Here is a 111,999-nt window from a genome sequence, read left to right on the forward strand (position 1 = left end):
ATTCCAAACATCCAGCGGCCGGAACTGGAAAAGGCACGTCCAGGCAGTTTTCAGCGTGCGCTCCCTCCACCTCTGGCTGTAGCCCCTTCTGGGCTGTGGCTAACTGCTTTCCTGGCCCGTGTGCCTCCCCGTGACTGAACCGGGGTGGGAGACACGAGCACAGCACGTACACCGGGTGCGGAGAGCTCCACTAAAATCGGACTTAGGGAGCAGCATCTGCTCTCTCGGGTTCAGTAGATCAAGCTGCCAGGGTTTCCTTGCTCTTGGAGGGGAAAGGGGGAAGGAGCTCTGAAAGACAGTCAGAAGAGGTAACTTTATGTGCTTTTCTTCAGCAGCCAAGGTTTCAAATTCCTTCAGCAGCAGAGCTGTGGATTTCGGCACCCACATCCTCCCGGCACAGGGCAATGGGCAGGAAGGGTGCTGAGTGTGCAAAGCTCTGCCACGTCCATCGCTTTGGGAAATCAGAACAGTCCAACTTATCCGGCAGGCTGATGGTTCATTAACGGAGAGCATATTCAGCACCCAGGCAGCGGGGAGGTGAAGGAGGTCTTTGTTATGGGAAATGACTTTGTCGGCTGAGGTGGGGGAGATACTTATTGAATCAATTTTCACCAGTGGTTATAAAAAAGTGTTTCATCGTGATCAGGCTGCTGTCTTGCCTTCCTCTCCTGCCACTAACACATGCTGCTGCTGCCACTCACCCTGTGATCACCCCGCTGCTTATTAGCCTAGGAACGGCTCTTGCAGCCTTTTTATCTCCCGTGGTCACACGGCCCCACCAGCCCTCTGAAATGAAGGACTGCCTCTGCTCAGAGGTGCCTGGGGAGCCGCCTTCAGGGTGTGCAACCGCTGCAAATGCTGACAGGATCATGGGGTCACGGGATCACAGGACAATCCAGGTGCGGAGGGACTTCGGGAAGTCTCTACTTCTGCCTCCCGCTCGGGGCAGGGTCAGCTATGGGGTCGGACCGTGTTGCTAGTGAAAGTCTTGGAAAGCAGGCAGATGCAGGACTGCCCTCGAGAGGATCGGTCTGGGCCAGCAGTAGCTTGGAGAAGTGGTTTCTTGGGGGAACCCAAATTTCCACGGGTGCCTTTGGTAGAGATGGATGTGGGCTGACGCACGACAGGCAGTTTGCTGGGGTTTGGGGCTGCAGCCGCTAAAGGGAATGGTTTGGGCAGGGACCAGCAATCACCTTCAGCATTTTCACCCCAGAAAGTGGCTTAGAGTGAAACGGGATTTGGCCAAATGGTCCTTTGCCAGCGGAGGGGAGAGGACACTGCCTGGGGGTGTGCTGCAGACTTGCAGTCGGAGAAGTGGGTTTGGCATTCAGAATAACCTCCACGAAAAAATAGTCCAAAATGAATGACAGAAAATTCAATAATAACAAATGCAAAGCACTGCACTTAGGTAGGGAAAAAAAAAACGGTGCAACAAGATGAAAGGAGGAATAATTGGCTCTGCAGTAGAACCGCAGGGCTCGCCAGAGAGCGCCTGACCTGCCTTAGAGGATGTCTGGGAGCAGCAAGCTTCACCCCAGCCTTTCTTATCATGGACTGAGTGGTTCTGTGTGGCAACAGCTCCTCGTTAATGAGATGCTGGTGGCTGTGGTGTCCAGCTGGGGAAAGGCAGTCTGGGCAAGGCTATGCTCCCTCGCACTGCTGGTGCCCAGGACCATGCAGGCGAGCCCTGGAGAAACGGAGGGAGCCAGAAGGTGTGCAGGAAGCTGGTTCAGTCCGGCAAAGCGGATGGGGAGACCCACAGTAACAGAATTCTACCGTGTCAGTGATGGCTATGACAGTGATGAATTAGTTCCTTTTGGTCAATGGGAGCCGGACAAGAGTAACAGGCATCTTTCTCATCAGGGGATACTTGGACTAGCGGTGGCAGGGGAAATCTCTCTTCTGCCACGGGCTGGGTCTGGCTACCTGGGGGCAGAGGGCTCTGGATCCCAGCGATGGTCAGAGCTGTCTCCAGGGAGGGCTCTGGCGCATCCTGCCTGGGAACAGCCGGGGACCCAAGGTCTCGTCACTGTGTGCTGGCAGGATGTACCAAAACAAGCCCTATCACTTCATCAACACTTCTGTGGGAGCTGCACCCTTCTGTTTATTTATTTATTTACTGCCCATTTTTTATTAAAGCAGTCTTCCAGGACTGGGACAGCAGTGCTGGGGCATCCCCTGTGTGTCCCTCCTCCTTGCTGTCAGCACCCCCCGTGCTGTCAGCACACTTCAGGCATCAGGGTCTGTTCTCCCTCTGCACCAGATAAGGTTGCTCAGCAGGTCCTGTGGACCCTTCTTTGGGAGCAGGCGCTGGGGGGAGCTGGAGGGAGCTGCTTTGGGAGCTGTCTTGAAAGCTGGAGGACAGTGTGACCAGTACGACCAGGAAAGGGAGGCTTGACACAGCAAAGGCTTTGCGGATCTCCCTAGCCCATCTGGTCTGGGCTCCCTGTCCTTGGAGGCATTTTGAGCTGTCATTCCAGCAACCCACGTTTTCATTCCGCCTGCCCTGCTTGGATCTCTTTCTTGAGAGCTGGTTCAGCAGCATGGGAAGTGAAACTGAAAACAAAAGGAGTTGATTCTGTCCTCCGAGTGTAGAGAGAGTGGACATTTTCCTCTTTCCCCAACAAGGAGAAGTAGCCACATCCCTGTGGATCACGTCCCTGTGAGCCAATAGCTCATGGCACAGGAACAATTTCACAGACAGACCATATCATCTTCATAGATGACTACAGGCAGCCCCACGCCCTTCACACCCAGCTTGGATGTTGTGGCTAAAATTATCTCCTGGCTGAGACGGAGCCTGGTGTCAGCCCAACTGAACAACTGGCACCGCAGAGCCCAGACAGGAGCCACAACTCCTCCTCCCCCGTCAGCAGAGTGACTGTGCAACGCTGATGAATCTTGGCTGCAGAAACGCAAGCTCTGACGCTACGCGGAGGCTGGAGTTAATGAATGGGAAGCAGGATTCAATGGGCTTTAGTGTCTGTTTGAAGAGTCAGGAAATACTGGGACTATTTAATTGAAAGTAACTGTACAAAACCCAGAATTAATTCTTATTAAACATCCACAGTGACATTTTCTTAAGTGGAAATTAAACAGGGATTAAGGTGAAACCTCCTAAGACTCTCCTTGTTGTAACCAAGAATATTTTAAGGCACCAGACTATGCTAAATTTGAAGAAATGAGCTGATCTGGATGCACTCCTATGTTTTTCCCTCTCTCTGTCTTGCTGCTCAGGCAAGCAGAGGGAGCTGGAAATACTGGGGTGCTAAACAGAGATGCTCCTAAATCCTGTGCCTCCTCCAAGCCCTGGTGTCCCGCCCATGTTTGCAAGCACTGCCTGAAATGGGAGGGAAACAAATGCTTTGTGAAGGAAAGCCTAGATAAAATGAGAAAGGCCATTTTCCCCGTGGTTCCCCAGAGCTCTTGCCCGTACTCGGGAGCCCACGCTCCCTGCCCACTCCCCGGGAAAGCAGCAAGAAGTGCTCATCACAGATCCAGAGAGGGTGGTGGAGGAGATGGAGCTGTTAGACCCCTCACACCTGCGATGGCAAGGCAGAAAGGCATCCACGGAGTGAGACACAGGTGTCCAACAGCAGAAGGTAAATTGAAAGTGAAACCTTCATTTCATACCTGTAGTGCTGCCTTCTGCTTCCCTGGGGCGTGTTTACAGAGGAGGAGCTCTGTTGGTGTAGTTATATCGGCAGCTGGCTAAAGATGCTGGTGCACCTCACCCCTCAGCACGGGCAAACGGCAGGTAGTTTAACAGCATCAGCTCAGGGAGCCATGTGGCTACAGGGTGGGGCGGGAGCTGTCGGTAAGTGGCGCCTCACCACCGTGCCTGTAGATATGTGTAACGGTCTGGAGGGCTCCCCAAAAATACACTGCTGGCATTTTTTGTGCAGTAACAGCAGCTGAGCAATGTGGGAAGAAGCATCTCTGTGACAGGCTGGGGGCTCCATTCCCGTGTGCAGCATCTGCAGCCGAATCCTCGTGACAGCACGCAGACCTGCTCATCCTCCACTGCCTCTTCCCCTGGGCAATTCCTGCTGGCAGCAGTGACAGGGCACAACGAGCTCCTGTCTGGGTATTTTTATCACACGCATTTCAGCCACCACTGTCCTACTGACAAAGAGCATAACCTGCTAGAAGATAAAAATTTGGCTGGAAATTAGAAGTTAGTTCTTGCCCATCAGGGCAGGAGAGCTCCTGTGGGAGTATGGAAAGAAACCTGGTTTTTTTATGATGGTGCTTATTAAGTTTCTGAAAGAGGTTGTGCGACACAGTGCCCAGAGCTGGAAGAAGATGACTGCCACCCACTAGCTCCTTTCGGTGCAAGACTCCTCCGCTCCTCACTCAGCTTCCAGGTTTGTCCATCTCCTCTTTTCATCCAGTGCTCTATTCAATTAATTAAATATCCTTTCCTACAGATTGCTGGCTGAGGGTGACACACGTTTAATGAACAGCTGCAGGTCCCTAATCACATTGGCAATTAGGAATGTAATTAGAGCACTTGCAAATGGTTTTCATGCTGATAAAACATGACAGAATAGAGCGTTTTCACTCACTGTCAGCTGCCAGACAATCTGTTACCCATCTAATGGCAATTTAATTACAAATTCCTTCACTACCTTTGCTTCCGATGGCTCAAGCCATGCCTTGACTGGGCAGCTCTTGGGTTCAAGTGCAATGCTACCCGTCGAGCTGTGGATGGGGAAGCCCGGGTTAAGAGGAGAGGTGTCAGGAGAGGAGGTCCAAGACGCCGTTCCTCCCGCCTGGCTGCCTCTGAGCCAGGCAAGAGCCCGTCCAGAAGGGCAGAGACTTGTCACAGTAATGTTTCTCAAAGGGCTGAGCTAAAAAAAAAACCACGGGAACTGCTTTTGGAGGAGGTCCTGGCTGGCACGGCAGCGAGCAAAGCACAGGGCACACCCCCTGCCACCTAAAACAATGCTCATTTACCGCGGGTAAAAACGTGATGCTGAGCAACATCACTCTGGGGACCTTTCAGAGAAGCAGTGGAAGACTTGCTTGTGGGGACGTCGCGAACAGGCGTCAGACCCAGCTCTAAAAGCTTTTTGGTTTGGTAAAGGCTCTTCTCATTTCTTCTTCGTTTCAAAGAGTCACCTGGTCTCTTTTGCGCGGTCTTTTTGAAACCTGACCCTGGAACGGGTCCCTCACAGGGCGCCCAGGTGCCGGAGGAGGGCTGGGCAACCCTCCCCCTGCCAGCCTCCAGGGATTCACGCCTGCTGATCAAACGTGGCTTTTTTTCCTATGACCCCATTTTTAGCTCCCGAACTCCTTTTACCCTCCTGGGCTTTCCTCTGAAGCGCAAACCCTGCTTGCTGTGAGCCGGCATAGCCACAGGACAGTCTTTTTCTTCCCAGCCAAACCCCGGCTGAGCTGAGAAGGTATCTGGAAGTCCCAAAGCTCCTGAGCCAGCAATGGTCCTCCCAAACTGTCCGACCGCGGCTCTCCATCCCGCTGTGCGCCGCGCGGCCCGAAGCGACAGCCCTGCGCCAGGGGCCGCAGGGGAAGGCGAAGCCGCGGCTGCGAAGACCTTCAGCCGGCTCTGCTCCGAGCGGTGCTCCACCCTGGGCCACAGCCATTAAACTGGAAACGCTGACCCTGCCCCAGCCGTATCTTGGCATTGTCTTCAGAAAAAACAAGCATCTTTTGTTCCTTAAAGCCTTTCTTGAAGCAGCAGCTCCCATTTAACTGGCAGTGAGTGGTCATGAAAGAGAAAGCGAGGACAGCGTGGACAGAAGGGGCTCCCATTTTAAGGGGATTAAGGTGAAACCCAGGTTAAACACTGCGCGGCAGCCTGTGCTGAGTGAGTGGGCGGCTCTTTTGGGGAGGGGTGTGCGGAGGGCATGTGGGGAAGCTGATCCCATCTCCCACGGGACTGCATGCATGGGAGGATTTGCTTACCTTGTCTTCACTGAACCACAGCCCCGGGGAGGGTCCCACCTGGCTAAGGAGCCCTTGAGCACATAGGTATTCCCTGCGAGGATATGAGAGGTATCTGATGTGCCCCTATCACCAGGGAAACTTGGCAAAAAGGCTCCCGTCCCATTAACCAAGGCCAAACTGCTCCAGTGCTGCCTCTCCTGGGCAGGCACAGGGATGCGGTACAACAGCAGGCAGCATCCCGACCTTGCCCACTGTCCAGGTTCCGGCTGGGACAGGGTTAACTTTCTCCCCAGGAGCTTGGGGGGTGTGCTGTGTTTTGGGTTTGGTATGAAAGGAGCGTTGATGGCCCATTGATGCTTTGATTGTTGCTGGGTGGTGCTTGCACCGGGGCGGGGGGCGAGCACAGCCGGGGTGGTTGACCCAGCTGGCCAATGAGGTATTCTATACCATGCTCAGTATACAAACCGGGGGGGGGCTTGTCCCCCGTTCGTGACACGCGGTCGGTGAGCAGTTGCATTGTGCTTTGTATATTCTGTTATTGTTGTTATTACTGTTCTACTTCGTTTTATTTCAATTATTAAACTGTTTTCCTATTTGTGCCCTCCCGATTCTCTCCCCCATTCCACCGGGGGGGGGGGGGGGTGAGCGAGCGGCTGCGTGGGGTTTATTTGCCGGCTGGGCTTAAACCACGACCTCCACCTCCCCAGGCCAAGCAGTCCTTGTGGCCATTTCCACACCTGCCTTCCTGGACCTTTGTGGTGGTGAGTTAATTGGGAAGCGCACATGGCTGTGAGCAGTGGTGTTGGGCCTCAGCCGTGTCGTGGGAAGAGCGGGGGCCAGGGCTGCAGAGCGCAGCCGGAGGGGCAGAGCCGATTGGGGTTCTAAAATATCCTGAAGTCTGGGGAGGAACAGGCTTGCACAAACAAAGACTTTCCTCCGGGGATTTGGTGCTGCGAGGGCAGTTGTGTTTTCAGTGTGTGTGCGGGAGGGGAAGGGGGCTCAGGCTCCATCATGGCGTGAGGACGAAGGCACAAGGGCGTCTCAATCGTCTCAGAGGATGCTGCTGTGTATTTGTGCAGTCGCCGTGCACTGCAGAGCTGAAATAACACCGTAATTTTGTCGTCAACAGCACTTCCCCTCCATTCTCAAGGTGCTGTGTACATGTTAAGACTGCGTTTAATCCATTATCAGGTAGAGCAGGATTAAGAAGCCCATTTTACAAATGAAGACACTACTCCAGAGAAGTTATTCACATCAAGGTCACATACTGAGACAGCGGGGAACAGAACGGAGGGCTTTTAATGACAAGTGAAGGGCAAAGATCTGACAAATGACTGCCACATTTTTGGTACATAAAGTATCAGAGCCCAAGTGTCATCCAGAACATCGAGTCAGCTGAAAGTGGTGATGCTTCCTCGTAACTGCTGGTAAACACAGCGCCTGAATTGACAGCTCTGATGGGCCTTGAAGAAAGTCTGCAGGTAACTTTTTCGCTGTTCTCAAAACTTGCAGCTGATGTTTAATTTGGCTGCGTACATGTTAAAAATGTACCAAAGCTGCACAGCACGCTGGCGTCAGCTGCATGACCGGTGCTGCCTGCCCGCAGTGTGGCCGTGGGCAACACGGGGCGACCCGATGCTCTGCTCTGCCAGTCCCACCTTCCAAGGTCTTCTTCCCTTCAGATCTCCTCACCAGTCGCTTCTGCCCTGACAGCTCAGTACCGGCCCTGCAGTCGCAGGTAATTAATGAAGGATTATCATGGCAAAGGCACCCGTATGTTAAAAGCAGGATAATGATGAAGCCTCTGCCACCAGGTTCCCGAGTGCAGGCAGAGGTGGGGGCTGCATCGCTCGGATCCGGGCGCTGCATCCGGTGATCAAAGGCAGCGAGCTGAGGCGGCAGGTCCCTGACAACGAGCAAGCCGTAATGAGGATTTTCACATGGACAGCCTCAGCCTGCTTACCTTTGTAAATAAAAAAGGGCAAACTCAATCCAGGAGAGACAGGAGAGCAGCGGCCGGTCAAGAGAAGGCGCTTGGCTCAGTGTGGTTGAGAAAGAGAGGGAAGGATGCGTTTCTGGGGCACAGCTGCTGAGCCAGGCAGGCAGAAGGCCGTGGCCACGGAGGGACGTCTGCGCTCACAGGCCTCGGGGAGGGCGCGGAGCCTCGGCCGGTGCAGCCGCGGGCGTGCTGCTGCAGCCGGAGCACCCACAGGAGCTGGCACTGAAGTGCCTCCCAGCTCTCCCTGCCTCCTCTCCCTGCGCCCTGGGGCACTGCCGTCCCCCAGAGCTTGGGCAGGGCTGGGGGACCCCGCTGCGCCCTATGACACCTGGTGGGAGCCCTCATTCGGCTCTGGGGGTCCTAGGTACCCAGGGCTCCGGGTCCCCTTGTTCCTCGCCCCGTCCCCGTGGCTCTAGGTCCCCTTCTGGCTGGGTGTTTACTTTTAAAACTCCTGGGAGCGCTTGCCTCCTCGCATCCTGCAGCTGACGCAGTTCTTGCCTGTTGCCATGGAGAACTGGACTCCTTTCCATTTAACAGTCTTTGTGCTGCGCCTGCCTTGACCGCGCGGACCAGCTCCGGAGCAGGGAGGATGTTGCGACGAGCCTTGACGTGGTATTCCCAGGAGAAGGGGCCAGGTTAGCTTTGCAAATACCACCGATGGGCTGGAAGACCGCTCCTGGCTGCCTGTCTCCAGGTGGGTCAGCACGTGTTTCTGCAGCTAACCGTCAGGTCGGTAATTGCTTCCAGCACTCCCTGGTAATACAGCTTCTGCCACCGGCGCGTCCTGCCGCGCGGTTACCGCTGAACCTGCACAGCTGATGTCTGCTGGCATTTGAGCCGGTGCTTCTGGGTGATACTAACATTTTGTTTGCGCTCCCCTGGGGCCCCAGGAGGAAAATAAACATCTAGTGCTCCTTGTGTTGGATCAGCCGATGCATTGCTTAGTGGCTCAGCTGTGGCTTGTGATCTTCTTCCCAAGCAGAGGCCAGGTCCAGCAGCATTGTCTGCACAGAGGCATCACCACCAGTCCTGTGCCAGCCTCACTCCCGTCTCACCCCCAGGCACTGGTACCCACTGGTGGTGGCTGCGATACGCTGGCCTGTAGAAACAGGAATGCCGTTGTCCAAACACTCCTTCCCACACCCTCCCCTGGGCAGCTCCCAGTCTGAGACACAAAGGACAGACGATGTTCTCACCCCCCGCACCCCCCGGACGATGTTCTCACCCCCCGCACCCCCCGGACGATGTCCTCACCCCCCGCACCCCGCACCCCGCTGCAGCTGGACGGGATGGAGCATCTCTGCAGCTCTCGTGCTTGCAGTGCTGGCCGGAGAGGACCGGCCGGCCCAGGAGCACGGGTGCACGGGGCAGAGAGCTCCGCGCCCCACTCCACGCTGGGCGCTCGCACACCCTGGCCACCCCCTGCTTCCCTGTCCCCACTCGGGCCCAAACGCCAATAGACTTTAGGTGACACTCTCTGTAAGTCCCCGTTTCGACATACCCTTTAAAATTCAGAAATACTTCAATAAAGGCTTTCTGGTCTCATCTCAGGTATTGTCCATCATTCCGTAGCCAGACCAACAGAATATTTCTGCAAGATGTTAAGTGGTGCTTTGACATGTCTAATGATCAAGAACAGGCAATCTTAGGGGCTGATACTTCAGACGAGTATTTAAAATCTCAATTAGAGTTCTATTAAGGAGGACTAATTTGGGACCAGTTCAGACAATGTAGCACAGACACTATAAATCATTTACCCCATGCAGTCTATGAATGGCTCAGGGGTGTAATTTTCTGTTCTGTCCATTTATTAAAATGTTGGGGATTTTTTTAACCTGGAGTGAATTCACCAGTTAAAGGAATTTTCATTCATGGATGGTGGGACAGCAGCTTTGTATTCCTGGCTAGGATTATCACATCTCAGTGCAAGCCATTGTCATTAGTAGACAAGAACAGATGAGGCAGTCTCTTGAGGTCACTTGCTAGATAAAAATAGTAATTTGTCCTGTCTCTTTGCTTTGCAGCTTCCCAGAGAAGGGGTGAAGCCCCATGAAGTCAGTGGGATTTTTGAGCTTTGGCAAGGGAGTTTTTTTGAATTTCCTGTTTCATATACTCCAGAGGAAATAAAAAAATAAAAAGCCAACACCAACCTTCCCCTCATCCCACCCCCAAAATGCGCCACTAGCCCTCCCAAACCCATGCAACAGCTTAGAAACATCCTTCTTCTGCATCCCCCAAGTCTCAGAGCTGGGGGTCTCAAGACGAGAACCCTGGCCCCGGAGCCCCGAGCACCCGTGCCGTGAGAGCGACCTGCTCCGGGGCTCTCGCCCGCTGCCCTGTCCCTGCGGGAGGAGCAGCCCCCCGGGAGCCGTCCTCGCAGACCCCGGCTCTGGGCATCTCGGACCCCTCCGCGCTGTGCACACACCTCGGCCGGGCAACGTCCCTCAGAGACACGGCCATAGCTACCTTCATCACGCTGGCAGTTTGCAGGCTGATTTTTTCCCCTCCTGGCTGACTCGAGGAAGCAATTTCTGGTTTGATTTGTGGCGCTTGTGACATTGAAGCCTCAAGTGTTTAAAAGTGCATTCCTGGAAAGCAGTGGCAAAGCTCATTTCATCTTCCAGTGAAGTCTTTTTCTTTCTGTGAAGCAACCTGCCATGTCAGTAACGGTTTTAAATTGACTTTCACAGGTGCCCATCAACAAGAGATATTGTTTCCTAGAAACCAGAGGTTAATGGAGAAAGGTGCCAAATAAAGCAAGAAGAAAAGGAAAAAGCTCCTTCCTGCTCTCTGGCTAGTACCAGCTGCTTTGTAAAAATGAAGACGACCGCAATTACATGCTTTTTATGGGGTAAAGCCTCCCTTGGCTTCCAGGAAATGTGGATAGAGAGCCCTGGACCATACCCAGCTTGCCGAGGGGGCTGGAAGGAGCATCCCCGTGCTGGGGCTGGCTGCACTCATCCAGCGGTTGCCCTGGGACGCTGGCTGAAGGGTAAAGCAGGGGAAAGGAGGGTCCCACGACGATGATTGCTCTCCAGAGGCTCTGGGCACAGCCAGAGGACACGAGAGGAGACACTGCCACGTTTCTGCCCAGGGCAGCCATCTCAATATAGGCTTACCCCTTACCATCTGCTCTCTCCCTTTGCCCCATATGCCCGCCAGCCTTTCCCGTTACCCTCCCTGGCACCCAGCGGGCTGTGTGCCGAGCCACACAACGCAACCACAGCGAGAAGGAGCCTCCCAGTGCTCTTCATCCCACCGGGATCATGCATGTGGTTTATCCTGGAGCTGTGGGTGCAGGGTCGGGCTGATGAAGCTCAGCTATGAAAAGCCTCAGAGTACCTCCCTCCACCTCTCAGACATGTCTCATTTCCCTGATTAACAGAGTCATTACATGGACAATAAAGCAATCTCCGGAGTGATGGTGTGGAGTTTCCCTTCGTTCGCTCGTAGCGGAAGGATGGGGAGGGCGTGATTCACAGCACCCCTGAGACCGTCGCTTTCCGAAGGCTTGCATTTCCCAGCAGCTCCCAGCCCTGCCAGCTCTTTAGACTTTCATCCTTTGCAGTGCTGAGGCTCGCTCAGTGACAGGGCAAGCGCCCTGTTTACTCACAGCAACACCCAGCCCCAGTGTGATCCACCAAGGCTGTGATCCCTGCCAGCAGTTCCTCTTCTCCGCAGCACGGCGGGGCAGCCTGTCCTAGACCACAGCCATGCACAAGAGGATCCCTGGCTTTCCTCCACTGCGGTTTCCCTCTGGAAGCTCTCGGCCTCTGTGTTGCCTCATGCACTCAAGTCCACGAACGGGTCACGGCTTGAAGAATTCCTCCTTTCCAACATTTTAAAGTTGTTATTGTGCCTGACAAAGGCGGCAAACCAGGTCTTTGCCCAAACCCTGAAATTGTCGGGAGGCAGGTTTGAAAAATTACTTTTTTTCCGATACTGCTTCGCAATTCATGGACCCCAGTGCTGCAGGATGAATGCAGGAAGAGGAGTTATTTGTGGGTGGAAATCCCCGTGTACAGTTAGCCTAAAGCAACGCAAACACGGCTTCCAGCTCTAAAACGTCTCCGAGCTGCGGCTGCCGGAGCCTGGGAGGACACACTCAGTACGTGCAAACGAACCCCAGAGTGCTGCTGCAGGCTCCGTCCTGGAGAAGGCTGTCAGGCCTGCTGGAGCCGCGGGCAGATGGCTGCTCCTCTTCGCTGGCAGGCTGCAGGCAGGCACGGCGCGGTTCAGCCCCTTGCTGACGCAGGCTGCGGGTCTCAGCTTTCTTCTTCCTCCCCTGGGTAGAGGAGAATGGGCCCACGAGTGCTTCTATCCACAGTGCCTGGGAGGCCCCCGCCCCAGAGGGGACACGTTAATCCCCTCCCCAGCACAGGAAGGGATCAAGGTTGCCCACAACAGCTGGGATGGGAGCCAAATGCGGTTGTCACGGATGAAAGAGGATTTCACGGGCTCTTCTGAAACACTGAGGCTGCTACATCTCCATGCACTTTGGTGCTCGTTTAATGTCAGATGAGCTTAAGTGGCTCGTTAGTGAGTGGTTCATCAGCCACCCTCCGTGGCTTGTTGTGCTCATCTGTAATGAGGACCCGCAGACAAGAGCTGGCTGGTGCCTCTGACTCATTCCATGCATCAAAGGGGGTGTCTTGCTTGAGGCTGCTAGGTCTGGATGAACCTCTGAGGTCCCTGTCACTAGTGATGCTCTCTGTCCTATGAAGAAAACCTGCTGGATGGCCAGAAGAAATGGGAACTGGCTGGCTACAAGCAACCCTAACTCCTCGGGAGGCATTTGTGCTAGCAGTACATGTGTACATGGTGGCAGCAAGGGAGCTTAAGCACCACCACAGGTCATCTCCCTCCAGACCTTCCGGAGCATGCAGAACTGGCACGACTGTGCTAGAAATGGCTGACACAGGAGGCATCATGACTGCTAAGGGGGACATAGTTACCCCCCCGGGGGGGCTGTGGGCATCCTGGTGTTTTCCAGATGTGCGTGGAAAATAGTACGCGCATGCATTTGTTGAATTGTCCATCCAGGGAGCTGCTTTCTGCTGAGATCACTGCCAAAGTCAGCATGATGAGGCCTCTAGAGCTCTCAAAAGGAGCAACCAGTGACAGGTAGCCTGGAGCCAACGGTGGCTTGTCCTCTCCCTGTCCCCACTGCTGGTATGGGAGCATAAAGTCATGCTGGTGTTGCAATGGGTGGACGGTCCATGCTGTTGAGTTGTCGTGAGAGCTGGGTGCGAGCCCCAGCAGAATAACCTTCTGGAGGGTCTAGGGCTCAGCTGACGTGCAGCGGGGGCTGCACGGAGTATTTCCCCTGCAGTTTTGGAGTTTTCACTGGGTGGGAAAACAGGCAGAGCCGAGAGCAGTGCCCGGCATTTCCCACGCTAAGGCTCTGCTTTCTGCTGTTTGATTGCCGATTTGTAGCCATTTGGGTAACGTTTCTGCTTTGGAAGGTTTTACTTGTCAGTTTTCAAAAAATAAAAGGTCCACGTGCTCAGTCAATCCCAGCAATCAGTGGGTGAGCATTACACACCACCCTCTGAAAGCGTTAACAGCTCCGAGCAGTGCAGCACCCTGCACCGCCGACTCTTGACACCAGTCGCATCAGCCTCCCTCTGCTTGGGTGCCAGCCCTCTGCCGCGCCCCACGGGGGCTCTGGAGATAAAGGGGGGGTTGTGAACCGCCCTGCTGGGGCGGTGCCCAGCACCACGGAAAAGTTCCCGTGGAAGGGACAAACTGCTTTCTGCACAGCGTGGGAGGGCTGAGGGGAGGAAGGTTTAACAGCTGCTTCAATTCAGCGAGCAGCTTCTCTCCCAAGGCAGAACATCTCTGCTGAAAAGAAAGAGCCAGTGATCATGTAGTCCAGGTAGCATCAGGAGGGGACGTCCAGGCCTCCTGGGCAGGCCTTAATTTTGACTTTGCAATGCTACCATAATTTTCAAAGCATTTTCTCCTCTCTCTCTCTCTCCTCTCCACACCAGTCGGTAGAGACAGAGCTCTGGAAAATTGGAGGGAATAAATGAAAATGAGTGTGACTCACGCTCAGGGAGCAGAGTCTCCGGCAGTGATTTAGGAGGCAGCTGAGTGAGGTGTCCACCAAGGACCAAGTGTTATTTTCAGAGTGTGTCCTTGCTTTGACAAGTGGCTGGAGCTCAGGAGCACCTGCACAGCCCTACCGAGACCCCACACACCTTCTGTCCCAGGACACGCAGCAGAACAGGCTGGCTGGAGCAGAGCGACACCGGGATGGATGAAGGGCTTGGGGTTGGGACAACCGCCTGGCCAGCTGCAGGCGGTCTGGGCTCTCTTGCCCTGCCAGGCTCTGGGTCAGGGAATGCCAGGTCTGGAAATGCAGGCTGTGACCCCTTGGGGCTGCGGCGAGAGCTTGTGGTGGGGCTCTGGATTAGCGGGGTCTTCCAGCTGATGGTGCTGTGTGGAAGAAGCAGGAGCATTAATGTCAGGCCCCAGCAAGTGGCTCGTTACAGTTTGTCAGCAACACCAGGCAGCGAGAGCAGAGGTCTGAGATAATGCATGTGCCACAGATTTGTCCCATAATGAAAGCAGCTACTCAATCTTGAGGCCAGTTTCCATGTGTTGGTGGTTAATGTTTAATGGGAAAAAGCCTACAGCAAAGGAATAAAGTAAGAAATATTTAATTCTACAGTGTTGGTTTGCACCATATGTTTTCCACTTAATAAATATTTTAGGCACTTATGCTCAACAAAGCTTGTGTGTCTTCGCTCCCCCTTGGCGAGGCAGGTCCTGGGCTCCCCACCCTCTGCCAACGCCTCTTCGCGAGGCAATCGGGGGAGACTCCTGCCCAGTGGCCCCATCTCAGCCTGCCGAGCCCCTGCACGAGGTCCAGCTGTGTCTCGGCCAGGAGAGGATGGGGCAACACAGGGGTCCCAGCCCACCCAGGCCAGTGCTGTTTGGTGGGGTCCGGGGCAGGCCGCGAGGGACGTGCTCCTGGTCGGCCAACCCAGCCCCGCCGCCTCCCAGGGACCCGAGCCAAGGGGTCGGGGCAGGGGCTCGGCGCTGGCCGGGGCTGGGGAAGCTGGGAGCCCAGTGCTGAGCGAAGGGTGCTGGGGCCGGCTGGACTCCTGCCTCGTGAAGCAGCTCTCTGGGGCAGATGCAGCAGGATCAGACCCCGTGGCCACAGCCACAGCTTGTCTTACCCAAATACAGCCCCAGGCGCCGGCAGAGCCTCACCTCCAGCGACGGCAGCAGAGACAGGGGACGGGGAGGATGGGTCACAGCCAGGGCCGAGTGCTGGGGCTTGGGCAGGCGGCTTGAGGGGCTGTGCTGGGGCGGGGGGACACGGGGGACGCTGGCCCTCCTGCGACAGAGGCACAGACAGCAGAACGGGAAACCGATACGCGAGGGAGATGAGCTGGCTGTCGACGCACTGTGTGGGGCAGGGGCTCCTCTGCGGAGGGAAGAGATGTCACGGCCGGTGCTCGGCCCCACCACCCGCTCAGTCCAGCACCACAGTGAAGGAGAGGTCGGCCTCCATCCCTGCCCTCCCACAGCTCTCGAGGCACCAGGGGGTGCGAGCGGGACCTGGGCTCAAGAGCAGCAGAAACAAGGCTCCAGCAGTATCTGGCTGGCACTCAGAGATCTGCACAGTCCCTGTGGCCATCAAAGGCTCGGGAAAGGGAATGCTGGAGCACTTGGACAACGTGCCTTCGCGTGACATCCTCTGGGGGCTGACAGCGGGGTGCAGAATATTTATGTGTACGGACCTTTTTGGATGGGGCCACCCCCACAGGCTCTTCAGCCTGAGCTGCAGTCCAGGACAAGAAATGCTGCTGTTGGATGGTACCACGTATCCCCCCGCCCCTCTGGATGCACAGCCATATGTTCGGCAGGTCCCCCGGAGCAAACGTGACACATAGCATCATCCTGGGGAGAGCAAACCCTCGCGCCATCTCCTGCTAGCTGCCCCGGAGCCTGCTGTGCTCTCGGGGGCTTTGCCCCCCAGGACTCAACTGGGCTGGCTCCTCATCCCCACCCTGGGTTATGTTAAGTAAAGGCCTTTTCTTTTGTGGTGTTGATTTATTGCTACGCCCGTGACTCGGTAACCCTGAGGTTCATGGTCTGCATTTTGTCAGAGGTTTGGAGAACGCCAACCGTGATGGCCAAAGACAGCATGCCGGGACCAGGGATGTCACAGACTGCACAATCTCCGCCACACACAGACATATCCAGTAACGTATATATATTATATTATATTTTTTTATATATATATATATGTACACATTAACAAAGAAGTTGCAAAAAAAACCCCAACAAAAAAGGGAAAAAACAGAACAGGAAGAACAACCCTCCCCCAAAACAAAACCGAAACAAGTATGTTACACATGGAAGAGGAGAGTCTGACGGGTCGCAGGGTACCCAGGAGTCCACCACATCCCAAGTCTATACATCGGAGTCACCAGGAGCAGAGGGGCCAGCAGCAGCACTCAGCCCCACGGGAAGCCCTGGCCCCCTCGGCCCCTCCACCCGTGTCCTGCCCCCCAGGGGCCGTGGGAAATGTGTTCATTCATAACCCGGGGCTGCAGAGCCCGCAGGGGCTCGGATTGGCTGGAACTACTGCTGCGTCATCATACACCAGGAGTTTTAACCAATGGGCTGGGGGCAAAGGCCGCAAAGCAGCAGGGGAGCATCATTCACAGAGCAGAGACCGGGGCTGGGGCTGCTTCTCCCACCTCCTGGCAACGCTCGGGTGGGTTTGGCTTTTCCAAATCCAGGAGAGGAAAACGTGGGCGACTCGGAAAGGGCTCCCATCCCCCGAACTGCCCGCTTCGTCCTCCTGCCTGGCCCGGGGACGAGACGTGTGCGGCGGGGTGGGGGTTCCCACCGCGATTAGTGCAATTTCATCAGGTGCAAATGTCACATTAATGGCTCGTGTGCTCTGAGTTAATGGATGCGCTGAGTCCTCTAGCAATAAGCCAGTCAAAGCGGTGCCGGTGCCGGCGGAAAGCTTGGCACCTGGATTGCAAACGCTAAAATCCATCTCCAGTGCTTGGGCATTTGTTTGAGGTTGACAGACTATGAGCAGCCCCGGACGGGACCGGCACACGGGGAAAAGACTTTAATGATAGCCCCATGCGGGGGCTATCATCCAACTGAAAATGGCAACTTATCCTCTTAAAATTAATTGTGGTTTTGTGCTTAGCTGCGGGGAATGGCAGACGCGACCCTGCTGCATCCCCGCCCGGCGCTCTCGCACGCTGGGGCCAGAAGCAGCAAATAAAGCCGCTCCGTCCGCTCGGGAGGGATGCAGCGCCCGCCGCAAGCCCCTGCCACGCACCACGGGAAAGCAGCCTGGATCAGAGGCAAAATCACCCTCGGCTTGGCTGTGCAGGTGGCAGATCCCTTCCCCGCAGGGGACACCCGCCTCCCTTCCCGCAGCATCAGGCGGCCAGTCACCAAAAATGTCAGCCGGGTAAAGCGGAGGGGTGCTGTGCCGAGAAACAGGCTCTTTTTATACACACTCTCCCTGGACAAAGCTATCGCCTGGCAGCTGCCACCCCCAGACTTAAGGACAAGTGTCCCCCAGGCCGAGTTGCTGGTGGGGAGCACCCACTTTTGGACAGGGCCAACTGGCTCCAGCCGAGTTCAACCAGCCCCCCCTGCGGCCCTTGTGGGACAAGCCTCGAGGTGCTGTCACCCTGTCTGAACCGGCCACCTACCCCTCCAAGGCTGGGCTTTGAGGTAGTTCCCTATCAGCAAGGTCCAAAAAAAGAAAGGAAAAGGCTGGCAGAGCTAGGAGGTCTCAGCCTGACGGTCCCCGTGCAATGCCACCGAGGCATCTGACAGCCCCACATCCAGAGGAGAAAAAGGGGTTTTCAAACGCCACGGACCAAAGCTCAAGCACCAGCCCGTCTTGGGCCACCGTGCTGCCCGACCTCCTCGCTTCCCCCGGCATCCCACCACACCGTGCCGCCCGCCGTGGGTGCGACGCGGACATCCACACGCCCACCTGCCCCGAGTCGTGCCACGGACCCTGGCTGCAGCTGCCTGCGCTGGGTCTTTGCTCCCTGCGACACAGGGACCGGTGTGCCCGGCCCAGCTCCTCCTGGCTTTTAAGCAAATGTGGCCAGGGGACTTGGTGCTTGTGGTTACTGGGAGCACTGCTGGCAGCCAAAGAGCTCCCAGTAACCAGGGGCTGGAGCCCCTGGGACGGATTCAGTCCTTTGCCACAGAGCAAACAGGACGGCTCCACGCTTACACCGCCATGGTGGAGAACAAACCAAGAGCCAAGATTCGGGGTAATAAATTGAGATTTTGGGTCATAAAGCAGAGAGATGGTCTTTGGGCAGGACTTGACCATCTGCTCAGCACGGGGAGATGTGTTTTTTCTGCAGGGAGACCAGACATAGAACTAATGGAGGTCTACGTGGAGCCATGCGTGGCGGGGCACAGCATCAGGAAGGAGCATCTGCCAAACCTCTGTGCCGGGGGAGAGATGCTCCTTGGCTTGCTCCTTAAGGGAGGGGCCTCCACTCCTGGCGAGCTCGCGAAGGAGGAGACACGGTGGGATGGGGGTCCGCGGCCGGCTGCCCTCCACTGTTGGACTGCAAACCCAGCCGAGCACAGGGAACACGGCCAGCAGCAGCATGCACGCGGCCGGGAGAGGCAGCGGGACCGTTCTTCCAGCGCTGCCTTCGCTCTCGCAGACCATCCACCACACAACCACCATCCACCGCATAACCACCATCCGCCACACAACCACCATCCACCGCATAACCACCATCCGCCGCATAACCACCATCCGCCACACAACCACCATCCGCCACACAACCACCATCCGCCGCATAACCACCATCCACCGCATAACCACCATCCACCGCATAACCACCATCCGCCGCATAACCACCATCCGCCACATAACCACCATCCACCACACAACCACCATCCGCCACACAACCACCATCCGCCACATAACCACCATCCGCCGCATAACCATCATCCACCACACAACCACCATCCACCACACAACCACCATCCACCACATAACCACTGCCCATGCTCACCAAGTGCGAGGGGTCTATGCAATTACCTACCAAACCAGAGAAGCTGCCAAACTTCAGCCAAACAGAAAGTCCTTTCCAGAAAACGATGCTCAGGTCCCACCGGGCTCTCGAGACAAGCCACCAGCTGGCTCCAGAAAGCCAATCCCTCCTGCTCCAACCTGCGCCTTGCGGGGACGCCGAGACGTCCTCCTGACCACAGCAGCGCCTCAGAAGGTCACCCAAAAACCCACCCCAGCCTTTCCAGCCCCCAAGGGAAGACAAAACCATCCGGGTGACAATCCGCTTCGGGAGCGATCGCAGCACACCACCAAGGAGTTGCACAACCCGCACTCGCACACAAGCGGAGCTCGCCAACAGGAGTTTATTTTCAGCCGCAGTTAGAGGTTCTTCCTCTTTCCCCTTAAAAAAAAAATGGAGCTGCATGTGGGAAGGCGCTCGCTTGCTGGAGTGTTACGGCTGCAGGGCGGCTCTCCGGCACGGCTGCCGGCAGGCTCCCGGCGGCCGACTCTGACCGCTGGCACCCGCCGGCATCGCAGGTGCCGCCGCGGGGCACGGGCAGGGCTGGGGCAGCCTAGTGACAGGCTTTCATCCCTGATACGTACGGGGACTCCTGGGGCCTGCAGTTACACTCCTGCTGCTCTGGGTAATCTATGAAGTCCGGGGCGGGCAGACCCGAGAGGATCATCAAGGATTTGTTCCAGATGGTGAAGGTGGGACACACTGGCAGGATGAAGGAGACTTCGAAGGTGTGGAGGTGGAGGGAGTTGGCCGGGTCGTAGAAGGAGAGCGCGTTGTTGTCGTAATCCAGGAGGACGCCGAGGCGCTTCATCTGCGGGTGGACCTCCACCAGCATCTCCTTGTTGTTGTGCCTCACCACAAAGTTGTTGTTGCAGCGGGAGAAGACCCAAGACGAGGAGTTCTTCCCGATCCACTCGTTCTTGGGGGCCGACTTGTAAGCCACGCCGATGGCGTACCTGGAAGAGAGGAGAAGCTTTGCTTAGCGACCTTCAGCGTCGGTGCAGGACTAAGTCCAGCCCCGGCGGCTGCTGGCACACCGTGCTTTGGAAGTCCGCCTGACTGTGGAAGCAGCAGGGCAACAGCTTTACGTGACTGAAAAGCCGCTTGCAGAGGCTTGGCTGGGGAAAAGCATCGCTCCCTCTCCATACAACCTCCTGCTGCCAGGCGGGGCGAGAGGCGGCGGTGACACAGCCGGGCGCTTTCAGCAGGAGCCGTCCATTTTAGCCCCATTGTGCTGCACAAGCAGCTCTAACAACGCAGCAGCTTGACAAAGCTGCTGTAATGCCTCCCCAGAAAAGGCCTTCTGGGGCTCTGCCTGGTAGAGGCTTTTCATAATAAGCCCCAATTGTTTCGCTTCTGAGCGTGCTTTGTGTGAAGGCGTTTTTCATCCCGGGGGCGGATGGGAGGCTGAGCCCGATGGCAGTGAGCACCGGGAGCGGTTTCTGAGCTGGGGCTGCTGCTGTGCTTGCTCCCTGAGCCCCCCTTCCCCACGAGAGAGGGGAGACAGGCACAGCCAGAAACCAGAGCCAGCTCTCTGGGTCAGGGAGCGGGGTTTTCTCTGGTAATGACCCCCGAGCATCAGCGCTGGTGTTCTGCCCCAGGCAGCAGCTGCAAGCACGGGTTCAGGGAAAGGCAAGAAGTGACACCCCTCTCCTCCAAACCCCCGGGACAAAAAGCTCCTGACCCGCTCCCCCTGCCACTGCAGCGCAGAGCTGCCGGCCCACGGCGAGACCTTCCCTCCCGGCTATGCCTGAAGCCCCTGGGAGAAGAGCATCATTTCCCTGAAGCTTGTGGTCATGAGTCAGGGGGCATGAAGACAGCGTGTGCCACGTCTCTTCGGGTTTTGACCGCTGTCACTCTCTGTTCTCAAAATCCCCCTGGTCAGTTGGAAGAACCAGCAAGCTCTGGTCAAGAGCGACCGGCTGGGGAGAGCAGGATGGGGCAGAAAGGCAAAACCAGGCGACGATCCGTTCCCCAAACCAGGCTGGTGTGCTCTGTGTCCCTTGCGGATCTCTTTGAGGGAGAGGAGCCGTGTTTTGCAGCAGCACTCAAATACCAGTTCCTCCTCGGCTGGAGCTCCCGGAGACGCAGGCGGGTTTCTAGGACCAGCCGAGTCCTGGCTGCACACCGCGAAGGAGGCAGCACGCGCACAGCGCCGGCAGCCGTAACGTGTGAAAGTACCGCCCTGCCTGCGGCGGCAACGAAGGGATGGGGTGAAGCGGGGAAGGGCTGTCGGTGCCAGTGCGGGCGCTGAGGCGTGGGGGGACGGGAGGTGGCACTGAAGGCAGCTGAGAGCTGCAGGTCCCACTCCGCCTTTGACCAAGGCATCCTTGCTATGAGCCTCTCCAGGACCCAGGGCTCCAGGCTCGCTCTGACTCACCGCCACAGCCGACTCAATTAGCTGCCTTCCGGCACACGGCCATGCCCATTCTGCACCTGAACGCACCCGTCCACAGAGCCCAAGGAGCTGCTGTATATTTGAAAGCTATTTCCTCCTCTGAAGGTCTGGCAGTATTCAGTCATCAGCAAAACAACACCTGGAACAGATCCATTTCTAAGAAACAGCTCCAGTTACAATTATTGCTTGAGAAACAACTGACAAATCGATTTGCTGAAGTCAGAAACTGCTTTTTAACGAAGGGTGCACTACCTTGCATCCCTGACTCACCCTTTCTGCTTGCATGCGTTTTGCAGGCAGGGGCTTGGGCTTGAGGGCAAGCCTGGGCTGGGGATGCCTGCTGAGATGCAGTAGGGAGGTGCTGCGGGGCCAAGGATGCTCCTTGCCACTACTGGGAGCGAGAAGCTGTACTTGGGGCAGGGCTTCTGTGCAAGCATCTCTGGCAAGGGTGCTGGCGAGAAGGCAGCGGGCCGCTGGGGAGGAATGGGGCTAAATCCTCATCCTTGTAGCCCCTGGGAATGCTGCCTTCATCTCCCACGGAGCACAGGGAGGCTTGGCTCTCGCCCTCCCACCCTCGCAGCGTCCACCTGTGGAGCCTGGACCAGAGAAGAGCCGCGAAACCTCAGCTGAGAGCAATCACTGCGGAGGAGGCACTGCATCCTGGGCCGCCGCTGCTCCTCGTGCTCCACCAAGCCTGGTGGCCTTCAGCAGATGCCAGAGTGGCTGGCGGTGGGGACAAAGCTCTGTGTTCCTGCTGATGGGAGGGAGACGTGGACTCGTCCTCCCTCGAGGGAAGCAGCTCGTGGCAATGAAGGCGGCCTCTCCCGAGGCAGAGCCACGCAGCAGCAGCACAGGGCGATGGAGAGCAAACGGCAAGTGAAGCACCACCCTCTGCTTTGCCCCCCTGGCCCCTTTACCATCTCAGGGCAGAGATGTACATCCCTACGAGCAGGGGGACCCGCTGCTTGGGATGGTTTCTCCTGCCAGCCTGCAACGTTGGGGTACGAATATAGGGTGAAAAAGAGTGAAGCAGGCATGGGACAGGCTCCCCCTGCGCTGCCTGCCCTCACAGGGATATTTCAGTGGCTCACCAGGCCTTTGCAAACCTCCCCTGGAGACATCCCTGTCTCCTCTGCTTAGCCATGGTCCCCCTCTGCTTAGCCTTCCAGCTCAGACTTCATAACCACGTCTGGCCCAGCTAAGTGGGACCTTGCACGAGACAGCCCAGGGGAGGGCACTGCACTGGGAAAACCAGCAGATTTAAAGCTCCGTGCTCTGCGTCGGGGTGAGATTTGAGCCCTGGCAGGCATTAGCAGGTTCACAGGTGAGGGAAATGAAGATACAAGCTTCACCTTGCAGCCTGACAAGATTAGACCCAAAAGCCTCTGGCAGAGAGGAGAAACTCATAAACCTCTTGAAAGCCACAGCCATCCAGATTTAAGGTCTCGACCACCTCCCTGCCCATGAGCAGCTCTACCAAAACCCTGGCCTTTAACCCTAGTGTGTCCCGCAACATCTCTGGGGAAATCTGAGGGCCTCTAGGAGAGGGAGGGAAGACAACGGTGCTGCCTACCAGGTCGAGGATCCCACCACCACCTCCCAGTAGTGGCAGCCGCTGTCAATGAAGACGTTGCCTGCCGCGCCATAGCATCCTGTCCCACTGAACCTCTCGGGCGTGTGGCTCTTCTTCAAGGAGCTCTCGTCCTTCTCCATCTGCAGCCCGTCATTGGAGATCTTCAACTTCTTGTGAGCCATCTTGGGGTCCAGCTTAAAAGGCTGACCTGTTAGAAGACGACACAGATTAGGATTTATGTTTGTTACCATCATCGTGCAGGCAGAACGTGGCAGGAAACATCTGCCCCAGGCCCTTTGGACATCCTCCGTGAGCCAAAGGTTCCCCCAGCAGCCAAGGACACTGGATTACAGATGCCCAGCAAGACACCGAGGCACATCCACGTGCCTTGTGCATCTATTGTCACGGGCTGATCCATAAGTCATCGGTCCCCGGGCTGCTCCTGTGCCCCCGGTGCCTGCAGCGGCTTCCCCAGCCCTGCTGGAAGGAGAGAGCCAGTCACTGCTGCAGCGCCTGCAAGCAAACCACCACCCCAGGCACCGCCAGCGAGACAGAGGGGAGCAGGGACGGGAGCAGCACTCGCACCTTGGGCTTATTCCCCAGCCCGGGAATCACCCACCTTCCCGGACCGAAGAGAGGGAAAGGAGGTGAACTCGAAAATGCAGAGATAAATGAGCTGAAGGGAGTGAGCCCTCTGCCCCGGGGAGGATCTCGAGAGCAGCCAGGCTGGGCAGCACGGCACGTCGGGCAGGGATCCTTAAGTGAGGGGCTGGGGAACGTCCGGGGTCTCCTTATTGAGCACCACCCCCTTCGAACGCCTCATTCCCCAAGAGAGCAACTCCCTTTCGCCCTCTGTGATGTAAAATGTTGTGGCAGAAACAGGGGGATGTTTCCAGGTAGTGGAAATGGCACTGAAGGTGCCATCCAGATGCACTGCGAACCAAAGGCAGGGCACGTAGCCTGAATTCCTGAATGGATCCATACTTTATTAGCAGTAATGAGAGTTATATGAGCACAGGGAAGGGAGAACAGACCCTTAAGTGCTGGTATAACGATACTGAATCACAGAAGCGGTACTGCAGCACCGAGCACGTCCCTGAATCCCCATCAGCAGCGAGGCAGACTGCTCCCCGTAGTGCACAGGCTGCTATTACATGTTATAGGAAGCACGCCTGAGGTTTTCCAGCGCTTCTCCGCTGCCAAACAAGGTCTCACCGCTCGGAGAATACAGTCTGGGCTGTGCAGGCGGTGGTGGAAGCAAATGAAAGGCGTCGGGTCCAGCCCGTGTTTAGCGGAGGCTGGCAGGGAGGTGTGAGCACAGGGCCAGCCAGCGAGCGCACACCCCGGGGCTTCCTCCGCAATTAACAGCACTGAGGCTGATGGATTTTGCAGGTCTTTAATGCTGGCTTGAAACCCAACTGCAAGTCCTTTGTAACGTTACCAGCACACAGAAAGCCAAACTGCTTCCTAATGGACACGCACTGGCTGTCCTGCTCACTTTGGTAAAACCCTCCTGAAGATCCGCAAGGCCAAGGGAACATCTGCCCTCCCTCGCGCCGATAACACCGTCTCTTTTGGGCACCAGCTCCGCCACACATTCAACAGCGAGCACTAAGGATCTTTCTGGAAGGCTCCAATTTTTGGTGCCATGCAGCTTCGCTGCAAAACTAACCGAGTCCAGGTCTTGTGCGTGCAGGGACACAGGTGGGGATGGGGTCAGGAAAACACTTGCAAACACAGACTTATCCAGTATGGAGGGTCGGGGATTTGGTGCCTCTTCTGCTCGGGCTGCTCGTGGGCAGCCCTGCCAGCGGTGCCCAGGCTGATGCCCAGCCCCTGAACCCCACTGCCCTGCCAGAGCGGCTCTTCTGAGTCGCTTCTCTTTCGAGGGGGAATTCACAACCCCTTTTGCGTCAATGCTTTTTTTCCCTCCTTTAATAATTTAGGGTCATTTTAAGATGAGGTGTGGAAAGGAGACGCCAGAAGGTTGCGTTTTGAGAAGCTCGAAACACAGCCCTCCACTTTGGGGCGGCGAGGGCAGGGAGCCAGTGTGTTTGGGGAGCCTCTCTGCTCCCTGCTCCAGCGTTTTCCCGTCACTCTCCTTGCTCTCGGTTCAGGACGAACTTCAGCTTCTCTATACAGCCCCATTTTTTTTGTATGGCTAAATGAGTTTGCCCAGCCCTGAGGATCTCCTGGTCCATCCCTACATGGTCACAGCTCCAGGCACACACTGTGCCGCGGCTTACCCCTCTGTGCAACACCCCCGGGGTGCTGAGGGCTGGTGACCGACCCTTTCTGGCTGCTGCTGCAAAAGAAAAGCTACTCTGGGCAACTGCTGCTCCTTCCCCGCACCCTCCTACGGGGAGTACGGCACCATCCCCAGGGAGCCCCGCCAAGCCCGTGGGCACCGCGCCGCCAGGAAGGGGCTGAGCGTGGGGCAGTGGGGTCCCACGAGAGCCGAGGGTTTTTCCTGCGGAGAGTACCAGCAGGGGTGGAAATTCTGCACCAAACATTTCTGCAATAGCCTGTCATCAGTAGCGCTGATGACAAAGCGTGACTGATGAAGGCATCGGATGGCTGTGGCAGGAGCCAGCTCTTCCGAGCCACCGAGCCTGGCCAGGGACACTGGCGAGCAGGCGCTCTGCTCCGCCGCAGCCCCTCGCCGCTGGCACCAGCAGGGAGCCCGACGGGGCGAGGGCCTTGGGACCGCGCATTAAAGACCGCTGCATAATGCAGGAATAGCAGGCATAAAATTAAATTGCACATGCAACTTAATTCTGGTGCTTTTTAAATCCTGTGCTCTTGGCTTTGCAAATTTCATGGTGTTTTGGTTTTTTTTCCCCCAGAGGTTTTTCCATCTGTAATTCCTTATTTTTTTCTTAAAGGGAACTGCAACGTGGAGTCCCGGTACATTATCAGCTGCATGTGAACCCACATCAACAGTGCAGCTGAGCTAAAGCAGCTGCTGAGCAGCAGTGACAGCGATCTCCTTTCCACGGGTCAGAAAAAAGTCCTCCATGCTCTGCCCCAGCCCACATCACTCCCGGAGAGACGTGTAAAACGATGGGGCTGCCTTCAGCTCCTGGCTCTGCAGGCAACCCCGCGTGGTGCAGACGGTGCTGCAGGGCAGGGCAGCAGGGACTGTCACACCAGGGCCCTCGGCACAGCTCTGGTTATAGATCTGCTGCCGCGGTGACGTCCTGCAGCGGGGGCTCGTTCTCGGCGCCGGGGACGCTTCCCACGCTCACAGCATTTCTCACGGCCGCCTGTGCAGCCCTGGCCGGGCTGGGAGGACAGCCCTGCCCGCGCTCCTCCTCTGGGCTGGGGTGTGACAGCACCGGGACACAGGTTATGCAGAAGCTCAACCAGACCTGGGTGAGCTGCCCAGCACTCCCCCGCCGCCTGCTTCCAAAGCACAGACTTCACCTACCTCCTTATTCTGCTACGATTTCCCTCCAGAAGCCCCCAGACTACCCCTGTTTTCACAGACGAAACACCAAGATGTTGTAAAGAAGCAAACTGCATTCTAGTGGGTTTTGTCGCTGTGAGTTTTCATGCAAGATACAGTAAAGAGCATATAGATACCGGACAGGATTTCTATAGGGATTCATCGACTTTAGCACAAAGCAAACTGAATAGGGCAGCTGCAGCAAAACACCTTAAATAACTGCAAACAACTTAAAACCCAGGCTTTGGTACCTGGAGTGCTCCCGGGAGCCGTGCTATGGACACCGAGTCTGGGCGAGGAGAAACGCCCGCACCAACGCTATGCAGCGAGGGGGTTCCCAAGGAACCGTTGCGAACAGCCGGCAGCATTAGCTGTGGCAAGGCTGGAGAGCTTTCCAGTGCGACGCCGTAATGGAGCTCATCCGCGCGGCTCTCTGGTACCTGATGGTAGCTCGCGTTGATTTTCCTCGGAGCCCAATTTGCTAGATAATTGAGTTGAGAGGCCTGAAAGTAAAGCTGCAAATTGGGAGTGACCCGCCCCCTCCTTTCCTCTAGCTATTTTAATATTTCTCTAGCTATCTTTTTCCAGCAGTAATGCAAAGAGACAAGCTCTGAGGAACCGAGGTATAAAAATACTCGGCTCCGTCAGGAGAGAGACAGTCACAGCCCTTTCCACGAAGATGACCCCTTTTTAAGGTCAGTGTGAACAACTGGAGCCCAACCCTTGTCGCTGGTTTGTGCTGGCACATCCTGGCCCGAGGGCTCGATAATATCTGCAGACAGTGCGCTGTGATGGGCAAGATGGGAGTTAAAAAGCAGGCTGGGCTGCAAAATCTTGCTCGGGACAGCGGGCGTTTCAGAGGACGCAGAGAAAGGAGAGCACCCTGTTGCCACATAACGACAAATACAGGCAGGAGAAATGGCCAGCGAGGATGTGCTGGGGGTGCAGCACGAAGCGGCGGCACCTTCAGCCGGCACCCCCTGATGACAAGCACCTAAGACCCCGGAGGAGCCCTTGTACACCGAGGCTGGCCACAGAAAGAAAATACATGAATATATATTATATACATATATATCGCTAAATCAACCATTCAGAACTTTCCCTAAACTCTGTTTATGGGCTGCAGATAAACGCCGAGACAGTGGCAGAGAGGGGTGCGTGCCCGCTAACGCCGTGCGCCTCCCCGCCCCATCGCCCGAGCGGGAGCCGCCGGGATCGGCTCCTGGGCCGTTCGGTCCGTGACAGGAGCCCCTGGCACACCCAAAACTGCCGTCACACACAACCGCTCGTATAGCGCTTCAGGGAGGCCTGAGACCTTAAACATGCAGGAAGCTGCTGCAGACACATCCCTGCAACAAGGGGAGTTCCAAACCCGACCGGGCTCCTATTTTTGGACTAGATCGAGTCCATCTCCGAAGAGGAGCCCTCAGCAGCGTGTTGGCGTCTCTGACGACTGACACTCAGTTAAAAAAACAAAAGAGCAAGGTCCCCCGGGAGCTGCTACCGAAGCAAACCGCCCTCGCTTCCCCCTGCTGCTGTGGCACACCGTCGCTCTCGGCTTGTCAACCCACCCATTTCTTATTTCCAGAGCGAGCACCTTCCAAAGCACGGGGAAGCACTTAAAAACAGCAACCACAGGAGGGATACATTTTTAATAAACAAGGCAGAATTGGATTGGAATTTGCTTCTCAGCAGCTTCCCTCCAGTCCCACTGCTACACTGCCTTTACTTAATTTCATTTGGTTTAAAGTCGCGCAAAGAAAATGAGGAGGCGGAGGTGATAAATCATCTTGAAAGCCTAGTCAAGGCAGCAGCGACTGCAACGTCGGGAAAGGAAACACAAGGGAGGGCTGGGCTCGCCGGGGCCGGGCAGGGGCAGCCTCGATGAGCCTCGGAGAGACGCGGGCACGGAGCAGGCAGCTGTGGGCAGAAGCCTGGAGAGCCGACTTGTTTTCTCCTGTCATTTCAGGCGTTTTGCGCTGTCTCTCCTGTGACGTCCCCCCGGGCAGCGGGTGCCAACGCTGCCCTTCCACGGGAAAAGGCTTCCCTCCTCCCACCGCAAACCCAGAAACTCCCTCCTTGCCGGGACGGATCCGGCTCTGCTGCCCTCTGATTTTCGATCGAATCTCTCTCTGATTTCCCGAAACATGTTTAACCCTCCTTGGCCGTTCCCGGGGCGATGTGAAGTGCAACTTCTTTTCTGCTTTGCGTGCGGCTGCAAAGCCCCATCCACTACCACACAGACACTTTTCAATCTCCTTACAGCTCCCCAGAACTGCAACCCTCTGTGAGCAAAGCCATGCACAAACACACAATTGCCCTGGGACTCCATACATTAGCCCCAAAAAGCCCAGTGATGTAAAGCAACCACAAGGATGGACCTTCATGATCTCCTAAAATCCCAGCTGTCCCAGGGACCCGTAGGACGGGCGCTGGCAGGAGCAGAGAGCTGATGGGAGCCCCGGGCACTGCGTGGGGTAGCAGGAGACCATCCCTCGAGGCAGGGAAGGAACCGAGACACCAAGACGGGCATGTTAACTAATTTAAATAACCCAGGGGTCTCCGTCACGCTGCCAGCAGCTGCGGGCTCGCAGGGAGCAGCTCAGCCGTACCCCTTTGGACTCGAGCGCCGATGAAGCCGCTCTCCCACCACCCATCAACGCGAGGCGAGCGCCCGGGCACGTACTGTTTGTCTTGAGCCTGGCGGGTTCGCTGTTCCGGCTGCCCGCCTGGTTTATGGCCTTGACGAGGAAGATGTAGCGGGTGCCGCTCTGGAGCCCGTGGACGGTGTAGTGGTTCTGCTTGATGTTGGGGACGATCATCCAGCTGTCCATGGAGTTGTAGAGACCTGCGGTATGGGAGGGGGGCAAAAGATTTATTCACAGGAAAGGACAGAATACAAAGATCGCGTGCTGCTATCGCAGAGCTCACCGACCACGCATCCCTCAGGCTGATTTACCGCCTGCCTGAGCGTTAAGAGCACTGCAGAAAAACTTCCATAGATGATAAACCCCAGCAACTCAAAGCGCCTTTTCTGTTATCGCATGAAGGCAATGCTCGGTAAGGCAAAGCCGGGGTGGGGTGCTGGCATCTCAAGATGCCGCCGTGGGAAGTGGTGGGGAAAGGGTGCAGGGAGAGAGGAATCCAACCGGTGGCACCTTCCAGCCAGGGCAGATGGCACAGGCAGCTGCCGGTGCCCAGGAGCTGGTGATGCCCGCCATCATCCTCTCGCTTCTTCGCTCCTGCAGGACAACCTCCCAGCCGCTCCGGGGGCTGCAATATGCAATGCCAGCAGCAGGAAGGGACATGTTTGCACCCTAATCCTCCTGCGGCGCTCAGTGCTCCGGGGTGGGAAGCAATAATCCATGTCCAAGGGATGCCGATGCTTCAGCTCCCTGTGTAGACTGGTCTGCAAAGTGGTGCAAAGAAAACTACAGCTCCCAGTGAAGGGAGCGGGATCTGGACGCTCGGAAAACATTCAGGAGCCTAAACTCTTTCTGGAAATGGAAAGGAATTAAGAGCCCAGAGACCGTGGAGGTGCTAAGCCCTAATGCTGCAGCGGAAAAAAGCAGAAGAGCCCTACATGGTGCCACAGACGCTGTTACCAGCACGGCTGGGGTGAGAATAACCTGCAGACTGCACAAGTACCCCGAGCAGCCAGCACTGGGGGAAAAGGAGGCTGTGGGTTTCGGGAGCACCCTCCGGTGCTGGCACCATCGGCCGGGGGACCGATGCCCCGGGCCACCCGCGGCAGCACACAGCAGCTCTGGGCTCTCAGAAAACGGCTTTGGGGCAGCTATCGCAACACGGGACTGCTGCTTTAAACTGAAAGAAGAACAAGGAGGAAGCTCAGAAGCAGTAGCTGGAGGCTTCTCGGATCCAGCGAGAGGAGGAGGTGGAAAGCGAGAGGTGAAAGCGAGACGATACGTGAGGAGCAGGTTGTGAATTAAGGGTGACTGGAGGGGGGCTTTAGCCTCCTACCGCCAGCACACATGTGCACGGCTGGAAAGCAGGAGCCTGGAAAACGCTCCACACCTCCTCTTTTAAGGCTTACATTTAAGGGTGTTTAGTTATCTCCGGTGGCTCGCTCAGCCGGAGGACAAGGGCAGGTTGCAGACATTGTCAGCCTGGATTTGGTTTAAACTATACATGGAAATGGCCCAGGGAGCAGAGCAGTGTAGAAAATAAAACAGATGTGATACCGATTGCATGCTACACGCAGAGCTGCTTTCATCGGAGCACACAGCTTTCAGCCAAGCACGGGTAGGTGTTATCTCCCTGCAGACAAGGACCAGCTTTGGATCCTTCATCGGAAAGGACAAGGTGGCTGAGAGACGACAGTCTGGGAATGATTTGGCCTCCCAAGCAGGTTTCTGTCCCAAAACAACCAAGAAGGGGTTGGCCTTGAAGACTGAGGGCTTCTATCCTTGCCAAAGCTTAAAAAAATCCTTTTTATTGCAGCTTTCGTCATCCATAAAAATGTCCAACTCCTGCCGAGCGCTTGGCTTTAAAGAGAGCGTGAAGGGGATGGTTTCCACAGGCCAACTGTGTGCTCTTTGAAAAGGCATTTCCTTTCTCGGGAAGCCCCCTCGTGCTCCTGCGAGGTGAGCCCGAGCACACTATTTCCAGTGTCTCTTCATGCATGAGTTCAGCCAGGACTCAAACGCTCTCATCACCCAGACCTGACTGTGTTACTTCAAGTGACAATATATTATTCATCTTCTCCTCTGAGGTGTTAACCGATGTTTTCTTTACCCCTTCTATGAGGAGCTACCAAAGACGGCCGAGGAAGACGCTCCTGACCGGTGCCCCTCTGGGCTTTCCTCCAGAGCTGCCCTTGCTGTTCGTCACCCCTGCGGCTCCCGCAGCCCCCACCTGCCTCACGCCTGTGCCAAACCCACATTAGCCCACAGACTAATTCCCAAGCCCCTCGATGGACTGGAGTCCAAGCCACGCGCCCAGAGTGGCGTAGGGGAGAGGTGGGAGCCAGACCTTCCCCGAGGGGCCCCGGCACAGCCCCAGGGCAAGGGCACAACTGGCAGCGGGGGAAATCCTGGTTAGATAAGGGAAAAATTCTTCCGGCTGAGGGCGGGGAAGCACTGGAGCAGGGCCCTGAGAGCTGGGGACTCTCCATCCTTGGAGATGGTCGATGCTCAAGAAGCAAGCCCTGAGCAACCTGACCCAGCGCTAAGCCAGCCCGGCTTATGCAGAGTTGGTGCAAGACCTTTGGGTGTCCCTCCCCACCTGAACAACTCGGTGACACCACCATGGTCCACGTTTCTTCCTCAGCTGGCAGTGCAGGGGCGATGGAGGCTGGTGGCCATCTAAGAACGGAGCCAAAGAGGTTGCTGGGCTCTCCCCGGCTTTCGGAGAAGGACAAAATGCTGGAGACAACATGTTGTGGCTGGGGGAGGAGAGGAGAGCTGAGCAGGGGAAATCTAGCTGCTGCAGCACCGGGTACCCAAAACTAACCTCTGACCAAGGGGAAACAAATCACCTTGTTTTCCAAAATGAGGGCAAAGGCTGCTGGCCAAGGCTGGGGATGCAAGTGTTATCCAGCTTTGACAGTCGCAAGCAGTAACTTTCTCTGGCAGCTTCCTGCATGTTTTAAAGTGCACGTAACAGCCTTCCTGTGCCGCGACACTGCGCTCCCAGCACCGACGTCTTCCTGACCAGTGAGATAAACTGACAGCGGCCCAAAAAGTCCACTCTGAAGCATTTTGTCAGCACTTCCCACAACGGTAAGTGCTACTAAGGAAAACCAGGAATAAAACTTTCATGTAAGAGCCATGCTGTGGGGATGCTGTGCTCTTCTAAAGCACTGCTTCAGGACGGCCAGACTGGAAGCTATGTTTTTGTTCTCCCATTACAACATCCATATTGTTTTCTCGTATGAAACAGTTTCCCTGGACTTTCTCCTATAACCCAGCCCACAAGTTAACTTTCCTCCAGAATGCAAACCCCCTCCAATTTTAGGAAGAAGTCAGTGTTACAAGAAATCATAACAGGTACATATTTCTGGTACATATTTCTGACACCTCGAGGACTGCCGGGCACCCAAAGGAATTGCCGAGACTGGCAAGTTGTCCTTGGCTTTATGGCAAGGACAAACAAGCCAGCTTTTTCGTTTTTTCAAATAAACCTTCCTGACAACAAACAAGGAGGAAGACTAAATGGCTCCTGCAGACGTGACGCATCTGTCCTTGGGGGTGTGGGGGGGTGACAGTTTCCAGCCCTGGCTTTTTCAACATGCAGTTTCCCAGCACTCCCTAATGATAAGCCATGGTGTTAAAAAGCTCAGAGTCTGAGTCTCTTTTGATCAATTTAGGTGTGGGGGGGAGGAAATTAAATAGACATTTGGCACATTCCTTTAATCCCCTGGCTCATTTTACCTTCAAGCCTTCAGCTGATTCAGGATGTCTGATGAGCTCTGCCTGGCTAATATTAGAGCAAAACTCCAGCCCTGATGTCAGACGGGGAGGTTTGCACGTGTAGGTTCAACCACCTGAAGCCTCGGCGCGGCTGCAGGCAGAGCCTGCCTGCGACAGCTCAGCTTTGCCGTGCCCGGCGTCGCTTTGCACCCTCAGACCACGTTTGGCCCCGGCTGGTAGGAATCCTCCCGGGCACAGACTCCTCGACTAACGGTGATGCTGATGAGCAGCCCTACACCGCAGCCCCCGCACATGGCCGGGATGCCCTTGAAGGACATCTCTGGTCTTTAAGGTCCTGATCTTTGGAAGAGCGGCAGGAGGTCGCTGGGACAAAACGATGCTTTGCCAGAGGCGCTCCACTTCTCCCCAACAGGTCTCTCCCACCACCTCCTTCTCCCTTCGTTGCTTCTGCTTCCTGCATTGCCTTCACTGCTTCTGTTTTCCATCGCACTCCGGCAGCAGGACCAGGGGCAGAGTGCGTCCCTTCAAAGTCACCAGAATCACAAGCTCGCTTGCTCCTGCTCGCTCCGGTTGAAGATACACCACAGCTCCGAGGGTGCCTCGCAAACAACCAACCATCCATTGCGCGGGTGCCTCTGGATCCCATTACCTCCCTCCCCAAATGGTGGAGCCAGCTGTCAAATGCACAAAATATTTGTAATATTAAAAACCCCATAACTACCATAGTCTTCATCAAAAAACAAATATCCAGGAGGGAGCTTTGCATCTAAGAGGTTGCTGTCCTGACCTCATGGCAAGCCTGGGGGCAGGTTCAGCCCTATAAAACTGTTTTAAAGCTGTCCTGTTGCACTAGAAGATATCACGGCATGGAAAATAAGCTGAGCACCACACAGCCCATAAAGCCCAGGCTCTCCCAGAGGAGCTGGATGCTGTGACCTGAGCCGCAGGTCCTTGCTGTCCGAGCACAGTGCTTCCTAAGTGATTAGGTACCGCGACAGACCCGTCAGCGAGAGCCCTCCTCGGTCCTCGAATCCCATTCCTGCCGAACAAATATGTGGCCGTGTGGAAAAGTAATTAGGTACGACAGTTATTTTCAGGAAAAATTACCTGGACACGTGCCTCAATATTGTTATGGAGGATATATAAATCATGCTTAATTATCAGCCCACAGAGCAGCCGGCGCTGCCCTGCCCGTACGACGCCAGGGCGCGGTGTGAGATGTACACATCTGGTAGCTGTGAGATGGATGAGACCCTCTAATGCAGCAAACGCTTCACCGAGCCGGAGGTTGCAGACACCAAGTGCAGGGCAAAACAATTCAGTTAGGGACCCCCAGCATGGGGGGGTCCTCCACCATTTTCATTACAGCCCTGAGCAGTGTCCTCGGAGGATCCTTCGTTGCCGTTTCCTCCCCTAATTCCCAGCCTTTAAACCTGCTGATTCTCCCCAAGAACCTTTTTCTTCCCAAAGCGGACCACGGTCCCCCAAACCGAGCTGGCACGCAGCCACTTACTGATGAAGTTGGCTTGGCCGGTGAAGATGGTGTACTGCAGCTCGTAGGAGCTGACGCTGAACTCGTCCTCCGAGATCCAGTGGACGGTGATCGTGTCGTGGGAGGCCGTGCAAAGCTCCTCTCGGACGGATGGCGGGTTCGGAGCTGCGGGAGATCACAGATAACGCGTTTCAGTAAGTTTGTGCTTTGCTTTTCTTAATACACCTACGGCTTTTTTGCTCCCGTGAGGATAGAGATGGGCTTGTGCGGGGAGCAGAGTCTCTCAACACAACTGTCTCATTTTATCCGTCATTGTGTTTCCCACTTAACTAAACTTTTCAGTGCGATAACAAAACATGCAGGGGCCAGTGTGTTTTCAGGTGTGCCAGCGTGAGGGGTTATCGCTGCTGCCTCCGCCAGCTCTGACACCCCCACCCTGCAACAAGCGGAGAAGCCACTTCAAAATCCAGCTATTTCTCGGCACCGATTGTGAAATAAGTATTTCGTTCCATAACTGTTCCAGCCACATGTTTGTTGTTAATTTTTCATTGCAAGCTGAACTGCTTCACGATGAAGAAAATAGGATTTGGGCGAGTAATGATGTCCTCGCTTCTCCGCAGCTTTCACCCCTGCCCCTGGTTTTCCAGCACACGGCAGGGTCCAGCAGCAGCCGGCTGCGGCAGGGCTGCTCCCGGACACCCCGCATCGCCCCGGACGAGGGAGAGAGCAGCGTTTAGCCTCTGCTACGGGCATCAAGGCAGCACCAAGAGGCCCAGCAAGGTCTCTGCCCGCAGGAGTTCATAATTTAGCACCAAGAGACCCACAGAGGGCAGCAAAAGGGAAATGCTAAAGCATGCAGTGCATTGGAAGTACAATAATTGGTTAATTCACTGTCCCCTCTCTGTAATCTGCCCTCTCAGATCTTTATGGGCATCAGCCTTCTCCCCGGGTCGTGGAGACCATCATTTTTCACCTGCTTTCTGAACTTTTCCATCTGCCCTCCGGGAGAGGCAGAGGGCAAACAGGAGGACGGGGACATGTCACTGTCCTGGTGGCAGCACGGCCTCTGCTCTGCCGCAGCTGACCAGGCACCTTTTACCGGTGAGAATGAGTGGCAACCTAGTTTACTTTAAAATACGCCTGCCAGCCGTCGGCGGGGCGCGGGGGAGGAGGGCTGCGGGGAAGACGCGGGGCGCAGGCGGGGGAGAGCGCGCCTGAGCACTCACCCGTTAGATAATCCAGCCCCTCCAGCAGCTTCTTCTCTCTGGAAAAATCTAAAGCAAAGTTTTCAAAGGCATCATTAAAATTGATATCTGGTATCAGAACTTGAGAGGATGCAGTTGCCATGGCGACCCTGAAAGGAAAGAAGAGCCCATCAATACTCATCAGGGTGCGTGCTGCTCCCGACACCCCGCAGCGGCGAGACGGGGGATTCAAAGGGTGCGAGCAGCAGTGACATTACATGCCGCCGGCAAACCGGCTTGCACTACTAACCACTGCTCCTGCCCCAGGAGGGCGGCCCAGCCTGGGGACAGGTCCCCAGAGCGGTGGGGTGGGCTCCATTCTTGGGGGGTCCCAGCCCCGACTGCCCCCCGAGCCCCCTTCGGATTGGCATTTCCACCACTTTCCCCCCAGGGAATGATGTTTGCTCCCATAGCAGACGTTCAGCTTCGTTAGGACCTGCCATCAACTCCTGTCCTGCAAGGGACGGGAACCGGCGACGGCCCTGACCGGCGTTTACGTGAGGGCAGCTCGCTGGAAGGCTGCGGGGGGGAGGACAGGGTGTCCCTGGCGGGGAGCTGTGACCAGGCGACAACTCCAGCGACATCCCATCGGTGTCCTGAGCCAAGCGTGCCAGCCCACCTCTCGGCCACGTTCCTGGCTGTCTGCAGGAACCGCGCGTGGTCGTTCTCCTTCAGGATGTGCTCTGCCTGGTTGATGAGGACCGTCGAGCGCTCGAGACACTGCCGGCAGTTAGCGACCTGCTGGGCCAGCTTCCGCAGCTTCATCACCTGCGAGAGGAGCAGAGGGAAGCAAAGGTGCTCAGAAGCCAGCACGTAGCTTGAAAAGCACAGAGGAAACCCCATCCTAAGCCAGGGGCTGCTCAGGGGAAGCAAGGAGTGGTGAAACGCCACGGAAATGCCCCAAAGACTCCGGGGAGGGAGAGCAGCAATGCACTTTCTGTGTTAAATTTTGCTTGCAGGTGGGAAAGTCCCAGGGAAAAGCCTGCACGCTACTCTAAGGGTCCCACGCATGATCGAAGCAGGAGAGCGATGCACCCTCTCTCCACTCCTTCCGTGCAAATGCAATGTCATCCCCCCTGTGCCAGCTCTCGGTAGATTGGGCCGGGAGAGGAGCGCTCCTGCGAAGCAATTCAGCACAGGGCAAGGAAACCTCACACTGGCTCAGCCCCAGCAGAGCTGCTGGACATCACATTTGCAGCTGCAAATCGTTTTGCAATTAAAGGTGAGGTGCTGCAGTACGATGGGACAGGAGAGCCACAACACAGGGAGCAGGAGCTGAAAAACCAGCCCAGGCACCAGCTTGCACCCAAAAATAGGGCACGTGGCTTGAACGGGCTCTGCTCCATCCCCACAAGTGCCCCACAAGCCCCGTGCAGCCCGTGCTCAGGGCCAGGGCTCTGCCCTGCCCAGTGGAAACTCAGATCTGGCCCAGCCACCGTTCAAAAGGGGACATGAAGTGGCTCCAGGGAAAAGCACCTCTCACTTCGGTCCTTTCCCCGCAAAGCTCTGTGGAAGGTATTTACTGATGGCTTGAGACAGCACTGAACAAGCCATTAAGGAATAAACAAAGAGAACAGGTTTGATGGCACCTCTTCTCTCTTCTGCAAAGTACCGGTGCTTAGCAGCAGTGAGGGCAGCAAATAAACCAGAAGAAACGTTATTTCTTAGGCAAAGTCTCTGTGTCTCAGGGGAACACTGTGCGGGAGCACTAGTGAAAACCCCTTTGAAACTCCCACCTCCTCCGTGCAGCCAGGGCAAAGCTAAAGGAAAGGCAGGCACGAGCCTGGGTCATCCCTGAAGCTGCTCATGGATTGCGATGGTCAAGTTTCTGTAGGGTCTACTGAATGTTAGGACCTACGGCTCTGACAACAAAATAATCAAAGGATTAACGCCCTTCTTTCCCTCCTGTCTCTACGTGAACGCGCACACACACGTGTGCAGCCACCCCTTCACGTCAGACTGCACCAAGGTAAAACTCGGTCGCCCTGGGGCTCCGACCCTGCAGCATCCCTTCGTCCCCCGAAGGGCACGGATGGCACCGAGCCGGAGGCAAAGGGCTGGAAACCCAGAAGCGATGGGGGCTTGTCAGAGACCGGACAGCTTCATGCTGGAAATGGGAAAACTCAAATGTGAGGCAGGAGCAGAGCAGGTCGGAGGGAAAAGGGAGGTTACAGAGGAGCCGACACAGATTTTTGGGGTAGTTCTCCTGTTTAAGCTGGGAGGAGGGGAGCTCAGGAAAGTCTGGAGCTGGAGGTGGCTGAGGTCAATACTGTGTGTTTAAAACCTGCTGTACCATTGCTCTGGCTGTCTGATGCTTTGCTGGTGCCAGAGACAATATTTTGATTTGAGAGGAGCAGTCCTGGGTCCTACACCGGCACCAACGAAGACACAGAAGAAAGGAGGCAAATCAGCACACCAGGAATTGCATTGGCAGCCAAGCTGAAGTAATTCGTATTTGGAAAAGCATCTTTAGAGGCCAATGAGGCACTTGCTAATGCAATACAAATTCCCAGCCCTGTTCCCACATGCATCTGCAGCGAAGGACCCCGCAGATACCCAGGGGAGGGGAAAGCAAATTTCAGTAGATGGAGCTGGGCTGGGAGTACCTGAAACAGCAGATTCTGAAATGAGAAATCCCACTCCAGACCTCTGCCCTGTGCTCTGCAGCCGCAGCTCACGCGAGGCTCTCCTGAACGGCATTGCACAAATGCATCTTAAAATGAAGCGAGTGGCCCTCCAGGAGCACGCCTGTGGCACCGACCAGAGAAACACCATTTCCTCTCACTTATTTAGCAGACACTTACAACCAAGCATCGTGCTGGACTCATCCTGAGAGAATGCAACGGCAGAGATTTAGCCGTGTCCTCTCTGCTCCATACGACCAGCCAGCTCTCCCAGCCCTCCTCCAAAGGGAGCAGCCGCTGCGTTGTGCTGCTCGGCTGCACGCTTCAGATTATTTCCTTGTTTCCGTTTTTTAACGAGGGAGCGGGGCATTTTGCAAACCTTGCGAAGCTGCTGTGACAGCGGCTCCCGGAGCTCCTCGCGTGGCAGCTCCTCACTCGCCGCCGCTGCCCTGCAGCACATTGTCAATCCACCCCCCGCCCCGTCTGCGGTTTGAAAATCCATCAGGAAGCAAAAGCAGGAGCTCTCGGAGGTGAGGGGAGGCTGCTCGAGCTGCTCTCCCGAGGTGTCAGCGCTGTCAGTGCGTTTACAATTAAGTAGCGTGCTAATCCCCCGGCTGACAGCAGGGCCCTGCTCCCCGTGCCTGCCTGCAGGCATCCTTCCACAGCCCCCCCGCACCTCTGCAGGAGCTCAAAAGAGACAAGACCAAGGCTGAAAAGCCAACAGATGAGCTCCGAGCACCCCAAGCCAAGAAAAAGCCGTGGCTTTGCATCCTCCCCGAACACCTAAGGGTTTCCATTGCACCCTGCGACGTGGCTGGGTGCCAGCTGACGGAGCCGCCGGGACCAGCGCGGCACCCACCCGGCTGCACCCACTCCAGCACCGGCCACGGAGCAGCATGCGGGCTGCAGCAGGAGGGGACGTGGGGTGAATCACCAGCAAGGTGAGGACACTGGGCATCCTCTAGCCAGCACCATCAGCTCTGCAAAGGCGCCCAGGGTGAGGCGTCCCTTGGGAAGCGCCCACTGTGTTGCCAGCACGGGTGAGGACATCACCCATCAGAGGTGAGGGTGCCCTTGGCACCTGCCTGCTCCATCCACCCGGCAGAAACACCTGCCAGCCCCTGGCACCCATCCCGTGAGATTCACTGCCCGGAGCCAGCCGTGCGCCGGCTCCAGGCAAGCAGCGAGGAAGCTCAGGTTAAACCTGGGAGGTGACAACGTGTGGCCAGGCAGCCATCACTTGTCGGCAGGGGTGGCAGAGCTGTTAGGTGACCAAGGTATGAGGGAACCCTGCACGTTCTCCCTCTTCCTTCTCCCAGACTTTTGGAGGACGTCAGCTCCCAGCCCCGCATCCCCGCAGCAACTCTCTCAGCCGTTCTTCCTAGCAGAGGGGTTCCAGCCCTCGGACCATTTCTGTGGCCTCCTCTGGACCCGCTCCAACAAGTCCATGTCCTCCTTGTGCTGAGGGCTCCAGAGCTGGACGCAGCACTGCAGGGGGGGTCTCACCGGAGCAGAGTGGAGGGGTAGAACCCCCTCCCTCGACCTGCCGGCCGCGCTGCTTTTGATGCGGCCCAGGATGCGGTTGGCTTTCTGGGCTGCGAGCGCACGTTGCCGGCTCACATCCAGCTTTTCATCCACCAGTACCCCCAGGTCCTTCTCAGCAGGGCTGCTCTCCATCCCTTCATCCCCCAGCCCGTGCTGACGCCGGGGGTTGCCCCGACCCAGGTGCAGGACCTTGCACTTGGCCTAGTTGAACCTCATGAGGTTCACACGGGCACACTTCTCGAGCTTGTCCAGGCCCCTCTGGACGGCATCCCGACCCTCAGGCGTGTCGCATCCACTGCCCCGGCACAGAGCCGGCTCCGAGAGCCTCCTGGCCAGCAGACGACAGAGGGGAATTCGGTTTTGTTTACTCCTCTCCCAGTACAGCCGGCCTTACCCAACGGCGGGTGGGCTGAGAGCCCCCGTTCTCCTCTGTGCGGCCCGCTGAGGGCTTCAGTCGCTGCTGCTAGACTTTTCTGTAGTCACGGCTAGTGGCCTGGTTAGCCTACAGGGCAGGCGGTCAGGCCACATCAGTTCTGAGAAAAACCCAAAGCCCACCGTCTTAGCGGTGGGACCAAACACCCAACCTCTCCCTCAGGGCAGCAGAGCCGGCACCTGGCTGCGCCAAGGGCGGCAGCCTCCGAAGAGCCAAGGAAGCTGGGTGGTGCTTTCCCCTCCTGGCACGCAATAAGCAGCAACACCCCTAAACCCGAACTCTCCTGGCCTTTTCCCAGCACGGCAGGGCTGGAAGCATGGCTGCCTGGGGGTCCTGCTCCTCACCAAGCCGCCCCGCTGCACGTCCCACCTGCGAGGAGAGCACCCCAGGGAGACCCAGCCCGTCCCAGCGCCGCCGGGCAGGGCTGGGGGAAGTCATGCGAAGAGCAGGGGAGTTGGCCGGCTTACGGGATGAGGCACGGATGGCGAAAGCCGGCGATACAGCATCTAAACGATGGCGTGGGTCACTCCATAGCCACTGCCATTTGCTTCTCGTGTCCTTCTCGCTTCCCAGCGCACCGGCAAGATCATTAGTAAGCAAGAAGATGTTGGCTTGGATGAATGACATCCAAACACGGGGGTCAGACAAGGGGCGCGGACCCGCGACAGCAAGCGCAATGAGGGACGTGTCCGTCCAGAGCCCCGGGGCCTGGGGGGATCCTCTCGCGCTGGTCGGGAGCTCTGCAACCCCCCACGCCCCAGCGCCACGACTCGGGGACGGGGAGGGCTGCCGCCCCAGGGCCACCCCAGGGGACAGCGCGGGGGGAGAGGGCAGGAGCAGCACGCCGCAGCAAGCTGTGCCCCGGCGGCACGTAGCGGGGAGGAGCACGGCTCATCTTCGCTAGCAGCGGGCAGGCACAGCTCAAAATGGCTATTTGCACAAGGAAGCGATTCTCCCGCTGGGGCTTAATGGGCTGATGGATGGTTCATTTTATGACCAGACTTGTCAGAAAAAAAATTACCGAAACGAGAATAAAGGAAGAGAAATAAGACGACTTTTGTTTCAAGGGAGGACTCGGCAAGCTCTGGAGTAGCTGTCAGGCTCAGGCAGGGAGAGGCAGGAGAGCCCTTGCCCTCGCCACAATCGCCCCCGGGAGCTGCTGGCGTGCCCGGACCCAGCTCTCCTCGGCCACGTCCCCGCAACGGCCACAGCCTGCAGCATTAATCCCAGGCAAAGCCTCCGCTGTGGCTAAGGGAAAAGGAGGTGCAGATGCCCTGGCCCAAGGCCAGCCAGGCTGGGCTGTGACACCAGCACCTGCAGTGCCCCGAGCAGGCGACATGGGTGCTGGCACCCGCCGGCCGGATCCGCGCCGTGGCAGGGTGCTCTTCAGGGCAGCCCAGCCGCCTGCTTCCCTCCTGCTCCTCCTCTCGCATCCTCCCTGACGATTTTCTCTGCCTCCTGGGTCTCTCCCACGTATCCCCACCACCTTGGTGCCACGCTCCCCACGGGGTGCTCCCAGTCTCGTGGGCAGTGGCACCCGAGCCCCAGCAGAGCATGAACCCGAGCCCTGCAAGGTGCGAGCCCAGCTTGGAGCTGCATGTGGGCCCCTCAGCATCTAATCTCTGGTGGGTTTCCAAAGACGTGTGTGTGACGCATCCGGGAAGAGCTCTTTTTTAGGATTACTGGAATAAAAGATACCTCCAGGCTGGGCATGGTTTCCTTACGTCAAAGGAGCATTGGCCGGGAGCTCGGCAGGCGTCATCCTCCGGGCATCCTCGCCTGGCACCCCTTGCTCCCACCCATGACCAGGCACAAACTTCAGGCTGCTGCTCTGGTCCCTACATCTCTCTCGCTGCCTTGTGGAGGCGGAGGAGCTCCATCTCACAGCTACCAAAGCAGCCCTGGGACGGAGCAGCCAACTCCTCCCAGGACCACACTCCGGCTGGAGACAAACCTCTGCCCCGGCATTTCTGCCTCCGTAGACTTTCCTTCCTGGGCCCGGGGCTGCCATTCTTTCCAATGCCGTGCAATCAGGCTGCTCCATGCATCCGTCAGGCCATTTGTCAGGAAAAGCAGCCCAGAACAAATGGAAAACCAAATGGCAATTCAGCAGGAAAGCAGTATTTCTCACTCTGCAGTTGGAGCACTTTGAACCAGCCGCAGTCTCCGGCGCTTCCTCCTTTCTTTTGTGTTTGGAGCTTTTTAAACTCTCCAGTGTTTGCGTCTGGGGCTCCTCGGAAAGGCTGCTTCCCGTTCACACTTGGAAATCGTTGCTCAGAGGTGTCGAAAGCAACGGAGGAAACCTGCCCGCAGGCCAGCGCCAGCAGCACAGGGGCTACAGAGGGGCATTGCAGCGCTGCAAACCCGCACATTTCCATCTCCAGCCCAATTTCACCAGCAAAGAGCCTTATTCCAGTTTCCAGGTAACTTTGGTAACCAAACCCCGTCCCCCCCCCCTATACTGCCAGTACCACCGTCCGCACACCCATCTCCCACTGGTGCGGTGCTGGGTTTGCAGCTATGTGGGCACAAGCTTGCTGCTCCTACCCTGGCAATTTATTAGCAGCTGAGCATTTCTTCTGCTGATGGTTTTGGGCACTAATCGGGGCCTCTCTCCTCTACCCAGCTGCCAATTTGTAGGAAAATAACATCTTTGAGCCCTCCAGCTCCCTGCCAAGTACGGCTGCAACTGGACAACATGGTCAAAAGATGTTAGGGGGAGAGGGTGGGAAGTGAGAGGCAGACAGACAGATGGACCAGCAGAAGGCACCGTTACATAAAATATGTTCCCTGAAGTGGCTGGGATAAAAGCACACGTTTTAAAGCTTCCACTCCTGCCGCGGGTGTCCGAGAGTCATGCTGGCTCGCTCTCTTGCGTACGCACACGGCGCAACCCGCTCCCAAACCTTTGCCTGCGAAAAAATCTGTACCCGGAATGACGCTGCTCCCTGGCTTAGCGATCGGCACTGTGATGGCTGCAGAGCTGCACCCTGACGCATGTTCAAGAAAGGCAAAGGGCTTGTGCATGCACATTGTAAACGCCCGTGGGCGCCGCTCAGAGCTACAGCTGATCCCGCCAGCCTCTCCCCATCGCACGGAAACCACCGGGAAAAGCCAGGACACCTGGAAGGGTCCAAACACCCTCTCAAAGAAAAGGGTGAGAAACCTGCTCACCCTCGGCTATGCTGCAGTGCAGCGCGAGTAGCCTCTCCCTCATCTGCAGTGCAGGGCTCGGATGGCCCTTCCATATTAATTCTACATTATTATATTAGCGCCGCAGCATTAGAAAAGCCCCGAGGAAGCTGTCTGGACCGATCCAAGCAACCGCACCAATTTGTCATGCTAATCAACGTGCCTTCCCTCCTCCGGCCATGCCAAGCACACGCCTTGTCCTCGGCGGAAGAGCCCTGGGGACAGCAGCAGCGAGGGACACCCGGACTCGCACACCGTTTGGGGCAGCAGGGAGATGAAGCTGGGCACACTGATGGCTGCCCAAAGCAGTTCCTTCATGGGCAGGGCAACGCACGCCACTAGCAGCCCCTCTGCATATGGCTGGGACATCCCAGCACCACGGGCTGCCGAACTGCTGGGCTGTCCCCGGAGAGGAAGGACACTCTGTGGCGGCCACCCCACGGGCGCAGGAGGGGACCCTCGAACCCCGGACGCACGAGCTGGCCCTCCTTACCTTCGTCTCCTTGATCTTGACAGCGATGACCTGCTTGCGCTGGCGGATGATCTCCATGAGCTCATCGCACTCCTCCATCAGCTTGGCCTCATGCATGGCTGTGTTCACCTGGCCAGGAACAGCAGAAGTACATGCCGTTAGGGGGGACACGCTCGTCCCTGAGCCCGGCAGCCCCGGGGCTCTCCCGGCTCAGACCGGGAGAGGTGCAATATATACCCTCCATGCTGGGTCCCGGCTCTGCCGGCTGCCAGGGGCTAACAGCCCTGCAACACAGAGAGAAGCAGGCTGGCTCGCCTGCATCCACGGCCGCTCCAGCTGGAGGGAAGAAAAAGGCCGGAGAAGGGTGTGAAGCCCTCCTTGCCGCATGTCCAAGGTCAGCGCTGGGTGCCAGGGCCGTGCTGGGTGGCTTGTGGGGCACACGCTCCTCCGTAGTACTGCCCCCTCCCCGGGACCTGGGGCACGGGCTGCGGGGAGGTGGCAGCCCGGGAGCAGCAAGCCCCTGCTGCCCAGCCTGGCTCAGCCCTGCCGGGGTGCTGCACCCCACAGTCGCGGCTGCATCGCTTTCCAACAAAGCTTGGGTACCCCCGGGCAGCGCTGACACCCAGCGCTGGCCTGGCCAGCCCCGCGCAGGGATGCTCAGGGACGTCTCCACCTCCCCTCCCTGGGCAGGGTGTATGTTTTGGGGTGCTCTGCAGAGCCACGGCTGCAGGGCTTGGGCTGCTCTCGGCACTCCCAAGTGACCCCTCGCTATGGGGCAGCTGGGGGTTATCCTGCCCGAGCCCTCCTGCTTTGAGTTGAGCAGCGCAGGCTTCTTGCAGAAGCAGCGAGCTTCGCTGCCCTCTCCTCCCGAGCAAAACTCACAGCTCTCTCCTGCACCTACACCGAGGCAGTTGTGCTAGTTAAAGCAAGAAGAGGTTTAAAAATGAATGAGAGCACCCTGCTTGGAAGAGCCAGGGCGGCCGCGACTTCAAAGCATCTGCAAAAGCAAGACCAAAAGCAACCGCTTGGTGCGGGCAGAGGGAGGGAGTGCAGGCAGAGCCCGCGGGGGGCTGCACGGCTGCAAAGGGCACATCGGGAAACGCCGTGTGGGGTCCTAATGCAAGGGCTGAACCAGCTCAAGGCAGCAGCAACAACTATGGGCAAGCTGGGCCGGTGTAGCCACCCTGCCTCTGCTCCGGCCGCTCGCTGTGCCGGGCTGCAGGCCCGAGCTCTGCAGCCCCGAGCTCTGCAGCACAGTGCAGGGCCCCGGGGAGGGAAAATCTTCCCCCTCCCGGTGCTGCAGGATGCTCTCGGCAGGGCTCCAGCACCTCCTCGGAGGCGGCTTTCAGCCCACAGAGCAGGGCAGCTGGGCAGCCGCTGGGCACGCCACGGCGGTGCTGCCAACGCGGCAGGCAGCCCCAGGCTCCACGGACGCCTCCATTACCCTTATTTTCAGCCACAGCCCAGTGCTTACAGTGCCTGGTGGTCACAGAGCACTCCTTGGGAGCCCCTCTTTGAGCAAAGCCTTTTACAAATAGCCATATTCCCTCTAAAAAGATAAAAAAGTACCAGATGCTGCTGGCAGCACCTGCTGCTCTAAAAAGCCCCATTTCTTCATAGTGCAAAGGTTCGTCAGGATGCATGCCCAGACCACAATAAATCTTTAAGCTTTCTCCAGCTCAAGGCAAATTTCCTACTGCGCTTGCAGTTCAATTCCTAAACTGGGGCACCGTCCCCTAATGGATTTTGCTCTGGGCTCACGACGAGGGGAGGTGATGCCCAAACCCATAATCTCCTCCCAGCACCATCCCAATGCGAGGTTCCCAATGTGAGACCCAGCTTCGGCTGGACCAGCCCCCAGCGCAGTAACGGAGCCAGCATCAAACAGCACTTTCACAGCCGTCTTCCAGACTGCTGCTGATATTCCTCCCTCCCTAACCTCGCTCCTGGCGTTTATGGTTCAGTGGCAGAGAGACACAGCCCGCTACACGGCACAACCAGTTCTTCCTCCCACCCTGCCCTCCAGAATCGCTGCACCGAGAGGAGGGACTTGAGCTGGGAGATGAGGAGACCTCATGTAGACCTGGGCACCTGAGTCAGTCCCAGAGCGGGACTGAAGATGACACAGTCAGACACAGTCCCAAAAGTCACCTTCAGGTCTGATCAGCTACTGCAAACCACCTTGGACATGGTCTGGCCTCTTCTAACCCAGGTCTGGTCTCCTTGTGGCCTCTGCCATCTGGACGGCTGGCCAAGATGATAATTTTGCTGCTTAGCATCTACCAAAATGTGACCACAGAGAGATCACACATGTTCTCCCTCCCCTGCTGACCAGCAAGATACCCACCCAGGCAGGCAGGGCATTGCCAGCAGGCTGCGTGGCTCTCAAGGTACTTTTGGGAAAAGCAGCAAGGAGACACTATAGCTCCTTGGTCACGAAGGGACGGATGCTGCAAACAGGGGAGACCAGCACGTGTGGCTCCTCCATCTGGTTTGGACTCCTGAGCGACTGATTCTGAAGCTTTGCTCTGGAAGACGCTACTCAAGATGGTCCCTTCTCCAAGGGTGAGGAGGCCAGTAAACCCGCAGCACCCTGGGCTACAGAGCCATGTTCCCTGGCTGAGACAAGGCTGGGGGCAGCGAGGGAAGGCAGCAGGACACGATGGCGGACTTGTCGTGTAAGACTTCAAGGTAGAGCGGAGAAGCCCAAGTAGGAGATGCAGCGATGATTTCCTTCTTCATACATCTCCCAAGGCCATCGGTCCTTCTGCTCAGACATCACTGCTGTGGGTGCAGGAGCCGTCCGTGCCCAGCGAGGCTCTGCCACGCAGGTGCCAGGCGTGTGCCGGGAGCACCAGGTAGGACACTGGTGACCTCAGAGAGCAGAAGCCCTCCCCAAGGTGGTCAGGAGCTGAGATGCTGGAGGATTTGTCCGAATTGCAGCTCCTCCAGGTAAACCCGAGCTGGTGCTGCTGGCAGGGAGGTGGAGCACGTGCCCTTCGGAGAGGTGGATGATTAGGATGCAGGTAGCGGGGGGCTCAGCAAGCTGGGGACACGGGGGGCTCCCACCCTGCCCCTTGAACGAGCGGAGGTGAGCATGGTGTCAGCCCCAGGAGGCAGAAGGAACAGTGGCTTGTTTCTACAAAAAAAGCTGCATGTGTCCTGCTTAATTTAGGCTAATTAATCCCTGCTGGACCCCCTTTTCAGGGTTCAAATACACAGAATTTTTTTTTTATTTTAAAGCTGAAACGAAGGCATGCAAAGAGTGCAGTGAAAGCAGAGGCAGAGGCTTCAGTCCTCTGTCTCCAGGAAAGACCAGTATCCTTGGGGGGTTGGACAAGAACGGGGGGATACACTTTACAGAAGGGGAATGGAGCCCTATCACTTAAACAGTGTACTAGAGGACATAAATAGGTTTTCTTCATTTTGTACTCTCAAAGCTATGTGAAACAGTGGAGAAATCTGAAGGCAACCCAGAGTTAAACACATTTGATACAAGATCTTTTTTTAAACCTGGCCAGCAGATTATGCAACACTGAAGTGGGAGACAGCTGATGGTCTGCAAAGATAACTCCACTGAGAAAAGCCAGCAGAGAGTCTTGCAAATCTGCTGCAAGGTAGCAGAGGGGGGAAATCAGACCCAGGGATTGGAGCCTGCAGCAACCTGTGCTAGCAGAAATCCTGGGCTCCTGGTTGAATTAATCCTAAATCTGAAAACCTACCCAGGGCAAGAAATCTGCAGCTCAGCCAGCGTTCTTGCTCTGGGAGACTGAAGGCAGACGAAGCTGCAGAGGCCACCACAGCCCCTTTCCCCAGCTGCCTTCTGTCCAAAAAGGAGCGTTTCCAGGCCAGGGTCCCACCCCAAAGCGCCAGCAGAGCACCGAAGTGGGCTTTCAGACCAACACAGCTCTGCTGGCAAAAGCCCTGGCTCAGGCACAGCTAGATACTGGCCAAACCACTTTTTATTAGGATGAACCGGTTCCCAAGTAAATGCTGCATTTGGGGGTGAAGACTTGGCGGCTGCTACAATTATAGGAAAGCTGGGCATGGGGGAGAGCTTTTAGACATAAGGGGGAAAAAATACTTCACCCTTCTCAAGACGGGGGGGATGTGCTAGGGACAATACAGCCCTACAATAAAAAGCAAATGGTAAAACTCAAACCTGGAAAAAGCTCACGCTGCAGCTCATGGAGGGAAGAGGAACATCATCTCAGCCTGGGGCGTGATTCACGCACAGACAAACCTCCCCCACACCCAGGCAGCAGGAACACAGTCTGAGATGGAGCAGAGGACCCTATCTCACCCCCACAGCGCTGTCACCCCAAAACCGTCAACAGGTTTTGGACTACGCAGCAAGGCAGCCATGCCCCAGGGGACACCCACCAGCTTGCACCAAGGCCAGCCCTGCAGCTGCCATGGCCCAGAGGGCCACCACCCCACCGTGCAAGAGCAGCTACACGGGCAGCGTCTCCTGCTGTCCTCCCCAGTGGGGACTTCGGGTGGGTACCATCTCTGCTACCCACCCTGGCATCTTACAAACTCAGCTTCTCTGTGGGGTCGTTACCTGCTCTCTTCGGTCCACACGTCGATCGCTGTTGCAGGACTTGGTCCCTTCGCCCCCTCTCAGCGCAGCCTCCCACGCACCGCACAGGAGGGAGTCTCTCCTCGCAACGCAGGCTCGTTGCCTTGTTGCTCGGTGCCCTGGGGACACCTGCAACGCTCTTCTCTGGAGGGCCCCCCTCTGCACCTCGGGGTGCTGCTGGCACAGTTTCCTGGACATAACGTGGGACTTACACTGAAGATGACTTGAGGGCAGAGTGTGTTGGGATCGCATCTGTCCGCCTATATCCAATGTCCACAAACAGCTCGAAAGCCAAATCCCCTGCATTCAGACTCACGGTGAAGCGTAGAGGGGCAGAGATATTTTCTACTTCACACTTTAATGTGCTCTCTGAAAAGGTGCCTCTGAAGGGCAGGACTGCATATTTAGTAAGGCTGAGAAATGTATTTTAACTGTTATTTTAAGCAGAATGACTGACAAAGCTGAAAACTCCTAAACTATGTAGAAAACAACAGCCTAGAGGTCTGAAACTTCCAGAATCGGAAAGAAATACCAAATAGGTTTCAATTCTTCACAGGTCAGTTCATTAAGATGCTGGAGCTGGATGAAGGAGAAGGAGGTTTGGAAAGACATCCCATTGTCCTGGCACTTCCAGATGCATCCTTGCTCCATCCCTGGTGGGGTCTTGGAGTCAAAGCGTGACCTATAAGAGCAGTGAGTGCTGATGACTGTCACCACGGCTCTGCAGGGACATTCTGGCTCCTTCTCTGCCTGCAAGACATCCATTTGCTATCTATTCTACCATAGTCCCACTTAGCCCTGGGGGAAGAGGCAGCCCAGGAGAGACACCTCCGACAAAAGCCACTCCTACTGCAGGGTCAAAAATCCCTCTCCCCACCACGAGGCACCGGCAGAGAGAGAAGCAGGACAACACAAGTAACGCCAGAGCATCGGCGCAGCCACGCTCGGGAAGGCCAGCAGTGCTGCAAGACCCCGGTGTGATTTTTCTGCTCCTTATTTCGGCATGGAAACTCAGAGCGCGTCTCAGCCCCTTCCTCCTCGCGTACGGAGCTGCACCCGACGGCGGCCCGCAGCTGCCGGTGGTGCTCACGGCACCGCGGGCACTCTTCTCCTCTCTCCAGATGATCAGGACAGAAACAAGGACCTTATTTAGTGAGCACAGAGCAAAACGCTGATGCTGCCTGCAGGGAACACGGGGGTTAGGAAGCACCTTCCTGGCCTGAGAGCCCCAGTTGCTCTCCGAGAAGCAGATGGTGAAGAGCAAGCTGCAGCTCCCTCTGCAAATGCATCCCCGTGTGCTTCGCTACGCGCAAATGACTCCAGTCAGCACAGGCAGCATCCCTGCATCCCCGCCGGCTGCTTGGCCCACGAGGCAGCTCGGGGAAGTCGCAGAGCTTGCATTCCCCCCAGCAAGGGCTGGAGCGACCAAGGGCGAAGCAGATAGCCGTCATGTTTGCTCAGGCACTGGCAAACTCCCCCCCAACCCACGTCAGCGATCCCTGCAGCAGCCTGTGTTTTTATTCTCTGGAAAGGTGCTGGTTCAAGGAACCACTGCTTAACTTAGCAACCAAAAAAATCAATAGCCCATTAAGAAGAAACTAATTGCGACAGCCTCTCTCCAAGTATCACTTCAGTAAACAAAGCTGCAAATTAATTTGCTAGTAATTGGTATGCGCACTTTGAAACAACAGTAAGGTACTAACTGCCGCCTTCCTCTCGAATGTTTTCCACGGGAGCGCATCGCTGCTGAACTCCTGACTCCGGAGCCGCAGCCAAGAGGCAGCGTCAGTCTGCTGGCACAGGCCCTCCCCGCGCACAGCTCGCACAAACGCTTCCCTTGGCGATGCAAACAAAAGATGCCTGATTGCACACCGGGAACACAAAGAGTTTTATAGATCAAGTGGTCAAAGCAGCAAGGTCAGCCGAGTCCCTTTCTTCAGCAGGATTAAAGGTGATCTCCTCTCTTCCTCCGATGCTTTCTGTAATCCCCTCTCCAAAGCCTTTCCCACTTGCTGCTGGCTTACGCCTGAACGTTGCTATTCTGCTACAGAACGCAGGGCTCAGGCAGGAGAGATTGCAATCGCCGCCTCTGACAGCAGGAAGGATGCAGGGAGGCAGAGTGCATGTGTTCGGGAGGAGGAAGGAAAGCGGGGAAGAGGGCCAGCCTTGCCTGCACGGGGAAGCTGCTGTCACGGCAGGGATGGAGACCAATCCCCGCCTGAACCGAGGGGCTGGGGACAAGCCACTCTGCCTACACTGCATCCTCAGCCGAGGATGAATTAGAGAGACGAGGAAAATAGCTTTAAGGAGCAGGGTGCAGTTCAGCGAGGACCAGCGCAGGGCACTGCGCCGTCCCGAGGAACGGCAGCCAGGCAGCAGGCTGCGGAGAGGGTCTGAGGTGCGATGGCTCAAAAACTACATGGCAGACACGGATGTGAAAATTGTAGCCACTGCTCTGGACACAGAAATGGGATTATAGCCTGGAGACAGCCAAAATAACCCTTTCCTCTCTCCTCTGAGCACTGGAAGAAGAGCAGAGCATTGCTCTGGCTGGGGAACCGCACCAGTTCAGAGCACTGCATCCCCAAGAAAGCGTGGACAAAAGGGGACAGTCTGGATTGTAGAGAAACTGAGAACTGCGCCATGAAGAAAAGTGAAAAAAACCCAATGATGAAACTATCTCAACCGAAAAAAGAGAAGGGAGGATGCACTGCCCACAAGTATGTTACAGGCTGCTGGAGGGATGAGCAAAATAACTTTCCCCTGCGTCCACAACGGCCAGGACGGGGCAGAGAGGTACAGGCTGAAACTGCAGCAGGGAAGTTTCAAGTTGGACTTGGTAAAAACTTCCTGGCACAGACGCCACGGGAAGAGGCAGCATCTCCGTCGCACGTTCAGGACTGGGTGGGACAGCCATCGTCACGACGCGCCTCGGGACAGCTGCCCACGGGGGACGATCCCTTCCAGTCCTCCTTGTCTGGGACCCTCCGCTTCCACATTCACATCACAGAGCATTTGAGGGAAGAGCAGGATGAGGCTCTCCCAAGGTTTCTGCCCCGGCTAGCAGCAAATTACACAGCAAAATGGGAATACAGCGGCTGGGGGCAATGCCTGGAAGTCCTCTTTTTACAGCAAAGGTCAGAAAAACACTCTCGTGCTAATAGGAAAAGTAAGGCTATGCCAAAGTGCTTAGGAGGAAGAGACTCCCATGAGCCTTGATTTCACCAGCAGGCTCAGCCTCATCAGCAGTGCTTTGGGTGCCTCACCACGCGAAGGACCTTACCTGCAAAGGGCTTCCCCAAATCACACCCGACCCCCCTTTAATCCCTTGGGAAGAGGAGTCCTTATTACCTGGTTCACGCAAGCCCTGCAGAAGATGTAGGCACATCCTTCTCCAGCGTGGAAGACTTGCCCACAAATGCGGCGCAGCCCCAGCTCACCGATGGTGGATGCAGCACCCCTGGGGAGCACCAGTGCTGGGAGCGACAGCCCCTGTGCCCCAGAAGGGAGGGCTGCATTGGAAAGCACCCGCCCCAGCCCTGCAGAGGTGCATTGCAAAGCACCCGCTGCACACCCAGGTACTCCCAGGATCGCTGCCTGTGCCTCTGTCCCCCCCTGACCTCCAGGCTGACTCGAGCTGCTTGGCTTTGCTCCTGGGATGGGGCTCTGCTACAGCCAAAACACACCCCAGGTGAGAGCACACCCCACCCATTAAATGCTTGGAAGCAGCTGTGGGGATTTTATATTGCTTCTTCGCCAGCACCTGCAGACCATTGCTTCCCTCCTCTCCACCAGGCTGGGCAGAGGACTTTTGCTCAACGCACCCCGGCATGGTGGGCCCCCCCTTCCCCTTCGCAAGAGGAAATGGTTATAATATAATTAACACAGTACAAGCACGCTGGAGCTGAGAAGGACCCCTGCAACAGCTTCCACGCCTGCCTGGCAGATGCAGTTTCGGTACACGCTGCAGTTATGTGACCACGACTCCCTTCTTGGGCCCCTGCCAGCCGGGCTGCGCCGGTGGGGCTGCTCCGACGCCGCTCTGCAGCCACAACGAGCCATCTCCTCCCAGGTCTTCCCAGAGCGCTCGTCACTTTGATATTCAAGTGCTCTGCAAACATTAACTAGTTTACTTTAACAGCACCCCCAGACAAGAAAGAGGAGGTCTAACTAGCCCGGAGTTTCATAGGGAATTTGAAGCACGAAGGCATCAGATTCATTGTTTCTGGGAGCGCAGCTGGAGATGCCCCAGCTTTTGAAGGCAGGGTGCAGGCCATAGCATGCTGAGCATCCAAAGCAAACTCTAACTAATGCCTTCCAGCTGCAGACGAGATTTTGCAGTACTCAGCCCCAGCAGATCCCACCTGTGCACCAAAGGAAACAGGAGCTGCCGGCAAAACCACACCTGATCGCAGAAGGCAGCTACACGAGGGGTAACCCTGCTTCCCCCCATCTCTGAGAGCTGAGCTGTGTTTGCATGCTCGGTGTCACCCGGGCTTCAACCAAAAGCACCCGTGCACAGAGCAGCCAGCAGGTCCTCCCTTCGTGAGCCAGCCCAGCAGCCTGTGTCCTGCCCAGTGGCTCCCAGTCACGCCACCCTCTCCTTCAGGACCTGGGAACCATCCCCGCGTCCTCCGTCATTTGGGACTAGACTCTCCGAAACAATTCACCCTCAACAAAGCCTCCCCTAGCCCCTCAGCATCAGTGATGCTTCCCACCACACACTCATCCCTGCTCCCAGGGCAGCCCCCGGGGAAAGGACACAGGAGCAATCCCATGCATCCCGTCACTCAAGCCGGGAGCTTCCCAATGCCCCTTCCCCGTCACCCCCCTGCTCCCCCGATTGCTCTCACCAACCTCCACTTGCTGGCAGATCTGTATCAGCTTGGCCATCTGGTTTTCCAGTTCACTGTTGCGTTTAACCAGGTTGGTGAGATTCGTCTCCAGGGTTTGCTGCGAGTCCAGAAACGGGAGAGGGGAAAGAGAAAAACCAAAAAGATCAGTAAAGCCGGAGGACTGTCCTCAGTCCCCCAGTAGCAACCGAGACCGTTTGCCACCCAACACGCTGCCTGAGGGAGCAACAACTTGAACAACTTTGGGCAAAGGCTCCTGGGTTTCTTGACAGCTCCTGCCCAGGCTGGTGGGTTGTGCAAGGGCTCGGCCCAAGACGGGGGAGCCACCGAGCTCGGCACCGCGGTGGCCCCGAGGAGGTCACCAGCCAAGGGGACAGCGTGGGTGTCTGCCCTTTGCTGCTCCTTTCTGGAGACGGTTTGAGAAGCCGGGGTGGGTTGTGCTCCCGCAGCAAAGCTGAGTTTCTCCTGCGCTCCCTGGAAAACTTTATGGGCAGCCGGAAAAACATCAGGAGTATCCAAGTTTCTCAAAAACGTTCTCAAACCACTCGCTGCTGCTGAGCCCTCTGACAAGGTGGGAGAGACTAAACATGCCGCTCCCCGCATTTCTACCAGGAAAGAAGCCAGCACGGCTATTTTTGTCATCAGTTTTGTTTTGCGTGTGGTAAGGAAGCCAAAAAGAGCCTGCTGAACCGTCAGAGAGGGATTTCTCTGCTCTGCAAAGCATCTCCGCTGGAGCAGCACAGGCACAGGCAGGGCGAGCAACGTGGCAGCTCCAGACCGAGCCATGGGCACAGCTCGCCCCTGCCCGGCTCCTGCCAGGCTCCTGCCGCTGCCAAAACCCGGCCGAGTCCGGCCGCTCCCTCCCACCACGTCCCACTTTTTGTAAGAGCATAAAGAGCTGGTCTGCTTCGATGGCCAGCCAGGAAGCCTGCCCGCCTGGAATGAATCGCTGCTCTTTTCCACCCCTGCTCTCCCCTCCTCATCCTCTGTTGGTACCGGAGATGAAAGGCCCTGGGAGAAGGCTGTGGTCCCCGCCACAAGCTGGTGCGTTTCCCTTCCCAGCTCCCCGGCCGCGCTGCCTTTCGCCGTGCAGCGGATCACCGCAGGCGGGTGGCAGCCCACGCGGCGCGGGGATGCCCGGGGAGCGCGCTCTGTGCTGGCGCCCGCAGGCTGCAATATTCATGGGGCAGAACGTGACCCCGCCGAGAAAGAGCCCCTTTGAAAAGATTTCGATACCCATGGACACACGGTGGACTCGTATTTTTTTGGATATCAATAATTTAAGTGACACCGCATTTCCATAAAAATACACGGCTCCACTAAGAGGAAATGTTTTATAACAAAGTGCTCACTACTTGTTGCAACGTTTATCGGGAGAATGATATCCTATTAATATTTTAAACTTCAGGGCTGGAGGAGGATCCCTGCAGTGTTTTATTCATCCTCAGCTAGAAACTGCAGTCCAAGGCTTTCATCAAGACTCCAGCAGACCCATAAACACGGCCTTTCTCTGCACGCACAGATAATTTGAGGGCTAGTTAGCCAAGAGAACTTGAATCATAGTCATGAAGCACAGGCAAAGCATTCATTCCTGAAAAACCACTGGCTCCTAAAATACTCCGAGCTCGTTTGCAATCCTGCAAATTGCTAGCCAACGGCAGGTGAAGCAGAACACAGAAACAGGCTTGAAAAATGAAATAAAACCCAGGGTGCCTTCATTAAGTGGAAAGTGCTTTGCACAACAACGCTGTATCGATAATGAAAAAGCCAGCTGCTAACAGTTCCTGCCACCCTCTTTCCTTATAGCTCAATATTATTAAACATAATTTGACTAAAGCATTGAACATTTAACTTGCTAATTATCTTCCTCATCACCAACTTGGCTGCACTGAAGTCGCAGCTTTGAAATTGCAGCCGATCTGCTTTAATGTTCCAGGGCTGTTGATGGAGGGCAGGGAGGGGAGGGAAGGGAGATGAGCTCGAGATACACTCTTTGAAGCACACGAGTCCAAAACACGTATGCAGCATCCCCAGTTTTCCAGGGGACAGCATCACTCCTCCCCCATTCATAAACATGCACAAAACCTGCCCCTGAGCACTTATCCCTCCGTTAAGCGTACGCTGATACTGCAGTGATGCTGAAGCAGCCGGCAGCGGTTTAATACTTGTGTTAACGATGGCTCAAAGAGCAGGCACCCTGTCTTACTGCTCCCTGTCTTTGCAGGGCTTCCTTAGGAGGTACCCCTGACTGCTGCAAACCCTTGTGCAGCACGTGAAAACGCAGATGGAACCATTTCCTTCTGTTTGATTTGCTGAAACAAATAAAACATACTAGAAGCTTTGATTACACCAGCTGGTTATTTTGTAGGTATATATAAATCACAGCAATTATAGGGTTGTTTTTTAATTGCATTATAACATGCTCGTAATTTCCCCAAACATTCACCTTCTGGCCTGAAATACAAAATAGTTGACTTCTCTACAGTTGGGAAGAGAAGTGAGAAAAAGGGACAAAAAGGAACCACCACCATGTCCTTGAGCAAAAGTCACTGGCGCTCCGTGAGACGAAGGGGCCGGGTCGCCCAGGTGATGGAAACCCGTTCGCCCGGGGACGGCAGGGCCAGCAGAGGAGCGCACAGACACCGCCACCGTGGGAAAGCAGCCCAGCCTTCCCCAGCCTGAGCCGGCTGCGGCCGTGCAGCTCGCAGAATACCCCGCCAGGATCCAACCCTCTCCGGCAGCTTTGACAGAGCAGCTCAGCGGCTGCACCCCCTTTACCTGCAGGTGACCAGATGGAAAATAAATATATATAGATATGCAAAATACCCAACCAAAGGAGCTGAATAACACGGCACTGATGTGCAAGCACTGATGTTCATATTTTATTTAGTCATGTGCACGAAGAGCAACAACTTGATTTTCCTTTTTCTCCAAATATCAAACAAGCAGTTGAACTAAATATGGATTTCTCTATTCCTGTTTGAAGATAGCATCAAGGTTGGGGGTTCAAGACGACTTCAGGAATTATAAATATTAGGCTTCCTCCTGGTCCGCTGTGCTTTGTCAAACACCATCCTGCCTACACCCGGCAGGAGCACATCCTGCACTCCCTGCGCTGCTGGGAGCCGCGCTCCGTGGCAGGTCCCCAGCCCACCCACCAGTCTGGAAGCTGGTCCGCACTGGGAAACGCAGTCGGCCCTGTAGCTTTAACCAGCTGGGAGACGGGAGCAGAGCAGCATTCGAGCCCAAGCAGGCTGGCAGGGGAAGGGGTCCCCGCTGACTGCTCGGGAGCATCACACCGACCCGGTCCGCCGGGTGATGGGGGGTCTGATTCCCACGGGCTTTGAGCAACACGAGGTCTCCTCCACCAGTGGGAACCCCTGGGAGCAGGACAGGAGAATCTGCAGTGCCCTGTATCTGGGGAAGGCCTTAGACACGGGAGTCCAAAGGCTGTCGGTGGCACGGGGGGCTTTCGCTGCTGCTGTGCTGACATGAACCTGCAACCAGCCCGGGTGCTGCTCTGACGGGTGAGAGGGCTCACCCCAGCGAGCCTGGCGAGATGGCACGGGAGGGTGTCATTTGGCTCTGCCTCATTATTACAGGACCAGCTCTCCACATGTATCTTCACGCAAAGGCAGCCAAAACTGGAGGGTGTTTACTTTCAGTGACTTATTCAGGGCTTTTTTCATTGCCCGTGTTCATTTATAATTGCTTTCAATAAAGGACGCAGGTCCCTGCCCTGCTCCCTCCACGTACCACAAACACAAACCACATGTGCTTCCATAAACACACGTGCACGCACACACGCACGGAAGTCCAACCAGCTGTGAAATGCTTCCCCGCACGCCCGCTGGCCGGCCCCGACCCCTGGGGCTGCAAAGCGGCAGGAAAAGGGTCCCTGGATGCCTACCACCATTCACCAGCCTCACCAGGACGACGCAGGGCACGGGCACCTGCGGCAGCTGCCGGGCTGAGGATGCACGGCCCAGCCCTCGGCAGCTGAGGATGGCTGTCAGGCCCCCTGGCACGGGGAAGGATTGCTGCTGGGGGTCCTCTGCCCAATTTGGAGCGGCGCAGGAAAGCCAGATGCCACCAGTACATTGCCCAGGGTATCCGGAGTCTGCCGCGATCGCTCCTGCGGGAGCTGGTCAGATTTTAAAACCACAATCGAAGTTCTTGATGGCATCCTGCAGCTGCAACACTGCTGGAGCCATGGAAAACTCACACCCGTGGCCCCGCTCCCGACCAAAACGCTGCTTTGCACTGAGCTTCTGCCCCAGGCACCCGCTGGCTTCGTGGGGATGAGGGGGTCCAGAGCCCCAGCACCGGTCCCGTGCCGGCGGATGCTCCGGCTCCCATCTCCCCTCCCCGCCGGGCTGTGAGAGGACTGAGCATGGGGCCCACCCGCTACGTACCACCGTCAACCCTGGTAGCGACACGTCTCTCCGAGATGATGCTTATAATCAATTCCCAGCCCCCAGCAAAAAAAAATTGGGGGAAAATATGATAAGCCAGTCAGCTGCCTGCCTTTGCTAAACGAGTTTCCCCTGACAATAGGACGAGTGACAGAGAGACACGACTGAGCTGCCGCGCGGCTCCCGCGCAGCTCCCGCCTTGTGACACTAATGCATTTTAAGTCGCTTTGGAGCAAAACATAGTGAGTAAAAGCTGAAATAAACCGCCAGCTTTCAGCGGCTGGTATCACCCTACCCGGCAGAGCTGACCTAGAAAACCAAGCGACTTCTTACGGCGAGGTCCTGACGCTGTTTCTAACTGTGCTGAAGAGAGTCCAGAGCAGGAGCCCTGGGCCAGGCCAAGGGGCTCTGGCAGCTCCCCCCGCCAGCCGCCTGCGCGGAGCGGGCCAGGGGCCAGGGGAAGCACCCGCCCAGCGGAGGAGGCTGCACCCGAGGGTGCAGTTCAGTGCCCTGCAAAGACAACTGGCAACACGCCCCTCCACGTCCCCTGCCCAGTCAGAGCCATTAAGAGCGGCTCTGCATCTGTTTGCCAGGCTTAAACCCCGATGATTTCTCAGGTTTAAACCTTGACCAGCTCTATCTACGCTCACCTTCGTGCTGGCTTGGGAAGCGGCTCCAGAGGAAAGCTCCCCCGTGGGGAGCAGGGCTGGTGGCTGGGGGTGCAGGGGACACGGACGCAGGGCTCCCCGCCACATCCACCCGAGCAGCATCACAAGTGGGTGGGAGTCACCCGTGCTGCCCCGGCATGCGGTGCTCAAGCAACGTCCCCGGTCCCCAGCCCGGAGTCCTGGGGGTCCCCAGCCCATCCTCTTCAGAGGGGAAGCTTTGCTGGGCTGCGCAGGGACACGGGCACAGAGGGGGGGCAGGTAGGATGGGAAATAATGCGCGGACTGCATTAGCACATACTGTATCTAGTTTCTCCTTGGGAATTTAAATTTAGGAGAGAAAAATAAAAGTAGAAAAAAAACAAGTAAACAGGGTTAACTGAATGTAAAATTTGCAGCTGTTTGTTGTGCCACTGCCCAATTAGCACATATCGGATTTGCGTTTTATCGCTCTTCTTGAGCATCTTCTTTGGGACTGAGCTAACGAGCATTGCTTGAACTTGTCCAATTATGGGGAGCAACCCCTCCTCTGCCTGGCCGCATGAGAGATAACAGAACACCCTGGGTTTGTAACGCAATCCCTCCCCGCGCCGGCCGGGCTCTGCACATACCCCCACATCCACCCCCCGTGGGACACCATTACAGGCGCAGCAGGTTCCCAGCAGCTCTGGCACTTAATTGCTGGATGGTCCCAAAACCAGCCTAATGAGAGCAGACGAACCTGTGCGGAACAAAGCAAAACCAAAGCAGCACGTTATTTACTCCTCCCTCCCACGGCAGCTCTGCCGAAGGGCTCACGCGTGGCTTCTTCCCTTCATCCTTTGGCGCATCCCCGGGGCCCCTGATCCCTCCATCGCTGCAAAGGAGGAGGAAACAACACCCTGACCCTGCAGGCCATGAGGGTTTGAGCTTGGCTTGTTTCCCCACCAGGTTTCCAAAGCTCCTGAGCAGGCACTGCTGAGCGTAGCCGGACTCGGCGCAGCTCTCCTCCAGCAGCATGGCGGGCAGGGAGGCAGCGCCTGGCTCTTGCAGGCAGCTGTATCATGCGTTGGTTTCTTTTTATTTCCAGCAGCATCTAACAAGCACTGCTTTGGCCACTGGCGCGTAACACCTAGAGCTTCTCGCCACAGAGGATGCAAGTCCATCGCTGAAGGAGGGACAGGGAATTGCCACTCACAGGCTTGCTGGAGAAAGTGCCCAGCGGGCAATCAAATGCCCCGATGTCTCTGAACCAGGAGACGTCCCAGTTAGCTGTGAGCTAAATACAAGCAGTTGGAGTGTGCAGCCAAAGGGGCAGCCCTCCGCCTGCTCACGCAGGTGCTGCCCAGGCCATGCCCTGGGGATCGCCCGGGGCACGCGGGGCAGGAGCCTGCGCTGGCAGGGACCGACCCGGGATGCTCCTGCCCCTATTTTAAGCCCTCCTTTCCTTAAGAAAGGCTGCCAGGGGCTCCTCTTGCCAGGCTCCCTCTAAACGAGAAATGCATTTCTTCCAAGGGGAGGCAGCCAGGCTTCTCCAAACCCATCACCTGAGGAGACAGTAAGGTGTTTTTACCCTTCACATAATTGCTGTGGTTTTTACTGCTCTGGACGTTGGTGCTGCAGGTGATTTTCTCAGCAGCTCCCCCAGGGCCTGGCTACACATCAAGGTAAAAGTCTTCATTAGAGCCCAAATTCCCTTACCCCAGCGGCAGGAAGGGAAGCGCTCCTTGCCCCACACACGCACGCAGGCACGTGACTGCGTGCCTGACGGAGCTTAAGAGCAGCAACACCAAAAGGTCGGCTGATCCGGAGACCCACAGCCCCCCACGACCTGCCCTGAGCCACACGCCAGCAGCCAGAGGGGTGGGAAGGGTCTGCAGCCCGGAGGAAGGCGATGAGCAGAGCTGGCGGGTGCTCCCGGGCAGGGAGGAGAGTCTTCTGCCCACAGACGTGCTCACCCAAAAAGCAACATGTTTCCGACACGTCGCCCTTCCCTAATAGAAAGGATACGGGGAAAATATCTGTCGTGACTGACAAAACTCTTCCAGTCAGCATCCAGTGCATGGCTGCAAGGAGCCCTCAGCTTACAGGAGACCAGCAATCTCCAAGTCTCACCTGGCCTGTACAAGAGCCGGTGTCCCCCCGCGGTGGGTGCAAGGCTGCAGAAACCTCAGGCCAGTGGCCCCAAAGCGCCGCAGCCGCCATAGCTGCCGACGCTTCCCAGCCCGCTGTCCCCCCCTTGCAGGGGGGCAGGATCCAGGGCAGAGCCTGGCGTGGTCCACGTGCCCCGGGTCCCGCCCCGCAGCTTCACCGCAGCCCACCTGCACCCTGCAGGTGTCTCGGTATCGGCACTGACTGGACCTGAAACGAAGGGTGCATTAGCGTGCGTACAGCCGCGCAAGTTACAGAGCGACTACGAAGTACGAACAGCAAATTGCTTCGTTAGGGTGCGGGAATTGACGCCGAAAAGCAACGGAGTTAATAATGAAGACGCGACGGCAGCAGCTGCTCCTCCTCTGGGATACGCCAAGGGACCGGAGGAAAGCAAGAGGAGCAGCCAGGGCTTCTCCCCGCGCTCTGCCCCGGTGCTCCTGCTGCCCTGTCACTAGCCCACGGCCACTAACACCACAGCAGTCCTTACGGGCTCCTCGGGAGGGGAGTGGGTAAGCCTCCTTTGCAGCAGCGAAGACGTGGTAATGAGAATGGCTTGTTTATCCTTCTCAGGAAATTCCTCTCTTCCCGCGGCTTCGGATGAGCTCCGGTTTTTGGCAGGATGGGAGGGAGGATGGAAACCGTAGCGGCACCGCTCGCAAGGAGAGTGAGAGCAAGCCTCTTCGATTTACACAGACGTGGTTCATGACCACTGAGGCAGCTGGGAAGTCCCGCAGTCGGCGTGAGGAGGCACTTAAAATGAAAGGACACATCACATCTTCGCCCCTGCTGTCAGCTTTGTGTGAGGATGCTCGTTGGTGCTGCTGAAGCAGCCCCGGTGCCTCGACAGCTTCACACCTCGCAGGGAAAGCCACGTCCTGCGGCCGCTGCCCTGCAAAGCCGCCGGGAAACCTCACCTCTTCCAAGATTTATAACAACACCCGCTTCTGCAAGCGCATCTCACCCTCCCGGCAAACCCACGCCATGCTAGAGAGGGGCCCACGGCTGGCCACAGGGCTGGGGCCGGTGCTACGAAAGGCACCTGTGGATTTTTGGGGGGATGCAAGCGACAGCCAGCGCTTGCCCCGGGTGCTGGCCAGTGCTGCCCAGGGGTGCCTGCTCATGGAGAAAGACGTGTCGTGAATTAAAGGAGTGCTTTCCTTGCCTGTTGTTAAATCGACCCCTGCAGCCTGGCAGGGCTACAGCACCCACGTTTGCCACACAAGCGAGGCCACCCAGGGCTGTGAACCCCTGCGTGGGGTGACGCAGCGAGCGCAACCCTGGCTCCCGGGTCTCCCCCTCAGGACCTGGCCCCGAGACACCGTAATGAGGCGCAGAGGAGACGTGCTTGGGACGGGGGCCAGGCATGCAACGCACGAGCGAGCTTCCCTCATCTGGCTCCGCTGACCACCCCTCTCCCTTCCCCGGCCGGCCCCTCGCGCCGGCGAGGCACCGACTGTGCGCCCTCCCCGGCGACCTCCCCCCGACGGGTGGGACACATCCACTGGCATCCCCACCTTTCACAGCTCTTGGGGCGGGACGCTCCGGGAAAAGAGACCTTAACAGCAGCATGACCCAGGGTATTGCACTACAAAGGTCTGCAGGCTCCAAAGCACCTCCTGGACCTTTCTCCCAAGGCGCAGCAGCTTCGTCCCGGCCCCTCTCCTCCCTCTGCCAGCGACAGTCCTTGTCTACCAAGGGGGACAGCACCTCTCACAAACATCCAGCTGCAGAATTGCACCTACACATCTTCCTGAAGCCCACCGCACTCATCCTCGAGCTCAGCCCTCTGAACGTGGCAAACGGCCAGACCTCTGCATGGTCTGACCGCCGCCGGCTCTGGGACCGCCCCGGCCTCCTGGCCACGGGGACACAACTGAAGCACATCCTCAACTAGGGCGGAGATTTCAACTTCTACCAACACACACGTACGCACGCAGAGCTTTCGTCTTCTTAAGGTTCTTCTGGCTTCTCAACTAAAGAAACGAGAGGAAAAGAAATGGCGGTGGGTAAAACTCGCTGCCTGTGGGCGGGAGCAACCCAGGGTCACGCTCGCCTCCTCCCAGAAACTCGCTCTTTGGCCTCGTCTCCCCAGGAACACGGCAAAATGTTTCTGCTCCTACAGAAAGCAACCTGAGGAACAGGGTGGGGAGAGCGCGCTAATTCTCCTATAAATCAAAGCACAGTTCCAAGGGGGGGAAGAATCACATGAAATAGTTTAATGTTGTCATTTCTCCAAAGCTGCTGATTAGTTGCAGACTTGGTCTGAAGCATCGTTTTGGCAAGTTTTGCCGTCTGGCTGCTTAGCGTGCATCTCGAGGACTTACATTTCCCGTTTGCTCTTTCTGTCCCTGCGCTACTTAATAGAAACAGGGTTTTGCTTCTGAAACTATTCCTTCAGGCAGAGATCCTGTAAGAGCCCTAACACCTGCAAGTCCTTGGCACGAGAGAGAAGAGGAATGGCTCACTGGTGATGGATAACCTCTTGCTGCTGGAGCTCGTCCACACCAACGCGTCTCCCAAGGAACGGGCTGTTCCCTGGCAAGCCACGTTGATCCGTTTTCCTGGGTAAAACGAGAAAAAGGACAAAAACAAGCCAGCTGACCCCCTTCCTGTTACGGGGTGACCAGACCTTCTCCTAAGTCATCACAAGGTGAGAGGGCTCCAGCAGTGAGTCCCTTGATGGGTAAGATGGGCGGAGGATGCACAGCAGCATTCATCTACCCAAAGCAGCTGTTTGCGTCTGTGCTGGTCGCCCAGTTCCCCCTACGCTCCCCAGAAGTGACGCTCAGAAGAAGGTTCGTCCCTGAGGTTTACAGCTGGAACAGAGCAGTGGAGCCACCCTGGAGCGTTTGCTCCTCTCTCTGGATGTCAAGGTGGTCCTGATGGGACGCTGCCACGGCGGAGGGCTGACCTCAGCTGAGACGGGGCTCCTTTCTGGCCACCCCAACTCGGCAGTGTGACAGACTGCCAAAACATTAACAAGTTACAAATAAATCAAGAAATCAGAAGAATAAGGGTTACTGGTGATACCAGAAAGCTCTGATTTCCAAGTCAGCTATGAAGAGAGAAGCACTGGGGACCAGGCTGGTCACAAAGCCTGGGGCAGCACCAAGCCCCCCGCAGTGCACGTCTCTCGGAGAAGAGCCACGCTGCCAGCACAGCCCAGCAGTAGGTAGGCGCGCTCCTAGGGGCATCCCCGCAGCGCTAAGGGGGAGCCCACGCCGGCTGAAAAACCCACCCTGCAGGCAGAGAAACATCGAGCCCTTTGGCCCTGGTGCAGCCAGGCTGGTCCCACTGCCCCACGTCGGGGCAGACCCTGACCACAGAGCTGCGCCCGGAGGCCACGGCGCCCCGAGGGCTTTATCCCTGCGCCCAGCAAGGTCCCAGAGGACAGGTTTCATTCAAGGTTGGACGTACCCCTTGACCTTCCAGCCTAAAACCATCCAGCTACAAAAAGGAGCTAACGAGGCACTACAGAGCGCGCTCAATGAACACTTCTGCAAAAATAGAGCAGAAATGCGTACGGCTTATTTAGGTCCTTCAGTGTTTACGTCTTTTAATCTTTTCAAAGCAATTCTTCTACTATTGGATATTATCACGGTTTTCTGTATCATCGCAGCAGTGTTGAAAATTGTTTAAATATTTTATTAAATTCATCCTGACTGTGACAAGCCAGTTTTTGTACCTGAAGCCATCTAAGCATTATCTGCTTGTTTGAGCTGTCCTATTTAAGTACTCCGAGACTTTACTCCCTGGTTCAGGCTGTGTCCTTTTCAGCTTAAAAAAATGCAATTTTCAGACATCTTATTAAATTTTCTACATTTGATGTAAAAATTCCCAGGCTACAGTGAGTCCTGTGCTTATTTGTTTATCTTCCACTACTTTTATTTATTCCTTTAAAAAGACAGAGCCAAAGGAAAAGATTTCCACTGCTTCAAGCAATGTCTTTTTCTGGGAATTTTCCCCTAGTGAGTAGATTCAACTTTCTTCCAAAGCAGTACCAGGAGGTCTGGGGAGGTCGTTTCGGGATGCTCTGTTTAGGTACCACCAGCAGCTGCATGTCCCAGGGGGTGGAACGGCTGATGGGGAACAAACCTCCCCCGCTCCCCCGTCTCTGAGCCCCCGCACGGGGATGGATTATGGTGCTAAAGGAGCCGGCGCTGTCCCCCCCCGCAGATGTCCACCTGCTTCTTCAGCCCTAATTCTTCAGTCCTTTTGGGTTTCTGTCTCTCCCACGCTGCAAGAGTGACTCCGGACCTGAGCATCCCGCCAGAGCGATGCCAGGGCACGGCGTGGCCGCGGCTGCGGGGCTGGCTCCCGCCGGCCGCCTCCTCCCCTGCGCACGTCTTCAGACGAGCAGCCCCGAGCTCCGGCCAAGCGCCCGTTTGTAGCTCAGGGAGGTGTCGTCAGACCTGGATGAGCACTAGGGACTTTGAGACCTTTTTGAAGCTTCCTGCAGCTCTTTGTGGTCGTTGGGGTTAGCTAAGGTTACCATCCTCTCGGGTCATCGTGGCAGAAAGGGCAAGCAGCCTCGGCAATGGTGCGGAAAGTCCTCCCTGCGACGGTGCACAGGGACCGCGTGCTGGAGACGAGAGTGTAACAGAAGGTTTGGCCAAACCAAATGTTTTCCATAGACTGAAATGGAAATTTTACTTTAATTTTGACCCACTCCAACAGGGGGGAAGGGTGGGAATGAACTAACGGGACTTGGGCAGTTATAACCTCTACAGCTACATAAAGCGTTTGGGCTTCCCAAATTTTTAATGGTGAGAAGCAGAAATCATTAATAAAAGACCGATCTCCAGATGTGAGACATCAAAAAGGAGTGGAGCAAGAAGCACCTCTCTCTCCACGGATGAGAAAGGACATCCGATGGATTGGCTTGGATGCAAGCATCTCCAGCACATGCGACTCCAGGCTGGGAAGAGCAAACCCATCCAAAACCAATCAAAATTAGGAAAATTTAAGGTTATTTCAAAGTTCTCCCTCCTTCTTAAAAAGTCACAGTTAGGAAAACACCCCTGCAAAATGCTTCACTAGGAAAAAGGTGGGAACCTTCAAAATCAAGTGATTTACCATGTGCCTTCTCCATTCCAGCTCTCCCCGACCTCCGGGCGCTGAAGCACGTGGCCACGGCACCCCAGCAAGCGTCTGTCCCCTTCCCTGCCTGTCATGCAGGCAATAAGATGACAAATCTGGCAGCTTGCTAGAAAACCGGCTTCATTTAACCAGAAAAGCAACAGCCTGATCATTTTTCTTGCTCAGTCTGGAGGCTGCAAGGGAACAAGCTCCCTTCCTCTCTCAGAGATACTGCTGCAGGTCCCCGCATCGGAGACGGAGGATTCGTGTGCTGGCAGCAATGCAGATTCCTTCCCCAGTCATTTAAAGGCACCTGAGGTGACCAAATCCCACTTTGCAGGACGTGCTAGATCTCCTAGGGCCTGCGAGACCCTGGGGGGGTGGAAGGCTTACACGGTCCCGTGCCCAGAGAGCTACACCAGCAGCATCTCATGAGCCAGACGGGGGAGAAACCCACCCGACCCCCGGGTCAAGGTTAGGCAGAAGTTACACACACAACCCTTGGAAGGCAGAGACTTCAAAGGGCTTGCAACAACTCACAGCCTATAATGCGGATTAACAACCTCAGAAATGGAGAAAGGATTAGAAACTAGAATACACCGACCATGTGGAGGACCCCTTCTGAATGCAAAGGAACAAGAGAGGACAACGCTAACAACGATGCAGCTCGACAGTAGATCAGACCATGAGAAAACAGATCCTGCTTTGCAGCTGAGGAAGGACAGTCAGACATGACACCGGAGTGGGACGGTCGCTAGCAGTACCCCGTTACCATTGGCTTTGAAGCCAAAAGTGAACAAAACTCCTTTCAAAGTATGAAAGAGAGACAACACAGCTTCCTTCCCATAAATATGTATATCCTCATGAAAGAAACGACTGGTGAACAGAAGATGCATCCTTTGAAGGATTTACATGAATACATGGTAGGCAAAGACGAAGAACAACATAAAAGTTGCCCTTAGAAGCTGCCCTGAAAAGGAAGGGAAGGGGAGGTGGGTGGAGACCAACTCCAGCAACACAAGTCTTCATGGGTTCACTAACGATAGTGCAATTATGTTAACTACTCTTCCTGCAGATAATGGTATGGCTAGGAAGAGCCCTTAAGAATATTCCTACAGGCATGTGAGAATCTCATGGGCAGATGGGATTTCTGGGAAAAAAAGCCTGACAAAGACTGATCTGAGGCAGACAGGGAGCGTCAGAATAGCAGGAGACTTAAGTGTCGCTGATAACGTCTGAGCTCAATTATTAAAGGCAGAAGAGGACAAACTAACTAAAAGGGCATCAACAAACATTTTTGCCATTAAAGTTTCCTAAGGCAAAAAATAAAGACCATAAATATCCTTGAACACGAAACACTAAAACGAATTTGGACTATGAGGAAGAACAACACGTGGAGAAGACCTAAGGAGGAACCGTGGGAAGTCTACAAAGGGACAAATGCAGTCAGCGAAGTGGGATCCCAATGGCTTCAGTGGACCGGAGGTGTGGGCAGGGCAACGCAGGCGGCCTGGGCTGAGCATCCCTCAGGAGCCTGTTCCTACAGCGTTCAAACTTGTAACAAACCCGACGGAAAACATAACCATAATGAATGGCGTACCCATGGAAGACACGGAAGTTTTAACACAAGAAGATGTAGGAAGTCCTAATGTGAATTATGAGCAATAGGAAAAATGTGCCCTTGACAAAAAAAAGAAGTGGGAGGGGTTGTTAGAGCAGCAATGTTCTGATAAATTAAGAACTTTCTAAAACACCTGGAGAACTGAGGCTCCAAATGAGGGACCCGCTCCTGTGAGGGCCTCCTTCCCCCCGCCCGCCCTCGCTCCCCCCCACGCCCAGCCGCCCGTGCAGCTCCCCCCGCAGCTGGAGAACCCCAGAACGCGGGTTCTGCCGAAAGGGCCACGTGCTTGGCTGCTCGTCTCCTGAGCTGCTCTGACTGAAGCCACCTTCCCTCCTCATCTTCTGAAGCTCTCAGTGTGATTCACAACCAAGAAAGCTTCATTACTCAAAACCTTGCTCGCATTTACTCTCGAAATTGGAGCATACAGTTATATGGGAAGAAGCGTTATTAGCATACCTATTTCATTTCCATGACTGAACGATAAACAGCAGAGTGCCTGCGATTCCCTCCTCAGTAAAAGCTGCAAGAAGGAAGGACATAAAATCACAGAGGACGGTATCAGCTCTCGTCAGCATTTCAAACACGGGCTGTCAGCCGAAGGGACTGTGCGATGCATCCTAAGGAGCTACGAAATCGTCCAGTGGGCCACTCGCAACACAAGGCTCGGCGCGTGGCTTGAGTTTTGAAAGCTCTGACGGCCTCTCCAAATCAATGTTATCATCTGAAGAATTTAAACACCCCATCGGAGGCTGCAAAAAGGAAATCTGGAATTTGGCACATAATTTACGCAAATTCGTATTTGCACTCAATAAACATTCAAGCTTCTGTTGCAGAAATGAAGAGATGAAATTCAATGACTACTCACTTAACAGAAAGTTTAGGAAAATGCTAGAGAGAAATTCATGGAAGATTCATACATTCCCGAGGAACATCTGGTTTCCATTCAACAATAAAAAGGCGCTTTGTGATTCTCACCAGATAGATAACGGTTTTATCAAAGATTCACTAATTACTTCATTCAATTTCTATCACACCTCCCAAACCAAATTAGCAAAATTCAAGCAAAAAGTAATGAAAAATTGCAAGAAAGGTACTTGTTATACCCAATTCTCCTCACTGCCTGGTCTGCATATCAATATTTAGATTCAGCTGTTCCAAAACTGAATATGAAATGCATAAAATGAATTAGAAGTAGAATTCACGCCTAAACACCAGGGAGATATGTTTTGAATTACAAATACAAAATTAGCTTGAAAGTGAAGCTAAAGCTCCTGCTTTTCAAATTATTGCAGAAAATGTATTGAATTCTGCAGAGATCAGAAAGATACACCATCAGAGGCTGATGACAAGTGACGGGGGAGAAATCAGTTCAAGGGGAGCTTGACTTGTGTTATGACCACGACCCAGAGTTTAGCTTTGCTAAGCCAGCACACTGCAGAACATGATTTTAATCAAAAATATTAATCGGCAATAAAACGCATAAGTTATATCTGCAAATGGCTCGGCCTCCGGACTGCCTGTTAGTCCCACCTTGTGCATTTATTGGGCTGCTCATCCTCCTTGCGCTAATGCGCTTACCGTCCTCATCGCCACTTCGCTCCCACCCCCCGCGGCACGGGCACTCACTCTTCTCCCTGCAGTTCACCTCTGCCGGTGCCTGCGGCCAGGAGCTGAATGCAGGCGGGGGCTGATAGCGGCAGAGCTGCGCCGAACGTCAGACGGGTCCCTGCTGGAGGGGAGGGAATGCTGGAGCAGGACGGCGGGAGGAGGGTTTAGGAGGAGGACAGCGCTGGGAAGGGTCACGAGCACTCGCTGCCCGTGACCAAGGACGGGGAGAGCGGCCGGTTCACGTCGAGGGGAAGAGCTCGCTGAGAAACCCGAAGGAGGGAAAGCTCCCCGCCTGCACTAGGGGAAGGAGAGGATCCCAGCGAAGCTCCCGGGTCTTACCCTCTCACACGACCCCAGAGCGGAGGCAGCCCTGGCACTGCACGCGCGGCCGACGCCCCCTTCTGCCACAGCCCCCTATTTCCAGGCAGATCAAAGGGGTTACCGGCGGCTTGGCTGGGGGCCCCCACGCCTCGCAGCCCCAGCCCCGGCCCAGCGGGGGAAAGGGGCTGAGCGACGAGGAAAGCCCAGCAGGCTCGGAGCCCCGCTTCAGTGCCACGCACACGGCTCCCTGCAGGCGGGGTCTGGAGGATGGATCTAACCCCCCCCAAGTCCCCGGAAACCCCTGCCCACCACAAAGCCCCATCCCAGCCGCTGCAGCTAGAGAAGGGCTGTCCAACAGCGACGGTGGGGCAGGAGCTGCCCGCTCTGGGGCTGCAGCACCCACCCCGCCCCCGGGGCGCATCCCACCGACGGGGACCGGGGCTCCGCGGCTCCGAGCTCGGCAATCAGAAGCACCAGAACAACCTGCCCAAGGGAGCACCCTCCCGGCACCCGCTCGCGAGAGGTCAGAGCCCGTCTCAGCACAGCGCAGGAGAGACATCACCAAAGCTGTTTAAATATTTACTCCTCCGGCCCCGAGCTGCTCCTGCCCCCCCTTTCTCATACCCTCCCGCCCTCACGCCTGCTCCCTCTTTCAGGGTCTCGTGCTGGAGAGGGGGCACCGAGATGGCTGCAAATGAAAGATAATGAAATACAGAGCCTGCGATTCGGTGCCTTCCCTCTCCCAGCGTGCCCTGAAAAACTCAGCTCCCAGCTCCGAGGATCAAACAAGATGATCAAATGCTCCAGCAGCTGGTTTTTAATTCCCCATTGCTCCAACTCCTGCGCACGCTCAAGAGCCTTAAGAGCCTTTTTTTTTTTCCTTTTCCCCATCTCTGCAGCAGAAGTAATGGCAGTTTGCAGCCACGGGAGGAGAGCAGGCTGAGGCATGAACAGCAGGCGTGAGAAAGGCAGAAATCAAATGCATCTCTCTACCTGCCCCTACGTTGAAGGATTTATCTCAGTTTAAAACCTTCTCTGGGAGTCGGACGGGTGGGCAGCGTGGATGCGCTGGCCCCGGGCAGTGGACTGAGATGCTTGTGGGCCCTGGCTCTCAGGTCCTCATCATCCAGATGAGGATGTCTGCTTGCAGGGGAGAGAAAACCCAAGGCTTCCCAAGAGGTAAAGCCACAGGAGATGTGCCCAGGGCAGGGAAAAGGATTAGAAAGTTCATAGAGTCTTGCAATGAGCACTGCAGGGACCTCAAGCATCTGTGCCCACGTCAGCCGGGCACCACTGCCACGGCCCGCCAGCGCCAGAGGAGCCGCAGGGAGGAAAGGCTAGAAACCTACCCTGATATTTAGACCACTATTTTAGTCCCGAAATAGATGTGTAGGCATATCGCTCCACACGTAGACTTGCAAAACCCTGTTTTCAGCAATGGGAGAGGACCTTCAAAAACGGCAGGTGGTGATAAACCACCTGGGAGCAGGAACCCGCACCAGCTTCAAACGCCCGCGTCTGCCTTGCCCGTCGCTCCCAACCAGCGCTGGGAGGATGGTCTCTGCTTTACGCAGCTTGGCCATCAAACGCAACCGCCAGCTCCTGAGCCAGCTGTGTGGTGGGAGAGAAGGAAAACCCCTGCACTGCTGGTAGACAGTGCTGTAGGACAAAAGATGGGAAAGTTTCCTTAAAGTCAGGTTCCCCACACTTCAGCTATATTTCTCCTCAAATTTGAAATATTTAAGCTCTCAGCAGGGGGAGAAGGGGAGACAAAAGACCAGAGAAGCTCCTACAGACCCCAGAGCAAAGATCTACTTACTTTATTTCGGGGTGCAGGATTTTCCAAGGGTTCCCTTCCTTCCAAGGGACAGCCGCATGGACAGGGGACCCCAAAACCAGGGAAGATTTCACAGGGAAACGTCCCTAGGAAAGCTGCACCACTTGGTGGCATCATTCTCAAAAGCTTGGGCGAGTGGGGACAGTTTGCCTAATGGGTATTGCAGCGATTAGAAGCATCAAATTATCTTCCGCAGCACACAACAAATAACACTAATGGTAGGGATAATGTCAAGCAGAATTACATTGGATTTTAAACAGCACTGATAGCACATGTTAAGCAGACATATAATTAGCACTGTGGCGCCTTGATAATATTAATAACGTAGCTAATTATACTGATATAAATAGCAAGATTAATTGTCACAAAACATCAGTATCAGGCTTTGAAAGGCATCCCCAAACCTTGCCACTGTTTGTCAGCACTCGGGCGCCGGGGCCCTAAGAGACAGCAGCAAAACATTCCCGAGGCCTTGATTTATCCCTCGCTGCGGGCTTGGCTCATCCCTCGCCGAGGCCCCTTCCTGCCCGGCACGGCGGCAGCCCCGCTCAGCACCCCTCCGGCAGACCGCAAGGCGGGGGCCGGGGCTGCCCACCCCGCACAGCACAGAGACGCACTCGGTGAGCCAGGCGGGGACCCTCGTCCCCCCGGGAGCCAGGGCTGCTCGCGGACAGGCCACCGGCCGGGCAGCCGTCCCGTGCCCTCCGTGCCCCGTGGTGCCAAGCGGGGTGGGGAGCCCCGGCCAGGCGCACCCGGCAGCACCCAGCCCCGGGCTCCGACGGGCTCTGATGGAGGGAGCCGGCGCGGAGCAGGCAACGGCGGCAGGAGGGCAAAGCCCAGTGCTGAGCGATGCAAAGTTCCCCCCGATCAAGAACGTGCTTGAAGATGCCGAGGACGGCCGGGATGTCCTTGGAGCCTCTGTCCCCGTTCAGCCCTTGCAGTCTTGTTTGCTTTAGATTTACATCGCTCTACTGAATGGCTCGACTGAAGGAAATAAACCCACCTACTTTCCCTTCTAATAGCCTGAAGACAAACGAGAGAGGCGTTGTAAGCCATTGCAGGAAAATGTTTTTGCATCGGGGCATTTGCTACATCCCTGTTCATGGGAGCAAAAAGAGACCCCGAGGCTGATTTAGAAACTCGGATCCCCGCGCTGTGCAACGGTAGGACGGTGACAAATGGGAACGATTAAGCACAACATGCCCTTTGGGAGACTTAACCTCTCATCTGCAGTTGTCTCCTGCCATTAGGCTGCTTCGTTAAGCGGAAGGGCTGGCAGGGAGCGCAGCACTGCTACCAGCAAAGGATGGGCTAGAGGGCGACCATCGCAGCGTAAGGTCTCTCCTCCTCACCTCTCTCTGTGGAAGAACAAATTTGGATGGAAAAACTAGGATGAGCTGGGCAGAAGAGGCGCAAATGTAAAGCCCACGGAGGCTACTGCCTAAATAACTTCCTCCCGAATTCCTGCTTCACGCGGAACTTGCCTGCGCTGAACAAACTTTTCCACCTTTCTGGCACCAGCGCATGAAAGCCTCCAGGGACACGTTCAAGACGGCCGCGTTTAGTCGGGCCATTCCACACTTCATAGGGAACTTGCCCTGAATTTTCTCCCTGTCTCGCTCCAAGCCACGCCGTGGGGCAAAGGAGCCGTTCAGCTGTGCTGGCTTTGGGGATGCTCGGGGCTGCCCCATCCCAGCACCTGGCTGCGGGGGCAGGAGCCAGGGCCATGGGAAAGCTGAGCGCCGGCGCTGGGCTTGCTCCCCCGCTCCCATCCACGTCAGCCAGCCCAGCACGGCTTTTGCTGGCAGGGCACGTCGCGAGCGTTGCCAAAGCGCGAAGAAGGACGCAAACCCTCAGGTTTCTCTTGGAAGCAGATACAGTGCGCCAACCAACAGCCCGGGATGGGGCTTATTTTGGCTGATTTGTTGCTTATGTTAAGGCACGGTGAGACTGTTAAAACCAGAGTTGGAGATGTTGAGATAGACGCACACCAGCCTCAGGGTAAACGCACTGACTTCAGCAGGGTTACGCTGCGAGAAGTCTTTAACTCCTTGTGCAGATGCGAGCACCAGAAAGTCCCATTCCTTCTGCCTGCTTTTTTCCCTTTGCTGCTGTTTTGCTGCTGGAAAAGCAAACAAAATGCCTAAACCCACCAAAAAGTCACCAAAAAACATCACTAAGCAATGGGACAGACGGCACTTTTGGAGTTCCTTCTCCGGCCAGAGCCTTAGCGCTGCTTGGGGACCCCTTTTTCCCTGCAACGTGCGAGATGCTACAGTGGACTTTGTCAGAGGTGCGTAGGGGACATCGCACTTACGCAGCTTGTGCATCCCGTCAGACCAGCCGGCACCGCGGCCGCTGCAGAACTCCCGGGCAAGCAATCACCGGCAGCACAGCCGGGGCAAGCAAAGCCTGCGCGCTTCCTCCAGCACAGCCAGGGCGCTGCGGGGAGGACTCCCGTGGGTCGAGCCCCGGGCCGGCGCAGCGGGGCCGAGCCTGCAGCCTCCTCCTGCGCATCCCTGCATGCTTCCCGGGGCTGCCCCGGCCAAAGGCGAGCGCCAGCCCGGGCCGCTGAGCGCCTGTTTTTTCAGCTTATCCGGCAGATCTCAGGCACCAGCCCCGCGGATTACACAAGCTCCGACGTCTTACAGCAACGGGCACGAGAGAAAACGTCTGAACAGGTTTTCCCTCCCGGAGAAAACAGCCCTGCCCGCTGCAAGCTGCCCTCCCCAGCCTGCGCTGCCCGCTGCTCGAGGGCGGGGGGCACGGCGCGGCGCTGGCCGGTGCCCCAACGCGCCTGAAGACAGCGTGCTGGGCAGTCCAGATCAAGCCACCGTGTGCCCAGCCCTGCCTTCAGCCAGCCCCTGGGGCCCTGCTGGCCTTCCAAAGTCAGGACCCCCGGCCAGCCGAGCACCCCGGGAGCCCCCCACCCTGCTCCACGCTGCTGAACGGCCTCTGCTCAAGCCTCTCTGAAGGCCACCTTGAGGAGAAAGGCCAAAAACCAACCAAAGACAGACTTTTCAAAAAGTTACAACATCTGGAAAACGCGGAGGGGAGGGAACGCTGGAGCCAAGCGCAAGGGTAACTGCTCGTGCCAAAACCTGTTTCAGCTGCTTTAAATTTGGCTAAAACTTCACCCAGGGAAGTGTAAAGCTCCCGTCAGTCCTTGTTCCCTCCTCAAGAAACAAAACGTCCATTTCTAATAATGAGAAAAGGAAAAATTCTCTTTCCTCCTCCACACTAGGAGGGAAAGCCCTAAAATTCCAGTTATTTCCCTAGAAAACTCAAAGGACCAGTGCTCTCAGTCAAAGTAAAAATTTGGAGGGCAGGGTTAGCTGTTCTTCTGGAAAAAACCCAAATGTACCAAAGCGATGAGCTGCTGCGAGGCTTTGCTGCATCCCCCAGGGATTTTTGGCGAGCTGCGAGGGCGCAGAGTGCCCAAAGAATACGCTGCTGCAGACTGGATGCGTGCTGAAAAGGCAAATGCCTCCGGTGCGATGCACGGCTGTAACAGAGCTACAGAGCTACAATGCAGAGCCTTCAAATAAAGCTGCCGAAGCTGTGCGACGCAGAGAAGTATTAACTGAGTAGCAGGTGAGCATCCGGAATAAACACAAACCAAATCCCTGGGCTTGGACCTGCAGCTGGGCTGACATAACACATTAATGCAACAAATAGAACTTAAACCGCGTAATAAAAGCCCTATGGAAAGCATCTCGCTGCTACGTGCAGCACCGGCTTTGGGAAGCACAAAATCTCGGCAAGTTCAGAATGGAAAAACCTGCTGAATTTCACATGCGGCCGAGGCGGCTCTGGAAGAATAAGCGGCTGATGTAAACCCGCCAGCAGCATTCATCCCCTGTACAAAGCCATCCACTGTGCTTCATCTAAGCGAGCGCCAGCCCTTCGCAGCCCCTGCTGTACGACGCGGCAGCACTCTGCACCGACATGGGATTAAGCCTTGCACTCTTTTACTCACCTCCCTCCTACCGCCAGCCCATACACTTGATAACCATCAGCCAAGTGTCCCCCGAACCATACGGTTTACAGAAACCCAGTGTTCTTCTTATCTGCTTCCTGTCTTTTGAGTCTTTAAAGGTCACAAAACCACGTATGTAAAAAGCAAGCTGAGCTTCTACAGCCCCGGGATTCCCATGGCTGCAGACTTAAGAATAATATAGACGCCCAGAGATGTGGGGAGCGGAGCGTGATCCAGCAGACACCCTGCTTGGGGGAGAGCCCCCCATCACCTACCAGATTATTCCCGACTGCGCCGGTGCGGGTGCCACAGCTAGGTTTCATGATGCCTTGCAACCCCATTTCTGGGCACTACGGGCAACGTGCCCACCAAAAGCAGGGCTGAGCCTGGACAGCCGCTGCAGCCCTGCTCCGCTCCGTGCTGAAAACCCCTCACTGACTGCAATGAGCAGCAGTGTTTCAGGCACAACTTCCCCCCACAGCACCCGGGGAGCCCCGAGGGCATGCAACAGGTCGCACCCCAAATCTGCCCGGGTCCAGCTTCCAGCTGCCAGGCAGCAGAAACCCGCACGAGGGTTTCTGGCCCAAGCAGAGCCTCGGTGGGACCCTCGCATCCCGGTCCCAACCACTGCAGCACCCTCCCGCCCGGCGCGCGCCGGCTGCTGAGCCAGCTGCAACGCTCCTCGGCTGCAAGGAGCACAACAAGCAAGTAAATCACGCTCCTTCTGCAGGACACAGCAACTCCACAATATACTATTTTTATTGCCCAATGAGTCGGTGGCTTCGAGAACAATGTTTTTCCAACACAGGCTGGCTCCTATCATTTAAATGAAAAACAGGCTTTGGTGGAAACTAATACAAAGGGAAAGAAAGCAACAGCACCTTCCTTTGGTTTTGCTGAACTGACACGTAGCTGCACCTGGCAGCATTCAAATCACAGCTCAGCAAGCGTGGAGGGGCGGAGGGAGAGTGTGCGCTTATCTCCCTGCTGTGTTTATATTCGGGTGTTTATCAGCAGCTTGGCAGTTGCTGCGCGCAGCCTCGTGGAAAGCCGGCACTTCCAAACGGCGAGCGATGGGGAATAAGGAGCGCTCACAGCATCAGCGGGCAGCGCGCTGGGAAGGGAAGTCCAGCTGGCCCCCGCGAGCAGAAAAAAAGGGTTCATTATTTTTTGGTTTTAGTTTCTGGTGCCAAGGCAAGGGCCCAGCCACCGGCCCTGCCCCGGGATACCGCAGATCCAGGCTGCCGGCATCTCCCACCGTGTTTTCGAGCCGCGGTCGTGGCTTCCAACTGCCCCCGGTGATGGGGCTCTGCCCAGCTCGGAGGGAGAATCCCCCCAAGGAGCAGCCTCTGTGCATGGTAATCGCTGGGAAAGGCCTCCAGATAAGGCTTGCGTGGCCACAGCTCTGCTACTCCTCTCACCTGTGTCCCAATAACGGCATTACCCCTCGCTGCAAACTTTGCCTTGCTTTATCCCTGAGGCAGGCACGCTGCCCTCCAGCACTCACTCCTGAAGGTTTCCCTTCAGTCCAGGCTTCCCTTGCCAAAGTAGTTTTTTTTAAAATGGTCTTCTGAGTGCTCTAGCAACCCGCAGAGAGCTGCCATCAGCAAAGCATTTACTTGCAAACCCAGCACCCACAAAAGGCTGGGGCGGGCGTTATACCAAAGCCCCCTTGCAGGCAGCTGCCTGCTGCTCGGCTGCGAGCGCGGAAGTCCCCGCGACGCTGGGGTAGGAAAGCTTATCGTTTCCCTTTGCAATTTAAATCCCAAGTCGAGCTGATTCTTCCGCAGAGACACTTTGAAGCAGAAAGGAAATCGATCTGCTTTCTGGCACAGCTGGTAAAGGGGAGCCCGAAGCATCGCGGGCGGGGGCCGCAGGGCACCCACTTACCCCTGGGGTGGGCTGCCAAGGGGCACAGCGCCAGCATTGCTCCCTCCTCTCACACTCAAACCCCCTCCCCACGCACAAGGTTTTGCAGCGCGGACCGAGCGGTGCTTCGAGCCCCGGGCAGCCAGCTTTCCACCTGGTGAGCTAAAGCTCAAACACCCCGCGCCGGAGCAAGCATCGCTTGGGTGCGGCAGCGAGACGAAAGCTTTCGGAGGGGCGTGCGGCGTCCCCGCGGGCGCTCCCTGCCCCAGCAGCTCCGCGACAGCAGCAGAAAGTCACTGGCTGCCAAGCCCAGGCATTCAGTCTGGGTGAGTCAGAGCCCGAGTGAGTCACGAGACCGGCTGGAAAATCCCAAGGGTTTCAGAAAATAAATAAATACCTCGTGGGCACTCTTTATTTACCTCCTAGTTCTTTTTGCAAGCCTTTGGAGTGGATTTGAGTCAGCTTTTGAGCTTCTCTCCAAAGTCTCAGAATAGCACACAAACCAGCGCTGTGACACTTTATCTGAGATGAAAGCTGAGGCTCTCGCATCCCCTCTCCTCCCCAGGGGTGGGCTTTCCAAAACCCCCCAGGTAACTGGGATAAGCGCTTGCAGCGGTGGCACCGTTTGCCCCAGCTGCAGTCGCACTGGGGACCGGGAAGGCTGGAGCTTTACCTGGCTTCGGTGGGAAGCAGCTCAGCATTAACGGCACAGGGAGCGATGCAGGGAGCTGCCGCAGAGCATCCCAGCTCCTCGGGTCTCGGGCTTGCTCCCAAACCACAACGGGCATGGAGAGGGGGGCCAGGCAAGCCCCAAAGCTCCTGCCGCAGCTCCCGGAGGAAGGTCAGCAGCAGAGCCGTGACTTGGGAGGACTCCGCACATGGAAGGAGTAAGGGGAGTTCCCACATCCAGCAAAATCGCAGCCTTGCCTCCGTCCGCACCCTTTGCCGCGGTCACAGGAGCCCCTCTGTCGTCAGCCGAGGCACCCGAGACATTCCCTGTAGCAGATCCGTGCGTTGGTATAATGAAACGCTGGCACGGTAAACACGCTCCCTGCCCGCTCCCCCAGCCCCCCCTCCCCAGCAGCTTCTTTCCTGCACATTCACCAAGGGGTCAAAAGACTCTTTCAAAATTTAGCAGTGTCAAGGCACAAAAATAAAACCACCACATTGATCTTCCTGGCAGAGCCCTCCACAAAGAGGGTTACTCAGAAAACCTTTATCTAGTTTTCTTTTCTTTCCTTTACTTTTTTCCCCAGTCCCCTCATCTTTCTTTAAAAGCTAATCTTTGCTAACGGGAACTTTTTGTTCCCTCTGACACTGCTAATGTATGTGTTGGCAAGCATGTCTGCGAGCATACATCTTCTGTAAGAGGCCTTGTTACGGGCTTTGAAACCAGACCAATTAGCATTTTATTTTTATATTTCGATTGCAATGTTTTACAACGGTTTAAAAAGCAGTTATTGAGCACTAAATAACTCTCACAAACACATATTATTATAGGTGTAAGGGATCTTTTCACTTACCCAAGAAGAATTATCCAAGGTTAAACAAAGCTCAGCTGTGGATAACTTGAAAGATAAACTCCCTGGTTGGGCATGACTTGGATTTAAATTATTTCAGAAGCTGTCACTTTTATTACTCTCTATTCTCCTTACCTTTCCCCGCTTTCCTTGTGCCTCAGCCCAGCAGTGAATGCTCGGAGCCGGGGCTGACCTCTCCGGCAGGACCGCCAGCGAACGCCCACCGTCAGGGAAAGCCCCTGGAGTGTACAAGCCCTTCTGCCGTTGCCACATCACCCCCAAAATAATCCCTAAGATCTACAGAGAGTAATTACAGGGGTTTTAGACCTAATCGCCTCTCCACACAGCCCCAGCAGTGGATGTGCCACTACTACAGCGATGCTCAGAAGGAACCGCCCTTCAACCATGCTAAAACCAGCAAAGCCGTTCCCAAGCCAGGAGCTTTGCCGAGCCGCGTTACCGCTCCCGCAGCCCGTCCTGCCCGGCCCAGCGAGCCGGTGCCTGGCACAGAGGCTCTCCCCAGCAAGACGGGGAATTTTAAAAGACCTGCTGGGGAAGCCGCTGTGACCCAACTGCCCAGCGAGGGGGAAACCTTGGGGCTCTCCCTCTCGGTTTATCTGGGTTTTGGCTCCGTGCACAGAGCCCAGGTAGAGCTGTGGAAGAGCTTTTCCCTCCTGCAGGCGCCCAGGAGCTGCTGCCCACCTCCCCATCACCTCTCCTCTGCAATAAGCCATACCCGGGGGCATGGCAGCACCCATTTTCAGAGAATTTCCCACCAGCTCCATAAACCCAGAAGCCAACACGCACCCGCAGCTTTGCTGTGTTAACCTCCAGCTCCGCACCGCGCTGAGCAGTGCCGCTGGCACAGCCAGCACGGGCTTCTCCTTGCAGCTCCGTTACAAGCTTCCCGTGCACGGACGCGCTTTAAAAAGATCATCCCATTTTAAAAAAAAAAATAAAAAATGCACAGGTTCCAGGGTGGGGGTTTTGGCATAATAAGGATTTAATGGAAGCACACGGGGGTCGGGGCAGTGCCTGGCTTTAGGTTCTGCCTTCCCCACTCTGCTCTCCGAGAGCAGCCAGCAGTCCCAGGGGACGTTCCCGCAGGCTCCGGCGCAGCACAAACAGATTCAAGCACCAAATCGTGCCCAGATCCTGGTGCAAACTAATTTTTAATTCTCTTTGCTTCACCTTCCTCACCAGCAAACTCCCGGGGAGCCTGCAAGAAGTGCTTGCAGCGGTTGGACACTGCCAGACAAAGTCCCTTGTCGGAGCTCGGTGAGACGGGCTGCGCACGAGCGGACCTCCCGCACACTGCGGGTTTGTACGGGCACCCGCTGGCCTTGGAGGATTTCGAATTGTCCCTCCCCTGTCCCATTTTAGACAGAAAAAAAAGGACAACTTCTGCACCGGGAATAACATCCCCCTCCCTCCAAATATCACGCATGGCCCACCTGTTACAGAAACCTTACTTTGAAAGGGGTTGCGGCACGCTGCCGCGCGCTCGCCCTGCCCTCTGCTCCAGCCACGAGCAGAAGGGAAATAAGGGAGAGGTTTCTTGCACCTCGATAAATAAAGCTTCAAAACAGGTCCAAGCCTTGCATCCCACGGGAAAGCTCCCTCCCCCGGGGAGGGAGAGCTCGGCCTGTCACCGCAGTGAAAGCTCAGGCTTCAGCCCCCCCGCCCCCCATTTCTAACCCGCTGCCAAATCGTGCCCGCGCGCTGCTGCTGAGCAGCGGGTTTGATCTGCTCGCTTCGACACCAAAGAAGCCTGCTTTTTCTATGCAGAAAAGAAACAAAGCCAAAGAGCCACAGTATCCCTGGGGGAGGAGAAACAGCTATATCCCGATACGTCTTCCCTTCTCCTCCTTGGCAATATGCAATTAAAATCGTTACAGCTTTCACGGCCGCCCCCCCCGCCGTAACGCTTCCCCAGCCCCAGACTGCACCCTGCATCCCCCCATCCTTGCCGCTCCCAGCACACGTCTTCATTCCTTAATTATACACGAAAAGAAGACTCTGCATCACCTCGTTATCGAGGCAAACTCAGATAGGGAAAGGACCCCTAAGCTATTTTTAAAGGGTCCGTTGCAAATGCAAATGAGCTCAGGCTAAGGACACCGATTCATTCATAAATGCCCAGAAACTGTTGTGTGTCCAAGCAGCAATTCTCCACGGGACGTGTCCTCCACACAAGAGAGATGCTCAGCTCCTCCCAGCACATGCTGCTCCGACAAGCTTCTCGGCAAAGCCCGTTGGTAAAAAAGAAAAATAAAAAAGATAAAAATGCAGGTGGTTCTAGACCTGGATCATATCTGCACTGCTTCGGGGGGGATATTCTGCTATGTTTCAAAAAATAACTGCATATTCATGTGAAAACCCCGCGTTGTCCTGTTCCTCAGGCTGGCCAAGTCCCTTCCAAAGGGGATAGGGGGAAGCTGGGTGGGAACGGGGGTGGTTCCCACACCAGCTTTCCATCTTCCTTTCCCAAGGCTCTGGTCCAATATAAAAGGGGCTTTGTCCATGCTGCTGTATTAAAAAACGCAGCGCTTCCTTTGTCAGGACACCACCGAGCAACGCTAGAGCAGAGGATTCTGGTTTCATTGATAATTTACGAGACAATTTATTTCAATGATACGCTTGAGTGCAACACCTCACTGGGGCTGCCCGTTGCCAGCAGGCGGAAGAAGCTCCAGGACTCATTCAAACCCTGCAGCAAAGGATAAAGCATGGAAATAAGGGCTGCAAAGCAGCAGGGAGATGAGAGGAAGGCAGCGTGGGCAGGCTTCAACATGCCGAAATGGGACATTTCAAAGGCTTATTGGAAAGACTGGCCCACACCGACTTTCAGGGGGAAGGTTTGGGTTCCCATGTGAGGAGCCCGCCGATCCCCCAGCATGTGTCCTCCAGCAAATCCCTCCCGGGACGGACAGAGATGCTCGACCTGAAATCCCTCTTAGCAAGTGGTACAAATTCAGCGTATCAAAACCCTGTGTTCAGAGTTTTGACCCAGAGGCATCGTCCACCTTGTGCTCCATCAGCGCGGTGCCATCAAGCCAACATTTGCCATCAGCCCAGAAGTCGTGATCCAAGGGAGAGCTGATCCAGCACCTCCGTCAGCAGAAATAACCATTTTTATTGCCATCTGTCAAGGGATACCTTCTGCTTAAGGATGCTCCACTCTGAAGCTCAAAAAAAGCCCAGAGGGAGAGCCTGGGCCCAAAATAACCCACACAGCCACGCAGTGCACCTCCTGGCTTTCCGCCATGACTCAACCACCAACGCACCCAAAGCGGCTCCGGGGCAGCCCGGCATGTGCCCCAGTGCAGGAGGGGCAGAGCCGGGCGCCTGGCAATAACCCAAATGAAAATCCACCCTGAAACCACCTCCCAGGCAGCGCAAACTGCGACCCGGCCAGCGGCGAGAGCCGCCCCGCAGACGCGCTGCTTCGCCTTTCACCCACCCTTCCCTCCATGCGGCAGACGAAGCCGCCCTGATTTCCTCGGAGCCCGTTTTGGGGGACGTTCGAAGCGCTCCACGCTGGTGAAGGTGCTCTCTCCAGCGGCACCTGGAGCAACAGCAGCGCAGTGGATTTCCATTTACATCTGGGGCAGTGCAGATGGCAGCTTCACGAAAAGCCACCCCACACCAGGAACAAGGAGGAGCGACCGAGAGCAGCCGCATTCCCCCCCGCCATGCCTGGGAGCCACACCAGAGAGCGAAGCACGCGCTTAATATTAAAAGAAGCAAAGAAACGCTCTGCGCTTTTGCTTCGGTGGTCCTGGGAAAGGGGGCGAGGACCTTTGGCGTGGGATGCACGCAGAGAAACGCACTCGGGCTTCAGCGCAAAATGGGGCTGCTCGTCCCTCCCTGCCTCTGCAAGGCCTTCCAGGGACGGCAGCAGCCGCCGTGCACCAACCCGCGCTCTCGCAGCCTCCCAAAACGCTTGGCCGGTTCCTTTCTGGCACAGCACCGTTCTTCTGCTCCCGGCCCCGCTTCGCCCTCTTTGCAAGCGGCGGCTCCGAAGAGACGCTGAACTGCAGCACGTCAGGTCAGCGGGGCAAGGGGAGGGTTTCGCTTCTCCAGGCACGGGGAGAGGTGATGCCAGATGCCCTCAAATTACCAGGGCTGTCACGGGCTGTCATTGTCCCCCCACGGCCACCTGGTCCAGCTCGCGAGGGAGCGGGCACAGCGTGGCTCAGGGGGATTTACCGCCCTGCAGCTCTCAGGGTAAAGGCTTCGGGGCTGGGAGGTTCCCTGACAGTTCCGAAAGAGATGCTGGAAAAGTCACCCAGGCCTTGAGGGAGGTTGGCTGCAGCTGAAGGATACAGGCACATGGCCGGAGATGCTCGCGCCCGGAGGGAGGGTCTGCACCCTGGGAACCCGCGGACCCCCAGCGCAGGGCAGCGAGGGCGCGGAGGCCCCCGCAGCAGAGCCCGTCCCGGCCGGCGGCGCGCGTCCCCGCGGAGCTCTGCTCGGCAGGACATCGCTTCCCCCCCGGCCGAGCGCGGCGGCAGCGGAGCCGGGGGATGACGCCCACCAGCTCTGCAACCAGGCGGGGAGCGCGGCAGGAGCCTCTCCCGTCCGCTTCCCAAACAGGGGTTTGGTCTGCTCGTTTTGGCCCCCTCCCTTCCTTCTGGCCCTCCTGTACAGCACACCCCCGCGGCCACACCGCACCAACACGCTTACGTATTGCGTTAATTAAGCCTGAGTGGAATATAAAGTAAGTCAGCATCTGTCTGATGCACAACCCCCGGCTAGCACGGCCTTAGACCAGAATTCAGAAATAAAATGAAAGAGAAATAAAAAAAAGAAAGAAAGAGAAAAAGGGGGGAAGTTGATTCAGTGAGTGACGTGTTTAATTGCTAATGTGGGTTTGGGATTATTCTTTTTTAAGATTTTTTTTACCAGCCCAGCTGGTGTCACCCTCTAATACCCAGAGCGCAGCAAACAGATTGCAGGAGACTACTCATTCTCTCACTGTGCTTTCTGTTAAAAAAAAAATAAATAAAAAAGATAGATCAAAGAAGTGAAAAAACCTTCTGGTAATTTTTTTTCCTCTGTTTCCCAACTGGTCCCAAACATATTTCCTGCTGGGACTGGCAAGGAACACTGTCAAATTAAAAATCACAGCTTTAAAAATCAAGTGGCATTAGATTAAACGGAAAGGCTAGTTTTTAAGCAAGGGATGATGCGGAAGGGTTTGAGCAAATCCTGCCCCGGCCAGATGCACGGGCTTCCCGAGGCAGGGGCAGCGCACCGCTGAAGGCGACGGCGTCCCGGCTGACCTTGGAAGCAACACAAAAATCAAGATCCCGCTTTACTCCCCTCTGAGCGCAGGAGCAACTACAGCGCTACGGGCTAGCAGCAAGGCAAACGCGACGCATCTGCCTCGCATTTCACTGGGAAGAATACACAAACAAACGAGCTCATGAAAACAACTTGTTTCGCTTCTCCTAGGAGGCAACAGCTACGCTACAACTGAGTTAGGTCTCGGGGCTCAGAGAGCTGCTGACGAGCTGGTGAGAGGAGCAGGACGCCCAAACTGCGGGTCCTGGCAGCGCTCGCCAGCCGCAAACCAGCCAGCGCAGCCCGGCAGAGCCGCGCGGCGAAAAGCTGCCCCCGGGGCTGGGCTCCCCCCGAGGGGAGCAGACCCCCGCGCACAGCATGGGAGATGTGTCTAAGAAAAGCCAAAACAAGAGGGGAAGACCAGGAAATAAATAACCAGCGCTTCGTCTCCAACGGAGGCATCAGGCCAACGGACAGACAGCGGGATTCCTCTCTGAGCACCGCTCCGGTCCCAAGCAACCGACGCTCGTTTGCACTAGCACCGCTCCCACATGGGTCCCCAGCAACACCCGCATGCATGCCCGGATAGGAAGGATGAGGACACTTCCTATGGGAAAAGCTCTGACCCCTGTGGTGGACAAGCCGGCGCATTGCAGCTCACGCCTGTGGCCGGGGTTGAGAAAACTTCTGTGCACCCGGTCCCTCCAGCCTTGCACAGATCACCTGCAGCCGGGCTCTGCTGTCAAAATCCTAAAATTCACCCTTTCTTCTTATGACTTTTAAGATTAAAGCAAAAAACCCACCAGCCTGCCATAGCTCCAGCACTGAAGGAATAGCACCAGCCCCCTCAAACCCAGTGGCATTGCAAAGATAATCATAATGGATGCAAATCTTCTTTGCTTCTGATGCACTGTAAAGAGCTGACATTTAGACGGCGCGTGAAGCCTGCGAGCATCCGAGGAGTAATTTGTCACTGGGACCGCATCAAAGCGGCGACTGGCCAAGCGTCGCGCCAGCGCGAAGCCCGTGCAGGAGCAGCCACTGCGGATAGACACATGCTCCGGCAGCAGGAGCAGGCAGAGCCCAGCCTCGCCTTGCGAGCGGACGCGGGCGTCTCGGGTCGGAGGAAGCGGACACGCTGCTCTGTGACCCCTGCAGAGGTGGCCGAGTCCCTGGGCTTCCCGGCTCGCCTGCGTCCCGCAGCTTCCAGAGCCACCAAATGCGGAGGGGGTGGTTGAGGACGGCAGACGTTGTGACCCCTTGGCTTCTGTCGGCAGATCGATGCTTCCCGAGCTCCCAGCAGGAGCACCAGCTCCTCTGGCGACAGCGGAGGAAAAGTCATCGCTTCTTCAGGCGTGCAAAAATCCACAGAAGGACCAAAGAGGCACTTCGAATGCCTGCCAAGCAAGTGCTGGCTTTCTCCGAGTTCCTCCCTGCTTGCTCTCCAGAAGCGATGCTAAGGGCTGGTAGGAGCAGCCCAAGAGTGAACAGCAGCGACTCTCCCAGACCAGGCTGCCGGGATGCGGCCAGATTCGGCCGCGCTGCTCGAGGGGTGGCGGTGTACCCCCCATCCGACCCAAGCTGCCCACTCGCTGTTTCCAGACAGGTCTGACTCGGCCTCCATTATAGGGTGGACTTGAGACACAGGAGATGGAGTAAAAGATGCATCAAGAGAAGGAGAAGGCAAGACTCTCCCTCCATTTAATGAATGATGAATTAACTGAACTTTTCTCAACCCAGGAAGAGCAGATGGAGCCTCGCCAAGGGTGGGGACACATCCATACGTGTGCTCTGGTGAACGCAGCGTACTCCCGTACAGCTGGTGCTCCCCAGAGGCAACGAGGCAGAAAGCAACCCCAAAGGTCTCCACGCCCAGTGAGGAAACGAAGCCCCCTTTGCCCTCCTGCTCTTTTTTTTTTGAGCTGACAACAAATGACCCAAAGAGGTGGAAAGTACCTTGCTCTCCAGCATGCCTCCTGGGTGCCGACCCTTACACCTTCACCTCTAGAAAGGTGAACAGCAAGACTTTAAAACAAAAGTGGAGACAGCAAATCGTTAACGGCACATAATGTTTAGTCGGAAAACTGACAACTCCATTTGAAAACAAGGTAACGAAAAATCAATAGCTCTCCCCTTCACCAGCGGAGCGCTGGGCTCAGGAGGCGGCGTTGCCCTTCAGTAGGAGCTCCCCTCAGCCATTTTGTCTTTCAAACGCCAATCTCGCATAGCGCTGCTTTAAAGATGGAGAACTGAGGCAGAGCAATTAAGAACTTGCCACAGGCAAGCAAGGAGTAGGAGGCTGAATTACCATAAGCCCAAAGTACAGCTGGCAGAGGACAGCCCGTCCAGCTCACGTGAGAAGGACCACGCGGCCACGAGAGCGGGCTCATGGCCAGGGACAAGGGACTAGGACAGCATCCGCGCCTACGATCTTAAGAAATTAATTTAATCAATCTTAGCAAAGATTAAGTTCTTCCTCCAACTCAAAAGGCTCTTCAAGGCAACAGGAGGCTCCAGGGGAACAGAGAACTTCTCCAGCCCGCAGTCCCAGAAGACGGTCATCTCCAGGAGCCCAGTCCCCCAGTCCTTGCTCGGGCAGGACCCCCAGCACCCGTCCCTGCTCCCAGCAGAAGCTCTGCTCGCTAAGGGGGGAATCAAAGTCCCAGACGAGAAGCAGGCCAGGCCAAGCGCGCGAGAAGCCACGCCGGGCGGTGGTGCAGCACCCTTCTTCACAGCAGGTCCGGGGAGAGCCCATCCTCGCCGCTTACGCTTCATGCTCCAAACCGCCTGCGTTTCACAAGAGCGAAGGCCTTACAGCTAATTTTCTTAGTGAATGCTTGTCAGATCAAAGTGCAGCAAGAGTAAAAAGCTGAGCCAGCTGCTGCTTCGTGAGAAGCAATTTGAGCTGCCTGAACGGCTCTGCTGACATCTTTGCACGGCTGCTTTTCAGGTGGACTGCAGAGACGGGCAGGCATGGGCCCGAAGAGACTCCCCCTCGGCCAGGCAGCACCAACGCACGCCTGCAGACCCAGCACTGCCCCCTTGCAAGTCCCCTGCCAACACAAGTCACAGCTCAGCAAATCGGACAAGTGGCATTTGTGGTTTTTTCCATGATGGAGCTTCAGCTGAGACTTGTGAGCCTCATATGGAAAGGAATGGATGGCGCTGGGATGGCCTAGTGGCCTCCAGAGCTACCAGAGACAGGTGTCCCAGGAGAGATATAATTTCTTGCAACTTTTGCAGCAGGTTTTGATCTCACCGACAGATGTGCGAGCAGCATCAGCAAAACATGGGAAGAGGCCATTGCCCAAGGTGCAAGTTCTAGCGGCCAAGCCAGCAGCACTTAAGGAGTCAGGAAAGATAAATCACTTCTCTGGAAACAGAGCGGGTGCAGGTCTCAGCCCATGGCCCAACAATTACCAGCAACCGCAGCTGTATCTCCTTCACCAGCCCTACCTCTGGAGGACAACACCCACCACGCGCTCTGTGCCAGTGCCTGAGAGCATCTGGGAGGAGAACGCAATGAAAGCCATCACGTGTTTCCTACCTCTCATCTCTACCCCTCGGATGCATAAATAACCTTCTGCATTTGTCCTCGCCTTGCACATTCAACACGAAGTCAGTACGTTCATGTTGCAAACATATTCCTAAAATAGGTACTCCTGGGTCCACGCTCCTTTCTCCACGACACCGTCTCTAAGCGTCCTCCAGTTTTCCAGCCTGCTTGGTTTCCTGCCGAGGATCCAAGTGTCGGGAGTTTCTGGTGAGAAGACATTGCTGTCAGAAGCTAGGTGTGGCTGAAAAGAAATTCGGACTTAAACTCTCATAGCTTTGACCTAGTGATTAGTCTCATAAAACGTTAACATTCCCTGGACACCACTACGGGGCTTACAGCTTCCCCGAGACCCTTGCCCAGTTTTACGCCTGCAGATACCATCAGAGAATATCCCGCTTTAAACTTTTGCACCCAATAAACCCACAAACCTCCATCCAGCGTTAATAAAAAACGATTCCCCACACCAGTTATCTGGGAAGAATACCATTTTAAGCAGTATGGAAGTACTCAGGGTAAGTTATTTTGAGATAAACCTTTACAAATACACCTTAGAAAGAGCTTTCAATTTTGTTAGACGCCACGCTGCAAACCCCATTACCCTTCGACCACTGCTCCTGGAAACGTCCCCTTCTTCATAATACTGGGAGAGCTTCAGGCAGGACATAATTCCTTCCTTGGGAGGCCAAAGAAGGGGCTTTTTTTTTTTTGATGTTTTACATTATAGGCTGGATTTTTATGGATCACTCCACCACAAACGTCAGACGATTGCCAGGACGCGGAGCTGCAGTGGGCGTATCCATCAGGCTCTTTTGCCTCGTGACCTTTATTTTCCAATCATCATCATCATAAAAATAAATAAATAAAGCCAAACAGCACACGCTGAAAGACAACCCATGCACGTTTTCTCTTGGATGCCGGATGTTTGGTTCCCAAAAGCCCTTTAGAGAAACAAGGAAGGAATCTGGATTTATTGCTTTGGCACATCCCGCACGACACACGCCTTTTTGCACGTTATTTTCTGAGCTTATCCCATAAATCGGAGACGCCCGTAAGAGCGGAAGAGGGTTCAGCAGGCTCACAAGAGTTCGGCTGCATACCACGCTGATTTTGAAAACTAAAGTGCCCAAATCCTGGCCCCTCGCAACCAGATGTGCCTTGGAAGTCGTAGCGCCGGGTGCTCAGCCGGCGGACACCGCGAATCCTCCCTCCTTGTCCTACGGCCAGCTGGCCACGGACGCAAACACGCTGCGTCAGAAGCGGCGCGCTTCCTCTGAGCCACGCATTTCCCGTCCCCGACGGGAGCGGGGTGGGCCCGTGGAGGACGAGCGGGGAGCCGGGCCGGCCGCTTTTCAGATGGCAGCGCGGCGAGGCTTCGGAGCCTCCCTCCAAGGAGCGCAGCCTGCCTAGCGGCTCCGCAGGCGGCTCCTGCTCCCGCCCAGCCAGGGCGCGCGGACGGGGCTCCGGAAGGGCCGCGCGTGGGGAGGTGCAGGATGCAGCTGGTTAATCCAACAGCTTTCACAGGTGACAAAGGCATTTCACGCCAGGAGCGTCCCCGCCTGCTCCCCGGCCAGCGTGGCCACCCGCACCGCCGGCCGCCGGGCAGGAGCAGGTCCTGCCCTCAGCTGCTCGGGCCCCTCCCTGCGGCACGGTTAACGAAGCTCGCACCCGGCTGACGGGATCGGGCGCTGCGACCCACCCATCGGAGCTCGCAGAGCAGCACGCAGGTGACACGGTGACAGCTGACATCCCTCCCAAGAACGCTTTGTGGGCAGGTTCCCATCAAAGCAAAGTACACTCCCAAACCAACCAAATAAAAGGACGGCAACAGGCAGGAGCAGAAGGGAGGCCTAATCTGTGCCTTAGAGAGAGAGGTGATCAGAAACATCTCTGCTCTTCATGTCTGAGACTCCTTTTGCTCCAAGCAGCAACGACAAGGACGTCGCTCTACGCCCCAAAACCAGCACATCGGCTCCCCGGCTCCCAGTCACACGGCTCACACGGACAGCCCAGGCATCCAAAGGCAGCCCTAACCCTGCTGCGTGCGGCCAGAGCACCATCACGAGGGAAAGGCACTGGTTTAATTCGTAAGCAAGAATTCTCTCTCGGTGCTAGCCCAGCACCGTCATCCAGCCCGGCTACATGGCCCATGGTGGTGCTTCCATCTTCTGACATAGATGCTATATACGTTACACATCGGTAGTATAGGAGCTATATGCTTACATTGCACATTGTATAGCATTATACAGTCATGACATCCCGCAAGGACAGGGCTCTCCAACTGCTACAGATGTGGCCTCCTGTGGACCAGCCAGCCAGGAGCTCTGAAAAAATATTAGCGGTGCAAGGACTTGTTCATCCGGAAGCCAGCTCAAGAGATTTTGGGGACACACCTCTGCTTTCCTCGTCACAGACATACCTGTTTATAGATAAAGATCAAAACGAGGTGGGTTGATCTACCAGCCACTCATTGAATCATAGAATCATAGAATCATTTAGGCTGCAAAAGCTCTTTAAGGTCAAGCGAACGGTGACCCTTCGCGAGCCGGAGCCTGCCAACTCCGTGGGACGTGCTCAGCTCCGCAGCGGATGATGTGCACCTTCCAGCAATGGGATGGTCTCCCTGGAGCCAGCACGCTCAGAAGAAAGCCCAAAGCAGGAGCCAGGACACTCCAGGGACCAGCTCGCAGCAAGAACAGAGCAGGTAACCCCACACATCCCTCATTTTGAGGTCCCAAGATCCGTTTCCACTCCCAGTGCAGGAGGATTTTTATCAGCAGTCATGCTGCTATTGTACATTAATTTCTATAAAAGGGCACATCGAACTACACTGATAGGATATTCAAATTAGGTTTTTTAAAAAAGCATGTCAGCCGTCATGGTAAAATCACTTAATAACACCTGTAAGCCTATTTAAGGGTCTAATGTGATAATAATAGCAATATTCAGCATCTCAGAGCATGACTTCGAGCCTGCTAAGAAATTCATATGACGCTCGCCCCAGTGCACGCAACCGATTCTCAAAATCACTTAAAGATACTGAACGTTGCTGGGACACATTTTCCAAGCGAGAATACGCGCCGCGAATAGCTGAGCACAGGCCTAACGAGAGCCAGCACCTTCCCGGCTGCACGCGGAGCATAATTAACTGAGCTATGCTAATTCACGCTCTTGAATATTCATTACACCCACAATGCAATATATCCTGAATATTAAACAACAGCTACTCAGGGCAGGAATATTAATCTTCTGGCAAAGCTGCCGGTTGCTTCGGCGGGCGGAGGGCTGCGGGTGCCAGGCGGGAGAGGGACGCGCGCTGGGTGAGCCGAGCTGCTGCTGGCAGCCCTGCGCCCCGGGGCCGGGAGCTGGCGCCGGGCAGGCAGGAGCGCGCAGGACCCGCGCCCGCGGCGGGTGCTGGTGGGGCAGCGGAGCCTCCCAGCCTCGCCCCGAGGTAAAGCAGGGCTACGCTCTCCAAAACTGCTGGCTGCGCGCTTTTTTTTTTGACGAGAAAACGGACTTTCTCTCCCTCAAACGAGCGTGCTCACAAGGCACCACCCTCCAGCGCGAGCGGCCCCAGGCCCCTCTCCCCCTGCCCACCGCGGCTTGGTTTCGGGCAGGGCTCGTCACCGACGCTGCTGAAGTCACTGCACGGTGCGGGGAACAGAGAGAGGGAAAAATCCCGATAACGGAGAAAACGCAGCAGCCATGAGCTCTCCAGAAACGCAGCCGGCAGCCGGAGGAGTATCGAGACTCGGACCCTCGGCCCGTCAAGGCAAGAGGGTCACCTGCAAGGGAAGGTATTTCTGAATAGGGCCAGAGCACCGAACGGCTTAATAACCTGCAGCTAAGGGGGAGAAAGCGAGACAGATCATCAGACCCTGCTGAAGAAACACAAGGACACGCTGCAGATGGATTTTGGGATACACGTGTCGCAAGGGAAACACACCTACAAGTCCAAAAAGAACAACCTCCCCCGTCCCGAGACCCCTGTGAGAGACCCGAGGCTGTGGAGCCAAGGGTGGGGAACCCCGGGAGCTGGTGGTGCAGGAATCGGGGACACGGAGCGCGGGAGAAGCCATGGGAACACGGCAGACCGCAGGACATACCAAGCGCAAGCTCCAAGGGATTGCGTTACCAAAGACACAAAGCAAAGAGGAAAATTCAGAGTAAAAGCTCAGAAAAACAAGGAGGGGGAGAAGAAAAAAAAAGGCACAGGTAGCATGAGCTTGCTGGAAGCAGGAGCACTGCAGAATAGCTGAGAACAAACAGTCTTAAATAGCATCCTCAGGTTCAGATCTGCAAGGAGCAAAACCATCTTAGAGGAACCCAAGGAAAGGGAGCAAGAACAGAAAATGTACCCAAGCACCCCAAAGAAGAGCTCCCGGGGGACAGGCCACAAGGCCACGCTGGGCAGCTGGTGGAGCATCACCTCCCACGCAGGGAATCCTCCACGGCTGGAGACTTTCCATGGGATCTGGAGTTGCACTAATATTTTTTTTTTTTTAAATTTTAAAAAACCTATTCATGCAGAACTGAAAGAGCTGAAGTTCAGCTCAGACCCTTAAAAACATCACAAAGCAGAAGCCTTGAAAAGATAATGGCTTGCAGTTGTTTCAGGAAACAAAAGTACCTGTTCTGGGAAGGAAACCGTTCGCAAGAGGGTAAGTTTTCCCTGAAAGAGTTTATATTGCAGAGAAACAGCGGGAGTACATGAAGAGAAAAATCAGAATTAAATGGAAATTTAGAAACTGCAAAAGATAACACAGATTTGAGGCATCCAGAGAGGTGCTATAAAGAAAACTATAACATAAAAGTATCTGTATTGTTAACAAATCTGTTGACAGAGGGGAAAAAAAATACCTGTTAAATCACATGACAAGGGATGGCTAGAACAAAGATCAGGTTTGATGGGAACATAAATTGCCTTGAAAAGCTACAGGGCCATGGCTCAAGGACTGGCATAGATTGGTTTATGCTGGAAAGCAGTATTAAGTATTAGATCTCAGAGATTACTCCACTTCTCCAGAAAGAGCACTGAAAACTCAACTGCTAAACCTGTCATCTCACGCATACGCCTGTCTGATGGACACCACACCGGCAGCAGAAGAGCCCAGTAAGAGCCACAGCTGGACTTTGCAGATGTTTAAGACCTCAATTTTTGCAGTGTTTGAACACATTATTTCAGGTCCAGCGCAACCACCACCTGATGGAGTTGTGCAAAACAGCATTAGGAGTGAAACCCATTGGCACAACCAACAGGGCAGCACCTCCCAAACTCAACGTTGAGTTGAGGTGCCAGACCGCTGTCTGAGGGGAAGCCCTGGGCCAGCCTGCCTCCACCCCCTGCACAAGGCTCCCCTACAACCCGCCCGTCTTCTCGCGGCAGGCCCAGGCGACCAGGGCACCGGCACCGCCAAGGCCCTCGGAGAGGCGGCCACGGCCAGCTCAGAGGCAGCGATGAGGTCCCAGCGCAGACCTGGGCCACCAGCAGAGCCCAGCTCCCGAGCAGGACGCATGCTGCTAACATCTTCCTGCTCGTCTTCACGTCTCCCTCCTCCCGGGGGTAGATCCCTCTCCAGGGAAGGGAGAACCAGAGACTTTTTTCTGCTCATCATTAATTTTCTTGGCGGTCTTCAAGCCCCAAGGTCTATGACACAAGCAACAAAGGGCCAACACCAGGTTCTGCCAGGCTCTTGCTGCAGGGAGAAAGCTCCCTCCCTTGTAACGCACCCCAGCCCTTCTGAGCAGGAGAGGATGTACCCCCAGCGCCGGCAGGAGGCACGAGCAGCACCTCCACACAAGTTATTCCCACCCAACTAATCACCATGTAAAAGTCAATCATCCTAAGGTATAAAGTTAAGCAAGAATTTAACACCTAACAATATGGAGCTGCTGCACTTGTACAATTTGACGTGCTCCTAAGTTCTTCATTTCTAATTTACTGGTGCAACAACTTCTGCCAAAAAAATTCCCTGTCCCCCTTCAGTGACTTGGACACATTTTTGTTTCTAGTTAGCCCCCTGATGAAAGCGCTGCAGGGCTGCTCGGAGTGGAAACACTGCGTTTCAAGGCCGATTTATTTACAGAGTAATGAAAAAATTACATTTTCCAAAGAGCGTCGGGTACCGAGCAGTGCCACAAGAAAGCACAGACCCCACCGGTGCAAAACACACTGTTGTCCGCCGGGAAAGCGGCGCCAGGGGCACGGCAGCCCCCGGACCAGCTAAACAGCCCTTGGCGTTGCACGTCGATGCCTTCCAAACCTGGTCTGACCACTGCCCACGCCAGCATCTTGCCAGCAGCCCAGCCGCAGCTAATTAAAATAAAAGCAAACCGCTGTTGCAAATACTACTCGTGTGGGGAGCAAGGGATGGCACCGGGACATTAGCAGTCTCCCCACAAGCGATGATGTGGTCTGAGCATCCTCTGGCCTCATCCTTAGGCGCCAGTAGAAACGTGGCCCGCTCGGACTCACTGCGAGCATGTTGCCAATGTTGATGGTAAAAGGTTCAGGGACTTTTATTCCTCCTCCTTGTGCTTTTGAAAGCGTATCTGATGCTTTGCTGCTGCAACACTGAAGGCCCGGAGGAGCTGGCAGGCTGCGGGCGAGGCTGCGGCAGGCACGGGCACCAGCTGGTTGCAATGTGGCAAAGACGCGGTGTTCAAATCAGTTGCATTCTTTGAAAACCATCCCGCACGCCAGCACATGGAAGACACTGATGCTTCCGGCAGCCCCATCGCTTGCCGGTGCCTTCCCAAGCAAGACATCTCCCAAAGCAAGGGGCTGAAGGGCCAGGGCTGCTGCCTGGACATCCCACATCTGCCCCTTCCTTGCTCCTCTGACCTTGCTCGCCTGGGCACGGCTGCTCACCCCGCGCCATGTCCCTTAACCGATGGATTTGTACCAAGCACCGCCAGGCAGCGGGTCAATGGCGCGTTCCCTGTCGGCTTCATCCTCCCAGAACAAGCCCACTCTCCAAGCACGCCAGTCCTCACGAGCGCAGCATCTCGCGCCCGCAGCCTCACACGCTCTTCAGCTCTCGCATCCCACCGTCTCCACGCTCATACAGCTGATAAGAACTGTGAATTTTGGTTTATCAAGCCCAACAAAGGTGAAACTCATTCATATCTTTAACCACCACCTTCATCACTTCCTACTGCTTGAGGCTGATGCAACGGGTGAACAGATTGACCGCCAGCCACTTTCTGAAATCAAGGCATTTTTGAGGGGGACTTTAATAAAAGAAGGTGGCTCCTGTTATTTAAAAATAACTTCATCTGCTTACCATCTTGCTTCTTCCATAGGCTTCAGTTCCGACCTGCTGTCTTGCAGGACTCAAAGGATGGAGATTAATCCTTTAGCCTCATCCCAAACACAGTGTTGTCGAGCGACTTTTGCACAGCTTTGCACTTTCACTTTCCAGCTCAAGCTGCTTTTGAGATAGGGACATTGAAATCAGCTTGGATGTGAACGTAGTTTTGGAAAAAGCAAGAGATTAATCTAACCAACGCAGTTTCTCAGTTCTGCTATCTCAAGACCCTTAATAGCTTAGTTTAAAAAAAAAAAAACCACCACAAATCCAAACCCTCCCCAAAAAGCTGATTTCTGGGTGGGGAAAAAAAAAAAATCAGGGATCCCAGCACTCACTACTGAATTTCTGGTCCCCGTGACCTACAAACGATCAGTCATTAAACAGTTACCAACACTCGCATCCTCCGTGCTAATGGAAAACTTAAATTGGGAGCTGCATCAGACAGCGGGGCATTTTTGATCCCTCTCCTATCGGGAGGCAAAGCAGCCAGGAAAATGTTGTATTTCTGTACGGCTCACGCCCCGCAGTAGGTACCACGGCTGAAGCAGTGCTGTGCTCGCACCCGCCCCGGCGCGCGTTACCCGCGCACGCTTCCCCGCGGCGGCCGACCGGGCGACGCGCTCCCGCCGCGCGCATCAAGTGGGCGTTTTCAGCGAATCTGAGCAAAACGGTCAGGGCGCCCAGGCTGCAGCGGGGAGATGACGCCAGCCCCAGACGTGCTCGCGAGCCTCCTCCTGCCTCCTGGGGCTCCTGCGACGCCAGGGCAGCGGCTCGAAGCGGGCAGACCACCGTGCAGACCACCCGGCATTGCTGATGCTTCCCGCGGGCAGGCCAAAGAAAAACCAAAGCAGGGCCACAGCTCCAAGCTTTATTTTCAGCCTTGCTTATCGCCAGCCTTATTTCCACGGCTACAACTTCCAGTGCGCGGAGCTTCCCTGCGTCCGAGCAGCTTCCACCTCCGTGGGGAGGCACGCCGGGTGCCGGGGACTGTCCCCTCCACAGGGCTCAGCGTGGCTGCAGGCGCCCTGGGCTCCTGCAGATGCGATGCACCCTGCGGGACCTTCTGCAATTTCCCATCAAGGGGTTCTCAACTGGTTGCAATTTTGGCATCCAATGACTGACTCCCGCTGCGTGGCATCCAAAGGGCACGCTGAACTGCTAGACAGAGGCCAGGCCACTTGATACGGGAACCTGGCAGAGGATCAAAGGCCTTTATCTGCATCAGGGACAGGGCGAGATGCTCCTCTGCGTGCGTTCAACATCAGTTAAGTGCTTGCTGCTTTGCAAGGCGTTTGGTTGTCGCCACAAAGCGATGGGAATGATAACCCTGTGATGGGGACACTGTTTTGATCACAGGTCTCCCCTGCTCAGAGAGAACTCTTATAACCAGTCACGGGATTACAACTCAGACACAAATCCCACAGCCTGCTTTTACTCCTTTTCCTCACCATCTACCTGCCTTAGGAGAAAGAAACCAATGCTAAAAAGCCTCAGGAGCTTGCTGGGGAGTAGAGATGCCTGGACTCGTGCATAGAAAGCAAAAGAAACAGCAGGTAAGGCTGAGGAGCAGCTGGCAGGTGAAGGCAGGGGCTCTGCTTGCCCTGAAACGCCCGTCGATAACCCCAGCAGCTGCAACCCCAGCTCCCAGTCCAAAGCTGCGGCAGGTTGCGGTGCAGGCGCCTGGATCTCTGGCACGGCTGCGGAGACGAGGTGGGCAGGAGGAAGGGATGGACTTGCCTGCACCGGTACTGCTATTGTTGTAGGCGAGCCTGAATGGTGGCTTAGCCAGGGCTGCCCCCACGGCGGGGGGGTCAAACCCCCTCTGCCAGCACGGCGGGGCTGCAGCGTCCACAGTGCCCACCCGTCACCCTACCAGGGTCCCCAAAGCAGCAGGGCGGTTGCAACTCCCACCACTGCAAACCTGGTCTGAAGCAAGCCTCAGCTGGGTTTGCATCTCCTTCTCTACGCGGGTCTCAAGCAGCAGAAGCATGCCTGCTGCTGGTTCAGAGTGAAGGAGCCGACAGCTACAACACAACCAGAGCTTCCTGTATTTTTGCTGGTAACAGCCCCCCCATGTTCTGTGTAGGAGTCACAGCAGTCACAATTGTAACCCTCGTTCTCAGCTAACTCTTCTTTGTGTGGGGGAAATATATATACATATATATAAAATTCAGTTTAGCCCCATGGCAGTACAGTAAATTATGAATTAAGCAGCAATCTCAGTGACTCATGCAGCGCAAGTGAGAACACGTTCACAAGTCCCAAGGCGAAGAAGTCCTATATAGCAGTGTGGAGGAAGTTTTTTTTCTCATTTTTCTACCCCACCGCTCTCTTAAGAGCCTTGGAATAACTATCAACTTTCTGCATACAATTTGTCTAGCACAGGGACTTTTTTTTTTAATCTTGAGTCCCACTCACATGAACCCACTGGAGGCAGCGCACCTCTCTGAGGCATAACAGACGGGCTTTCCACCTGGCTTATTGCTCTTTCTTTAGCAAAGGGCAGATATAAAAGTGTTACAAAACATATCTTTATCTTTTTTTTGGTATTTCCAGCCTGTCAATCAACAGAAGCCTCAGCAATGGCAAAGGAAAAGCCTCCTCTGAGCTGGCCCTTACCCGGTTCCTGCGAAGGGAACAGAGCAGATGGAGAAGCAAAGGACAGCAGCGAATAATCAAGGCAAAATCCTTTTCCTGAAAACTTCCTCCACCACAGATCACGGACGAGAGAAGCCAGCCAGAGCTCCTCGGTCAAAGCCCTTCTTGCTGTAATCTCTCCCTCGCAGGCGTCGCTGCGCGGCGTAACCGCGCGCCCAGCCCCGGCACAGCGGCAGCCACCGCCGGCGCAGGCAGGGCTCGGGGCAGGGCAGCGCTCCGCAGAGAGGATCGTAATTACGAGTTTCAAGCAATCTGAATTTATAATTGACTGAGATTTTACTCAGCAGATAATGCGCTGCTGTCCTAGGCACTTGCTTTATCTAGGTCAAGCCATTAGTTTTGCTCTTAATCTACATACATTTTTAATTTGATCTTTAATGTTGATTTTCAGCCAGCAAGCCAAGCTGACAGACTGCTTTGCCCCTGATTGCGTTCAACATCTCGACCCTTCCTGAACACGCAGAGGGAGAACAAGCACCAAGATCCTGGCGCACTTGGACTACTCGCAGCCCGGCTCACGCACCGGGAGTGCCCGCGCTGCCCGTCGGGTTGGGAAGCGGAGGCCAACGCCGGCAACGAGCGAGCCCGGTCCATACTGCCGGCGGATGCTTCACCGCCAGAAGGGCTGCGCGACGCGGCAGGACTGGTAGTGCGAGGCTGAGCAAGGACACACCGAGCAGCACACACGCAAAAGACACACTCAGGTGGCACCTCCCAGAGCTCATGCCGGGGGGGTTTAGGCAGCCAGCGACCTGTAAGGTGAGCTGCAAGAGGACAAGAGCTCTGGAGATGCCTTCAAACCTGCAATGTTAACTTAGGTCCACTTTCTGAAGGCACCACCTGGTTCTTCTCCCAGCTGCGGGTGCCACCTCAAAGCCGTGCAGCGCTGGAGCCGCCTGCTCTGCACAGATGGAATTGTCACCAAATGAATCCTCAGCCAGGAGCGTGCCAAGTCTCTGCCTAAAGAGCCAGCACGTGCCCTCTTTCAAGGCTCTGGTCGAGCAGGCCAGCTTGAAGCAGAGACATGCCCGCACTCTCTTACCAGGGTAAACATTAGTGTGAATGCCACCTTGCCTGGCGAGGGAGAAGGGAAGGAGCGCTTCTTTCTCTACCCATCGCAGCTGTAAACGAATACAAGGCGGCAGCGCAAGGCAAGCACTTCTTCTGGTTGAAGAGAAGTGTCTGTTGGCGCAATATTATGCAGGAATGTTTCAGCACGGCTCTCGGCACTGTGGGTCACGCTGCGGCAGGACCCGCTCAACAAACAGAAAACACAGGCAGAAATCCAACTCCTTAAAAGCATCGCGCCCCTCGCTTGCCCTCCCTCCGGGTCCCTCTTGCGTCACCGCTTGCCTGTCCTCACCCACACCGCTCGCCTGGCAAGGTGCTACCGCTGAGTATTTCATCCCCCGTACCCGCAGTTCTCCGAGCGCTTAGGCGCAGCGCTGGGAAACAGCCACTCTGTTACGAAGCGCTTTCCTACCCAAAGAGGTGTTTTTCCCTTCCCTCGTGGTCTCTGTAGCTGACAACCCTGGACGTGGAGCCTTCCCAGGGAAACAGGGTGCCGCTGCATCCACCCCAGGCATCCCAGCTTTGGAAAGCTCCCGCGCCCACGCCCGCTCCCGCGCCAGGCGGGTGACCCCCGCGCTTCGACCTCCACCCCGTCCTGCCTGGCATCCCTCTTACATTCAGGCGCTCCCCCATCTCACAACAAGGGCCGGGTGCGAGTCCCAGCAAAGGGGAGGGGAGCTGGGAAAACCCTCTCTGTCCATCTTAAAAACAGGTGGATGCTTTCGCTGCAGCAAATCTAGCAGCGGCGGGCAGCCAGGGTTGAGAATAACTGCGGTTCATCCTGCATTGTCAGCATCCCTGGTGTTTGCAACGTTTCTGCCAGCGGCTGTTTGAGCTGGCAGATGACGGCCAACGTCCGAGGTGCAGTGAGCAGCAAACGGAGCCGCTTTTATGGACAAGCTAACTCGTGGGCTTGAAAGAACCAGGTGCAGAATTATGCGCTGGCAAACAGCGGCATAATCAGAGCAAGAATTCCTTTATCCCAAAGCAATGGGCATGAAGTGAGCAACCACGGGGCAGGTCCAAAACCCCAGCCCGGCGATGTTCACAACTCGGATTTACCGCAGTTCAGGAAAACTGCTCGCGCTTACCGGCTTCTTTATAATATAAAGAAGTGGAGCTGAAGATGCTCAAAATAAAAAGCCATAATATGCGTTAAAGGGATTAAGGATGGTTCCTAAAACACCTTGAGGTGTACAATATGGTATGGACAGATTGTTGCAGAGCCTCCATGGGAAAGCCACACTGCAGGCATGCACCAGAGATTTCTGATGTAAAACAAGCTCGGAGGGGAAGGGGAGCACTGGGAGTTGGTTTAGGGTTTAGACACAACAGTATGGTTTTCAGGCATTCAGCTCCTCCAGAGAGGGGGAAAAAAAATTCCCCACCAAAGATTTTTGTGGAAAGCACAGCCCTGTTGACAAAATGAAACTACTCAGTTCAAAACCCAATTTTCCATCAAAAAAAACAACTTGAAAGGAGCTTCCAGCTCACTCTAGCTATGGCATCAAAGCCGGAGATTAAGAGCCACTGCTCACTGCTCAATGCCCAAGCGTACTGCCGATCTTCAAGAGCTGGCTGCAACGTAACTCGCTGATCAATGACTTACGGAGAGAAAAGAGGGGCAGAGCCCTGCCGTGGGGCACGGGGGGACTTCAGGCAGGCCCGGGGGGCAAGGCGGCTGCGGGAGGGAGCAGCCAGCTCCATCAGCCGCAGGCTCCCCGGCGGCAGCATCCCGCCAGCACACCCATCCCAGCGCGTTTTTAATGATTTCAAGTATTTCAGATACTTGCAAGGATTTCAAGTATTGCCAGAGAGAGCGTTGTGGTCGGAACTATAGACTGAGGCTTTACGAGAAAGACGACACAAAATACTAATGCAAATATTGACTCTGCTGGTAAAGCTCGGCATCGATCCCGTGCAATTCTTGCAGTGGAGGTAGAGCATTAGGAAAAAGCCATCCAAAAAAAGCCAACTGATGCACAGCCAGAGGCAGGGGTTGCAGACACGTAACTGAGGTCCCCCCACGCAGGAGTCGTGCCGAGGAGGACAGCCAGCTCTGCCGCCGGCGGGCAGGCTCGGGCAGAGCATCGCAGCCCCTCTCCCCTGCTCCCCGATTCAGCTACAGCTCCTGCAGTTGAACGGGGAGCTGGGCAGGGTGAATAGCACAGAAGGAATGTTTCTAGCAGAGGAGAGCTTCCCTCCTCGTCCAAAATCACGTAAGACTTACTTAAAAGAAAAAAAAAATGGTGTTCTGGCAACCTGCAAAATTTGGCTGGTTGAAGAAGCAATTTAGGTTGTGAAGGGTTTTTGCCTTCACATGAATTTGCCTGGCTAGCTGACACGGGCCGGATTAGGGGGAAAATATTAAAAGGGTTTTAATTTCTATCGCCGGGTTTTACTGCGTGCAAACATACATGGTCATTTCTTTCTAAGGTTTCCAATTTGCTAATTGAGACACTTCCTCATGGAAAAAGAATGTCCTGGACTAAGGACTGGGCTGCTGGCACTGCTCCACACGCCGGGGGAAGCCTAGGTGAGGCGTGATGCGAAGACGAGACAGGCACATCAAGGTCTGAAGGCAAATACCAGCCACCACCGACCCCAGATGCTCTGCGGGACGCACCGGCACCGATACCATTTGGCAGCACCCACCGAAAGACAGACCTCGTGGCTGGAACACGGAGGGGAGACAGACATAAAGTACCGGACATCCTACAGCATGTTCTTCCTGCCGCTGCAGATGTTTAAGTTGCATCACTGGGCAAGTCACATCGGGTTTGGGAGATTTTGGGAGAAGGGCAGGTGGGAAACCAGCCCAGGAAACTGGACATCTAGAAAGATTTCTTTCGAGGCATCAGTTTGTTAAAAAAAAAAAAAAGAAAAAAAAGGAAAAAAAAAGAAAAAAATAATCTGGCCTGCACATAAAAAAAAAGTCTTCTGTATTTTTGCTAGAGTGATAGAAGTATTTCTTCTGCCCTCAAAAAACACAAGAGCGGATGAATCGATTTTGTTCAAAATATTAACAAGACAAAGAGCTAAGAAAAGCACTTTTGGGTCAGAACAAGCCCAGAACATTAAGGGAGAAAGGACCAAGGAAGAAGCAGCTGGAAATGCATGAGAAGTTTTATAATGGGAATATGACTGCTGCCACAGCTACAGCCTCACTGGCGTGACCTCTAATGGGACCAGCTATATTTTTTTTTTAATATAAAAAAAGGAATTAAAACCGTTTTGCAGACTCATGCGGAATGCATGGGGGACGGAGTGGGATTTCTAACTTTATATAGGTCAAACATCACCCGTACGGGTTCACACAACATTCAGTACAACCACAGCCACTGCATAAAAATTAAGCTTCACAGTACTCCGGAGGGAGTTTGCTCTCTCCTACCCGAAGAGCAGCAGAACAGTAATTCAGTTCGGATCAATACGTGCTACGGGTGACGGGGCTGCAGAGTGAGTGCCCGTTTCTGCCGCTTCAGCTGGGGGGAAACACAGGCTGCCGTAGAGAAGAGGCTCCCCGCCGCGGGAGCTCCCCGCTGCTGGAAACGCTGGTCTCAGCAGGAGGCAAGTGGAGGGAGACCCCAGGCACCAGGACCATGGGGGAGATCTTCAGAAGCCTCCAAATCCTGGTCAGTCTCCAGCCACCTTCTCCACGAGACAGCTGCCTCCCTTGGCACGGTCCCTCTGGGAGACACAGGGGACCGCTCAGGCCAGCCCCTCCGGGGCCGAGATCCCACAGGAGGGCGAAGGACAGAGGAGCTTGGGGCGCTCGGGAAGCAGAGGGGAGCTCCATCACTGCCTCACAGAAGGGTTTGGGTTGGGAGGGACCTTTGAAGACCATCTAGTCCAACCCTCCTGCCATGGGCAGGGACACCTTTCACTAGATGAGGTTGCTCAGAGCCCCGTCCAGCCTGACCTTGAACACTTCCAGGGACGGGGCATCCACAACTTCTCTGGGCAACCTGCTCCAGCGTCTCACCACCCTCATCGTAAAACATTTCTTCCTTATGTCCAACCTAAACCTACCTTCTTTCAGTTGAAAACCATTCCCCCTTGTCCTGTCACTACAGATCCTGGTAAAAAGTTTCTCTCTGTCTTTCTTTATATATTGAAATGCCACAATAAGGTCTCCCCGTGGAGCCTTCCCTTCTCCAGGCTGAACAACCCCAACTCTCTCAGCCTTTCTCCCTAGCAGAGGGGTTCCAGCCCTTGGACCATTTCTGTGGCCTCCTCTGGACCCGCTCCAATAGGTCCATGTCCTCCTCGTGCTGGGGACCCCAGAGCTGGACACAGTACTCCAGGTGGGGTCTCACCAGAGTGGAGTAGAGGGGGAGAATCCCCTCCCTCCACCTGCTGGCCATGCTGCTGGTGACGCACCCAGGACACGGTTGGCCTGGGCTGCGAGCGCACATTGCCGGCTCATGTCCAGCTTTCCATGCACCAGCATCCCCAAGTCCTATCTCCTCTAACCCATGCATCATCCATCACTTCCCAGAGCCTGGCCCTCTCCTCTCTCACAGTGGAGAAGCTTTGAGCAAGCTGGCTCGAGGAGGACATGAAAGCACTCCCTGGAGCACTTCTCAGGGCACAGCGGTCCTCGGGCATGGGTAAAGCCTGCAGGGGAGGTTTTACGGACAGCAGGAGGGTTCCCACGCACTGCAGCCTGCAGGCTGGAAGGCTGCGGAGCGGCTTTCCAACAGGAAATGCCTACGGCCCAACCCGTCCTGCTCCCATCCTCCGAGAGGGCTGAACAGGCACGGCCCGAGCACAACCGCCTCGGGGGACGATGCTCACAGGTCCCCCAGGCCACTCTTTGCCACCCAGCCCTCTCTCAGGACAGCACAAACCCCGGCAGAAAGCCACGCTCCTGGGGCAACAGCCACAGGGCCCCTCGGTGCCCGATGACGTCTGGCTGTCCGGCCGTTTGGGGAGAAGGTCCGATGTCTGGGCCCGGCACACACACACAAGCAGGAGAAAAATAAGACAGCAAAGGCTTTGCTCTAATTGTGCAAGCGGGACCCAGCTCAGCCTCCTGGTACGGGGTCCTGGAGGAGCCCACGAGCTCCATCCTGCAGCCCACGTATCTTTCAGGAGTCGTTGGGCTTAAGGAGGAGCTGCTGCTTGACAACCGCCACTCAGCAAACACCAGCCCCCGCATCGACCTCGCTGCGGCCGCGCTGGCTGCTTACCTTCAGCTTTTCAAAGCGATCGCTGAGGGACGCCACTTGGTGGTCCCGGTGGCGGCCCACCAGCTTACATAAGGCACAGATGAGCTGGTCGTCAGCAACACAGTACATGTTCACCTTCTCGTTCTCGTGCTCCAAGCACGTGAGTCCTCGGAAGTGCGCGTCGGGCACGGGCTCCACCAGACGGTGGCTGGTGAAGGGCTTCTTGTTGGGGTGTGTGGCTCGCAGGCAGCGGTCGCAGTAGGACACCTCGCAGGTGATGCACGTCTTCACCGCGTCCCGCGGGGGATCCTGCTCGCAGAACTGGCAGGCGATCCTCTCGCCGGCCACAGACATGGTAGGGCTGTTGCGGTACGTCCTCTCGCGGCGGCTCTCGCTGGGGGAGTTGGGGCCGCTCAGGGACGCCTTCTGGAAGCGGTCGATGATGTTTTGCAGGGTCACATTCCTCTTGAGGCCCTCCAGGCCCCGGTGGTTGAGGGAGATGACATAGCGGCACGTGGGGCACTGGAAGGCGGTGATGGGCTCGATGGACTCGCTGGAGGAGCAGCTGGACACCAGGATGCGGTGGGCGCAGCTGAAGCAGAGGCTGTGGGCACACGGCAGCAAGAGAGGGTCTTCAAATAACTCCAGGCAGATTGGGCAGGTCAATTCTGACTCCAGTGTTTCCATCTTTAGTTAAAACGATCCTGATTCAGCATCAAAAACCAGGGAAGGTGGTCTGGTACCTGGGAGAGAGGAGAGCAGAGACATGAGACAGCGGCTCTCCCGGGCAGCTCCTCTCCACCAGAAACAGGCGCCCGGGGGAGCCAGACACATCACCTCTGCAACACCCCAACACTCTTTGTACGCCGACGCTGTTCCTACAGCCCAGCCAGGCTCGTGCAAGCGCATCGGCGCGGCTGAAGCGTCTCACCATGCTGTCCACCTGAGCCGGGCCACCAGCTCGGACCAGCGCCCAGAGATGCTGTGGGACAGGAGAGCCGTTTGGAGGGGAAGGGAGAAGGGGCAGCAGCAAGCTCCTCTCCGTCACCTTCCAGCCCAGCCAGGGAAGAGGACTTGGACAGCAAGGCTGAAGACAAAAACAGGAGAAACCACATGATTTCATGTTTCTTTTAGTGAGCGCTGCCCAAGACAGGAGCGGGGTTTCTCAGGCATAAAGGCCCTGCCGCACAGCAGAGATAAACCTCTAAATATCCCCTCTATCAGTTACACAGTCCTGTCTCCTTTTGGTGAAAGGGAAAAGGTGAACCGTGTCCTGGAAACTCTAAACAAAGCCGGTCAGGAGCTCTAACGTACCGTCCTCCTGCTCTGTGCTTCCAGCCATCGCCTTTTAGGAGCAGGGCGGGGAAGGAAGCGCAGCGAAATTACAGTCTGCAAACTTCCATCTCTCAGCTGTCCTCCGCTGCACTCCAGCAACAACCAGGGATGCCCAAATCAACTCCAGCTGGAGGCAAACAAGCTCGTATTTTTAGATCCCCTCCCCTGCACGAGGCTGGAAACAGGCTCTCTGCAAGCGACCAAACCTGCTGTCACTCTGTTTCCCAGCTCCGGTTTTGCAGAGCACCACGTTGCGCCACGAGCGCTGGCCTGCCTCCGCCGGCATCCCGGCACGCTCCCAAATGCCGTCCCCTCCACGCGCCCGGCAGCCACTGAGCTCCCTCCGCACCCAGGCTGCGGGACAACTCTCCCTCCGGGCTGGAGGACAAGCAAGCAGCAGGACTGGGGCAGCACACCGACAGCCCCATCTTAACAAAAACCCCACCGAACGCGCGGCAAACCCACCTCCAGATCTCACGCCAGCTTCTGGCAGGTCTCCGAAACAAAAGGGAAAGATAATAACAGCCTGGCAGGTGCTAAGAAGAGAAACCGCACGCTTCCCTCCCCAGCTTCACCACAGCCACACGCAGGGGCTAATTAGCGAGGAGGGGGACAGGGGTGGGCTTTGCGGCAGCCCCGCTGCCTCCAGCTCTGCTCTGCGTTAGAGGCAAACCAGCAATCAATTAATCGGCCCCCGCTGCTTCCCCGCGGGGACCCGGTGGAGGGAAGCGCTTGAAGAGCTGCTCTCTGCTCCGGATTAGCGTGCCACTGCTCCGGGTTGACACCAGCTGGGGACACCTCCCGCAGGGGAGAGGGAGCGTTTAATTATCTGGGAAGGAGGAGCAGGGCAGGGTCCGGCGGCGCGGTGCTCGGAGCCGGGATGTGCCGGTGGGAGCCGAGCGCTGCGGGGGGATGCTCCGCATGGGAGGGGACAGCGCCAGCTGGGCGGCAGGAGCTGCCAGCCAAGGGAGCACAGAAGGGGCGGGCTGGGGATTTCTTTCCAAATTCATGACAAGACAGCCGCTGGCGAGCGGGATGCCTACAGGGAAAACGGCTTGGGACATTGGTGCTGGTACCCCGGCGGCAGGAGAGGCGAAGCTGGGTGTTACTGCCTGCTAGCCGCCATCCCGGAGCAAAGGTGCCCAGCCCCAAGCAGTCACCTTTTCTTCAAGCCCAAAGACCCAGCCCAAAGTGCATTCCTCTCTCCAACCCGCATGCCAGCAGCCTTCACCAGGAACGAGGCTTTGCTTTCTAATTAAATCAAAGTCAGGAAGAGACAAAGAGCAGCAGCAATCACCCAGGGGAGATCGCACGCTGTCACCCCCCGGATCCAACTGCCCTGGCTTCTTCGGTTGTTTCATCCCTGTTGCACGTCACCGCCTCTGTCCCCCACAGACCAGCAGCCATCATCAGTGACAGCTCCTGGATCCCAGATTCAGCTATTCCAAATTCAGCTATCCAAGTTCAGCCCAGCAATCCCTTGCCAACCTACAGAGGGTTTTTCACCTCGTTCGCTTGCAAGAAGTGCTGCGCTGGGCATTACTGCATCCCTCTCCCATTAACCAATGAGTTCAGGCTTTGCGCGATGGACGTTGGGCCAGGTTTGAGAGCTAAGCATTGCTCTGCTGCCTACAGACACCAAACAGCCACCCAAAGTCAAGGCCTGGGTGGCAGAGCCTCAGCCCATCACCGTGCCCTCTCAGCGCACCCCAGTAAGAGCACCAGGAGGCATGAGGGGGCCCTGTTTGAGGACGATGCCCGTCCCGCTGCCTGCTGGCTGGCAGCACGGCCCTTCCGCACCTGCACACTGGTTTCTCCCACCAGAGATGCCCCAGAGCCCAGGAGCAGAGCTCTCCCTGCCACACCGCAGCCCTCCCAGCCCTACCCCATGCCACCCCAAAGCAAAGGCAGGCAGCCGACGGCACGCAGCGACACGGGATCGGATTCAGCCTCTCCTTTCTCACCCGTGCTCCGGATCATGCCCGACACCCAGCGCACACATGGTGCCGCCGGGTCTCCTTCAGCCCCGGCGCGCCAGGCTCCGCGCGCTGCCCACTGCGATACCCACCCCCGTATCAGACAGGGGAAAGCCCCGTTCTGCCACAGCGCGGCAGGACCCCCTCACCTCGGCGCTGCTGCGGGAGCGGACCCAATGAACACGGTGCCCAGCCCGGCCAAGTTTCCACCCCGTTTCCACTCCAGAAACACCCTGGCAGGGTGCACGGGCTCTCGTTTGAGGAGAAGAGGAAAAACACTGTCAAAAGCGGCTGTAAGCTGAGTGTGGATGGCTCGAACCAGCAGCAGCAGGAGAGGTCTGGCTGCAGAACGCCTCAAGAAGTCCCCCTGGGAGCCGGCGGGGCAGGAGCGGTCCCACCTTTTGCAGGTATTTTCCGATCCACCTCCTCCCGCCAAGCGGCTTCAGAGCCTCGAGCGATCCCCGCGCTGGCGGCGTGCTCCGGGGCCGGCTCCAGCCTCACCTGGCAGCAGCGCTGGCAGGGGACCCTGCCTGCCCGCCCCGGGCGGACGGCTGCCAGCCCCTGCAAATGGCGAATCGCACAGGTGCCCTGCTGCGACCTGCCTGCGCCAGCCCCTGCCTATCGCACCATCTCCTCCTAATTGCCTGAAATAGGATTTGCAAGTGCCTGGAGGAGATCTTGAGCTCTTCCCTGCACCAGCTCAAGGGGCTTATAAAATTAAGCAATTGGATATTTAGATATGTTAATGCTGCAGCAACCTTATCGAGGCCTGCCCAAATGCAGCCTTGCACACACACACTTTTTAAATTTCCCCCCCCCCAAGAGAGACAGTGGAAAAGCAGCTGCATCCAAAAAAGCTGAGGAGCGCAAAGGCTCCCAACAGCTTCCTCTCTGCGGCCCCCAGTGCTTTTCTCAAGCCTTGGAGCCCATCTCAGCCATGGGAAAGCGGCGGGGAGGAAACGCTCCTGGCCGCCTGCCCGGGAGCTCTTGCACACTCCGCAGCAGCCGTCCCCTGCCGCAAGCCGGATCTGCCGGGCTCCCCTCCGCGATCCAAGCCTGGCAGGACGAGGGGGCTCCCACTGCACTGCCATACACCCGCCCCCACCATCCCTGCGGCCACGGGCAGCTCCGCGGCACTTCCTTTTGGGGACTCATGCTTTAAAACCTTACAAACTGCCTTTGAATCAGGGCTGGTCCCTTGCTTTGCCGGGACGCTCCAGGTAGAGCGGCTGCCTCGCCGTAAGAGCCCGATGCTCCCGGCTGCATGTACAACCCCAGCACGGGGCGCAGAGCACCTCTCACCTTCCCGATTCATCCACCGATCCTCTCCGGCCAGCAAAACACAAAGGAAAAAAAAAAAAAAAGAAGGACAAGAACAGGATTTGTTTCAGAGTCTGACCAACATCGGGAAAAGAATTTAAATATAAGGATTGGTGCGAGAAGCTCCCCAACAGCCTCCGCAGGCAGCGCGAGCGCCGCTCGTCGCTGGGCCAGTCTCCCACGGAGCGGGCGCCCCACGCTACCGCGAGCTCCCGCCTGCCTTTGAGGCGCCCAGCTTCGCTGCCATCTGAGGCAAAAAGATGCAAAAAGTTTAAACAGCCTTTTGCTTTCTTCCTGAGGGCCGTTCTTATGTTAGTCTTGTTTTCCTTGCTGGGACAACATCCTTTAGATCTGAGATAACTGAGGAGCCTCAAAAACCAGGCTGGAGCAGAAGCGGGGACGAGGAAGCTCGCTCAGAGATGCACCTGGGCAAAGCAGTTGGCGCTGGCTTCGAAGCCTTTCATGCCTCTCACTTTGATGTTCGCTTTGATGTCCAGGATTGACGTGGCACGAGGAATAGCTGATTAGATTAAAACCTGCTTTCTTTAGAGTCATTAACTCCCTAAATATAAAAGTTATGAAATATTAACACAGTTTACAAACAGCCCCGTGTCACTTGTGCCACGCTCGACCGGCCCCTGGGGAAACTCCCGGCAGCCAGCAGCGGGGCAGCGCTGCGACTACAAGAAGCAGCGGATTAACAAAGCAGTAACATAAAAACAAACATTTTTGCCGTGGAAACGCCTGGGCGGGATTTCTCCCATTGCGTAACACACGGAGGCATGCAGCCCTTCCAGCGGGGTGCTCTGCTCGGCATGACGGCAACGACGGGCCACTTTAGGTGGGTGCCTGCCGGCCGGTGGGCAGCCGCGCTGCTCAGGTCAGTCTGTGCAGCAGGTGAGACGTGGGCAAAGCACCCCCCTGCATCACTGTGCCCTGCGCCCCCGTGCTGTGGGTGCGTGCAGACCCACGGGCGACGCACATCCCCACGTGCTGCTCACGCCTCCCCGCTTTCGCTTCCCGGCTGATAGGCAGGGCGAGACACAACTCACGGAGCGGACAAACACAGGAGAGATGCGCACGGCTGCGGCCCCTGCATCCTCGCCGGCGTCACCGCTCAGGGTGGTGGGAGCCCGCTGGGTGCCACCCGGAGCCCCCGTGCCAGCCCAGCAGCAGGGAATGGCACCCGCACGCCAGTCCTCCTCCTCCCAAAGGGACAAACCGCAGCAGCAGCACTTGGTGTAAACACCCCCAGCCTCTGCAATCCTCCGGCACCTCTGCCAGGCACGCACGTACCCGCGCGTCAGTCGAGACCGGGCGCCTCCCGCTCGCGAGATAAAAACGACCCCGATGACAAGTTGTTGATGATGCTGAGGAACAGAATTGGCTGTGTTAATTTGAGCTCTGTTCAAAACCCAAGGGAGAGAAAAAATTTTTAAAAAATTAATAAAAAATAAATCAATGACTGCCAAAGAAAGAAGGGCAGAGCCAGAAGGGAAGCAGGAAGGCAGCAAGCACCAGGGTGAGCAAAGCGATGCTGTGGGTGCTGGCAAAGCCAGTCGCCAGCGCCACTGGGACACAGAGCGACTGGTGCTTTTACTTCGAGCCCGGCTTTTTGACAAGCTCCAAAACCCACGTGCTGACTCAGAGCAGCACGAGCGTGGTGAGCCCCAGGGGTGCACGGGATATCCTTAGCAAATTATACCAAGGGTTGTTTGATATAAAGGTTCCCCTACCGCCTCTTGCAAATTATTATTTTTACAAGATCAAAGCCAAACACGTTTCATTGCTACCTCAAGCTCAAAGGTTCATCGTGAGCAATGCAGAGGTTTGCCACCAAGGAAAGAAGGGAGGAGAGAGAGAAACAGCAGGAGGAGATGCTGCTCATATCACCCCGTCTATACCTGGGAGGGGACATCCCAGTGCACATCACCTAAGGCCATGGTCGGCCAGCCCAGAATTCCCTTTGATCCCTCTGACCATCTTTAGGCAGCCCAAAACTCCCCCTGCTCCTTCTGCTTGTGGTTTCCCCTTGGTTCCCGGTGCAAGAAAGCTCTTGTGCATGCATCCACACCATGCGAGCCCCGTGCCGTGGAGTTCGGATACCAAAAAAATCAATACGACGCATTGTGTCTGCATTTAAAACCAACGGCTGCAATTTCTTTTCATTGCTTGGGCTTGGCCACAACTACACCTTGAAGTCGGTCCTACCCCTGCCCACGGCCAGACACAGGCGCAAGGAGCGCCCAGGGCCGCCAGTTACGGGTTTGATTTACCTAGGATGCAATTCTCTGTGCCCTCCAGTCATCAGCGTATAGTTATTGTATAACTGCGGATGGTTTATCAGGCTAAAAAACCCAGTCCCATGCAGCGTTTGGCTTCGCTACCATTTGCCGGTGACAGGTCAATGCGCCTTGTGCGTGGCGAGCATCAGCCTCTGCCGAGCTGGAGACTGCAGCACCCACTTTCCTAAACCGTTACAGAGAATTTAACACCCAACAACGCAGGTCCACAGGTCACGCTTTCCCTCCCAGCACACCCGCCTGATCTCTGCCAGCCCTCGCTTTTACCAAGGTTTGCTAAGTCCACCTGAAATTCCTCCTCGTCTCCCCCAGCACCGAAACCGGGCAGGGCTTTGCCAGCCTTTCAGAGCCCCCCATTGCAAACCCCCTCTCCTCTCGGGGCCTGCTTAGGCAAATGCTAACTCCTCAGGTTGATATTTTCCACGCCAGGTGGGGGGGTATCCCCCCTTCCCCCCCAGAAAAACTTCAGCCCAAATTGCTCAGCCACTTCCAAGAACGAGGCTTAAAAAAAGCTATGTTGCTCCACCCGTATGTTAAAAAAAAAAAAAAAAAAGAAATATGGCAACCCTTTCCTTAATTGGCTCCATGACAGCAGGATATAAAATCTGGGCAGCAGTTGTCTGTGTGCTTTTTGTTGTCCTCAGGAAAATTAGCTCGAAATTGGATCGCTGTTCAGGGAAAAATAAAACACCCCATCCAGCAGGCACGTCCCGCCCCTGAAGAGCCCAGGCTGCCCAGCGCAGCCCCCGCTCCAGCTGAGCAGGACCCTCCCGCAGCAGCGGGGACCCGCTCCCCGATTTGACGGGTCTGGCCCAAAGAAAGGGGGATCCTACAAGGAAAAATAGCCCCCAGCCGTGTAGTTAGCAACAGCTTCCGACCCAATGAAGATACTTGAGGGAGAGAGAGAGGGGAGGCAATCAGGCTCATCCAGCCAATTTAGACTTAGCGTTACCTAATTCTTCTGTGCTTGACTTGCAACCTCGATAAGCTGGTGCGTGTGGAGCTGCTATGCATATGTAACACTAAATTTCAAGCTTAAAGCCCCAGACGGTGAAGAGCATCCTTCGGCCAGGCACACGCCTCTTCGCTTGCTTTTTCCTCCCAGTAAATCTGAAAACATTGAACAGAATTTGGCCTTTCCTCCCACAGCTCCCGCCTCAACAGTTTCCTTAATAAGTTGGCCAATTTGTCCAAGGCTTTCTGAAAATCCAAATAATTCATCTCCCGACTGCTCTCCGCAATCATCTTATCGCAGTACTGAGAAAAGAAGAAAAAAAACCCCGGAGTAAACTGGATTTCCTGTAAAAAAGCCATGCGTTGTTGTCCTTAATCTATCACACTGACGCGCAGGCATTTCCACACGAGCGTTAATAATTTTCTCAGCCGATTTGCTTGGTGCTAAAATAAAGCTGGCTGCTCTGTAATTCCCACAGTTCTTCTCGTACCTCTTTAAATTAAGGACAGAGCAGAAGAGGCTGCGCTCCCATGCAGCAGTTGCTTTTAATGAGAGATTACTTTTTGCTGGCAGTTTAGCCGCTTCATTGTTAAATTCCTTCAGAAGAGCTGGCTGGAGCCCACCGGGCGCTGGTGATTTGTTGCTCTTCAATTTCTCCGTTTGCACAGTACCTTATTCCCCTGGGGAATTTCATCTTCATCACTGCCTACGTTGCCTTGACTGATGGACGAAACTGTTTCGCTTCATCACAACATCCTCTTTCTCCTGAACTTCTCCCA

The 111,999-nt window shown here is 55.9% G+C and overlaps 1 protein-coding gene across 2 annotated transcripts; it reads right to left on the reverse strand.

The window, feature by feature from the left end:
- Window positions 1-19,307: 19,307 nt before the first annotated feature.
- MID2 (midline 2) lies at window positions 19,308-104,053 on the reverse strand. Of its 2 annotated transcripts, XM_075161836.1 has the most exons (10): window positions 103,353-104,053; window positions 53,231-53,326; window positions 43,813-43,920; window positions 36,145-36,293; window positions 35,508-35,635; window positions 34,303-34,446; window positions 29,084-29,245; window positions 22,950-23,157; window positions 19,563-19,934; window positions 19,308-19,359 (listed from the first exon to the last, which is right to left on the reverse strand). In XM_075161836.1, the coding sequence occupies exons 1-10, from the start codon at window positions 104,016-104,018 to the stop codon at window positions 19,338-19,340; spliced, it is 2,055 nt and encodes a 684-aa protein (XP_075017937.1). In that variant the 5' UTR covers window positions 104,019-104,053; the 3' UTR covers window positions 19,308-19,337. The 2 variants fall into 2 exon arrangements, with proteins under 2 accessions (XP_075017937.1, XP_075017936.1); XM_075161835.1 differs by having other exon boundaries at window positions 19,308-19,934.
- Window positions 104,054-111,999: the final 7,946 nt, after the last annotated feature.

Source organism: Calonectris borealis, chromosome 13 (assembly GCF_964195595.1).
Source record: "Calonectris borealis chromosome 13, bCalBor7.hap1.2, whole genome shotgun sequence".
In the NCBI taxonomy this organism is placed as follows: domain Eukaryota; kingdom Metazoa; phylum Chordata; class Aves; order Procellariiformes; family Procellariidae; genus Calonectris; species Calonectris borealis.

Coding starts and splice junctions, on each gene's coding strand:
- MID2 (XM_075161835.1), bottom strand. CDS start 104,018: ATGGAAACACTGGAGTCAGAATTGACCTGCCCAATCTGCCTGGAGTTA. Junction 43,921..53,230: donor AGATCTGCCAGCAAGTGGAG/GTTGGTGAGAGC, acceptor GTTCCTGGCCAG/GTGAACACAGCCATGCATGA. Junction 23,158..29,083: donor CGCCAGGCTCAAGACAAACA/GTACGTGCCCGG, acceptor GTCTTCTAACAG/GTCAGCCTTTTAAGCTGGAC.